The 144,179-nt window shown below is 45.2% G+C and overlaps 1 protein-coding gene and 1 non-coding gene across 2 annotated transcripts; both read left to right on the top strand.

The window, feature by feature from the left end:
* Positions 1-68,689: 68,689 nt before the first annotated feature.
* Positions 68,690-130,788, top strand: LOC126526323 (allatostatin-A receptor-like). Its single transcript, XM_055068143.2, has 2 exons — positions 68,690-69,465; positions 126,765-130,788. Exon 2 carries the CDS (start codon positions 126,831-126,833, stop codon positions 128,148-128,150), a length of 1,320 nt encoding a protein of 439 aa, XP_054924118.2. The 5' UTR covers positions 68,690-69,465; positions 126,765-126,830; the 3' UTR covers positions 128,151-130,788.
* LOC140213045 (U2 spliceosomal RNA) lies at positions 121,186-121,368 on the top strand. Its single transcript, XR_011889984.1, has one exon. It is a non-coding gene; the product is annotated as a U2 spliceosomal RNA (small nuclear RNA).
* Positions 130,789-144,179: the final 13,391 nt, after the last annotated feature.

Raw genomic sequence — 144,179 nt, 5'->3', positions numbered from 1 at the left:
AGAAAGCAACAAAATTCCTATAAAGAAAGGCCTCAGACAGGGAGATACGATATCTCCGATTCGATACGATTCGAATCGGAAGCCTAGAATGCACAGCCTCGTTTTCACGGGGAGACCATGAACGGCCTGTGGACTGGACGGAGTGGAGTTCAAGTACATGGCTGCACTTTTCGACCTATTCAACCTTGCACCGCTCGCCCTGCAGTAACTGTCCATGACTTCCAAGACGCCGCAAGCTGATGGTTCGTACGGGACGACAATGGACCCGTGTCGCAGAAAATCCTGAGTCGCTCCGGGAAAAAGAATTTCGAATCACGCATACCCAGGCCGTCCATGTGGCGCAAGGAAGTTACTGAACTAATTGAATTTCTCAAGCTAAAATACGTAGAAAAATTGTAAAGTACAACTTATACACAACATACAGACGTGATAGCATCGGATTGTAATTTCAATATACGAGCAAACATAATTCTCTTACGCGAAAACTCAAACAAACCCCTTTTCCAGCGTTTCTACCGCCATGTGCCCGCGCCGGCGCGGGAATGTCTTACAAGCCACGGAATGGCGCGCCTGGTTTCTTCCAACACCTCCGGATGACGCTCGCCTCCGCGGCATCGCGGCCCACGCAAGTGGCCGCGTTTCTACCAGAAAGCCCGCCTTCGTTCATAGCCTTCGCTGCCACCGTTTCTCGGCAAACATTACGGTTACATACGCTGCGGTATCCGGGAAGCGTGAGAAGCAGTCAGAGATCTTTGAATGTTAGACGCGTTCCACTCTTGAAGGCGAAGCATAAGCGTCCTCGAAATTTTTGAACCCGGTTACCTGATTCCAGCCGCCAGATGTTCTTTTACTCCAATAAATCTAATTGCAGGGAAACTGCACCTGTCCAACAACAGTGCATATGACGTATGCAAGTAAACGCAGTGCTTATATTTTTTATTTAATTCTGTACTGTTTTATTTGTTTATCTTTGCCATATATGACCAGAGAATCTGGATGCAGGTCAGTCGTCGTGGTGTTGGCGGTGGTGGTGATAAACGTTATTGAAAGGAGGAAGGGTAAAGAGGGACGTGGCTGAGGGTTTGGGCTCAAGTAAGGCCCTGGGCCTGCTTGGCCGTCGTCCTGGTGGAGGCAACTTGACGTTTTCATGTGCACGCTATGCATTTCTACATAGAGATGTCGCTTTACGAACATTAATAAAACTTTTATTGACCAGAAAAAATGTGCATATATGGTGTGACAGAAAAGATTTCCTACTTCGGAGCGCGTAACTGAGCGTGATAGCGTGCACGTGTGATCAGTACTGCCTCTTTTGAGATGCAGTTTAAAACGCGGGGTGCATAAAGGCGCAGGCAGATTTCTACTCTTACGGGCGGAGCCTTTCAGGAGCATTGAAACTCCTGAAGCATTGAAATGCCATGTGGGCTGTGAACAGATTATTGCTAGAGGACGGCATCCTTGTCTTGTGGTTTCCCGAAGAGCCGTATAGTCTTGTATTTTTGCCTGTTTCGCTTATTTCTTTCTTCGTAGGCAAGGATAAGGAAAATGAGAACGAAGAGACATATGCAGAATCTAATCAAGCTTTCTTTACACGCATCCATGCCTAATTCAGCGCGCTCATTCGGGCAAGGCTTAACTTTGTTTATAAGCAGCCTATGGTAGATGCAGTGCTGACCTCAAAAACGGAAAGAAAATAAGGCACTTTTCTTTATACTGTCAGATGTTCCTAGCGGCAAGTACTGGTTCCGCTTTCTTGAGGCACATCAGGTGCAAGGAGCAGGAGTTGTTGGTTCCTGGCACCCTCAGCGTTTCCATCGTTTTGTTAATGGTCTTTCTGCTGTAGGAATTGGCATCATTAGGCTATCACACGGCAGTGGCACGAATGAAGAATGGAGTGCACCGAATTCGAAGAGACGCACTTGGGCGCGGATGCTCGCACGGCGGCAAGAAGAGGAAGAAGAGCCAAGAAGAGGAAACAGAACAAAGCAAGCAATCGCAGGGAGAGCCTTTTGTCTGCTTCTCTCTGTACAACGGCGCAGTCTACAAAAGGCGCAACCGAAGCCGGCCCAGCCTTAAGCACAGTCCTCGCGGGATTTTGCCGCCTAGGGGGCGTCCTGCACCCAGAGAACGCCATCTACGCTTCCCTTGCCATGCATCACTGCTCCGGGACACCACCCACCTCTGGATCATCAAAAGATGCCGCACACCTTGGAGGAAGGCAAAAGATAGGAGGGAGTATACTGCGACGCAAGTGAAGCCAACCTGGTGGCCCAACACGTGAACGCACGTCAAAGTTGGTTTTAATCCTTACTGCATCATTTTTTTCGCGTGAAAAGCTTTCAGTAGCCTTTATTTGCAACACAAACACCCAAACTAAGCTTAGTTTTTTAAAAAAGAATGCGCGGTTTAGATTTATTACAGATTCTTCTTCGCATATTACATATGATACACCATGTTGTTACGCACGATCTTTTTGTACATGAAGAAAAACATAGTACACGAAGAGAAAAAAAGAAGTGGGATTGAAAAACGAATAGAAAGTTGGTGAAATAACATTTATTGCCGAATGTTGCTGCAGCTTCGCTGAAATTTCATCGTTCAATCTATTTAAGGGTGATGATGTCAGTTGGTTGCATGACTAGTACATCTTGCCCTCCTAGTGAAATGATGCCAAGTAGTTTGGCTCCCTGTTGAAACAAAGGGCCGCATTGCACTTTTTGCATGATAAATTTGTGAGGTGGTTGCAAGAGGACAGCCTGCAGCGCACTCCCTTATCAAGTTATTTTGACATGTGGCCCATTTTGTCGAGACGAACATCAGCAGTTGGCAGTGGTGCCAGCGGGGCCCTCTTCTTTGCTTGGATGAGTGACTCGATTTCTCAGCTTGGTCTCCCAGCGCGCTTCCTTTAGTGTAAGTTCCCTGCCTTACAGAGTCATTCTGCGACAGAAGACTTGAACTCAAGCAGTGAACTCTTGGCGCATTTTTGCCTTCGCCAGAGGAGCCATGAATTCACCACAGTGAGATTCATCAGGTGAAAAAATATACGGCGATACCGTTTCTTTGACCGAATCTAGATTCATCAATAACCCTGCATCGAGTAAAGGAAGTCCACACCGTGAATAGGTGTATTGTAGATCAACACTACCTTTGTGGAGACGCCATATTTTGCGCTTTTTTCTTTTGCAAAGTACCGTTTTACTTCGCCCCCTGGTTCACTACCGGCGAAAGTGCAAAGCAAGGTGACTGTTTTGTTGCCATGCCACGCTACTGCAGAGATCTTGGTCACCGACACCTCGCACACCCTTTCCTCATACGTTCCTCTTTTTTTCTTTTCCTTTTCTTTCGGGAGCGTGCAGCCAGGTAGATGGTTTCGCCCGCATGGTGCCAAGGCAGTCAATCCCTTCGTTCTCTAAAAACACTTGCAGAGGAATGAAAAATGATCAGTTGTCAAAAAACAACTGACTGCTTTGCCTGGTAATGGTGCGAGACAACCTCGCGATAACACTGCTGCTTGCGCCTACGTCAGGCTCACCTGGTAGCTGTTGTTTTCTGCGGCACTGCTGAAGAGCTAAAAATCGTAGGAGATACCAGATACCCCACTCAGAGCAAACTTTTTGTGTCCCCAGCGATGCGGTTTCTTCGGATTGTACTGCTTTAGTGAGCTTCGTCCCTTGAAAGGAACAATTTGCTCGTCGATGCACAGTTTCTCTTCTCGCGGAACTGGGCTCAGTTGCTCAAGCAATTTGTTCAAGAGGGGTCTCACTTTGTGCAGCTTGTCCTGGCCACTTTGTCCACGGGCAACAAAGTTCTAATTATCATTGAAGTGGAGAAATCGTTTTTGTTCATCCCAGTGGTTGAGGCACATCACATCTGCAACCTTGTGGTATCCTATGCTGGAGCTCCGGTAGTTTCGGGTGCTTGGAAGCTGAATGATCGAAATGTAAAGAGCCATTCCGACAAGCTTTCGAGTTCATCTACACTCACCGTGAGAGGCTTTTCAGGACGACACTGAATTCAGTAGCGTAATGACTCTTTACAAATCATCTTGAGCACCTCAACAGGACGCAGGAATTCGAAGAACTGGAAAGGAGTGTCTAGGTCCTTGATAGTCGATGGCATCAAAGTGCTCCCAGTGAACCGAATTTCTTTTGGGTCCCTTTCAAGGCGCGTGTTTTTCGACTTCGGTGTACATTTTGTAGGTCCTTTCTTGCCTGTAGAAGTCGATGCTGTAGGAGGAGCTTCATCTTCACTATCCTCGCTTTCAGAGGACTCATCTGCTAGCGCAGATGGAGCCCGGCATGGTAGCAGTTCCTGCCCATCGTCGTCCGACAGCTAGCTATCGCTGCTTCTGTCACCGTCGCCAGGAATGGGCCGAACTCCCCGTCTTGCTCCACCGTAAAAAGTGCCGACATCCATTGCCTAGGGCAGAAAAAGGATACTTCATTTTACAGCAAAAACGAAGCACGCGAAAAGGCTGCATTAGACTGCAAATGTCATGTCATTGTGATCATGACGCCGACGCGCTTCCGAACGCAAAAATTACCCTTAACTACATAGTGTATCATATGTGATACGAGTCATCATGTAGTACTCGCGGCTCATTGCAAATGTGTTGGGCGCTCAAACTTTCACAAGAGGAAGACAAGGAGCCATTTAACACCCTAATAATTTTTTGAAACGATACTACATGTCAAAAGTACAAACAAAATTGCATTCACTTACCAGTTTGAAGCATAGAGAACGCGACGCTGCCTCCACGTGTTGTCGAATACAAATGAGTTTCAAGATAGATTCTGGAGATGCAGCCACTGCGGGTGTAGTTGCCAGACAGCATATAAATTCAAGCTAAATGTGGCACAATGTGTTTATTTTCACTCGCGCTTCTCGAGAAGTTCCATGCGCATCTAATATGATACACATCAAACTCCCGCTCTACAGGCAGAGCCACGGCAGGGCAGCCGAAAAAACGCGCACGGGACAAAAACTACTGGCATCGTTACTGGGAACAAAACGTTTCAGCAAACCTCAATTCTTTTTCTGTCATCTCGACTCAAGAGGTCACGTGTTGGGCCACCACTGTAGCTTCACGGAGCATTCGCTTGCCAATGTGGCTGCGTGACGTAATGCTCCCTCCTATAGTTCCCTTCATCCATGCTGTACACGCTTCTTTGACCATAGACCTCGGTAGCGTGAGTACCAGGGCTGCCGTATTCTCCGCGGACGCCACTTAGGGCTCCTCTAGAAGCTCACCAAACAGCCCCGCGGACGTCAGGCGAGTTATCTCGCTGCTCTCACAGCAGTTAGACTACGCCGGGTTCTCGCCTGCAGCTTTACAGTTGCCAGCTGTTGAATTGATGGAGTTTCATGGATTTAGGTATGACGCCATCGTTTGGGTGAAAACAGTCAATGCGCTCGGCGCTCGCCATGATTGGCAAAACCACGAGACATGAGCAGTTGAAGTAAAATGACTAGGCAGTGGCGCCAAGGCATGGCACGAGTATGCAGACATGAGGCACTGGTCCTGGCCAGAAGGGAGTGATGCTAATTGGTGACTGCTTTCGGCCCAATAGATTCTGCCTGCATCGACTCCGACCAGCAATTTACCACGGTCGTGGCTCACGGGATGCACCGCCAGGACGAGCCCGCTTTCCATACACAGCAGCCAACGAGTCGACGTACAAGGTCTTCTTCACGTGGGCACATGAAAGCACCGGTTCATCGGGAGGTCATAGCGCCACCCAAGTGTTTATTATGCACAGCGGAATCCATTGTCTTTCACAGCTCCAAGTAGCGATTGTTGGGTCATTCATAGAAGGACCATCTCCGGCTATTCCACAAAATTGGCAATTGTGTTGGACATAATAATGCACGCTGAACTGAGCATGTAACTTTGACGTGGTGAGGTTTCGCTGTGTTGTCAGGTCGCTTGACAGGCAGGCTTCAGTACTTGACAAAAAACCTTACGTTATTGAAGCAGTATTTCCTGCAGCTGCCAGTTGAGGTCAGCAAAGGGACACGCGCTGCACTTTTCAACCGTTCATTTGCGTTACCAGAAACTTGGCATGCGCAGCGGCACACATACGAATGCACAGATTGTTTATGAAGACGAATGTCTTTATGATGACGGAGCACTCAAAATGGAATTCAGAAACGCAAGGCTACGCGATCGGCAACGAAGTAGTGCCAGCGACATTTGTGCATTCTTTTCTGAGACTATATATGTGCGAACTAAAAAGACACCATAAAAACGTGTTTGTGGTAAATTTGTTACTTTCTATCTAATAAATATGACAACGCACACAGTGGGCTTTCGGAGATTATTTATGTTTGCTTTCTTTAATTTCGCTGACCATATTTAGATAATGACACTGAATATATGAGTAAGGCCAAATGGGTAATGTTTGTTAAAGCACTTTTGCTAGAAATCTTACCACTTTGTCAATAATTTTTTTATGTGGTAAGCACTGCACACCAGAGACTCGTACGAGATCTAAATGAACTCGGTCGTGCTTGCCTAAGCTTCTGAAAGCGTGTTCAAAAAAAAAAAAAAAAACATGAATTTCCAGTCGTGACATCACATATCGTCTTGTGTTTCATTGTATCAATCGGAGCAATTTTAAAATAAAGGCACAGCGTCACCAATTTTGGGTTCCTTTTAGTAGCGTTCCCCTTTCCAAACTAGTACCTATTAGTAAATAAAACCTCGAAATGCCACCCCTTCTACTCCTTCCTCCCCCCCGCATTTCTTGAATTTGTGTTTTGTGTATTAGTGACTTGCAGTGAAAGGCGGACCCCTCTTCGAGCTGGACTGATCAAAAATAGCGAGTTCATGGGCTGATACATACACTAGTGCAAGATATGTATATATTGCGATGGTTTTATGTCTTTTCTAACGAGAGCTGTTCCTGCATCCAGTGCAGTCCCGATAAATTTGATAATCTTATCTTTATGCTGTCTCTCTAATGTAACATGTGGACTTCGCTCCGTTTCAATTTGCATCCGAGCTTCAAGGATGGGAAGGTGGTATGGTATGGTATGAATAACTTTATTTAGGTCCTGAGGGATCAGTCTGGGAGTGATGCGGGCCGCTCCCACGTCGGTACAGAGAGGCAGAGAGATGGGAAGGTGGTGTCCTCCGGATATTCTTCCGCAGTTATTCTGGGCAAATGCTGCTTTCGGTAGTAAGCGGGAGTGTTCGTAAGTTGATCGGTGAACTACCACAATACACTAACCCTTCTCCAGTTGGAGAGGTAAAAAAAAGAAGAAAGATAACTGAAGATTCATTTTCTTTCATTGTTTTGGGGCAGGAGGAACATATCCGTAGATGTGATGTGATGCATGCTTAGCCAAATGATATTTGTGTTTCTACAGGCATTTCTCTTCAGCGATGTTTATTCTAAGGAGCTCACGAATCACTAGCTGGGAAATAGTAAATGGTACAACAGTTCCCTTACTGGTAGGTGCCATATCTCAAGTGATGTTTGTGTCATATGAATACGGCACGCCATTTTAGAGTCATCTTTGAATTCGTGTCTTCAGGCTTAAAGAACAACAGCACAAGTTTGCAGCTGAGGTGAGCGCTCGACAGCTCTATATGTGCAACGGTGTTCATGGTATTCGTTTGTGTCTCGGTCAGATAGCACAAGAAACGTTCACCCCATCCTAAGCATTTTGCAATTACCTCTCCAATTTTTTAACCTCACCTTATTTATAAGTGTTACATCCAGAGTTGGAATATGCTTAAGCCTAAGTTTGCGAGTAAGATTGCAGAACACTAAAATAATAATTATATCAGTAGAAGATTTCTTCGTCTTACATTGGACACGACATGTTCTCATGATGACGATGATGCTTACAGAAATATGTAGTTTTTCGTCTTCCTGCTGCACCGCAAGAAACGCAGAAAGAAGCAGCGAGCTTATAGTGGCACTGATGAAAGCAAAAATGGCAAGTCTTTGAGGAGGTTTGGGCTGAGGTTACCTGAAAAGTGTGAGAATGACCTAGGTTTCAGGAGGCTTTGCCATTGCCGCTAATGTTCGGGTTTATGAAGGCGAGTGAGAGAAGTGCGAAGACTGCCTTTTTGAAGACCGAGAAACGTCAGAGATATATTTTTGTTACATAATATGTTTTTCTTATTTCATCCATGCAACGAACGAAGCATGTATCACGAGTAGTGCTTAACATACGACATCTATGGTATCTCCTATTCTTAAGGTTCAAATACCGAAATACATTTCTGGTCCACAATAATGAAACGTCGAGAATTGCTGCAATATATGTCTTCTAATCCACACGAGAAAAAAAAATCCTGAGGTATTACGGTGCTCTCGATGTTCCTACATGCTTCAGTCCATGAAAGTTTTCAGTTTTCGCCAGGGAAAGCCATTGTGGAATCTTGCTGTCAGTGCTATTGAACTATACGAAGTCAAACGCACAAATCTAGGCCTGGCACAGCCGTATCTTGCATTGATGAGATTGGTTCCTTGTGTTCTGTGGAACAGTGTACGCTGCTCCACCTAGCTGTCGAGAATGTATCAAACAGTTTTCTCTCTCACTGTCGAACGTTTTGTACACCGGTATGTCAGGTCGTTCTCAATATTTCTTCTGCAAATCACGTCGAGTCCCGAGGAACTCAGCGGTGCTCAACTTAAGTGGTTGTCCCTCTATGACAGCTGCGCTGAATGGTTCTAGCTGAGAAGATTATGCGCCAAAATGGTTTCCTTAATGCTACTGCGGATATCGTTCTTGAAGCTGGTATTCTATTTATACACAGCAAATAAGTTCTGCTTTACTTAAGCATACCAATTTCATCCCCGACAGTAGCCCTCGGAGGCGATATTCTCGAGCTCTCTAGGCCCTTGAATTGCAGGTCTCATGAAGTGATTTTGAGTTGCCTTTTTTCTGGCACTTCTTACAAGAGCTTATTTCTAAGGTTGAGCCCTTTCATAATTCTTTCGCTGTCTCGGTTACATCAAATAGCTTACACATTATTTTTATGATGCTTCTTTTCGCTGTAGTCTGCTGCATACATGACTGCCCTACTGAAGGCGCCCGAATGCACCACCACGTTTGACGGTATTTTCCATTCACCACGTTTTGGCAGCAGAGATGAAGGAATATATGTTTGTTTATTTACATTCCTTCAGAAATACAGAAATTGCCATTGCAAATGTCAGAAGATGGAACAGGCTTTCTTCTGTCCTAGTGGCTACAGTCAATAATTGCCTTTTATCTGCAGTTTCAGCTGGAGACCCACTTCACCTATTGAACAATTTGAGATGGCTGACTGCAGATAATTGTCAGTTTACATACTCTGTAGCTATAATACACTTATATACTAAAATACGCACAAATGCTTATTATATCGTATCGAATTCATTGACATGGGGTTTTCAGTGCTTTTGAATGTAATTTCGCATCTTTGATGCAGTTTTCTTGAGCAATTCTTAAATTAGTATACTTGGGCGTATAGGAGAACCATCTTTCTATGTAGTGCGAATAACATTACCGTTTTTTTTAAACGTGCTGCGCGTTCTGACCGATGTAACAATTCTCGTGTCATCAAGGCCCGCCTGAGAATCAAATACGCTAGCAAAATTCTTGTTGGCGCACAGTGCTGCGAGGAATAACCATGAAAAAAAAAAAAGAACAGCAAATGTATCTCCAGCATGCAGAAGTATTTGCGCTGAAGAAAGGCTTCTTCTGGAAACTAAAGATAGGTAAACGAGACAGTGCTTCAAAGGCAACTTGGAAACTCTTAGGCACCTACGCTAATCATTGCCTCAGCTTCGTCGTGCTTCTCGTAGTTGATTCCTCATGTTGTCGCTGCATTAATTGAGTGAGCTCAGCTATCAGTCGAGAAAACCACTGTGCGATTACATAATCCCCAAAGGAATACCCGAATTTTACTACATAAATTGCAGCCATCACATAGAACGCATTGTCATGTTTAGCTAATGTGCAGTGACTAGCTCACGCTGAAAGAAAACAAACAGAACGCCGTCTTTCCATTACTTTTAACAGCCTACTTCATTCCTTTAAATGTAACAGATCTCTTTCTGGCAGGCAAAGACAGCTGCAAAGAGCTGATATCCTCGCTGCTTGGCGAGCAAGTGAAGAAAATGTGCCAGAAAATTTCATGGCCGTCGCATGTATTCTCTGTCTTGGCCGGATTGCAGCGGGGCAGCAACTGCCGATTAATGGTGCTCTTCCATAAGGATCACGTTGACAGAACACTACGCTACTATATTGCCGTCCTGCTCCACGTGGCTCCAAAGACCAAGAGAAAACTTTAGGCAGCACGAAACAGCGGTCTTCGAATATGTATTCGCTTTCTGAAGGAAGATGCCCTAATAAAAACTAGGAGAAGCTGGGTGCCTGCCTCTGGACGTCCTGTCATGCAAGGCATATTTCAGATTCATCTCCAACACGTCCTTCATGCGAAGACCCATACAGAAAAGGAAGTTTATACAATCTATGCCTAGTCATGATTTCTGATAGAATGGGCGATTGCTGTTCAGCTGTTACAGATTATGCCACAAAACATTTCAACCTGGACACTGTCTGTTGGCTACGCTAAATTTCAAGCTACAGGCAATAGCACTTAGTTCATTTCCATCGGGTTTGTTTGCGTTTATTCTTTCTTTCCTCCCTTTGTTCTTTTTTTATTTGATTTACACATTTATTATATTTTAGTATTTCGTTCCCACGAGCATTATTTTCTGCTGCTGCTTTCATTCTCTCTTTCAGAGATACGATAGCTCACCGACCTCGAGCTGAGCAGAAAATCCCCCTACCCCTCCACGTCCAGGCCCGTTCCTCGAAAAAACACAACGGCCCCTTGCACACGGCGCTACCTCACATTCCTCCACCGACGCTGAATAGTACACCTTTTTTTTCGATTGTGCAACCTCGCCGCAAGAAAACCCTTGGTAGTTGCCTTGCAAAGTAGATACGGTGAAACACAAATTACTTGAATGTCACGCGTAACAAAACGAGGGATTTTGGTTGGAGTGCGAAACGGACATTATGTTTCGTGTTCTACTAAGCTTACGTGGTATCTTAGCTTTATTTCAGAGCCCTTCAAAACAGCGGTGAGCGTGGGAATAATTGTTCCGATACCTCAAGAAATTGCCATCTCCAAAAGCTTTAAAGAATGTCTATTTGTGATATAGAAAAGCCTGAATTCACCTGTAAATCTATGTTTTCAAGTTTACTCGCGAATTTTACGTTGATTCTTATTTACCTGTCTTTCCACTTACCAATGGAATCCTTTATTCCACTTCAATCTACATATACAGATTATCGTGTCAGCAGCCGTACAAAACCAGCGAAATTCTCTGCTTTCTATAAAAGGCCTTCCCTCTCTCTTTTCAGACTGCAGCGAACTCTGATTTATTTTTTATTCTAGTGAGGCCTGATATATTGTGACAACAGCTTTGTATAGCGCAGGTTACAGGCTTCACGGTGTGGGTTATTTAACGTAAATTAATGTCAATACCAAGTAACTGACAATGAAACAATAAAAAGCAACGAGGAATAGAATTATTACGTTCGAAATGTAGAAATCTTAAGCTAAAGTAAAACAAAAGCGGACCAAAACATAACTTGCAGAATGTGGTAGCCAAACCCCAGATGCCTAATTACGCGAGTGCTGCTTTACCAATTAATCTGCCACGGCAGTTATCCTTCAGCCCACATTCTTAGGTATATTTTTCATGTGTACATGACAGCCATGATATAGGACACTTGGTATGGTTGCGACTAACAAAAACTGCACCTCTGAATTCCCTTAGCCTGGTCCGTGGTCGTTTCACTTAGACGTCTTATTAGGAGGATGAGCTTCGCGGCTCGGCTGGTTTCTCTATCCCTTAGAGGCAAGCAGCGGGGCCATGAATTCACTGCTATAGAACAACATTAAGCATCCGGCTGCCAAGTATTGTTGACATATTACATGTAGCATTTCCAGATTTGTTTGCATTTGCTGTTTATTTTTTTCCTTTTTGTCACTGTATAAACAAAAGCTCTACCAGGAGGCACTGCTTCGTGGTGCAGCCGTCTTGATGTTCGCATGTGCACGCTGCACACTTCAACTTCAAATGGCGGGCGTGCGAATAGTAATGCGAGTTTTAACGACTGAAGCAGCACGCAGGGACTACTGCGCCTGAGAAGTTTGCCTACTCCGGCGACTAAGTCACTGTAAGTGCATTGGAGGTGTGATTAGTACTACCTCGTTTGAGACGCAGTTCAGAGCCCAGGGGGCATAAATGGGCCTTGTGATTTCTGCTTGTACGGGCTAAGGCCTACTGAGGTGTTGTGCTCTGGAAGCTTGGGAGGGCCGTGTGGCTTACTAACAGCGTGTCACTGCAGGATTACCTCTTAAGGCTTATGGTCTAAAACAGAGCCGTCCAGTTTTGAAGTTTGCGTGTTTCGCGCTGTTCTTAATTCATATGCTTATCTTCAGCACTTCCGCGTCTAAGGGATGACTCGCTATGCCGCAAGGGTTAGGTTTAGTAATAGGTGGGCATCCCTGGAGCAAGCGCTATCCCCGAAAACAGAAAGTAAACAAGATAATAGCCTTTCCGTTATAATGCGTTCATTTCGGTGCATACTGGTTTCACTTTCTTGAGACGCTACCAAATGAGAGATGCTGGAGTTGTCAGTTTCTGCGATCCTCAAACTGTCATTTTGTTTACACTCGTTGTGTTGGTCTCTTTGCACATTTGACGGCACCGCTCCTTGTTGCAGCAGCTCAGCCGGTCCGTCAGGAAGCCGTAGAACAGCACTGGTGCTCGCGCAATCGCGCTACTTTGCCCAGTGTTTCATGAGAAGGTGCATTTCTAATTCTGTCATGCGGCAGCTGGCAAGTAACCAGTTATCGGGTCACAAATGGCCTAGCCTAAAGAACTAACATAATAAATAAATGCCTTCAAAGTGAGCCAGTGGTCCTGATGGTGCACGCATACAGTGCAGACAAGAGCATTAATAAAGTACGTAGGCCTTGCGGGTGTTGTCATTTAGAGAATTGTACGTGCGTGTGTGTGCTTAGGTTTTTTTCCCTTTTTTTTATCCTTCTTTCTTTCTCACCTATTGCATCCCCTTTCCCCTCCCCCAGTACAGGGTAGCCAACCGGAGATAATCTCTGGTTAACCTCCCTGTCTTTCCTTTGCCTTTCTCTTGTCTTGTCATTTAGAGAAGCGTGGTTCGTACGTAGCCCTTGCGAGTTCGGCTTCTGTGGTTAGATCTAGATAAGGACCACTATAGCGTTGGGAACGTATGAGCAAGAATGCCACAAGCATCATTACTGTGAAGCACGTACATACAATTTTGAAATGCTAAGGACGTTGTCAGCCAGTAAGCGATAAAAAGTACATATTTTGCAGCATTTGTAAACGGATAGGCATATTTGGGGTCGGTAACATAATTACAACTAAATAATAGCGACTCAAGACGGTCGCATTTTAGTTCCACTTATGCCTTCATTTAACAGAAAAGCTAGTGCACTTAATTCCCCTTGCTGTTATCTTTACGGCTTGGTTAACGTCACCATTTTTTTTCATGCTGCTGTTTATTCCAGGACACGTCTTCGAGAACCTCAAGAACGAAAGCGCGTTTTGTTTTCAGGGTTTTCATTTTTCCTATGCACGTCGATGGGTGGGCTACGTAAAAGAAAAGGCGCTGATAACTCAACAAATAACTTGTATCGTAAAGCGGCGAGCCAACTGGTGGTCACAAAAATAGATTAAAAAATTGTTACATTCGGTATTTCATGCTGGAATTAGTCCAATGCTTCTTCCCTTTTCGTTTTTTCCCTCATGTTTCTGATTCTTAGTGCATTGAGCACCCTCAATGTGTGCTCTGCTGCCACCCGCAATGATGGCAGAGTGGCCATGGCGTGGCGTTCTAAGCATAAGGTCACGGGATCTAATCCGAAACGCGGCGGCCCCTTCTCGATGGGGGCAAAATGCAAGAAAAAAAATACTCTGCAGAACACATCCTAAGATGATTGTCGACGGGGACACGTTTAGCATTGAATCACTATATCAGTACAACGTATTATCACTGTCGAAACGATTCATGCATAAGGTGTGTAGCGCGGCGGGACTCGTGTTTCGAGGTTTGATGATGATGATTTCCTCGCATTCTCTTCGAAATGGCGTGGTGAGAAATACTCACCTAGCATGCTTGAGTTAATCAGTTATGCTATACACGTCTTCCATTCGATCATTTTGTATGCACAAGCCTTTTGTTTCTTCATTAAAACTTGCGTGTCTACATTGTACTACTACCATCAGCTGTAATGAATCCAGTCCTATTAATCTGTTTCCTGCACCTTTGCAACTAATGCTCTACACGTATCTTGCTTAGCTAGACTGCTCGTTGGTGGGTGCTTGCATCAACTTTAAGTCCAAGCTTCTATGATGCGTGCGGTTCCTACAGGTACCAGATGATGAATACCTTCCCATATTTTTAGGATGTGCAGAGCAGTATCCAGATTCTTCTCTAAGAACGCATGACGCCATACAGTGGCGCCATTGGGAAGGTAGCGTGGCGCGCAGGCGCGCGAAGACGCTGAGAAACGCGTGATGCGGCAGCCACGCTCCTCACGCGCTTCTTTTTAAATATGCTGCATGATCTAGCGGTGGCGCCGTGATTTCCGCAGTGGGCTTCCTAGACAAGAAGCTTATCGTGTTAGTGCCTGCGAACGCTGACAATTGTTCCCTCGCTTGCCGCACACCCAGTGGCATACACACAGGGACCCAAGTTGGCGACATGGTCAAAAAAGAGCCGCACCTACACAATGCATTCATGGCGTGGCTCGCTAAACCATTAGCGTGAAAGGCATTCGCTGAAAATATGCACATGTTCAGTGCATTTGCGGCGCAGCCAGCTAAATTGTTCGGTTCCTATCCTTCAGGAACCCTTGAGACATAGACTCCATTCAGCTCTGCATTGAAGAAAATATGAAGGGATCTTTTTGTGATTGTAGAGTCGCTAATTCCCAGTGGCCCATACCTAGTAGCCAAAGTTGGCATCGAAGAGATTCAATGCAGACCACCACAGACGGAGTGGCACATACTCTATGCTCCACGCCGGCGCAAAGTTTTCGTTCGAACAGTAGTACCTACCCAGTTCTGCGTCTACGGTCACCGATGCCGGTCTATTAGAGGTTCGTTTAAGAGCGGTACGTATGTGCACATCGCCACGCCTTAAATTCAGTGACCCAAGTAGTTTCAGTTTTTCGTTTCGAACCCGGATACCTCAGCACAGGAGCCTAATGCGACCCCCATTGACCACGAACTACCCAGTCACCAAGGTAGGTGGGATATCGCCTAGATGCAAACATGCATACAACGAATCATACATAGCTAGATATATACTTGGCACCCGGAAAGCGCGTGAAATTTCCTAAACTTCTAACACAGGGACATACAACGATAGATATATAGTAGATGGCGCGAAAGACAGACAGACATATAGATAGATAGATAGATAGATAGATAGATAGATAGATAGATAGATAGATAGATAGATAGATAGATAGATAGATAGATAGATAGATAGATAGACAGACAGACAGACAGACAGACAGACAGACAGACAGACAGACAGACAGACAGACAGACAGACAGACAGACAGACAGACAGACAGACAGACAGACAGACAGACAGACAGACAGACAGACAGACAGACAGACAGATAGATAGATAGATAGATAGATAGATAGATAGATAGATAGATAGATAGATAGATAGATAGATAGATAGATAGATAGATAGATAGATAGATAGATAGATAGATAGATAGATAGATAGATAGATAGATAGATAGATAGATAGATAGATAGATAGATAGGCAGGCAGGCAGGCACCGGATGGCACTCCTACTATGCTAATGCATTAAACTTTCCGTGTATCGCAATTTCGGTAGCTAAATGTTAAAAAACCCTAGGTGGACAAAATTATTCTGGAGTCCTTCACAACGGCCTGCAACATCATGAAATGGCAATTTTGAAACTTGTAAGATTCTTTTTGGTCCACCTTTCCCTCGCTGTCTCTGCTTCTTTATACAGTACTCTATATATTACTCAGTGATAAGGACATTAATCGAACTGGCTTCTGGGAAAGACCTGGTATCTAGACCTGTGCAGGCATCAGTTTGGCGATTTCAATAACTGAAGCCAGCAACATGTCCAATACGTTGATCACAACCTACTTGAAAAGGAAACAATATTATTTATGCACAAAAACTCTTGCCTGCACATTTCATAAATTTAAGTAATTTTAAGACCAAGCTGTAGCACAAGCCTTCAAGTGATGAACATAATTATAGGTACCAGTTATATTTTACAGACAGCATACATAAGTATTTCGCATCTCCTTCACTGCCCAACAGTGTCCCTTAAAAATGGCGAAAGAAAAGATCAGTTAGGTTTGGTGATGAACATATTTCCGCTCTGAGTGACTGTTGCGTTCGGCTCAGTCATATAGAGGACGCTTATTTTTTTCTTTTTTTGCGTAGTTTCACTGCGGGGCGTAACTAAAGCATCCGGAAACGCTGACAAAAAATGATAACCAGTCCACATGTAGTTATCGCTCGTTCGTTCTCTAATACTATTCTTACTATTTAGCATATGAAGACGTCTACTGTAGGTTTCATAGACCGATAAAACTGTATTCATATTCTATTAGGTACAACGAACTGAAGGATAAGTCCATATGAATGAAAGGCCAGCAAGAATGGTAGGAACTGTGAAGCCTGAGCAAATGTGGGCACACATTAGGCCACTAGAGAACAACGAAGAGCGCATTGCGCACATTAGGCTACGCTTCAATACTGTGGAAACAAGAAACGTTGTCATCTAACTGTAGTCAAGAAGGTAACTCGCTGTTGGAGCATCGTCAGTGATTTATCAAATACCGCGAATGATTTCACATAGATCTGCGTAATTCGGATGCCTTTCCCTCTCATGATCGTAGATAGGACATCCACTGACTGATTTCGTGCGTTGCGAAATAATGCTTGCGACCTGTTTGTCGTGCGACGCAGGGTCGATAATAATCCAGGAACATGGAAAATGATTTTCCTCATACTGCCGTCTAGGACCAACTGACAAAGGCTATTTCCTGTTTGCGTTCTGCCTAAAATGACGTCGCTTCGGCCATCACAGCGGCAACAATGCAATGCTTCCGGATGGCCTTTCAATCCAATCATCCAAAGTATAAAAAAAAAAAAGTCAGAAGCATCACATTACCTGCTCTGTTTCGGGCCAAACATAGCAAAGGGATGGAATAACATATGGACAGTTCATCATTTGATTATAGCACTTTGAAAGGCGCCGCACGAAATGTGCCCTAGCGATACATAGGGCGCTATGGAACAAAAAGCAATGTAGAGCAATATTCACAGTACTATAGCAGCCTACGTTAATAGAAAACATCATTCATTCACCCACAAATCTTTATTAGTGTCCTGAAGCCCGGTCTTATCAGACCGAGGCGGGCCGCGTCCACGTCGGCACCGCCAGGCCGAGCCTTATGGCGTCATCAAAACACACGTTTTTAATTCTCGCTTCTGTCATGTTTATTTCTTTTCCAACACAAAAGTTTTTACTGATAAAACATCGAATTTGATAAGAAGAATCAGTTGCTCTGTTCAGCGCTCTGAGTTTTCTCATTTTTGTGATCAAAACACTCATCTCATAACCTTTGAGCGGCTTTGGACAACTATGTGAATTGAACGTGGCCTTTGATTCGAAGAATTGTAGTAAATAAAGCATTAGGCAGCCTTTAGGGATTAATTGATAACGACAGCGTAGAAAACGATGAGGACAAGTTGTGTGCTAAAAAATAAATCAAATGACACTGAATTCCGCCGCTTGCATATTCACGAATCTGCCAGAGTTGGCCAAATTTTTCGTTTGTGAGTGATGTTTGCCCTTTGCATGTCGCCTTCGCTAATAGTAGGGCAAGCATCAAGATTGGTTGAAGTTTTCTCCTGTGACCAATTTTATCATATCAGGTTTTTGTGAATACTGGCCCTGATTTATGCCATTGCTCAGGGTCGCCCATTCTTAGGCAAACACGTCGCCAGTATTCACGCCAGCGTAATATCAACATTTTACCTACATCGGGGGAAATATGTACTTTATACGATTACCAATGTGAATATCTAACAATGAAACGCTGGTCAGCTGAACTGCATCCTATATTTATGCTCGTGTGTGCGGTTGAATAGAAATCATGCCTGTATTCCCAAAAATCTCTTACGTTATAGTTCTTCATAACGAAAATTGTTAGGCAATCCTTATGCTGCGCATACGAGTAGCGACGGTAAATGCTCAATTGCTAAAATAAATCACGCACGGAAAGCTTTGTGATTACGGCTTGGGATGTATTGTGTAGAAGTGGGTGATCGTCTGTTTTAGTTTTAGCTCTGACATTCCCTATAGGCTTGACCTCCATGAAATTTAAATATATGGGCTAGAGTTTTATCACTTTGCTGAGAAAATAAAACTACTGTACGAGTACAATATAATAATACATTTCGCTTTATTTCGTTCATTCGTATCTTCCACGGTTCATGTGTAATGTGATGACGGGGACGGAGTGGAGCTAGGGACACTTACGGCTGAGAAAAAAATGAATAGCGGTGGACTTTACTGATGAAAAAAATGCCGTTTTAACGACTTCCGGATTTGAAAAATTCAAAGGCCTATCACTCTAATATTAACGCATGGTACCCCGGCAAAATATTTTCTTTAAATCTACTCCACTAGTGTTATTGGTGTAAGCCATGGTAAAATTATGTCGCCAACATCTTTTTGAAAAATGGCTAAAGATTGTTTATTGGGCAACTGCCACTGACCGATCCCGACATCAGGGACTTTTATCTGCCTCTTTAGCGAAGGCGATGAAAATGAAAAAAAATATTTCTCACGAATCTTCAAAGGGCTTTTCGCAAACTGAAGAAATAAAGTGTGCCCCGTATTTATTTCGTTATAAAATCGAGGAAACACCGAAATTGGAAAAACAGGAAAAGTGCTACGTTTTAGAGACGCCTAAAAAATAATCATCGCGAATTTTTATGAGCTTTTCGCAGACTGCCTACCCTGGAATGGCACATCTAAGACTGCGAAAACATGTTTCATTATTTTATTTTATACGAGACAATTGAGTCTATATTAATTCCCATCTATGGTCATCCCAAAAATCTATCTCATAAATCATAATCAAATCATAAAATACAAATCGCACTGATATTGAATTCTTACCTCATTCTTTTGGAAGTAGTAAAGAAGAGCCTGAAATTAGGAAATTCGCAGGCCCAATTTGGAATCAGCTAGCGCAAGACAGGGGTAATTTGAGATCTCAGGGAGAGGCCTTCTTTCTGTAGGGGACCTCAAACAGGTTGCTGCTGATGATCATTTTGCAAAATGAGTGACCCAGACTATGTCTTTTTTGCCTCTGTTTAGCGTTGATGAGTTGAGCTTAAGTGTTCAGGGCTCCTGCATCCATATTTATAATATCGTACATTGAGGTAGCAAGCACGAGAGGTACAGGATTTTTTTAGACTAGCCGAGGGAGACTATTTGTGGCTTTGTTCTTGAATTGCATCTGCTATCTGAAGGGCGGCCCTGTACATCTACGATGCGCCAGCACAACGGGAAAGTGCTATACCACTTTTACATGTTTTTTTAAGCTCCACTAATTTTTTAAGGATTGCTTGCGGCAGATAACACGAGTCTAACCCTTGACCTAAATTATCCGGTGAGGCGGCCATTACTTCCACAAGGCATAAAAAGGTCAATTGAATAATTAACGTCATTACGCTAATTAACTTCTTATTATTTACTTTACGCCGCATATTTCAATCTACGAATGTTAGCCGCTGAGTTGGCACGGCGTGTCCACTTGGAACGGATTCTCTGGACAGCACCAATTCCAAGACATTATTTTCAAAGCATCTGTCAAAATGTATTGGTGTTCCATTTACTTTTGTGCTTGAATGCATGAAAAAACGATTCCTTAAAAATGTAATTGGAACGTCAATGCATTGTGTTGTACAATTTGAAAATTATTATCTTGGAACTGGTGCTGTCTAGAGAATTCGTTCCAAGGTGATACGCCGTGTGAACTCAGCGACTCTAATTCGGAGATTGAAATAAGTCGCGTGGAATAATTATTGATTAGGTTATTTAGCCTAGTTAAGTAAGTGATTCAATTGAACATGTTGATTTCTCGAAGAAGTAATGGAAACCTCATCAAATGATTTAGATCAAGGGTTACAATTATACTATCTACTGTAGGCAATCTTTAAAATATTGGTGCAACTAATAAAAACACCCTGAATAGCTACACCTATACCCCCTCTCGCACGGGATTAAGGCCAACGGAATTTATAGTAATCTGAAGACGGTGCGCAAGCAAATATCAGTGAATTTTCCTTTTTAATGGCGAAGGCGTAAATTGCGGGTGTTGGAAACTCAGCGCTGACGCCCGTTGTTGCAAATGGGTCGCAAGCCACAAGGGTAGCGTTGGCCTGGCGGCCTGGGGCACAACTGGAAGAACTTGTTTATTCTAGCATCGCAAAAGAACGGGCGGTCAGGTCGACCGAAGTGGAGAGACGGGAGAGCACGTAACTCAACGGAAGAAATCGGAGCCTCTCTCTTGGCGTCCGGGGGCAGCTGCTTTTATACTCTCGCAGTTGAGGGGAAGGAGGAACGCCTCGTCAGAGGCGCACGTGATGCGGGGCACGGACAGGCTGAGAGACATGTTGAGACGACTGTAGTGACGCATCCGCCGAGCCGGCGCCGGTCAGACCTCCTCGCTTCACACTTGGGGAGCTCCTCTCCCCGGCTGCCACGCTTTGACAAGCGTGGGCACCAACATGCACACACACACACACGCACACTTGAAGACACGTGGCATTGAAACATGCCTGGACGCGCTTGGCGGGGAGGCGTATCGGCGGCGCTGAACGGGCCAAAATGTCCGCCGCTTTGAACGAAGCCCCGGCGTCCGTTGCATCCGCGCCGGCTATACCGCGCGTTGTAGGCGAAACGTAACAGACCGCCCCGCCGGGGAAGGAGATCCCGATGGTCAGGGGACTGCATCCGCTGTCCGGAGGGATGTCGCTCGATGATGCTCATAACTGAAGTCGGGCGTCCTTCGGCGTTTCTTGAGCGCAGCGCACAGAGAAGGCCTCGTTCTCTCGTTCAGGTTCACACAGGACACTGCAAAGTGACTTCGGGAGAGTTGACATTTTTGTTCTCGTTCCCGGCAAGCGTTAGAACTACGCCGAAACTCAACCCCTCAGTCAGCAAGCACGACACAACCCTCAATAAGCTATGCCAGGCTCTTTCCCCTTTTATACTACTGCCTAGTTCCTTACAGTAGTCTAGCAGCACTCAGAACGCGTCCACAAATTGGAAAATTGCACTAGAAAGCACGTCATGACTTTGAAACATTAAACAAGAGCAATATGTTAAAAATCCTGCCTCAGGAAGAAAAACATCAGTAACAAACAACTCTGAGGCTGATTCCTACGTTAGGGGCTTCGACTTAAGCCATCGGCGTTACCGTTGAGACTCCCCTTTTTGTAACGCACCTCAAAGGAATATTGTTGCAAAGCGAGGCTCCAGCGCAGGAGGCGGCCATTTTTGGGAGAGATGGTCTGCAGCCATTGGAGAGGGCAGTGATCCGTCTCAATGATAAACCTCGAGCCGGCTAGGTAGCATGACCATTTCTGAACGGCCCACACGAGACACGCACACTCTTTCTCGGTGGCGCTGTACGCCTGCTCACGACTGGTCAGCTTACGACTAGCATACAGGACGGGGTGTTCCACTTCTCCATTTTCCCGTTGGCACAGTACAACGCCCATGCCTCGCTCACTAGCATCGCACTGAACAACGAACCCTTTTGTTTAGTCTGGCGATCGTAGCACAGGCTGGCTTGTTAGGGCACTCTTTAGGGCGCTAAAAGCTCTTTCCTTTGTCTCGTCCCATACGACTGTTTGGGGCTCTGTTTTTCTTAGAGCATCCGTCAGGGGAGCCGCGATATCAGAGTACCTGGGGATGTACCTCTGATAGTAGCCGGCGACACCTAAGAACGACCGAATATCGGTCTTCGTGCGCGGTTGCGGGAAGTCTCGCACAGCGGCCACCTTTATTTCAGAGGGGCGGCGACGACCCCGTCCAATCACGTGACCGAGGTAGACAACCTCGGCCTGTGCTGACTGGCACTTGGGAGCCTTGACTGTCAAGCCCTCATCGCGCTGGCGGGTTAGCACTGCCCGCAAGTGGGCCATATGCTCAGGCCAGGATGCGGAGAATATCGCTACGTCGTCTAGATACGGTAAAGCGAATTCTTGCTGTCCCCGCAACACTTTATCCATGAGGCTTGAAAAGCAGTATGGCGCGTTCTTCAAACCAAAACTCAAAACTTTAGGACGGAACGTTCCCATTGGTGAAATGAACGCCGCATACCTACTAGCCTCTTCTGTAAGTGGAACGTGCCAATAACCCCTGACAAGATTTAGGGTGGAAATAAACTGAGCGCTACTCACTTTCTCAATGCGCTCCTCGATGTTAGGGATCGGATAAATTTGATCCTTAGTGATGGAATTAAGCCTGCGGTAGTCGACGCAAGGACGAGGTTCCTTGCCCGGTACCTCAACTAAAATCAAAGGGGAGGTATAATCACTCTCACCCGCCTCAATAACACCGAGCTGTAGCATTTTCTTTACCTCAGCCTCCATAATATCGCTCTGGCGGGGTGACACCCGGTACGCCTTGGATCGTACTGGCTCTGGGGAGGTAAGTTCTATGTCATGAGTAAGGACAGAAGTCCTACCAGGCCTCTCAGAGAACAGACCTTGAAACTCTTGTAAGAGCTGGTGTAGTTCGGTTTTCTGCTCAGGCGACAGTGATGCTTTACTGATTAAGTCACTAATGACTTGATCGGTGTCTTTCCTGTTCGTCACTGAGCCTAGTCCCGGAAGCTCGACCGGAAGCTCTTCGGGAACGTTTACCATCATGCACACCACCGCTTCCCTTTGTCTATAGGGTTTGAGCAGATTACAGTGGTAAACTTGCTGTGCTTTCCGCTTTCCTGGCAGACTCACCACGTAGTTAACGTCCGACAGTTTTTGAACAATCCGTGCTGGGCCCTCCCACTGCACGTCGAGTTTGTTGTTTAGCGATGTGCGCAACATCATGACCTCATCGCCCACCTCGAAACGACGGGCCCTGGCTGTCCGATCATAATAAACCTTGGCCCTCTGCTGGACCTTTGCCATTGCTTCACCTGACAACTCATGTGCCCTTCTTAAGCGTTCGAGGAGCCTAAGCACGTACTCCGCCACGACTGGGTCGTCGCCCCTGCCTTCCCACGATTCTCGAAGCATGCGAAGCGGAGATCGCAGCGAGCGACCGTACACCAGCTCAGCTGGCGAAAACCCCGTAGCCGCATGCGGCGCGGTCCTTAGTGCAAACATCACCCCAGGCAGACACAGCTCCCAGTCAGTTTGTTGTTCAAAACACAATGCTCTCAACACGCGCTTCATGACGGAGTGGAGCTTCTCAACGGAATTCGACTGTGGGTGGTACACTGAGCTGTGTAACAGCTTTACCCCGCACCTTTCGAGAAAGGCTGTCGTCAAAGCGCTCGTAAACACCGTGCCCTGATCTGTCTGGATTTCCGCAGGAAAACCAACTCGCGCAAATATGGACAGTAGTGCATTGACTATCTCAACTGAGCTGAGTTCTTTAAGCGGCACTGCTTCAGGGAACTTTGTCGCTGGGCAGATCACAGTCAAAATGTGTCTGTACCCCGTGGCTGTTACTGGCAGAGGTCCCACTGTATCAATAACGAGCCGTCTAAAAGGCTCTGTAATGATAGGTACCAACTTCAACGGCGCCCTCGATTTGTCCCCTGGTTTGCCCACCCGCTGACAGGTGTCGCATGTCTTCACAAATTGGTCTGCGTCCCGAAAACACCCTGGCCAATAGTACTCTTGCAAGAGACGGTCCTTAGTTTTCTTAACTCCTAGGTGTCCGCACCACGAACCCCCATGCGACAAGCGCAACAGATCCTGACGGTAGCACTGAGGCACGATCAGCTGATCGAACTCCACTCCTCTGCGGTCTATATACTTCCGGTACAGGACCCCACCTCTTTCCACAAAACGAGCATTTTTCTTGGCGATACCTTCCTTGATGATGCAGCGTACGTTTTCTAGGCTGCCATCCTTTTTTTGCTCGGCTATCAAAGCCAACCGGCTGACTTTTAGCAACCTATTAAGTCCGTCTGACGTAGGCGCGATGAGCAAATCTGCAGATAGCTCTTCTAACTTTCCCTTATCGGGCATTTCCTCTCCGGTATCTGGTGCCTTCAACGCTACAGGCTCAATTTTATTCAGTTCGGACGTGCTCTGAATATCAGCTTGCTGCGCCTCTGACCCTTTCTCATTGTTCGACAACGTCGGCCCCGTAACTACCACCTTTGCAGCGAGCTCCCGAACCTTCGATCTGGTTAAGGCCTGAACGCTAGCCTCACGAAACAAAAGCCCCTTCTCGCGCAGGAGGTGATCGGACCTGTTCGAAAATAGGTACGGGTACTGGAGGGGCAGCATAGATGACACTGCCGCCTCCGTCTCAAGTGCTCCGAAAGGTCCTTCAATAAGCACTTTTGCTACGGGCAGACACACGCTATGAGCTTCCACGGCTTGCTTGATCCATGCACACTCGCCCGTGAACATATCGTGTTCTACGTAAGAGGGGTGAACTACATCCATTGTAGCTGCGGAATCGCGAAGCACTCGGCACTCTTTCCCGTTCACGAGGAGGTCTCGCATGTAAGGCTCGAGAAGCTTCATGTTCTCGTCAGTGCTGCATAATGACAAAAACACGACTTTTGTTTTTGTTTCCGGACACTGCGCCGAAAAGTGACCCGGCTTCTGGCACGTATAACACACGCGCGCTTGCCTCGTCTCGAACCGCTTTCTGCGTTCGGCTTCGGCTGCCGCCGTCTCCTTAGGTTCGGTCGGACTGCTTTCACTCGCATCCGCACTACGTGTGTTCCCCCTTGCTCTCATGGGCGTGAACTTCGGCCTCTCAAACTTGGAGCCAAATTCAGCCTTTTGACCGTCCTTAGCTCCGCGAGCCCGACGCGTCACAACCTCCTCGGCAAGCTCGGCGGCTTTAGCCACCGTACTAACGTCTGGCCTATCCAAGACCCAGTACCGCACGTTCTCAGGTAACCGACTATAAAGCTGTTCCAGCCCGAAACACTGCAGAACTTTCTCGTGGTCACCAAACGCTTTCTCTTCTTTGAGCCACTCCTGCATGTTTGACATTAGCCTGTAGGCAAACTCTGTATATGACTCACTTTTGCCTTTCTCATTTTCCCGAAACTTCCGACGGAACGCCTCCGGTGACAGCCTGTACTTTTTTAGCAGACTCGATTTCACTTTGTCGAAATCGTCTGCCTCCTCTCTCTTCAAGCGAGCGACTACGTCGGCCGCCTCGCCGGGCAACAAAGTGAGCAAGCGCTGTGGCCACGTTTCCCGAGAGAACCCCTGCTTCTCGCACGTTCGCTCAAAGTTAACCAGGAACAAACCAATGTCCTCTCCAAGCTTAAACGGCCGCATCAGGTCAGTCATTTTGAACAATACTCGTTCTCCTGCACCGTGTGCCTGACTTCCATTACGAGCGCGTTCCATCTCTACCTCGAGACGCTTCATTTCCAAAGCGTGGTCGCGCTCTTCTTTTTCTTTCTCTTTTTGTTCTTTTCGTTCACGCTCCTGTTTCTCTTTTTGCTCTTTAAGTTCGCGCTCTTGTGTTTTTGCAGTCTCCCTCTCCTCAATGGTCTCAAGGCATTCCGACAGCTCGTCATCCTCAGCTTCTAACTCCAGAGTAGCCCTTAGCAGTTCTGGTTTTCTGAGTTTGTCTGAGACATCCAGACCCAACTCTCTTGCAAGCTCCAGCAATTTCGGTTTGAGCAACGACTTCAAATCCATGGCTGCTCTGAATGCTGCTTTCTCTACTGCCTACTATTGTCTTACCGCAAACTAACCCGGCAGCAACGACAACCACAATTACCAGCTCTGTTTCTGACACTAACAGAAGCCTGGCAAAACTCAGAAGAAGAAAGTCCCGCACTCACCAAACCTCGCAGCCAAGAATTCAGCGCAGTCGGTCCGCTGCAGGCAACCAGTCATCACACAGTGCTCGTTGCACTGCTCCCGGATGGTCGTTGTGCTGCTCAGCATACAGTCAACTGCATATCTTCGCTGCTGGCCTCCGTTGTCGCGATCTCACCGCTACCAGCCAGTTGTTGGAAACTCAGCGCTGACGCCCGTTGTTGCAAATGGGTCGCAAACCCCAAGGGTAGCGTTGGCCTGGCGGCCTGGGGCACAACTGGAAGCATCCGAAGGTCCCGGCAAAGCATGAGTCGACTGGTAACAGAACAACTTGTTTATTCTAGCATCGCAAAAGAGCGGGCGGTCAGGTCGACCGAAGTGGAGAGACGGGAGAGCCCGTAACTCAACGGAAGAAATCGGAGCCTCTCTCTTGGCGTCCGGGGGCAGCTGCTTTTATACTCTCGCAGTTGAGGGGAAGGAGGAACGCCTCGTCAGAGGCGCACGTGATGCGGGGCACGGACAGGCTGAGAGACATGTTGAGACGAGTGTAGTGACGCATCCGCAGAGCCGGCGCCGGTCAGACCTCCTCGCTTCACACTTGGGGAGCTCCTCTCCCCGGCTGCCGCGCTTTGACAAGCGTGGGCACCAACATGCACACACACACACACGCACACTTGAAGACACGTGGCATTGAAACATGCCTGGACGCGCTTGGCGGGGAGGCGTATCGGCGGCGCTGGACGGGCCAAAATGTCCGCCGCTTTGAACGAAGCCCCGGCGTCCGTTGCATCCGCGCCGGCTATACCGCGCGTTGTAGGCGAAACGTAACACGGGGTTTAAGACCTATTTGGATGGTAGCTTCAGAATAAATGACGTAACTATAGCTACTTTACGCGCTTGTACAGAACGCTTTTCATAATACGGCTTCTTTGGACAGGACTGCACTATTCAGGAGCACAGCTTTTGGGCGTCGCAGCAGCATCAATGAGAACTGCGCCATTTAGCTTAAGACCAACAAGGAAACAATTATCCTTGCCATCCGAGCGTTTTTGAGAGGATTTTTTGGTGCATCAAAGGAGACACACTGCCGTAGCGCTGTGATGAGCTAAAGGTATACAAAGTGCATCGTCAGCGGTCGCCAGCTGTTTATGTAAACTTTACTCTCTCACATGGTCGTTGTCTGTGACCTGGCGCGTGGTGACGCTAGAGGGCTAATAATAAGTTGGGCAAGACTTGCTTGCCAGAGTGACTATTACTGGTTGTCGATAACGCAAATTGTTTTGGAAATCGCACCTGAAGCTGTGGTCATTGCACTTTCCTATGACTTGCTCACACCCTCCCTTTCAACCCATGTTGCGTATGATAAATTATAGTCAGCCGCTGTTACCATCATAATAGCTTATAAATAAGCCCGAATTACGATAATGCTCGGGCTGCCTGTGCAATATTGTGATCATGTGCAGCCACTGTGAAGTTCGTTGTTTTATAAGAAAAATCAGCATAAGTATGCCGCTGACCATTATAATTACCTACGCCGTTGAACAGCCGAGAGGGTAAAAGTTTCCATTCTAATCGAATGCCTTTATTAGTATTAGAGTTTAGCAACGCATTTTTGAAGGCAGTTCATCAAGAGATGGTCCTCAATAGCTTCACAGAAGTTGGGAATTTTTTATTTAAAATAAGATAAACCAATGCGAGCAATAGGTTTCCTAGACTAGTGTTAAAATAATTGCTGCATGCTTTCTTGCGTGCTTGCTAGTTCGAAGTACTGTAGTAAGAGTACGCATGCAAAAGCCCTGAAAACTCCAGCTCAACACATTTTAGTACCATATTAGTCATTCCTCTTCACTGAAACAAATAGAATGAGTTCACTATTCAGTATGAGTGTGACTTTAATTTTGTCACTAGAAAGACGCGCAGCGTTGAGATGACCATACATTGGCTTCAATATTGGCTAAATTTTCTCACTGAGAACGAAATCATGCAACATATTTTTGCACTACTAGATTTGCCAGTCCCACGTGGACAGGGTATGAATTTTTCAAAGGAATGAAGGATGATTAAATTTTTGAAACATGTATAATATGTTCAAATTTGCGCAATTTGCTAAATTTCAAGATTTTCAGTGAAGGTGTCACGGAAATAATCGCAATAGAATATAATAATGGAAGTTTCCTTACGACATCTATCTTGAGAAAGAAATTGTTTTTTTTTAATTGTTCAACTATACCCAAATAGTGTGGCAGATGCTGAATTGTTGTTGCCAATTTCCGAAAATGGCGGTATTTCAAAAACAGAAATCAAAATAAGGTTTTTCCTACCACATCCTCGCTTTGTTTGAACTCTACTACTCGGCAATTTCCGTGTTGTCTGATGCTTCGGAATATTTGTGCACTTGGAGATGGTTGCCACGAATGCGCGTTGTGGAAGTGACTAAGCTGCACTACAGGAAATGGTTCATCGAGCAAGCCGCGCTTGTTATATTTTCATTGGGTCTTATTTGCATGTGGGGTTTCCAATTATCGTCGTCGTGCAGACTACGTGACGTGAAGGCAAAGACGCTGAATATACCTCTACATATTTCAAACGCACGTGCCATACGAAGTTCGGGAAAGTTTAGTGCATATTAACAGATTGCAGAATTTAATAAAAAGCATGAGAATACAGCCTATTTAGTGGTGCCGAGTTCAGTACTCGAGAATGCTTGTGCAAAATCGAGATTACGAAGAAAAAATACGAGCAAAACAAACATAATAAAAAATGTCATCTCTACCTTAGCTGGCGCACAGCATCCGCTGCTTTCTAAGAGCCTCTAAATCGTGAAGAAAGATTTGCATCAGAATAGTTTAGGCGATGATTATTACGTCCAGGCTTGTTTTATTTATTTTTCGCCAGGTAGTTATAACTTCAGCTGGGCAAATTCAATGTCCCACATGCTATCTTGGCGCCTGGTGCGTGACATGTTCCACAGGAATGTGACGCGCGGCTACTGGTCAGAGATCAAGTCAAATTGCCACTTAGACACTCTCCGACCAATACCAGAGGTCTTGACTGGCTCGAGGCGAGCAGTACGAACTCCTGAGCACTGAGCAGAACTCAAGCGTAGCAGCATAGCAGCCGCGGATCGATGACGGGAGCGGCTATATACATCCAGGTGCCGGCCAAGCCGCTGCATCGAGCTCATCGCCATCTACCACAGCAAGCACCCAACATCGCGCTGTCGGCTCGCTAGGTCTCCGCCTAGATATCTTCTCTCCCGAGCTACTGGCCGACGGGCGCTCATGTGTCCACACACGGACGCCTTCCGTAGGAATGCAGTTGGGGGCTAATTCTGACTTATTTGTGGCAATGTGGGGCACTCGAGAGGAGGTAGATGGGAGCTAGGGGAAGTGAAGTTAGAACCAGGTAGAAGAGAGCATAGAGAAGACGCGTTGTGATTAATGGTTTCCTAACGGCCCGCGAAGCGTGGTGCTGCTCTTCGTCATTAACGTGGGAAATACGCAGCGACACCGCCGAAAACGAGCCGCATGCAAGAGGCACCGTTTGTGGCAAGAACCGTGACTGCTAAAGCACGTGAAACACAGCAATGCGTAAAAGCGCTCGGAGCACGCAAAGTATAGCCCTGTCCGCAAAGTCTCTGTCTGTGCCAAGCGTGAAGCGACGAGCACAAATCAGCATTTTTCCGCCTAAGATTCACCGGAAAAAATAAAAATGGCCATGCACTAAGACCTATCGCGGTAAGGAATGGGAGACTATACGGGCATACGAGCGCATACAGATGCCCGTCTCCGCAGTTGTTGCGGTGATATATGTACGTATAAGGTGCGCTGTTGCTTAGGAGCCGGCGTAGCAGCTCATACACAAGCCCACTCGGACAGCCGGCTAGGGTGTTAAGTTTACGCAATGCGGTTCCGAAGGGGCTCAGTAATAAATGCTGCGAAAACGCGCGCTGATGAGGAACGATGAGAAAACTGATGTTGCGATCACTGAACTCGAAAGCATGCCCACCCATGTACTCAGGGGCAAGATTGGGGTGATGATGATGATGATGATGATAATGATTTTGTGTGTGTGTGTGTGTGCGCGCGCGCGCGCGCGCGCGCGTGTGTGTGTGTGTGTGTGTGTGTGTGTGTGTGTGTGTGTGTGTGTGTGTGTGTGTGTGTGTGTGTGTGTGTGTGTGTGTGTGTGTGTGTGTGTGTGTGTGTGTGTTTATTGACCAAAGAGCACCAGAGGTTGCCGAGTAAGTTGCCTGCACGTGCAATAAACCTAGGTCGGTGCCGTGCGATGCTTGTCTTCCTGTAAAGTCATTGTATCAGCTTCAGTTGTGGCTAGTAAATGCAGAAAGAATCTGCCAAGCCAAAGTTTCCTTTCACAACGTTTACTGGTGCGCTAGTGGTAGAGCTCCTGAGGCCTCGGTTGCGAAGCAGGATCAGTTCTCCAGCTGTCGCTAGTCGTCCAGGCTACAACTGAGCAGCGCACCCTCCTTTTAGGACTTGGTCCAATTGCGGTTCGGGGGAACTGACCAATTGCACTAGGTACGCTAAGGACGTCGCACCGAATACCTATCCAGAATAGTTCGAAATTATTTCGTGTTTTTTAACATACGGCATTGTGTTTCTCAGTATGAACGGATTGGCGTATTCTATAGATAAGAAGTGCTGCTAGAAAACTTTGAAGCGATAGCTTTCGTTAGCTACTTCGCCCACTTCTCATGACGGCATCTCTTGTTGTTCGTTTATAAGTTCTCATGCAGAATTTTGAGGGGATTTCCGAAGGACCCAATAGAAGTGACAGGTTCATGCTTAAGTGAAATTGGAAATTACACATGAGCAAACATATTTATTGCTTTAGCGAAGATTTAAAGAGTGATACACACACGCAGAGAGAAATTATGACAGAAACCACCGAAGATGATTGTCAAAATCAGTCACAGCTTGCTTCCGTGACCGGCGGTTGTCCCCACGCCATACGTAAATTACAAATCCTTATGACCACATCAGCCCACATACGAAGTCGGAATCTCGCTGCCAGTCACAATGCTGAATGACACCACGACATGATACACAGTGTTGTAAACACTGCACCCCAATTCAAAAACTATGTTGTAATCTTTACTATCCTTAGCACAATTGCGGCAACTTATTTGAACTGGCTACCCTTGAAGCGGCGGCGCTCGACAAGGAGGTTTCTGTTGCGGTACCGCGGCCATCGCTTTATTATATATAGGGCTACGCACCTCTTCGGGCACCATGGCACATCTATTCTGGGTGATTGGCCTCGAATGGACACATCACGATTTTACATACCCAGTGCCGGTGATCGATAAAAAGTCACGCAGGTATGCCCCCTCATGAGGACTTTAGAGAGAAACAAGACATGCATTGCGCTCTGTCTGGTACCAACCCTGCAACTTGAAGACGCTCTTTTCAAAAATCTAGGTTATTAACATTCTTCTTTTATAATCTAGTTCGCATAAATATTATTCGTTCATTTAAAGACACAAACATGTCGTTAGGGGCAGTGAAAGGTCATGCAATCGAGTACCTTTCTTTTTTGTTATGGTATACAGACTACATAAGAATATTGTCAACAAAACTGTCACACATGTTGTACCTTGGAATTTCCTCGTTTTAAATTTTACCCTCGAGCTCGGGGTCATAAAAAATGAGCTACGCTAAAGACCACACGGTTACACACGAATCAACTTGTGTTGTCGAACGGTGTAGGACCAAAGCGACAACGAAGCAATTAGCTGAATTAAAGAAAATAACGTTTTACTCACAAAGCTAATGCCCAAACAAAAAAAAACGGAATAACTCAGAGGTGATGATTGGGGTACGTGCAGTTGCGGTCGGCCAAAAGTACTGCAGCAACAATGGCTCGACAGCCAACCGATTCACTGGTCAAGAAATTCATCCAATTTCCTCCTTCGACTATAATGCTCTCACTTGCATCGCGCAAAGTCTATGGTGCTTTTTATAAAGACGGCACTGTGATACGAAATGCAATAGCAAACTTTAAAAATACTTTCATGGACAGCAATGGAATGCAATTACACTGCAAAAAAGATATGCTCCAGTATATCACCAACATTGATTTTGCATTCCAATCTTTCTTTTTTTTTATTTTACATTGTTCATGAAATTGCGATCGTGCCGTTTAAGCTGGAGAAACGCCGTTCTGAAAACTGATGAGCTAGAATACGAGAAAGAAGACTAGAATAGTATCCTTACTTTATTCCGGCTAAAGATAGACATTTTTTAAGCCTGGTCTAAGCAATAGTTTACATATATACTAACAATTCGTAGCGTTCGTGCTTTAAAGTCTGAGTTTACTAGGATGATATAGGAATACGTAGGAAAAATACAAGGAGTGCAAATGGTTAAATAACTCAAAGCACTCGCAGACCAATTCGAATGCTTGAAAAGTGGGCGAAACTGGACTGTCACACGATGCCCACTTGCACATCTGCGAGAGAAACTTTAGGAGGTTTCTTCCAATGTATGACTTTGTTATCAATCCACAAGGCCGAAGCTGCGCTGTGCTGACAGCAGTTTCTCTGCCGTAATCTGAATTCAATGCATTTCAAATGCGCCTAGTTTATATTCGAATCACGGTATTCTCTAAGCCAGTTCATCTACATGTGGAGCGTGCCTCAAAAAAAGGTGGCATGGGTTGCTTGGAGCTATGGCGGTATTTTTACGCCATGTCGTTCGTGATCGAATATTCTAGAATAACAAAACGACGAAAAGCAATGAACTATAGAAAGCGTAAAACGCGCAACTCGTAACAATGCAGGTAATTCCAAGAACGCCATGAAAAGGATGACTGTCGGAAGGCAATCCCAAAGGTTCGAGTTTCGCGACGTAGTTCGTGTCTCGCTGTCGACCACATTCTTCTGTCCTGCTGCACTGGCGCGAAATCATTCATAGTTGCTTCTTTTTTCCCTGACTTTGCTGTCATCAGTATTATTGAAAGTGGTGCTATCTTCTGAAGGCTTAGTAGCATGTTCCTTTTTTAAATATGTTGAGGCCACACACTGTGGGAACTGGCGGACCTTAAGTTTATGATATGCTAAAAACGTTTATGATAGTTTATAAATAGTTTGTAATATGCTGTTATACAAAATCTGTTGACGTAACGTGATGTTAGCATAGCGTACACATTAGGAAACTATGCAAATCCAATGCTTACTTTGTCAAGATGGCTATTGATATCTAGGCTGTGATAAAATTTCTCGCGTTGATGCAATACAGAAGAGTGCATAAAGATGGCCTCCTTATTGACCAAGATAGAATCTCGGTATAGTGGGTTCTTTAGTTTTTAGCTATTTCTAACTATATTCGTCAATTTATTTATTTATTTATTTATTTATTTATTTATTTATTTATTTATTTATTCATTCATTCATTTATTTATGCTGCAACTGCGATGTAGGGTTATAGCAGAGTTCCTAATTGCCTTTTGACTAATAAAACAAAGTGACTGATTTACTAGAGCGATAAACTGAACTAGTATGCGTACCTTCATTGTTTTTCCGCTATGTATGGAACACATACTAACGGGGACAAGATCAACAGGGACTTCTTGCGAGTTTGTGTCTTCTTTCCCACTAAGTGTCCATCAGTCCCCCGTTAGGTCGTGCCGTACATAGCACAATAACAATGAACGAAAGTCTCTGATCGTCACTGCTTCACCTTCAAGCATATGCGTACCTGATACGGCTTCCTTCACAACCTCAATGCACAGACCTTGTTGGTTTTCTATACGATAGAATTTCTAGTACGAGTCCACGCATGCAGTGATAAATGCGAAAATGAACGCTTGGCATTTAGCGCAGCTACACCATATCAGTTCTAGCTCCAAATTCCAAAGATGGTGAATTATTTTGGGCCGTATTACCTATACGAGCGCCGTTTGTGACATAGCTATGGTCAAGTGCCTACACGCAAGCCATGCCTGTTCAACTTCCTACACGCCAACATCACAGTTATTGTTTTTTCTTTTTATGCTTTTTCTCTCGTCCCCTCTGCTGTGTGGGAGAGCCGCATCTAAGTCCGCTCACTGAGACAAATAAGCTAAGTCCACATGCTGCAACTGAAGAAGTAGAATGCGGGAGCATTACCTGAGTCGTTGTATTCGTTAGTTTCACTCCGCTACCTGCAGGATTGCCTCGCATTACAAACAAGATTTAATATCTCTGCGGGGACAGACTGTGTGCAGTGGTGTAAGGATTGGCCCACAGTGTCACCACTCTCCATTATGCAGTATACAGGATACACTGAGATTTTATTACACAATCCCCGGCACCGGTCTAAATTGGTGTTAATCTGTCTCCGGGATGGGCCAGCTAATGTGACAGCATATCCTAGGTCGACCTTGCTTACTAATATGTTGTCAGGAGAATTACACCTATTTTCAGTGCGCCATTTCCAGCATCTCCCAACATCCCATTACACCAGAGAGAGAAAGAGAGAGAGAGAAAAGGATGCATAGAAAGGCAGGGTGGTTAACCCGTTCACTGCAGGATTTCCGAAGTTGACGTAGTAGACTCGGCGAGAAAATCCAACTACTTGAAAAATTGGGTAATTAGTTCATAAAACATATTTTTAAAGCTATTTTGATCGCCGGACTTGTTAGATAATCTCACTAAGACAGGCGGGGAGCCTCAGTTTCTGCGCTTATTTTTATTCGAAATTTGAAACAGTTATTGGTCGCAAAGCACCATAAAGGGCTATTATCTACTATGCCAGTTATCGGAAGGATTAGCAAAGGTTTCTTTTCATATTGTAACAGTGCAATTTTGGAATAAAAGGACTTGGTTTCTGGCCTGAAAAACGGCAAGGAAGATATGGAACAAACGATCCAGGACGCGTGTGACCTCAGTAATTAAAAAGCCATTTAATATACTTTCGCCTCTTGCGCCATCCGCCTCCTCTCTTCACCGGCACTCAATAACTGTATTACTGAGCGCGAGTATCTGGCACTCGTTTGGCTAGAGGGCATGTTCCGACCTTATACGGTCGACTATTCACAGTTACCACCGATCACCACGTCCTTTGTTGACTTTCTTCAGTCAGGGATCCCATTCGTCGTCTCGGTCGCTCGGCCATACGCCTCCAGGGTTACGCATACACTGCGGCCTATAAGTCGGGTCTTCTACGTCAGGATGCCGACTGCTTGTCTCGTTATCCCGTTGATGCACCGGATGCTTTAGTGGATACCGCACCGATCAGTGTTCTGTCGCTCTCCGCCTTGAATGACATTGGTTCTGAACAACGGCGCAATGGTTCGCCACGGAAACTGATCCAACGTCTGATTTCTGATCCGTCCGTACCATCTCTTCGCATGTTTGCGATTCTGAATGACACCCTGTAGAGCCGCAACATGCACCGGATCGGCCCGAGCAGATAATCGTCATTTCGTCTAATCTTTGAGAGGCTGTATTCTAGCTACTGCACGACGTTCCCACCTCTGGCAACCTTGGCCTGTCGTTCGTATGACCGCATTCGGCAATGTGTTTTTCTGGCGCAGTCTCAACCGCTGTGTCCGCCGCTGCGTCGCCGCATGTGAGTAGAATCAAAGCCGAAAAAAAAATATAACAGCTATGCCACCTGCTAGTGCGTTGCAGCCTCTACACATAACGAAGAACCGTCTTTTTTCGCGTTGATCTTGATCTTTTCGGCCATTTCCTATACGCAATGCCTGAAAAAATTTTGTTGCCTTCGCTCTGTTCAACCAACTATGCCATTACAAGAGCCGTGCCCACCAGCTGCGCTACCGACGTCGCTGACTTCTTCCTTCACTATGTTAAAACACGTTGGCGGGCTAGCTGGTTTGAATCCACGATAGAATGTGTAAGCATTGCTCAACGAGGACCTGGAAATAAACACATACACACAGAAAGCGTTATCTTGCACCGCGGCGCACCTCGTAAACGTCTCTCCGATCGCGGGCGATACTTCCTCGCCGAAGTCATTGATGACTTCCTTTGATCACGTATAACTAAAGGTGAACTTGCTATACAGGCTACCACCCTCAAACGAACGATCTTACCAAATGCCTGAACAGTACAACTGAAATGCTCGCCTTGAATGTTTTCTCTGATCATCGCGACTGGGACACTGCTCTACCATTCGTCACGTTTGATTACAATTCATCGTGCCACGACACAGCTGGCTTCTGACCCTTCTGCCTTCTATTAGGCCGCGAGCTGACCTTACCTTTGCAATTTACATTCCCCCACACTGGTATCGCCGACAGTGTGCGCTCGTGAAGCCACAGCTACAGCGACCCGAGCAGGTCGGATTGCCCGCCTTCATCTCCACGATTCATAGACACTCCAGAAGTTCCGTTACGACCAACGCCATCGCGACGTGGCGCACAATCCAGGTGCCCTACTTTTAATTTGGTCTCTAGCTCGGCGTGTTGGTCTTTCGGAAAAGCTCCTCTCGTGATACTCTGTTCTCTACAGCATTTTGGGCTGGGTGACCCCTGTTATATAAGAAGAGGCTCCACTCGAAGCAACCACGCCTGCACCTTCCTCTCACGACAGCCCCCTCGAACCATACCTTTCTGGAACAAGTGAGTCGATTCATTAAGGCGCTTCTTCCGTCGGGCATAATCTGCGTGTAATGTTAGAAGAAGAGGAGTTGGGTTCTGGTCTGAAAGACGACAAGGAAGATTTGGAGCAAACGCCCTTCGGAGCCCGTTGGCTCAGCCATTAGAAAACCTATTTAAATGTACCTATGCTTATTCCCGCCACAGTATATTATATCACAACAAAAATTAAGTTTTTATATATTCTTTACCAGATTACTGGGTGACATCATTATGGCTCCCCGCTCTCATCGGAATGCGATTCTGTCAGAACTGAACTATATAAATGCGCTGGTGCTTTCTCTAATTTTTCGTCTTATTTTATACACTAAATATGTCAAATTAAATTTTGGTTTCCTTTTCTGCTTTGAAATATGTATTATAATATGTCTGCAGTCATTGAGGGAATGCAAAACTTGTGTAGTTTCGGGTGGGAGTTGAGATGTTACCAATGTTACCACAGTAGCCTTTAGCGTTCGTTAAGCGTTCTTCTTTACCCAATAGTGTTTACAGCTTCCCGTAAGCAGCCCAATGCTACTCAAGCGATATACAAATCATCATCATCATCATCATCATCATCATCATCATCACCAGCCTCTTTTATGACCGCTACAGGACGAAGGCCGTTACCTGCGATCTCTAATTACCCCTCTCCCGCGCCAACCGATTCCAACTAGCACCCGCGAATTTACCCATTTCATCGCCCCACCTAGTCTTCTGAAGCCCTGGACGGCGCTTCCCTTTTCTTAGCACCCGTTCTGTAACCCTTGATGATCCACCGGTTATCTAACCTACGCATTACATTACCTGATATAGCATACACTTCTATATCCCAAAACGCTGTTTGTATCACCACTGCCACAAAAAAACAAATGTCCCAGCCACGCTGATGCAAACCTTTACCAAAAGTAGGGCGCCGAGAAAGCAGTGAGCACCTTAATGTAGACGGAGAACGCATAAGAGGTAACGCTGAAAAAAAAAAAAGAGCTTCAAGCCACGAAGCTTTCAACATCCTTCATTCCGCTGTTGACGTTTCCTGCTTTCACTCTGATGAGACAGCCTATCTCGCGAAAGTGGCCCGATCCTGGATTGATCTGTTGTGACAGTTGGTAGACGTGTGCCGTCTCCGCCCTCGCCTTGTCGTGCACGTGAAAAGGCGATCGGGAAACGCCTTCGCTAGCCACCCTTGCACCGCCACGTATAGATCCACGTCGGTTTGGGGAAGCTTTTCGAGACACTCGGACTCTAAATCTAGCGACTGCTGTCTCAGGAGACAGACAGAGAGGGCTGAAAGAGAAAGTGGCAGCAACGATTTTGTGGAAAGGTCTCACATTCATAGTACTCGATGTCGTCGTAGAGTGTATGATTGGGCTACGTGATGAACGTATTGATTGGTGATATTTTAAATCAAAGGCTCTCAATTATGCAAACAAGATCAATGATTGCACGCTTAAGTCGAATAGCCGTGCTTATGGGATACGTTCACACAGTGATCGATACAAAGTATGTGAACTGACAAAAAGTAATGGAAGGCTAACTGACGATACTATATCTATAACTTTCATCATCGACATTCTGACTTCCTGTGCATGACCGGGACATCTTTATATTGAAGTCAAAATCAAGCAGATGGATTCAGTCACTCCATAATAGTTGACGCGGTTCTTTCTGCATATAAGTAACAATGATAACAACAATAATCGAAGATAGGGAGAAGCAACAATGGTCAAGATTATTTACTCAAGGACATGCTGAAAACGCATATTAGAACGCGGTATCCCTAAAGCAAATACCGATACAGGGACATTTGAAGAAATATTGCGGTCTCTAGAGAATCACTGATGTTTCAGCGTATAAGTCGTGCTACGCTTACGAGCTAGACCGCGACAATCGTGAAGCAGATAGAAGCTGGAAAAAATGGACATCTGATTTGCCACCGTATAGTGCGGGTCAGAGAAAGTGATATATATATATATATATATATATATATATATATATATATATATATATATATATATATAGAGAGAGAGAGAGAGAGAGAGAGAGAGAGAGAGAGAGAGAGAGAGAGAGTGAGAGAGCAATAGGCGGAGGGGCACTGTTATGGCTTAGTGGCTATGACAATGAGCTGCTGAATTTAGCTTTGCGGGTTCAGTTACTAGCCGCAGACGCTGCATTTACAAGTGAGCGCAATGCAAAGAGAAAGAAACACGCTCGTTTTTTTAGGCTTAGTGTTACTCTTTAAGAAACCCATCTGTTGAAAATTAGGCCGGAGCCACCCACTATGTCGTGTCTCGTAATCAGGGGTGCTATGCAGGATGCGCCGAGTTTGGCGAAACTCGGGATCTTCACGAGCTCTGGCGACACCCCAAGATGAAAGCACGAATGGTACCGAGACACAGTTTGTCTTTCGACAAGCCTCCAGTTTCATTGGTTTATCTAGATTCACTCTGGCTGGCTATCATTCCTTGGGCGTTGCCTTCTGGGCGGTCGACAAACTGGGGCTCACGTGATCATACCGTCGGTGCATGGTCGTGCCTTCTTTCACTTGTTTGTCGTTCCACCGAGTGCATTACATGCAGAAGCAAGTTGTAAAACAAATGCATTTAGTACAATATTATTAGTTACTTTAACGTGGTTTAGAAGCATCTTGAAACTTACGAGATGTGCACTGAATGCGTCTTAGACTAATTTGTAATTTAGTACGCTTCGCATTACACCACGAGGGAACGCTGTAGTGGCGTCATCACATCCATTCACTGGGCAAGCATGGCGGCTAAGCATCAGAGAGGCCCAGTGTAAACAAACCCGTACAACGAGCTTGCAGTGCGCGACGTAGTGATCAGGCTCGACGATGGCCACTATTTCTTGGATAGTTCTGTTCCTCCGTGGGCAATCTTCCCGTGCACCCGGTAAGACTGCCAATAGCTTCGGCGATTTTACAGATCGCAACGCGCACCTACTGTTCACGGCGAAGTGCTGAAGAAACAACTTGTCCGGTGCTACTTCTGCGAGTGCGCCGAGTTCCTCCACTCTGCGTGACTGCGAGCGTCACGAACATTACATAGTGTGGGCAAAAGGCAGACAACCTATATAGCTGCGATGCGAAAAGGAGGTGGTACCGACGATGGATCTCGCTACCAACACAGTGAAGGAGACATCGACAAACTGCAGATAAGTATATTTCTACTGTTTCATATTTAGCATACTAAGAGTGCACGGATTAAGTCACTTTCGTAGTAACGAACTGAATGTCCAGCAGTTTAAAGAAGGGAGTGAGAACCAATGAGTGCTCGTGCTTTTACATGCAAGTGGGCCCGCGAAAATATGGAAAAGATGAAGGTAACCTTCACTAACTTGGTGAGATAACAAATTCATGAGTCACATTAAGCCAGCAAAATTTATGGAAGAGTATCTTTATCCAAGTGAAATATCAATAGCAAGTACTGATATAAAGCAGGAAACTTAGACAAAAATTTCATGGGTTGAACAGCACATGGAAGGCATTGCCGAATCGTGATCGCCACGTTACCGATATCCTTGAAAAAAGTCTAGAATTATTGCATTCCACCTGTTATGCGATATGGGACATAAACCTGGAGGTTAACAAAGAAACTTGAGATGTCAAGGACTGTGCAGAAAGCGAAGTAACAAAAATTGTTGGAGATAGCGTTAAGGCAGGAAGACAGTGGCGTAGAAAACCGTGGCAACTGATATGCTAGCTGAGATTAAGAAAAAAAGGAATCGGCAGGCAGGCCATGCACGTATTCGATCACTTGTTGCCAATTCATATCAGGTGATTACATAAGCATGACAGAATGTATGTCAAGGAGAGAGAACTACAGCCGAGGATGGTAGAAAATTGCGTATTGGGACAAAAATATGATGTTTGTAGGCATAGGATGCAATAAGCTCATATAAGACGGGATTGTAGGGTGAGGCATTTGTTTTCCAGCGAACAAAAATAGGTTTGTGGTGCTGACAGTAGAGACTCGTGAAGGTGCAGGGCCACCTCAGCTGCTGGCACACTAATCAACATGACAATTGGCTCTGAAAAAGAAAACCCCAGTTATGAAAAATAAAGCGACGTTGTACCAACGCATTGTTTTATTATGCATACTACACTAGAGGCTTCCACAGTTAAGGGCACTTAGTACTAATAGTGCAACGAGCATTTTTCTTTGTAAATAATGGTTTGTATGCGGCTGATTCATTCCGATACACTTTTTGCAGCAAAACATTCTGCTGCTGGAGGCACTCAACCGCCTGGTGGCAGTAGGCGAGCGCCAGGCACGTGCTCTTGAGAGTGTGGCAGAGGTCCAGAGGGCTGCTCTGCAACAGTAGTATTGGTGCCCTCACTGCTCTCCTGTCGAGCCCACAGAAGGCACCTTATAAAGGAGCTTTCAGTTTAATATTTTGTTTATTATTCAAGAACATGAATAAAATTATTGCAGTAAACATTGTGCTGTGCATATTAGGAGACTTGTAACATGCACTTGGTGTCCCTTCAAAATAGGCAAAAACGTAAGAAAACGTGTGCCACTCTTGGACCATGTAAATAAAAATACACCTATGCAGCATACACGTCAGCATGCTGTTTGTTCTTTCTATGTGCAAGAATACAGTGCGTGTTGATTAGCCACAAGATGAACGGTGTGTGTAATTCACAATGAAGACAGGAAAGAGCAGGAGCTTAATAATGCTATCACCTATAGACTGCATATGACTACAACACTCCCCGATTCAAATGTGCCATTACATGCATGTTCGATACCACATATTCTTTAACATTGTCTTATAATTGCATGTACCATATTTCACACATCTTAAGCCCTTGCATAGCACACTTCTGATGTATCCATTTCATAGGCCAAATAATTGTACACTTTGTCCTTTTGTGTTGTATGAAAAGCAGCATCCTTTACAGTCGGATAAAACTTCAGAAGACAGGAGAGGCCCCACCCAGATGACAAAAGCGCAGCAGCCGATTGCCTACACGTCTAAAGAAATAGTCCCTCTCCAACGAGCAAGTATTAGTCTGTCCGGCGGCACGATGTCAGTCTAGAGTGCGTGCCCATTGGTGCAGGCTTGTGTTCACCTGCCTTGAAATGCAGATTCCGCAGCCTCCTAAAGTTGTATCCGACTATAGAAACACGTAATGCCTTGCACCAGTTGCATAGACTTCTGCAACTTGATAGCACACAATCATCAGGAGCAGAAATCTATAAAGGCATCCAAGCAAAGCTGGCTGGCCACACTTCCATTATGAGGGGCTGAAAAAGGTCTCGCCAAATATTCCCATGACGTCCTTGAAAAAGAGGTGGTGTTTGTCACTTCTTTAGAATCAAAAACAGATTACACTGAATGTTGTGTAGCACGTCAAAACAAACTGAGCTTGGTTATTTGCACAGCATGTAATGGGAGGTTGTGCTTCACATAGGAAACAAACTGCTCTGTGTAGTACAATTTTGAGGCCGGTATGGCACCTATTATGTCAACAGTGTCTACATACAAATTACTTTTCACAGGCCATTGATTTCACCATTATTTTTGTGTGATGGTTCTTTCAATCAGCGCTTGTATTACATGAGCAGGTGGATTTGAAAGCAAAGCTTTGTTCGCAAACCTTCCGACTTCCATAATTGTGTGGCAAGGCACTGGCATGCTGTCGAATAGCTCACACTTCCTCGGTCCTGCACCAAAGAAGCCCAATGCTCTATTTGAAGTTGGATCGCACAACAATTCCACGGCACACAAAGAAGTGTAACACACACAGCAAAGCATTCTGCTGTGTGTATTTCTCTTTGTGTCCCGTCGAATTGTTGTGCAATTAAACTTCAAGCTTCTATACCAATACACCGTCTTCAACCTCACCAATGCTCCAGTTATTAGGCCACAATGGTGCACATCTTTGAAATTTCCCAACACAAATTAGCTCTCCAAAAAATCACAAATGTTAAATTTTGCAGCACAGCTGTATGTATGCACGTGCCATATTCTTTACCACTAAACTCACAGGAATCAAAGAGGCAAGCATTAAGCAGCCTTGCTGCTGCCGTTACCATTATCATCATGACACCAATGGAAAGACAGTGCCACGTTTCAGTAAAGGGAGTGCTGGAGGGAAAGGTGTGACAGCGAGGGCTTACAATAAAAATAACGGTTACGAGACATGTTCAATGCCAATATATGCTGCATGTCGCTCAGCCTACTTTGGCATTGCGGCAAGGGTTTACTCGTTTGGGCATATCACGTTTTGTGTAATCATTGCTCTAAAGCTGTACAAATGGTCTATTTGCTCTGCAATTTTTATTTTTATCATGGTGGGTTAAAGACCCACTTTTCATTGGCATCTGCACCACATTTCTCCCGATATGTAATTTTGCCTTGGTGGTTCATGACATCTTCACGTACAGAGAGTTCTGCAGAGTATCGGATGTGCATTGTTCTACTGCTTAAGAATTAGAGCCCCATTATGAGACAAAAATATTCAATTGATCCATCCAGAATAACGCTGCCCCCCCCCCCAAAAAAAAAAGAAGATGCACTGAACCTCTGGCACATGCATCGACAGTGAACAGAGCAAACAATCTGAAGTATTTTCTTCATGCAAGCCAACACACTAAGATTCTCAATGCATTTTCATTTCGCCACAAATGCATAGGCACAACCGGCTTGGTGCAACATCCACATCTCGCGCTGCAACAAATTGTGCAATGCCTCGCTGTTTCATAGTGCGGCCGATAGATTACGCATGACCAAAATTCAGCATTGTGCATACTTAGTAACTTCACCAATGAAGAACCCCAAGTTCTTTCTGAGATTAGGATTCATAGGTTACTTCACACAATTTGTGATATCCATTTATCTATTTATACTTAATTAACCTCTTTCCCAAGAAAGTGAGCCATTTGGAAGGCACCCTGACAGACAAGTAGAACAATCGGCAAAAAGTGATCAACCAGCGAAAAAGTCTGTTAATCACAGTAACGCTGACATTGAAGGCGCCTTAATTCCTACGTACGCTCCGTCGACACACCCGACTACGTTCGTAATGTTCCCACGAAGTAGGAAGCATTCTTTTATATATGCCCGCTCCGCCGCAGTATTCTGGAAAGCTAGCCATCGCTTACGCACTGCCGCATCGATAAGCGCGTCAGACACATCTCTGACACAGTTGCTAACAGTTGCTAACAGTAGTTTGATGGCGTCCAATGTAACGCTCGGCGCCGACGCTTCCCTGAAAACTCCCAGTCCCGTAGAAACGGAGGGCACAGATGACTTGCTCTACGACGGTGAGCGAATGAAGCCCGCCACGCTGTCTCCGCAGACGAGAGTCTTCACCTAGCTCGTCACACTGATGTCTTCGACAGGCGAAAATGACGCTGAAACTCCCCGTCGGTCATGCAGGTGAACGGGTCCGGACGGTCATACTAACGCTTGCTGCCGCTGGATGCAATGAAACAGGCTGCTGCTGCCGCCGCCATGTTCCCGAGTTGAACTCGGAGGGGGTTTCGCGATGTACGAGTTTAGCACGAGTTCGCCTGTCAATCAAAACCAGAGGTCACGCCCCGCGCGAGGCATGTAACTATTGCGCGCGCACCCACTACAGTTGGGCCACGCCCAACTTATCTTCCGGCAACAGCGACGCGGTGTCGAGCTGAGAGGCATCAACAATCTTGACCGCCGACATAAAACACGCACAACGCACTCTCATCGGTGATGTACTGAGCACCACTATCAAAAACAAAGCGTTGACTGTCGCTGGCTTATGCATACATCTTCTCGGGCTGAGATGGCCGCACAACACGGTTTCATTGCCTGCATTGTGGCGCGTAGCGCACAGTAAATAATTATCGGCACGTCAGTGTAGCTGCTTGCAAGACGTCGATGGGTCGAGGGGGACGACGATGCTGAGGAGTGCGTATTGCAGCAGTCGTTTGAGATGGCTGCTCTGTCATCGGTGATGAAACGGAGCCACAGCGTCGTAAACATGATCAGCGTCCGAGAATCGCTCGCTCTTCTAGACCCAGTGCAATGGCATTTCTTCATCACAAGCACAGCGCACTCAACAGTTCCAACACCTCTCTCCGTTCGAAATCTGATTTCATAACTGCACACAAGAGCCCTCACCTGCCGAAATGCGAGTGCTGCGGCGTCGTTACGATATCCATCTGCGATCGCTGCTGGCTCCAGCAGAGGTAATCCGCAAGCACCTTCGACTGCACAACACACTCATATACTGCGTACATGCGCTCAGAGGCGCCTTCACTGGGCAAGCGATGACAAGCGATGAATTGTGTCGCTGGGGAAGCACGCACTTTTCGCAATGTATGGCAGAGGCTTCGCGCACAAAGACAAACTGGTAAATTTTCACTGAACTGCGTCACTACGCACTCTAAAATAACATACCGCCATTTTCCAGCGACAGCTGTTGTGTCGTTTTTAGTTGGTAAAGCGGGGGCCTTAATTGCCTAGTGAAGCGCCTGCGATGAACAGCCGTACCGCGGCGCTGCGTTTCTATTCCCCTAATAAAGAAAGAGTGGCCATGACCCTCCATGGATCATGACCGACTTTATTGAGAATAGCACTGCAGCGCCCCTAGGCGACTTATCACCGTATGAACGCCCTCGTGCGTGCGACCCGCTTCAATGTACCGCTTCTAAGCTTTCGCCTCCCTGTCGCCACTCGCGGCAAGAAGTGCAAAATTTAATAATTTGCTCGATATCCGTTTGTCATCACAAATTTCTAGCGTTGAAAACGAAAAACAGATACCTAAAGAAATAAAACTGTTCGTTATTTTATTTGTTGTATTTTAACGTATTCGTTTGAGTGACAGTGTAGGTGCAAGAATGCCCCGCATGTACCCTGTTCGCATTCGATGGCGGATAGAAAGACAGTGCCCGAAAGATGAGGCACGCCCTTGACGCGCCCGGGAAAGGCGTGGCAAGCGGCTGACGTCAAGTGTGCAGACAGACAGCGGGGCAGTCACGGTATCGCTAAGTTGCGATAATCCGTTGATAACAATACGCGGCGCTGGCGCGTTTCGTTGTGCAGCCTTCTGCGCTTGAAACGTAGAAGCAGCACCCTGCGCGGCACGCGCAGGGTGCTGTTGTCATACGCGGCTTTTTGCTGTTGTCATACGCTGTTGTCATACGCGGTCATACGGTGCTGTTGTCATACGCGGTTGTCAACATTTTCATGTTGTCATACGCGGCTTTTTGTCTACATATTTTTTTGCCTGCACCTTCCGCGCGTTCCGCGCTATCTCCGTTCACTGACTGCCGTCGAGCAAACTCGGGTAAAACTCGGGTGAACGAGAAACTCGGCGCATCCTGCATAGCACCCCAGATGACGATATTGGCGCGTAAGACTTCACAGTTTCATATGAACATTTTCAACCATTGGGCACGCACAAGAGCACGTACGCACCACCGTACACCTTATGCAACCAATAACACGAATGAAAAAGGAAAAAAAGGTGTGGTGAGAAATTACAATGGGAAGAAAATTCATAAAACATGCCTCCCTTCCACCGCAAAAAAAGGAAAAAGATCGCAAAAGAAACGGCACGCTTGTTCAAGCGAAATTGTCCTAAAAAATGAAATCACGCCGTGTTTTCAGCTACGAAATGTCACTATATAAGAATGTGATATTTAAAATGTATTTATTTCATGGTTACCGCCGCCTTATTGAAGCAGTCTTTAGCCAGCAGTAGCTAGCAGAAATGTGCCTGAAATAACACTATAACAGTGTACTTAACAAGACACGATGTTTGGCATGTAAATAAGTTAAACTGAGGGGGAAAGAAAGTTGACATAGATGGAAAGGCATTCGCAAACAACGAAACATTTACAGCTATCAGTAAACTGCTCGTTGCACTCGCTTCGCGCCAAATGCAAAACAAACAAACAATTGAAAACTAGGAATACCTGCATACGACATGTAGAAACAAATGTCGTGCGATGTTACCTTGTTGGATCCATACACTGAAACGGGTGTTGGTAGAAAGGCGGAACATTGGCAGAGGCATTAAACTTACATGCGTGGGAGGACGCGTAACGACAGGTTGAAAAGCGAAGGAAGGAGAAATAATTGCAGAGGAAGTATCGCGGACGTTTATGTAATTTTTTTAATTACATTTTTTTTAGGTAAACCTGCCGTGTCGCTGGCAACCGTCACGGCAGGCATTCCATTCCATTCCCTAATGGGCGGAGAAAAGCATGACTGTATAAACGCTCTAGTTTTACTCTGGTACTCTTCAAGCTTTTTAGCGCAGCTTCGCAAGGTGGATCCACGAGTGAGAGGCTCTGTGCGGGCGTTTTTATTTATGCTTATTTTCTTATGCTAGAGTAATAAGTGTGCTTTATTCGCTCTCTGAATCTCCTTTTATGTAGGGTATCTAATTTTGCTATTTCCAGAATCGCACTCGGTGATGTGTACCCAATAAATGAATTAAATACGAATCCCCTCCCCCTTTTCACCTTTCACTCTATTCTTTCTACGCTCTTTATGCTAATATCCCCAGACGACCGGCCCGTACTCGGGAAAGGGGCGGACAAGGGCTTCGTAAGCTAGCAGCTTAATGCCACGTCGCCTCAAGTAACTGAACATATGCATGGCTTTCTTTCCTATGTACGGCACGTGCTCGGACCACTTTAAGGACGTGCTGATGACTACACCCAAGTGTTTCCAGGTTAGTACTAAATCCTAAACTGTACCACTGGCTTAGTGGGGACAATGTATAGAATGTCCTTTCCCCGTCACGGTAACGGAAAGCCTTTTAAGATTTATTTATTTATTTGTTTATTTATTTATTTATTTATTTATTTAACACAGGAGCCCCAAACGGCCTTTGCAGGAGTGGTTACAGTGGTGGCAAAAAATGGCATTCAACGGAATTGCATGTTTTGAACTTGCGTAACAAAAAATTCCATGCTATTACAACTTGCAACACAGTTAGGTAAGCTGTTGCAACAAGATATCGTTCAGGGATATTGTGATATAGTATAGTAACACAGCTTCCAGGTTCTCGAATTGTTTTACTGTGGTTAGTTCTTGATGAGTGCAGGATAGAGTGAAGTAAATAGGAAGACTCTGGAATTTTCAATTGCCCATTGCACAGAAGGTAATTAACTTTCATTTCGTAATTACTCTTAAATTTGAAAGTAGTAGCTAAACTCAGCATAGTGTAATGATAGTGTCATAAGTGTTTCGCAGGATTTAATTTGACATGAGTAACTTCATTCAACTTCCTTCATATGATAGTTCGCGTTCGGCGCTCTGACATATGGCGGAGATATGAGGCTTCCAGATAAGTTTGGAGGTGAGGAGAAGGCCAAAGTATTCTATTTCACTGCATTTGCTGATTGTGGTGCTCCCGAACGTCTATGTGAAATTGAATGGCTTATTGTTATGAGCATTTCTTTTTTGACGCGTTTAGTCTGACACCCCATGTATTACACCATGAGTATATTGATTGTATTAAATTATGATGTTAAGCTGGACTTCCTAAATTACGTGCTACTATGTATGCTACAGAGTCGTGACCAAAGAATCTCAACTGGGCGTGCCCTTGAACATGTAACCGGAGATCATTGATATACATGAGAAACAATATACGGTCACGAACCGGCTCTCGCGGAACTCCCAAGTGAACTTCAAGTTGATGCGAAGGCCATTTATCTACGGCCACACTTTGTCTTCGGTGTGTTAGAGGGCTGGAAATACATGAGATTATTTCACTTTCAATACTGCACTGCCGATAGCTTTGTAATAAAAGCCCGGTGCGTCTATTTGACCTCCATTCATCATTGCATTGGCTAGTTCATCAGTTATTTCAGAGAGTGCAGTTCGAGTTCCAAGGCCTGATCTAAATCCGTGTGGCCGTCTGTAAATTAGTTCGTTAATTTCTACATGTGATATTAGGCCTTAAACATTAGGTCCTCGATTAGCTTACAACAAGCACTTGGTAATGACGCGCGAAGACAGTTGTTTATTTGTAACTGCCAATCTCATTTGTGGAATGGAAATATCTTAGCATGGTACCGATAATCTGGTTTCATCGCAGTTTCAAGAGAGGTGATAAATATTGTGTGCAAGTATTTGATTATATATATATATATATATATATATATATATATATATATATATATATGTACATAATGGGGTATTACGTGCCGAAACTACGATCGGACTATGAAGAACGCCGTAGGGGAGACTCGACTCCGGAGCAAGTGGACAGCCTAGAGTTCTCGAACGTGCACCTAAATTTAAGTACGCGGGTGCTTTCGCCATTCGCCCCCATCGAAATGCGGCCGGCCTGGCCGGGATTCGATCCCGCGTCTTCGTGCTGAGAAGCCCAACACGGTAGCCACTCAGCAACCATGGTTGGTTTGAAATCTTGTTTTTCCAAAGGAGAAAATATATCCTCTTCATTTGAGATCAATTTTGGCATGGACGCTCTTAACACATATGATTCTACTTGGGTGTTAGAGGCGAATTTTGTGAAGATAGATTTGAAAAAGAAGTTAAGCTCCCTAGCAATACCTATACGTTCGGTGATGACGCGATTCCAAAGTTTTAATTGTGAATTGGCTTTCCGTTCAACAGAAAAGCATCGCCAGAATTTCTGAAGGTCGTGCTTCATGAACGAAGGTACTGCCGTGGAAACCGAATTTGGCTTCTGCAATCTTCTGCTGCAAAGTAACAATAGATTTATTGGTGTCACTTTTCCTTCCTTTTTCGGCCATTGTCTTATTTTTCATTTCATCTGGAATATTGCCTGACTTACCGGGTGTTAGTATCAACTGATAAGCTTTTTTTTTTCTTTGTGGCATGAAGTTTTCTTCGCGAAAGGAAACCACGTCTTGAAAGCATGACCACAGTTCACCGACCTCTTTCATTTCGCTGAACACTGGGAAATTATACGCCAAGAAGCTGAAGACGGCAGAATTGTCTTCGCATGCTTAATATTTTACGTAGGTGGGTAGTGTTTCTTTCTTTTTTTTGTATTGTCCAGTCGTTAATACGTTGCAGGATAAAATGTTTGCTTCATGATGTGAAATGCCGTTTTCGATGCAGACAGTGGATCCGTCAAGTGCCCTACTTAGACATAGATCAAGGAGAGACAACAAAGATTAATTTCTGCGGGTAGCTTGAGTAACTAGTTGATCCAATTAAAAAACTTAACACAGTGTACAGTGGGGATTCCAAACATCGTACTTCTTGGTCATCATGTGAAAGGATAATTCTTTATTCTTGGCAAATTGAAGTCTCCCGCAAAGATAATTTTTGACCTCGAGTTGGTGTGCTTCGAAAAATAGTCGTGCATCATTTCAACATATTCAGGCGGATCGTTGGGTGGTCTGTATACGCCTCCCAATGTTATGTACTTCTCAAAGTATGTTACCTAGCCGCACGCGCTTTTATGCTCAGGAATCCCACCTGACCATGAACATTACTGATCATCTTAAGTTAGTTTTGATAGCTAATGCTATACCGCTACTCTTCTTCATCTTCTGTATCTGCAAAACAGCCTACATGATGAGGGAATAATTTCACAATGCACCGCTCCAGGATGCAACCATGTTTCTGGTAACACTCATACATGAGGATGATAGGTAAAGAATAAATTTTCTAATTGACTAATTATGTTTGGTGCGCTGTTTGCTGCGGCGGAAAACTGACGCTTCGCTTTAATTTTGTCCTAGCATTTTCATCGGGCCGCAGAACGCACTTTCCTGTGAATTTTAACTTTGTCGAATGCTGGCTTTACGTTTGCACATTTCATATTGTCATTTGCGTAAGAATGTTATAAATGAGCTCCCAGTTCTTTCACCATTTACGAAAAATTTTCACAAACATAAAAGATGTGTCTTGAAGCTTGCAGCAGCAGGATAGAATTCTGGTTTTTTCGGTTAACTCAAAGAGCTGGATAATTACTCAGCGTTTTCGGTCACCGGTTCGCGCGTCTACCCTGTGGGTTATTTCGAGGGATTTCATTCCAAGGCCCAGTCTCTCCTTAAAGATATGATGTTTCACTTTGTGCTCAAAGAGATTTCACATCCTCTTCCAGAGTCTCCGCAGCACTGTAAGGAAATAAGTTGCTGTGTCGACACCTATTTTCTAGGTCATCCAGCTTCATGGCGAGTTCCTGAATTTGGTCTTTTGCAACGACATAACTTGACAAGCCCAGGGTACTTTCTAATGATATTTTTCATCCGCACCATTTCATTTTCAGTTGTGGCTAGTCTAGTCTCCACGCTATCAATGGTCTCGTCTATCTTTCTTACATTGCAGACCACCACTTTTAACGAGTTTTTTCCTTGTTCTTTAAGAATATTTCTGCACCCGCTGGTGGTTAGTGACTGGCTATGGTGTTGAGCTGCTAAGCACGAGGTCTCGGGATCGAATCCTGAGCACGACGGCCGCATTTCGATGGGGGCAATAAGCGAAAACACCCCTGTACTTAGATTTAGGTGCGCGTTACAGAACCACAGCTGGCCCAAATTTCCGGCGTCCCCCACTACGGCACGGCTCATAATCAGATCGCGGGTATTTTTTCAAACTTTCATTGCTAGTGCGAAACCAATCATGGTGTGGCACATTTTTTTTTATGTGCTGCACAATGACCGTACTCTACATAAGAGAGGAATTTAAATATGACTGCTAAGCAGGCCTGGGGATTTATTAATATAGCAAGCAATCATCAGCAAATAATTTCATTTTAATACGCACTTCCTGCGCCATACCATTTATTAAGATATAAAAATAGGGGCCCTATTTCTGATTTCTGTGGAATTCCGGATAGTACTGGTTTTGAACGTGAATGTGGTCGGCTTATGTTTTCATCTAGTTGTCCTGAAAAAAAAAGTGTTTGAATCACATAAGGATAGGAACGATTTTTGAGGATCAGTTTAAGTTTAATCAGGTGTTTGGTGTGCAATACTTGGACAATCACTTTCTAGATATCTCAGAATATGATATCAGTTAGGTAGCACACGCGTTTTTGCTGCGGCAGGTGCGTGGTTCCATCCCCACCGACGGGCACCTGTCGAATTATAGGACGGGTGCAGGCGGGCGTCCGGCTTTCCACTGGCAGATTCCTTGGGATAGGTTCGTTCAGCACTATGCTTTCTGCGCCAGAATTGTACAAACGAAACACCAAACTCTTCTAAAAAGGAGTCTGCCGTTCCCAGGCCGCCAACTTCCCAATATGTGTGGATGTCCTTCCAAGTGTGTCGAACACCCGTAGTTACCGAGCACCAGGCCGGGATCGCGCTTGTTTAACTATTTCAGCGGTGGGTACCAGGCAGCAGCACTCGATCGCCTCATTCCCGCAGCAGCAGGCGGATGCTCGACCATTTCACCGGAACTGTGGTGGGGGAATATAGCTGAAGTTGCTAGATGTGTGAAGGATTCTGGAATAAATTAGCAAATTTAAATGCGTTAGGTCGAGGTTGAGTGCACGCAACCTACGACTATGGAACGGCTAGAGTGACATGAGCATTCACGTAATAACTGCTTTACTGTGCATGAGAAGAAGTCAAGGGGCACCTAGTTGTCCCTACGTTGATAAACACGAAAGCATTGTGACCCGCTCTCGACGCCTACCCTCTTTCAGTCGTCGAGTAACCAGTTCTTGGTTCGACTGCCACGGAAGGTAGAGCGTCTGACTCCGAACAAACGTCGTGGATTCGAGTGCCTTAACTATATCTTTCTTAATTAACTTCGCCTTAATTAACACCGAATGTCGTGGGTTCGACTTCCGCAGTAGGTCGAGGGTTCGTAGCTTTTTTTGCCCCAACGTTTAGTGACGCTAACGCGGACAACACTGGATTTTCTGCCTTGAAAGTTTCCGCATTGAAAGTAAGGCATGAAGCCTATACAGAAGCCATATCTCTGCAGTGGTGAAGTAGGTTAAGATAACACTTGCATCCGTATAAGTGTGCAGCTGTTACTGCCTACTTATATACTTTACGCTATTTCGAATAAAACATACTTTATCATCTTGAACTAGTTCGAAAGGCTGACGCAGATTAGAGAACTTGTAGGTTCCCAAAATAAGGCGTTAGGTTCTGCGTAGGAGTTTTGTTGCTCCAAGTAACATTTGTCAGGGATTACAGAAGTAATTTTGGCGCTAGGAAGCCGCGGAAACTTGCGCTTGGCGTGCACCGACCACCACACCCATATCCCACGCGCAGGCCTGGAGAAGGTCATATGTGATGAAAAGGCCGGCGCAGCGTGCCGAGATAATCTGATTAGGGCAGACGCTGGCGGCACCGACCTCTTCAAAAATCGTCCTCGCGCTCTGAGTAAGCACTGACTAAAGGAATAAAAAGAACGAGGCACGGACCAGTAAACCATGTCTACGCGATAAGCCTGATAAAAAGGGCAACCTCGGTGCGAATGAATTTGATGTGTCAGTGTGGGTTGGTGGTGCGTTTATTATTCTTCTGTGCTTTCTATTCCTTTCGTGTACTCAGCTCAGCGCTATAGTTTTAAACTGGATGGCTTACCGCGGCCTAAGCCCAACCGCTTCACGATTAAAACACAAAGAACCACTACTAGCTAGGCGTCTGGACGAGTATGTCTTACATTTGCATGTGACTAAAAAAAAAAGGAGCAAAGATTTTTCTACCGTCACAGTACTGATTTGAATAAAATTTTCGCTTTATTCGAGTTAACGAAACACATATGTAGTGAACATTCATGCACCGATTACTTTTCTTTTACGATGTCTACTTATTTTCTAAGAACAGCTAAACGTAAGAGAAGAAAAGTAAGAAAATGAACGCTCAGACCCTTTGAATTTTGTTGTCGCCTCCTTGAAAACAAAACCTCCGTTCATTTACCTAATGAGAGCTCTCTTTAGAATTATTTTTATTTCATTCGGACTAAATGCATTGTGATTCTCTCTTCGCACTCGAAAATGTATACCAGCCCAATGCTATGCTTCTACGTTTGCTCGTTCAACTTTTAGCGCTTCTAGCAGGTAAACAGCCAAGGTTACATTTTTCGCTTGATTTCCACACGCAAAGAGGGCGATTAATAAAAGAGCGAGGCAAGAGCCAAATCTTCGGCATCTTTTTCGTAAAATTTGTATGTATTATTGTACATTAGAGACGCGGTCGTCCTGTAACACTAAAAGCAAGGAATGGGTGTGAGCCAAAGTGAGTTTTCTAATTTTACATCTCTCGACATGCAAGACAGACTCTTACGTTAAAATGAAAATATAAGTCGCAACACACACTCAGAAAAGCAGAAAACACTGGAGAATATACCATATTTGTCGTCTGTTTCTTTTTCGTCATGCTACTATGCCGCCTACTTAATGCCTTATGATTTAGATTGGCTTCAAATTGTAAAGCAAGCAGTTCAATAATACTATTTAGTTACAAATATATGTATTATAACAGGAAGTCAATGATATGTAGTCTGTTAGATCAGTGTCCACAAAGAAACTTCTTTTTCACAACCTAGTACAGTAAATCAGGCTTAACTCAAAGATTTAATATTGCTCTAATATGAGCGTCGTTTTACAGACCGTGTACACGCGAATTCCTGCAGTAACTAAAGCGTACAGCGTTAAATGTAGCACCCTATTTTGTAATGGCGCTATCTTAATAAAATATTTTACGGAAATATGCAAACTTTCAGCATTGTACCCAACTTACGTATTCTTTCTTATCCAGCAGCACTCGTAAAGGAATGCACGCTCTGAGCTTCTTTGAGCACAAATATTTGTAGGGTGGTGTCTATCATATTGCAGCGGGTCGCATGTCTTGCAGATGTAGGAATGAGGTCAACTCCACTGCGTAGATCACAATTACAATTGATTCGTTGACTGCCTAATTTTCGCTGCAGCAACAGTATGTAAATAGTTGCCACATGACCGCGAAACTGTCGTCGGGGCAAGGGAATGAACTTTAACTCGAGACAACAATTTACGCAGCCCCTCCTCCACTTTCTCACGCTGATAATGCTTCTTCGAAAATCATCATTTTACTTTAATATGTTATACTTCAAAAAGTAGAGAACAAATTCATTCAAAAAGTGACTCGAATACTTAATAGACCTCAGACTCTGCCCAGGCGGCGCTGCGGAAAAACCCGTCACCAGCGCCCCTATCGCAGCCTTGGCGCTAACTGGGTAGTGCAAGAAGAGCTGTCCGCAAGCGAAGGTGCATAGACCACAATGGACCCTTCTCTTTCGTTTGTGTTGAGGCACGGTTTCCTAAAAATCAAGGACCTGGAAAACTTCTTCCGCCTATCCACGCTTCGAAAAGGAAGCTCAGCAGGGCGAAGTACGTGTACAATATAAAATAAAGTCTCAAGTGTTATTTCGGCGTGCTGCAACTCGCAAGTACGGAGAGCATCAGGTTTGTCTATAGGCATATCAGCATAAAAATCTAAGCATTTCAAATTGGTTCATATTGAATATGTCCTGAACACAAGACTTAAGTATCTCCTATATTTTTATGCATTTTATCGTAATGTTTTGTCTCGCAATTATTTACAGAGAGCAAATCTTTTAATAGCCTTTTCCAGGGCAGCAGACAGAAAACGGTTTCCAAGGCAGCAAACAGCTATCATAACGAAAGTAAGCTTCCTACAGTGCCTACGCGCTGCATCTTTCTTTCTCGCAGGAGCTACAGCATCGCTCAGTGCCTTAATTTGAACTTTTCGCAGACGCTTCGAGCAACAAGCGCGCACAAATAAATGTAAATAAACGTGACATTTTTTTTTTCTTTACACACATGCGTTACCTCGCAATTACTCATCCAGTGTTCCTATACAGCAACTTTATTGCTCACATTTGAAAAACGCAGTCGAGCAGGCTCAGTACATTGCGAAGCGTGCTTGCTGTATCGGCGCAGGACATGCAAAATACCGAAAGTAGAAATCTGCTCGCGATACGACGATGCTCTAGAACAGGATTTTGAATTCATAAACGAACCAAAATGTTAGGTTAAGCTGACCTGCCAAATCTCCCCGTTCCACTTGTTGAGTCAAGCGGACGCGGACGTCTGTTAAAAGGTGGAGATATCGATGGTACATAAGCAGGATGGTTCGCAACGTTGTTTTTTCTGTTACTAACGAAGTGGCGGCTGCAGATGCTTGAGTTTTCGCATGGTTACCACGGTCCTCCGTCAGGGCCACGCAACACAATTACAGAATAACAAAATTGTCGCACTTTCTCATGCGAGCCGCTGTGTTGTGGGGAATGCAAGTAATCCGATTAACCAACAGGTTGAACGGCCCGTATCCAGCGCTCTCGCCTTTCCCCTTCATACGATCGCAATGGAAATCGGTAAAACTGAACGTTGTTATCCTGCCCTTCACGTTCATGGCAATTTACAACACAACAGTAGCGTCGATTGCGGCGTTTCTTCGTAGCGCGCGGAGCTATCGTGGTTGCCGCCGCTTCCGCCATCAGTCTGAAGAGTGAGCCAGCAAGCGCTTTATGGCACTTCGGCGGCGCGTCCGACTAGCGTAGAAATTCATAGCTCTCTGTCTGGGTGTTAAATGCGCAAAACACTCGCAATATGGACCAAAATCTAGTTCAATCGTTGTTTTGCAGTTGCTATCTGCATAGGCAACTTAGCAAGGGAGTCGGGCTTCGCACTACTCAATTACTGCCTCTTCGCAACGGCAGGTGGCGCTACGTGTCTTGCAAAACTCCAGAGTCTGACGTCCATTGAAGACCTTGTAAAAAAACAACCTAGTAATTTGTAGTTTACCGCACTACTTGCTAAGAGGAATTTATTGGCCATAGAATAACATAACACTTCTTTCCACAACATTGACGTCCCTTTGAAAACGACTATTAGGTGTTCCTCTCAGTGTGCAATGCTAGAGTATGTAGAGATTGTAGGGATACTTTCTCAAGCTCATTTATGTGAAAGCATAGAAAGCCAAATCCATTACGCCACCTCCTAACATTTGGTCAGGTGTCATGACTGGCCTCCCAAAAATTCCCTAGGAAATGTGCACTAGTTTCAGTTTTGTGACATGCTACAAAAAATGGTCATTCAATAAACTACTATCAGGAACACGAGCGTGAGTTCCCTGTTCCGTAGAAAATTATTTGCAGTGTTAGTCTGAACGGCTGTTCATTAAGGATTGCTCAAGAACAAATGTCATCTTATTGCTGTCCTTGTTAATATTCCTCAATTGCAACGCGTGCTACTAGAGAAAAAGATGTTATTGGAAGAATGGTGGAGATGTCGGCCAAAGACGCTGATGACAGTGACTCAGGTGATCGAATTATGCAATATCGGCCCCAAAAGTTTGTAGGACACGATATTGGTCCAAGAAGATCAATACCTGTAGGAATTTACCATCTCCCACCAAAACCAAGCAAGAACAGCTATCGGCAACGTTCAATGGTGTAGCATAGCACGCGTTATACAGAGGTTGTGTATTGTCGTCACAATGGTGGCAAGTTCGTCCGCTTTCATTTCTTATAGCTCATGATTTTTTAAATCCGTATAAAACAGATGTTTCGTTTGTTCTTTCCATGGCTTCATTGCACGTTGGATTCATATTGTCGCACACTCCTGGCGCATGTCTGGCGTCGGCGTGCGCATCGCCGTGACTTTCCATATAATAATAATAATAATAATAATAATAATAATAATAATAATAATATTTATTGTTGCCATCTTACAATAATCGTACATCAGAAGACAAAGCCAAAGAAGTGGCTTGCGTGACTTGGCCCGGCATGTCGGCAAACAAAGTCAAAATGGCAACATGTACAGAAATTAAAAGCTTGTGAAGTTTATCACACAACAATGAAACAGAAACTCAGCTGAAATCAGTGACAAAAGAAATACAAGAAGCAAGAAAAGAGAAATGTAGCATTATACATATCTTATAGTGCCTTCAACATTTTTTTCAATGTTCGTTTCGAAGTCGCAGTAAATATATGATCAGGTAGGTCATTGAATATTCTTGGGACATAAGCATACCTACTAGCTTTACCAAATCTTGTGTTGCAGTGCGGCACTATAAAACGCAATGTTTTCCGCAGTGCACGGGGAGCAATATATTCCTGTTTGAAATCAGGGTTCCAAAAATGTTTTACCACAACCGTTTGAGTGAACAAAGATTTAAATGACGGAAGACCCAGATGTATAAACAAGTTCACATTGTCGGCCGAGGAAGAGTTATAAGCAATGGACTTCAACATATTTTTTAGAATTCTGTCAATTCGACAGAGCCATCGAGACGAGCAAAACCCGAACAATGTAATGCCATAATGTAACACACTGTATGCTAAGGCGTGCATGATAGTGATTTTTACAGACATCGGAACAATGGATTTAATGTTAAAGAGCAGCGAGGAAATACTTCTGAGCCTGCCGCAAAGATATGTCATGTGATCATTCCATGAGAGTTCACTGTCAAAGAAAACACCAAGGTATTTAATGGAGTTTACATATTCTACAGGGGCACACTGACACGATTGACAAGTACGACAGTGTAGAAACAAGGGCAAATTTGTAACCGTTGCTTTAAGTGGATTTCTGAAACATAACATTTTTGTTTTTTCTTTGTTTATTGACAAACAGTTGTTAGCAAACCAGGTCACTGCATCGTACACACTCTCTTGAAGTAACGCAATTGCTTTTGAATAACAGATATGTTTAGTTAAAAGGACAGTGTCATCTGCATACTGAAATATCATACACTTCGATACAGCTGAAGAAAAATCATTTATAAATATGTTAAAAAGAAGAGGAGACAATATAGAGCCCTGAGGCACTCCAGATTTCAAAGGTAGCTTGTTATTGATGAATAACTCGTTATCTAAAAATATCACCTGCGAGCGGCCGGACAAATAGTTTTTTAGGAACTGGTAAAATGGCCCCCTGAAACCGAGCAGGAATAGTTTTTCAAGCAGGAGTTCCTGGTTCACAGTATCGAATGCTTTAGAAGTATCGAGAAACAAAGCGCATACAAACATGTTTTGTTCTAAAGCTGTGTTTAATTCGTCTGAAAATTCCTCGAGCAGAGCAATGGTGCCCCGTCCCGCGACAAAGCCGAACTGACGACTCGATATAACTGAAAACTTATCTAGAAATGACGTCATAGTTTCTAAGAGAAATTTTTCTATTATTTGTGACATGATAGGCAAGATCGAAATAGGTCGGTAACTATCCACAATACCTTTCTTTCCTCCTTTAAATAATGGAGAAACAATAGCCGTTTTTAATTCCGCTGGCATTGTAACCGTCTCTAGAAATCCATTAAGTATGACAAGAAGAATACGCGATAGTGCGTTGAAGTTTCGTTGGAGCAAAGATACTGATATACCGTCTATACCAGCTGGCTTATGTCGCCTAAACCCAGCAACTATTCTTGTGAGTGTGTCGAATGTTATCGTCGGTAAGAACGCGGAAGCAGATATGATTTTTTCTTTTCCAGAGCGGCCAGCTGGCACCGTTGAGGTTGCTCCCGAAACGCGCGCGAAATGTTGATTGAAGATTGTAACTGTCTGTGCAAGATCACATGGGAAAGCGTCAGCTAGCTTTGAATTGGCAGCGTCTTTCCCGCGTAGGTGGTTTATCAGTGACCACGTCTTCGCCGGGTTTCGTGCAGATAATTGAAACTGGCGTTGAAAGTAGCATCGTTTTGCGCATCGTATAAGGGCGACGACTTTATTCCTTGCGATTCGGTAGCTAGCGCGAAGCTCAGCATTGCTTGGAGTTCGTTTAAGCCGTTTCCACAGCAAGTCTCGGTAGGCGATTGCGTTCATTATATCCACGGCAAGCCAGTTATGATTTCTTCTTTGTTTAGTTAGAACGATTCGAGTGCAGGCTTCTTGAAAGCTGCGAATTTTCGAACAAAATTGTTCATAAATAAACACTGGCATTCCGGAAACAATCAGTGAAGACCAGTCGAACCTGCCAATCATGTCATCTAATTTGCGTTGATCAACAAAAGCAAGGCGCGTTCGCCTATCTGAGCTAGTTACTTTCCAACGTTGAGGTGTATTAAAAAGGCGCCTCAAGCTAAAACGACAGACAGTGAAATAGTGGTCTAGTAAGCGTTGCGTAATCACGCATGAATGCAGATCATGATTAGGCGCCCGTGCGGCGATGTGGTCTAAGCAAGAATGCGTTATTCGGCCATTCACAATTTCTTCACGTGTGAAGGTGGTGACCATGCTTTCGAGGCCAAAAGCAGAAAGGGCAGATGAATAATCTGACACTTGAGCTTTGCCTGGGCATAATATGTCAATATTTAAATCACCGGTGAGGCAAAACACCTCCTCGTAACTGAAACGCTTCAAAACAGCCTCTAATTCTATTATAAAGCGACTAACGCTGTTCGCAGGAGGCCGGTAGATCGCTAAGAAAGTAAGAGTGGTCTGAAAAAAGCTTACATTTAAACACAGGCATTCCGCATGAGCAAGATCTACATCAATGCATGATACTGTGTACTTTTCATTCAGAAAAACTGCAATCCCACCCCCTCGACGGTGTGAACGAGTGATAAATTCTGCACTGTAACCTTTTATGGCAAAGAACTGTGTGCTTGATTCGGGAATATTTATTTCGGTTAGCACAAATGCATCTACAAAATTTGTTGCATCTTCTGCAATATGTTTAAACTCATCCCAGTATTTACGTAGACTGCGAATATTTATATTGACCAAAGTAAAGTCTGATTCGGAATTCGGACCGAAGCTGTCCTTAAAAGCTCGAAAGCTCGGAAACTCAAGCAAAACAGACGGATACATATTCATTGGATTTTTTCAACATCCATTTCATTGGTAATGCGAATGAGTGGAGAGACTTCGTCCTTCTTAGCGAAGATTTTGCCTGCTCTCACCCAAACGAACTTGTACTTGTGTTGCTTGCCTGCGGCCCGGGCAAGCCAGAACAGATGCCGATTTGCCTTGGTTAGATTGTCATTAAAGTAGAGCTTCGGAAGCACTTTGGATTCACAGAGCTGTCGAAGCTTTCCACGAGCCTTGATCCAGTTTTCTTTCATGTTTACCGTTGAGAAACGAACCAAGACTGTGGGGACAGTGTCTGTTTTGCCAGAAAGTCGGTGGAGAGCAACGACGTCAGCATCAACAGAAAATCCGGGTAAATCAATTTTGTCAGCCAGATCATGCAGTATTTTCTTCAAATCTTCCTTATCGGCAACCGGCAAACCACGAATTTCCAAATTTGCCTTTCTGCTGTGCTGTTCAGATTCATTTTGATCGTGCTGCAATCGTTGCAAAATCTCAGCCTGAACACGGACAGTCTCATTTAACTTCTGAATTTCTCTGTCTCTGGTCCTTGCGGCTTCTTCAGACAACTTAAGCTGTTCACGTGTAGTCTCGTACTGCTTTGACAGGAAAGTGACGGCGTCTTCAAGGTCAGAGACGGTCTTCGACAGCTTTAAGAATTCCGCTTTCAGAAACAACAGCGAGTCAACCTTAGAATGCAGTGCCGGTAGTACTTCTAAGCTTTTTTTTACGTCCTTGATTTCCGCAACAAGAGCTAAAATAGCGTCGTTATGGCCCGCCGCCTGCGCTGAATCCGACTGGGATGAAGAAGGTTGCTTTTTGTTCGCTCTGCAGGTCTTGCATACCCAACCCTCACGTTTCGCCTGCCCCATAGTGTTAAAGGTATTAGGGGCAATACCCGAGCAAGTCTGTCCGAGATGATATGAATATTTGCATTCACAACACGCCATAATACGTCCATCACTAGGCAGACTTTTTTGACAGGCAATACAAAGGCTGTCTTCGGACATCGCGACAGGTTATAAAAACAACGATTGGCAGTGGACAGCACTTCACATACAATGAGAAGCAAAAGATTACAAAGGAAAATATACCTGTGGAAGTACAGGCGATCCGTTTAACAGGCCAATGTATCGCTGCCGACTGCGAAGCGGTCTGGGTTGAGTGGGCGTTTTATGCTGAAACGCCGGGTCAGCGTTGCCAGAAGAGCAGGATCCAGGCGATGAAATCAGCCGAGCAGTGTCGGTAGGCGTCGATGAGCGCACCTCTGCCAGTCCAGCGGGAAAAACCTTCAGCAGGCCAAGGGATCTGTGGAAGTACAGGCGATCAGTTTAACAGGCCAATGTATCGCTGCTGACTAATAATAATAATAATAATAATAATAATAATAATAATAATAATAATGTTTATTTCCCATCAAGCAAGATGGAGGCGGCTGCAGGTAAAAGCTGCACGAACGAACGGCAGCTTGACAGGAGCCCGCAGCCCCCTCTACAAGGCGGCAGTAAAAGGGTTACAGAAAAGAACATCGAAAACATAAAGAGGCAGCGAAATGGACACTGGGAATGAACACAAAAATTATTCAATTAGAAAGATTAGCTACCTTATACATAGTGTTGTCGTATTGCAGCATTGGTTACTTTTAAAATATCAGTGGTAGTTTTGTTGTAGTTATTCAGGAGAGTGGGCAGGGTGAAGGACAGTTTTTCTGTAGAGTAGTTAGCCCGAGGGGTTATAACATTCCATTTTTCTTTGTGCCGGGTAATGTGTATGGAAATGTTCTCTTTTAGTGATGATAAGTCGCGTATAAACGTTCTATTATCAAATACTTCGCGTTTGAAGGCTAGTGTTAGCTTATAGTCATAAAGATTTTTGACTGGTATAATGTTTGTTTTTTGAAAAAAACTGTGTGTATGGCTGTTATATGGTAAGTCATAAAGCAGTCTGACCATTTTTTTCTGGAGGACAAAAAGTTTCTGTAAGTTAGTTTGAGTAGTTGTGCCCCAAACCAATAAACAGTAATTTAGATTAGAGTAAAAAAGCGAATTATAGAGAAGTAGTTTGACCTTGAATGGCAGGCATGTCCTTAGGCGAGATAAGGCGCCAACTACACGAGTTAACTTGGTCAAAACAGTGTCAATGTGGTTATCCCAAAGCATATTATCGGAAAATGTTACGCCAAGGATTTTAATCTGATCAGTTATTTGTAGTGGCTCGCCTCCATACGTTAAGTTTGCTGGAGCGTTGAATTGTTTCGATTTCGGCCTAAATATAACAGCTTTTGTTTTATTAACATTGATTTTCAGCCGATTTGCTATTGACCATTTTTTCAGGTGCATAAGGAGGGAGTTTGCTGCACTTACCAGTTGATAACAATTGGAAGCTGTTATAAAAATACTGGCGTCATCCGCATACAAAATATATTTTGATTTTGTACAGATATTTGTAAGGTCGTTGATGTAAATATTAAAGAGCAGTGGACCCAGAATGCTCCCTTGGGGAACACCTCTAATAACAGATTTCAAGTCAGATTGATATGATTCAATTTTTACAAACTGTTGCCGGTGACTAAGGTATGACTGAATTAGTTGCAGGAAATGTCCACGGATTCCATATATTTCAAGTTTTTTAAGTAGTGTACAGTGATGAATACAGTCGAAGGCTTTAGAAAAATCCACATAAATACCCAGTACTAACAGTTGTTTTTCAAAATGTGATAAAATAAATTCTTTCTGTTCAAGTAACGCCATTTCCGTAGATTTCTTTTTGCTGAATCCAAACTGTGCAGGTGAGATTAAATTTTGTTTATCAAGGAAGCTGGACATTCGAATATGAATAACCTTCTCCAATCCCTTAGAGAATATGGGTAGTACAGAAATTGGTCGATAATTACGCATGTCATTCGCATCACCCTTTTTGAACAGTACAGTCACTTTTGCAATTTGCATTCTTTTCGGAAATAAGGCGCTCGACAAGCAGATGTTAAATATGTAAGTTATATAGGGACACAGAATGTCAAGAACATATTTAATTGGACGAATTTGCATAAATTCTGCGTCACAGCTTGGATTATATTTAAGAGAGGAAAAAACTGACATCACCTCGGATCCGGTTACTGGACTGAGAAAAGCGCAACGTTGGTTGTGAGCAGGCATGAAGTCGATGAACTCATTGAGTACTCCACAATCAGAATACTCAAGGAAGTGATCATTAAAAGAATTGGCAAGTGCAATGCCGCTTACTTCTCTGCCATCCAATGACAATTTCCAGATACCTGGTGTCGATTTTCTAGGCCTTATAAAGGTATTAAGTTTTTTCCACAGTTGATCACTTTTGTATAGACAACTCTCGAATTCAGAGTAAAGGTAACGAGATCTGCTCGTTCTAATCTCCTTGTTTAGCTTATTTCGATATGTTTTATATTTCTTGAGAAGATTCGGATCTTTTGTTTTAACAAAACTATGGTAAAGCGAGTTTTTGTAGTTAATTTTGCTGCGCAGTGCGGGTGTAATCCAGGGCTTACGAATATTTCTACCCAGGGTAAACGTTTTCAGCGGGAAATGTTTCTTATAAATCTCCGTTATTTTATTAATAAACCTGTTGTATGCGTCATCAGCATTTTCTATTTCTAGAAGCCATTCAAAGTCAGACTGCAGTAATTCGTTTCTAAAACTGTCTAGACCAGCCTTCGTAATGGGTTGACAAACAACGCGCTGTCGGATTTTACGGGCTTCCATATTGTGTTTCTGTACCATGATAATTATCGGGAGGTGATCACTAAGATCGGATGATACAACTTCCGTCGTGATGTTCGTTTTGTCAATGTGTGTTATGAAAGGTTCAAGTAATGTTTCACAGTCTTTTGTTACTCTTGTGGGTAATGTAATTGTATTCTCACACCCATTTGAGATAATGAGCGTTTCCATTGCTTTTTGCAGATTAGTATTTGCCAGCATATCAATATTAAAATCACCGCCCGAAATCACATAGTAACCATTGTTAGAAATGACATCCAGGAATTGCTCATAAAAGTTAAAGAAATTCGGAGCATTTCCATCAGGAGGCCGATAGCAAACAGAAAATACGTGTTTGTTCACACGTGCTGAGAGTATTTCAAATTCATTGCAAACAACGCAAAACGAATCAAGCAGTTCACAATTGACACCCGGCTTTATCAGCAACATAAAACCACCACCACGGCGCGTGGCTCGATTTAACGAAAACTACTGATAAGAGGAGAATGTGTAGTTATTTTGGCCGTCTTTACACCAAGTTTCCGTCAACATGATGACATCAAACAAAAAAGAAAAGCTAGAAATAAAAGCATCAACTTCGGTTTCCTTGTTACACAATGAACGGATGTTTAAGTGAAGACATTTGAGGGAAGTTTTGTTATAACTTGCTACAACTGTGCTTACCTCACCAGGAAGAAAGTAACTGCGATGAGCCATGGCAAACTTTCATACACATGGCTATAACGTAATAAGAATTATGTAGGAAGATCACGTGCACTACGCACTACAATCACTGAATCACCATTGGCTTTCCGCACCAAAATTTTACCATTTCTGTGCCAGACGTACTGGTGCGCACTTTGCTTCGCCCAGTATTTTGTTTGGTGTAGCAATTGACGGTTATGGTTTGTGAAGTTTTCTAGAATGGAAGCGCTACATTTGCTCTCCTTCAGTTTATGCCTTTTTTCAAACCACAGATCCCTCACTGCTTGCCTTGCGTATCTGACGATAATTCCGGGAATTTTATCAAGTTTGGACGGCTATCTGTGAATAGCATCAATGTCTGTATCGTCAAGCCTGGACACACCGATCACGTCGGCCGCAGAGTTCACTTTGCTTAACAGATTTTCATCAGTGGATACCTGAATTCCGTGAAATTCAAGGTTTAGCCTTCTGCCTCGCCACTCAAGGTCGTTAATTTCACTTCGTAGTTTTTCATTTTCGGCTTCTGTTCTCGGTGCTTTTAGTTGAAGGGCTTCCAGTCTCTTGCGCATTTCTTTTGCGTCCTTTTCTTGAGTGGCGAGTCGCTCTAGAACTTCGTCATATTTTTCTGACATCAGCTGAACTGATCTTTCTATGTTTGGCACAGTCTCTTTTAGTGGCATCAATTCATCAAGTTTTTCGTTTATGCTAACTAGGATTGACCTTATGTCGGCTGCCTCCTCATTAGCCATCTTTTCATGCAGGTTCTCTTCTTTGCGCTTCATAGTTTTGCATGTTGCGGAAACCCATTTCTGTTTTGCTGACTTTTTGTATTGTTTCTCTGTGAGCGCAGCACACGTTCCAAAATGGTATGGGTGGTTACAGTCATCACATAATACAAAACTTTCACCTGACGCGAACGTATCCTTACAGGAAAAGCAGACATCTGTGGTCATCGCACACTTTGATTGCACGAATAAATTACTTAAAGGACACACACAGCAGGAATATCAGGGTGGCAGCAGCGGCGGCAAACACATGTTTAAAAACCAGCGCGAGAGGAAACACCAACCTGCGGTTACAAGAAAGACGTTTCAAGGCGTGCTCTTCGCTGCCCCCACTGCTGCCAAGTGGTGCGGCGCACGATGATGTCCACTTTATGTAGGCTTCGATGGCCCCTGGTGGCGGTACAGTGGTGCAGATTCCAGGAAATACTGTTGCCACACCCCCAACGTAGGCACGTGGATCCGCGGCAAGCAGCAGCTGTGACTTGTTTGATGGGCTTATCTGCGGTTGCAAGAAAGACGTTTCAAGGCGTGCTCTTCGTTGTCCCCGCTGCTGCCACAGTACACATGTGTACATAAAGTACACATGCGATAAAATCGTTGCCAAGTGCCGTGTGCAGTATGTGCGAGTGAAAGCGTGCCAGTGTGAGCCAGGGATTACGGCTCAATCTCGCGCACGCTACGTTGGCAAGCGGAGAGGAAGCGCGCCGCCTTCCTTCGCACGTTCTACTCCGGGTGGTCCAGGCGGTTTCGCGCGCACTGCGGGGCCCGCTTCATCTTGAAAGCCATCTACGTGGGTACATAGTACACGCTGTGCTGTGTTTTCAAGGCGTAGTTCGCGTTCATGCGAGCGGCTGCACGAAGGTCAATTCGCTCGCTGCTGCTGCCGCGTTTCGTCACTGCAGCGTTTTGACAGCGAGTTTCCGCGTTCATCGAGTTAGAAGTGTTCATGTTGGCGTGTGCGCGCCCGACACCATGCTTGTCAGCTTAGATACACGTGTGGACATCATTCCGTAGCTATGAAGGGACAGCTACGGAGGCAAAGCGCGGACAAGTTATAGAGGGCTTCTGAAGAGAGTCCCGCCTTTTAATGCACGTTATCTTACGCCGGGGAAGACAAAATATGAACACCTTATTAGCAGCAGTTTTATAAGACAGAACACACCACTGGGTCTAAAGGTTTACTTATTTTGCGGCTTTTCCCTTACGCGTCGGGGGAAAACGCGAAAATGTCGCACGGGGAAGCTGCGTCAATTCAGCGTCCCTTCCGAGCAACCAAAAATACTGACTGTCAAACGCTGCCCCACTGCTTGGCGCGGTAACACATGTCCAATGGCCACGCGCCCGTAGCTTTCCCTTCGCAGCCACTTGTCCGCTAATATGGTATGCCTATGTGTAGAAGTTAGTACGGCCGATAAATGTACTATCCTTCGTATGGCTGTCCACTCATTTGATATCGCAACCGATGTTTCGCCTTTGGGGCGGAGCTGCGACCTTTTTTTCTAGCAAACTAAAATCGGCCCCACCGGTCGCCTGCTGTGTTCGTACATACTCATATAATTGATGTGTTTATGCATTCCACCTTTCGTAAGATGTGCTCAAAGACAAGCAGCAGTTTATGAGAATGTACAGTTGAGAGCAAAAGCCTAGAGACTGCGCCATCAGCAAAAAGCAATGAATTTCTACTAGCAGAGCTGTACAGCGTGTTGTCTTAATGTATGATGCTGATCAAACAAGCGCACTAGGTAGTGCCAATTGATTTCAACCTGTACGCAGGCTACGGAGGAAAAACGATTACCGGCACCTCTGCTCCCCAGACGTTTGTTTTCGAGTTTACATTACAGGATGCTGACGCAACGATTTGACGAGGAAGAAAGCGCTGTATGGTTTCAGTCCAGAGAAGAATCGTGATGACACGTGTAATCACCGAGAAGCACGACCCACACGTAGTTCTATTTATGAATATCCCCGCTTCACAGAGGTGCACACCTAGTCTGAAATATTGGCCAAGAGTGGGCACACACCCAGTAACGCAGAGAGAATGGCTAAATATCAAGGAAACTTGAGCAAGTACGAGAATCTATTGAACACAAAGTGCTATTACATGAAGACGTTGGTGTGCTTTTACACATCTATGCATGAATTTTATGTGTGTATGTATGACTAAGTTTTACATTATATTGGTAGGATTTATGAAGGAGCATTTTATTACGTATAACCGACGGCGCTTCCAGGCACTACTTTGTCGCTCTGGATAGAGGGAATAAATAAGCCCGTTTTCGCGTACTTGCATATATATATATATATATATATATATATATATATATATATATATATATATATATATCGGCTGACTTAATACATAAAGATATTCTAGCTGTAACAGCGACATCCTGCACAATACTTTTCCAGCGCTTCCAGCGCTTAGGAGAGGAAGGAGAAAGCGAAACGACACGGTCTTTTCTGTCCTGTTGCTTCGTACTCGCCGAGACGCCGACCGACCGACCCACCAGAAGTAACCGCCGCAAGATTGCTGGTAGACGCGGAACAAGTTCCTCTTTAACTACGTCTCTATCGTCAAGTCAAGCGTGTGCCGAAGGCAGCTGCGAGCAGCCAAAGCCGACGAGCCTAGCTGACTGGCTCCGCGAGCTGCCTAGCCGTCTGCCCGCCCCGGATTCGGCAGCGCGTGAGCGAGCTCACTGAGCCGCGCCGAAATCCCCGCGAGGCGCCGTAGGCGCGGGACCCCTGCCGCACGCCAGATGGCGACACCGGCCTTTTCCGCGTCAGCCTCCCGAGCGCGCTCGGAAGGTCTCGCGCTTCCAGAAACCCACATGTAGCTGTTGGTTCGCCTTCTTTAAACTGGAGGTGCGGGCACGCGCATGCGCAGAGGAGCTTGCTCCCCCTGGCCGCGACGTCCCGAGTCGAAAGGGGAAAACCCCGGCCGCGTTGGTCGATCCGCGTCAAACATCGGGGCGCGTCTCCGCCTGGGCCGTCAGTTTGTTCCCTGGCGCGGTCCCGGCGCGCTTCTCTCGGCGTCTGCTGATGCGACATAGCTTGCGCTTTCTCTTGCGCCCGTGCGCTTCAACTTTTGTGCCTCTCTGTCGCTTGCCATTTATTCTTTTTTGCGTCGTTGCAAATAACCTGATCGTTATTTCCGCCGTTGGCTTGAACCTCCTTATGGGGTGCTTTGGGTTCGGAAACGAGCGAAGCAACAGGCAGGCGCTGTGGAAGCGCCGACTATAGTTTAGCTGTGCGGTACGTAAAAAAAAAGTATTGGTCGTCCGACTCTCCAATATTTTCATGCGACAGTTCACTCCTATAACAGGCAATTTTGCGAGGCAGCCATGTGAACAGCAGCGCAGCAGCGAACACTTGGAATCTTTATTGCATTATCTGGCTTATCGTGCCTTGCTGTTAGTTTTGAGTTGCCGACTTCACTGAATTGCGAGGGAATAAGTGTAAAAAAATACTTTTTTTACCCCAGCGCAATTATGGGAGAAAAAGATACAAACTTTCTATAAGTTAAAGCAGACACATTTAGAGCGGGAGGCAGTCTAAGTAACGTTGGTCCTAGTCTGCGAGAGATGTAAGGATCAACGACTTGTTGAGTGGTGGATGCCAGCGCTGCGAAATGGTCGATGCGCGAGGACCAATGTGTTTCGTCAACACAACCAGACCAACGAGTCACCATTTGAAGGATTACGAAGACTGCGTGAACGTGCCAACGGTGCTCTTCTCGATTGAAAAGGTGAGCGGGCTGTGCTAGAATAACAGTGCTTGATGTACGTTTTATCATTGATCCTACTTCTACGTTGTTGAAAGAAGACACATACGCATACATATACGTGTTTTTGACATCCGGAATTGCATTCAACCTGGCTTAGTCTAAAAAAATAATGAGGCAGGTAAATTTAGATTAACAATTGTGTTGTGTGCGCTTTAGTATTTGCCAAGAAAGTGCAACACAGAAAAAAAAAATTTTCCCAACGGACAAGTGACTATGAAAAGCGCATCCTATGTGTTCCATCTAGGTGGTTTTCATTACTGGGATGAGAATATCCTGCTCTTTACTTAGCCCTGCTAAATTTTGGTTGCGTGAGGACCCGGTTTACCCTCGACACACATAACTACACCTTCAATGGTTTACGCGTATTTTACTGCTAGCGGTGTGTTTGATGAAAGGGTTTCAAAGCGGCTTTCTTTATCTTGTTTTTCGAGCATCACAACAATTTTAGTAAGAACTACGCTTCTAGAGTACATGTACCGGTTGCTTATATTTCACTGAGGTTTGGGATGTGCGCTGAGTTGAATATGGGGATATTGGATAAATTATAGGGACGCACGTAGGAAACGACGATGCCTAACAACACCAAAACATAAAAGGCGGGGTAGTGCGGACGCAGAATTGGACGCAGAAAAGCAACTTGTACACCCATCCACAAAATATTACGGACCATGAAATTTGAGAAAAAGCTGAATATCTCCGCAACCTCACAACGCAGCCTGGTACTTGCATTTCATGCCTCGACTACAATATGCTAACAACATTGTCGTATACAGTTTTACTAGCTACTGCTACAAGCCGCCTTGGAATTAAACGTTTTCTGAGATCTCGTGGTCCGTAAACTTTTGTGGCCAGGTGTACATAACGTGTCTGCACCTCGTGGGGGAGTACATCAAGCTTACGCGATGATTAAATTAAATAAGAATGGAGTTGCTTTAATAATTTTGAAGCTGCTACGAGATTTCGCAATTTCCATGAGTTGCATATTCAGATAAGCTTCCTCGAATTATTGAATTATTGTGTAGATGCTTACTTTAGGCAGACAAATAATTTGTGTAATTAAGGTGCAACATTTTTTTTTAGTTTTCCATCTCACGAAATCTGAATCGCCTGCTTTGAGGAAAATCGGAAAAAATTGTTCAGCTTTTGGGGCCAGTAGTGAAATAATTGGTGCAGAGCTCTGCAGAGCAGTACCGAAACTACAGAGTGGTATTTTAGTCCTCTGAAAAACGTTCCTTTCGATACGAAAACGTCGTCAGAAATTAGTCGACAACGAAGCACGAAGATAGAGGCAAGCTCATTTGTGCGCAAAGCAATTAAGCTCTTGATCGTATAATCCCAACATGGGGTAAACCTTCTTATTTGACCCGCCGGGTAAAAATAATCATTATACGATGGCGGGTGCGGTCGCTGCGACGCCTACTTTCCCGAGATATGACGTTATCTAACCTATAAATGCCGAGGAGCCCGCGAGAGGTCGCGCATGCGTCGGATTAGAGGAATAATCCTTTTTCATCAGCTTATCTCATATTACCAACGCTGGACCCCGGGTACCACTTCCACGAAAACCCGCTTGATGGAGAATCCTGATTATAAAGCTTCTTTCCTTGGCTTCCATCTTTTCGTTTGCTGCTATGAACGATCCGTCTTTTGAGAAAATTGATAGCACTTTTTTGCTTTGTTTTGCTTTGTGATGCTGAAGTTGGGCGCTAAGCTTGACTTAGTGAAAAGCGTTGGAGACCGTCGCAGTGCAAAAGCTTTTGTTTACTGATTAGTTTATTCTCTCCAAGGCTGCAAGTTTCCCCAGTCCATCCTAATTGGGGTTGAGCGTCTTCAGACAAAAAGAACAACAAAAAAACAAAAAAAGAACAAGAAAAACTAAGCTACGCTAAGACGTTCGAGAACTTTCCAGTGCCTTTCTTTAATTTTTGTTCGGCAGAGAAGAAAAGTCAGCGAGCCATGTTTGACATAGCGCACTCGTTAGGAGACACGTGATCTAAATCAATATAATCCTTATTTCGCAGATTGTGTTTAGTTTCAGCAGGCAGCTGCGCATTTGGCGCTGAAATGACGCCCGTTTCTCGTATTTATGAGAAGGTGCCTTTGCGATAATAAAAACGTAATAAATGTGCTTGCAGTTTTTATGAATCGTTTTCAATGATTTAAAATAATCCGGAGAGTTTAGAGCACGCACTTTCGTAAGGGACATATCTCTGAATAAATCGCAACTTCCGCGCCCCCGTCAAGACAATCTTCACGCCTCCATCAGTGCAAATACGTAACGTATTATTCAAGCTAGCACTTAGCGATAAGTAAGTAGCGCAATCGTCATAAAAGAATCAGTAAGCGCTTACACATTTGAAAAACATAAACCGACTAGCATTTTTAAGATATACGTAAGCTAACAGATAATAAGAGCAGCAAACATTTCTGATAGTAGACACTCGTGAAAGAAGTTTCGGTTCGAATTCCAACGCCTTCTGTAAGTAACTGCTGTAGCCGATGGCCTGGTTGGCTTCTGTAATGACGATGGGAAGCACCTTGGTTTGTTAGCAATCAGCTGACATCCATCCTGAGGAAGAATTTTGGGGCCATAATTTTTTCTCATTTTGTTGATGACTTAAGCGCACACAATGAATAAAGCCACAAATCAATGAAACCTGTGGACACAACCAGAGAAAATTATTACAAGGCAACATGCCCAATTTTCTTTTGCCCTTCACTAATTTTATTCTGAATACCACCACTGTATTTTTCTTAAATTACACAGTTTTGGTAGGAAGAACATTTGAAGGCTGTAGAATGTATAGAGTGGACGCTAGAACTGGAAAAGGCAATGCAACACTGTGTACTTCTTATGGCAGTCGCCCCCGACATCTCTTTAAGATATCCAGAATACTACATTGCTATATGGACCAAATTGAACTTTGAGAACTCATGTTCGAGGTAGATATTTGATTGCTCTTATTTTATAGCCCGTGTCACACTATATTAAAAAATTGTCTACGCATATTTTTAAAAACACATGACTCTCGCATTGCCACAATGTGATAGTGAAGAAAATAATCTATTAGTGAGAAATATATTTCCGAAATTTATGCCGCAGTTCAGGCTAGCGAGAAAATCGCTCTCATACAAGGAACATTAAATCAGTGTAGGTGCCATAGAATAGTTGCACACACCACCAATACGGTGGCTAAGCCATCGTGAGCATGAAATGTGGGCCGTACATTTGTTGGACCTCCACAATTCTGACTTCGAACGGCCATATCAAATCTAGTGTGTTATCGCATATTCGTTAGGCGATAGAAGGATTATTATTTATTACTTTTGTCACTGCAGTGACTCAGCTAACTCACTTTAGGAACAGAAACAATTGCGCTTGCAGTACTTCGCAATAAAGTAAATTAATGTGTTATCGTAAGTCGATTCACAGCGAAGATAACACGTAACATAAGTGTGAAGAAAAAGGTATTGTTTTAAAAAGAAGGCTCAATGTGCCTTTTATTGGAGTCATGCCAGATATAAACGTAAACAGCATGTGCTTTAGAAGATCCTTTCCGACGGTTCAAACACTGGTAAGAAGCACTGTCTCTTAGTATGAGACACCGAGAGTCAGATCGCATTATCTAGTTACAAGCTGTCGCAACTGAGATCTCGGACAACAAAGAGGAAACTTCTCTTCGGTTCGTGTTCCACATTTGTACAGCGACTCCTCAGTCCTTTCGCAAGACGCTGGTCTTTTTATAACGTTTGCTTTACGTGACTGAGGAGCGAATGCGTCCTGCGACTTTGCTGGCTCTGATAAAATGAAAGGCCGACAGACCATTAGTGGAACACCGGCCAACGCAAGGACATCATTTCTTTTTAAGACGAAAGCCTTTCTAGGCTCACGGTGAAGGTTGTGTCAGCAGACCTGACCGCCAGAGTGTCCGCCGAAGCGTAATCACGCCATATGAAGACAGATTAAACACAGATTAAAGAATGAAAAATGATTGATAGAGACAGTTAGTGGATGATAAAGTTAAATAGAGATCGGCAAAGGCTAATATTAATTAGTAATGACAAATAATGACTTGTAATGGCCACGAACACTACGAAATGACCAATATGTCTAATGACAGCTTGTAATGAGCACAACTGATTACAAACGACTAAAGATGCTTAGTAATGACCAGTAATGACCAATAATGACTACAAAATGACCAATATGTCTAAAGGCGAATTGTAACGATTACAACTGATTAGAAATGACTAAAATTGCCTAGTAATCACCAGTAGTTACTAATGAATAAAATGGGTTGTAATGACTACTAATGACTACGAAATTACCAATATGTCTGACGACGAATTGTAACGACTATAATTGAATAAAAATGACTAAAATTGCTTAGTAGTGAGCAGGAATGACTCAAAGAAACAAGACAAAGAGAAGAGGGAAACAGAAAGAGGCGATTGATAAGAGGAGAAATAGTAGGCTTTCGCCGTTCACCTCTTAAGAGAGATATTAGGAGACGCTGTAACATTTTTTTTAATCTTTCTTGTGCGCAACCGTAAGAAAATGGGCTAAAATAGCAGTATCGTAACCATAGAATTATTGGGACTTTAAAGGCACTTCGCGGCATTGGGGTACCTTGCCTATTAATGCGTTGTTTCTGTCTATCTAAAGCCGCGAGAAATCTAAGAAACATCCGCACTGAGTAAAATATTCTGATGCTATCGCAAGAAGAGATATTTATTTGAGAAATAAAGATTTAGGAATGTGATGCAGTGTATATTAAACGCCATTGATACCATTACGTTTTTGCACGGGCTATGCCATAAGTACGAAACGAAACGCGGGAACAATATCACAGAACCAGTAGGATTTGTATGTCAAGTATTGCAATCTGTTTCTATACCATTTTATTTTTTAGTCCTCCGTGATTGTTCAAACCTTTTCGGGACCACGCCCACTCTGGCTGGCTGTTAGTCACGAAAAGAAAACAAGAAAAACTAAGCATCTAAAGATTAAATGTGCACATTTATCATGCTTGTATGAACCGAACCAAAGAAAAAGATGGTCACTTTTCGATTTTACGCCTTGTAACAAATAGCCTTCCGCAATTTGTTGAAATATTTTCCGGCCGTGCCTTGTTCACCTGTCTGTCAAGCGAAGTCACAAAACCTCAGGAACTCACCACGTCAAAGGGACATGTATGCACTAATGACGAAATAATTCGCAGAAAAATGCAGAACTTTATGGAATAACTGGAAACTGCCTTGTTTCGAAAGCGATAGAAGATGACTGCCCACTGATTCCTGCGATGCTGTGTACGCAGATCATCCGACGAGAAGGGATTTTCTTGCGAAGACTAAAATGTTTCTGTTGCAGTAGAAAGCTGCCGGGACCAATCGGCACGTATACTATGCGTCTCTACCAGATCTTCACTGAGCGTCCGTATTTGCGAAGTGTTTAACGCCCCTTTGCATGGCACCATGGTTGCTGACGAGCCACCCCAACCTAAGGAAAGGAAGACAGATCAATCGGAGACGCCAGCACTACTCTATTCACGCTGTGCTAGCTCAAGCCCACCGCCCCTCCAACCCCGCCCCCCCCCCCCTCTCTCTCTCGTGAATGTTCCTTGCCTCTAGAGATGTTCGCTTTATTCGATTATATTCTCTTTGATAGCAAACAAATGTTACCTCCTATATACCACGAGCGCATTTGATTGGGCTGTTGACACAGCCTTAGAGTTAATGACCTTTGATTAGGTCGATATCTACGCTAACTTGACGTCGGTACACTGGAATAAAGTAAGCATGGAATATGTGCACGTTGCTGTACCTCAGGTCCGGCACACGACGTATGGTGAGCGCTTGAGTGGAGCATATTCAGCTCTTTTAACGAAAGGTAGTATGTTGAGATAGGCATTTGCTTATTACTTTCAGTTGAGTTCAGTCAAATAAATCGACACGCAATATGGAACGCAATTTGGAACGCCTGTAAGGTAGCGCTGCCAAGAACTCTAGTTTCTATTCACATAAAAGATGTGCGCATTTCGCACTTGTGGTGCAAGGCTGGATCACAGCGGAGCTAGATCGGGCTTCCGAGCAATCAGTGGGCAGCGTTCGTTGCCTCTGGCCCGCAACTCGGAGTCCTCGGCTCGGCGATGGCGTTTGTCGGCAGCGGCCTCGGCGCGATGCGCAGGGTCGCCTCTCCTTCGTCAAAGGGTGGGGGGGGGGGGGCCAGGTGTAGTACCTTTGAGCCGCACGCCGAGCTTCGTTGCAGGCGGCTTCTGCCTCGGGAGTGTTGCCCTTCTTCGGTCTCCCCATGGTAGCTGCGCGCGCGTGCTCACTAGACGAGAGAAGCCTGTTTCACATGATGCGATTTTCGTCGCACCGGAAGTGCGATTTCCGTCGTTTGCGATGAAAATCGCAGTCGCAGTGCCGACCCCCCGATTTTCGGCTGCGACCAACCGGTTGGTCGCACAGTCGCACCGTCACACCGATGGCTGCGATTTTCCGTCGAAATTGCGCGGAGAGCTGTAAACGGAGCTATTTCGCCGGTTTGTTTTGGAAAATGGCGTCTGGCGCGACAAGTGCGATGCGCGGAGACGTGGATTGTCGAATTCGGTACGTACGCGAAGGGAGAATAAAAAAAATTGTACCACATATTCGATTCTCCCATTTATGTACATTTGTCGACACGGTACGCAGCAAATAAAGTGCATTTTCGCGTTTGCTTCGTACGCCTTTGTGAGTTGTCAGTGCTAGGAGGTGTTCGATCCCCAGCAGACGACGAGGTCGTCACAATTTTCTTTTGTTGAGTAGCATGCAAAAATCGCGCTTACGGAGCAGCTTGAATTATTTCAACCTCGGCAAGGGCAAATGACAAGACAGCAAAGTACCCGAAGTTTCAACGTTGCGCTGAACGCAGTACCGTTCAGTTGCATTTTCTTGTCGGTTTTCAAGCATGAATTTCCCGATGCATCTTGAAAGCTCATCTTGCCTCCTATTAAATTTGACAGAGCAAAAGTGTAAGCTGTCGTAATGAATTTGCTACGATAGCATTAAATCCGTGGCTTGAATAAAATATTACATGCGCGTTAAGTTGCACCTCTTCTCCGGAGAATTTTTTTTCCTTGCACAGAAACCAATAAACATTGACTATGTTGCGGACTTTGTATCCTTACTGCATCTGTATGAACACTTGCTCTGCAACGTAATTAACTGTACAGCTAGTAGATTAAGTAAATTGCTTGCTATGTGGCACAGTGACAACGTACCCTCCTGCAAAATCATGTAGAACTCGTGCAACAATGCGAAAACCAGGCAAACGGCCTGTTCTTGTGCGGATAAAACAGTATAAAACGACACGCTGAAGAAAAGTAAATCAAAACTGTGCAGTGAAGTCAGCCAGTAGAAGCAGTTCTTGCACGTTCACAGCTGATAAAGTGTGCAGAAACATTCATGCCTTACATGTTTGGACGAGAAGCGTGTCTTTTATAATGCTGTGTTACAACGTACAGGTTTCTACAAAAGTGACGGTAACTGCTCGAAACATTTGATGCGTCGGCTTTTGCGCCTTTAGAAATGTTTAGAGAGGGCTCCCATATATATATTCGCAGCGCAAGCACGGCGATGAATGAACCAGGCTAGCGCTAAGGTTGAATTTCACAACACAATTTTCATTCCACGTCCAGTAATCACACAGATCATTTGAGGCTTCGTTCAGGGGCACACGCGGGCTTTCGGGTTGGTGCTTCTTGTTGCTTTTGGCGCAAGAATATGGCTAGGAGCAGGCACCACATAAGCGCAATTACGGGCAATATACACGCATCATTTCTCCAGGAGCTGACGCCGAGCACGGGTAGCGCGAGGATCTTGTTGGGCTGACACGAGAACTTCGTGGCAGCCGAATTCCGAATACTGCATAAGCGGTGAGGGTAGCTATATGAACTTGTCGATAGGTCATCTTGCAGATTGTTGTAGCGCAGGCAGAACGAAACGGTCATAGAAGGTAGATAAGACAACACACAGCGCTGAACCACCTCCGAACAGCTGTTTACGTGCGCGATGTCGCACTGAACCAACACCACCTAGATAGCACAAGGCCTGTGCACTCCTATCCATGACGTCATGCTACCTGGCCCGACTGCCATAGAATCTAATGGGGATGCTCCCGAGTCGGCAACAGTGACTCTGACGTCGCCGCTTTCGTCACGCCAGCCTTGGCAATGGAAATTTCGGGCCAAGTAGCATGACGTCATGGAGCGTAGTGAACAGGCCTTGTGCTATCTAGGTGGTGTTGACTGAACTACAGAAACCGCCGTCGCGCATTCCAAGACAAATCTTAACTAACGTTTTTAAATTAGTAAACGTACATATTATTTGCTTCTTATCAAGAGAAGTCAATAATATTATAGTGTCAACGTTTTATTCACTACAATAAAAGAATTATGCAGCGTGTGCCACGAAACCTGGCAGTCAGCAACCCTGGGCGTCGCACCAGTCGCACTGTTGAAATCGCAATCATGTGAAATGAGCCCTCTAAAAATCGCATTGCGACGCGTGCGACAGCACCGATTTTCGTCGTTGCAGTCGCAGCATGTGAAACAGCCTAGAGGCGACATGTCTGTCGGGCCGCCGGCTGCTCAGAGCTTTCCAGCGTATCAGTGACGTCACGGCTAAGCGAACGCTTGCTCCTCCTCGGCAGGGGAGAGGCAAGGCGAAGCGCTCGCATGGCGCGGCGAGACTGCGCCGTATACGATGCATGTGATGCGAGGAGGTTGCCTGGCTCGGTGACGCAGCGCTGGGCCGAGTTTTCTGTCGGCACGAGACGAACTTACGAAAAGCTTAACAGTCCCGCTGTAAAAACAGATTACGCTTGAAATGATTGTCCGTAAAAAAATTTCAGCCAATCATGTTGCTGGACATATCATTAACGTAGGTGGCTGGCCAAATGTCAAACGCGCTTACGAAAAAGAAGCTTTGCCAATTCAGCCCGGCTAGAGAATGAAGATCTTATGGGAATCAAGAACGTCGCTTAACCCGCGAAAAACTTCAGCGCCGAGGGTTGACATACCGAGGCAAGAGCAACGCAAAAGCTTCTTAGAAGACAGCGGTAAATATTGGCCCTTGCGAGAGGGGTGAGTTCGCACAGCTCACCTCTCTAATTTTAACAATCAATACACGTGCGCGCAAAAGAAAAGAATGCTACAGACGCACTGAACTTCATTCACTTCCATAACAGACGCCTTAATCTTATGCAAAGTTCACGACAGTACAATAAATGACCGAAGCGAACTATCACCATTATTTTTAAAGTGAAAGCCTTAAGTCCCTCGTTGCAATGGGCCATACCCAAAAATTACCGCCCCTTCCTGTCCATGACGGTGGTCGAACAGCGAAGCTTTGTTAGTTACACCAAGTGTTAAACCATGCAATTCAAACTTCGCAAGCAGCCTACGTTATAAATCTCTTGTTCCGCCATTCTTTCACCTCATTTTCGTTTTTGCATGCTTCGCGTGGTGAGCATGCTTTAGGAGTGCCTTTTTTTGTGGTTCTCCCAATGTTTCTTCTTTTTTTTTTTGCGCACGAGGCAAGCCCTACGAAGACGAGCCTGTTCATGACCCACCTATCGCTCACGCTCGCAGTAGGCAGCTTCTCGCTCAGGAGTATGCACTTCTCGTGGTATTCCCATAGTTGTAGCTGGGATGGAATGTGCAGAACTAGTAATCCAAAGCTGCGTGTATTGGGCGCAAAGCCCACCACTGGAGATTCGGGCGCTGCAATCGTTTTGACGACTGGTTGGATTGTTTGACGATTGACGTCTTTGTGTTTCCTAATGAGGTAACATACACGTTTGGCTGCGAAGGAGAGAACGACGTTATGCCCGCAGTCTGCCGTTGTCGCTTGCGTTGGATGTCTCCAGTTTGCTTGGTGGCGTGGTTAGCAGCATCCGCCCGGCATTGGCACTTGCAATTCTTCAAAATTGAACTGCTTTAAAATTAAACCTGTCCGTCACGTAAGACAATGAATACCTCATGTTCCGCTAAACGTAGCCTCCCGATTACGACGACAGAAGAAGAGTGAAATTCTACGCTGGAATGACGAGCGGCAACGGAGCCAGCTGTGGAACAAGACTACAACTCTCCGGCCATTGCTGATGATGATAGCTTTAGCGAAATCCGACAACGACGGCACGGGGTGCCCATAAACAGCTTCGCTGTAAAAAAACGCCGCGCCAAGCCGAGTGGTATAAAAATGTCATCATCAGCAATCGTTCGTATCCCCGTAACACGGCCGCTGAGTAAAAGAAAAAAAGGTTCGGCCGTTTCGTAAAAAAAAGGTTCGTAGTTGCATTCTCGGCCGCTTGGCTGGGCCGAACGGCGCCAGCACTCGGGGACGGGACGCGTCGGTTTCCAGGGGCGACGGCGTTCGAAGCGCGTTCCTCACGCATTTTCTATGCCGATCCGAGACAACAGTCCCAGACTGGCAGCGCCGCGGCGGATGACAGCGTTTTCGATGCACGCGCAGGCCGCACTTTTTTCTTTTATCCAGCGGCCGTGCCCGTAAGCATGCAAAGGTGCAATAGCTAATGCCCCCTTATAGCAGAGGCAACAAGCGCTGGACAAAGTCAAGCGAACAGTGCTTATATTCATTAAAATCACCCGTACAACACACATAACAGCGTACTGCTCAGTCCTGTGCTGAGAGGACGTAACGTAAAGTCTAAGAGAAATATCGTCGGCCAGATCTCGTCCCACTACATGACTGACTGAAGCCGCAGCTAAGCATCGAAAACGAGCCGAAGAATCCAAACTGAAGGAGCAGCAAGGTGACGACGCTAGACGGCAGCGTAGAAAAGAAGCCAAAGCTTGCCGACAACGGCTTACCACCCGTTTACTTCACAACGCGACTCGCTATGTCTTGCAAGAAGTATGACACCTCCAATCATATAAATTAATGCATTACGAAGTGTGCCCAGCTGGGTTTCGCCTTCACGTGTTACAGGAATATAACATGCTGTGGAACTTGATTGCATTGCATTCCGCTTATAGCCCGCGAAAAGCATTGTATGTGTCTAAAAACAGCCAATGCATGTAGGAAAGTTACCACACACAGGATGAATGTCTCGTGGCGTCCGCAAGATAACATTAACGCACAAGGAAGGGACGATTTCTGGAATCAATGCAGCTATTTGTTTTCGAAAGAAAAGATTATTTACTGTCTTCTATATTCGTACACCCATGAAGCGAAGATCCTTAGATCGATTCGAATTTTTTTCTTCTTTGATGTATAAAAGCGCCGCAGGCCTGGTCGGGACACGCAGCACAGTCACAGGGTAAGCTTGAGGAGCGGCTGCACAGGAGGTCCATTTTCGGCAGCAAATACTAGAGGCTCTTCGCGGTGAAGCCTCTTCGCGTATTTTTCACAATAAGGATTCTAGCGGTCCGCCCGGTGTCGATGGCGGGGTGCGGCTTGTGCCGCTTGTGCACAGTGGCCTACTGAGCCCGACGTTGCCTGATTGCATCCTCGCGCGTAGCTCTACCATTCGCTTCTTGCGAATCGTAGAGGAGGTGCCATAAGGGGCACCGAAGAGTAAAAGCAGGTATCCGGACTGCGCGGCGCACATTTCGCATCCCTTGACCCGTGGCACGACAGAATAATGATGATGATTTATTGTCATTCCCTTTGAAGTGGGGTGGTGAAAAATGGTCACTTAGCCTACTTGAGTTAACCAGGTCCAGCTACATGCAGCCTGCAACTGCTACATGCAACTGCTGCATGTCCGAACAACTGGTCGAATACAACGTAACTGCAGTGCAATGTTTACAGGTGTCGACGCTACGCAGCCCGTATATCATATCGCGTGACAAATGGCACGATAAGATTCTAATGATTGTGGCGATGGTGACGATTTATTGGCATGTCCTTTGAAACGGGACGGTCACAAACAGTAAGCTAGCCTGCTTGATTTAATCAGGCATGCATTTAATCAGGTATGTTTAGCATCATGGCAAATTTTATGCATTTCTTTAACCGTCTTTTTCTTGCTCAAACCTTTTCTATCTACCTTGTACCGCTACCTATGCAACTGCTATATGGCGTGCCACCTGGTGGAATAATATGCAACTGCAATGTAAAGTATGCACGTATTGACGATGGTGCTGCGCGCATGTCATATTCGATGTTTTCTGGGGCGCTACAACGCGTTTATAGGGCACATTTCCGCTGCAAGTTAACAAGCGTTAAGGTGAAGACGAATTTGATGATGTTGATAGAGAAATATGCAACACAGACGATGAAGAATCCATCGCTACGCTAGCTAAAGGCAAAACTCCTGCGCCCGATGGCTTGAGGGCGGTATTTTATGAGAGCTTTCGCTCTATATTGGCTCCCTTTCTTAATGTGCAGAAAGAAGCTTACCGGATTGGATACCTACCCGCCACGCTCTATCAAGGGCACACAGTACTTATCCCAAAAAGCAGTGATGCAACTAAATTGCAGAATGTTCCATATCCCTTTACGACGTGCATTATAATATATTTGCGAAGATATTAGCCAGTCGCCTTCAAGACGTAATTCAGTCACTGTTGGGAGGCCATCAAACATGTGGCATTATAGGAAGATCAATCCAGACGAGTATCCACGTTGCGCGGTCTGTGCTAGGGTGTGTAGATGAAAGTGTAGATCAGGTCGCAATCGTTCTGGTTGATTTGACAAAATCATTTGATAAAATTAATCACTACTTGCTTCGTGTGTTGGAACACATAAGTGTTCATTAGGTCTCGTCTCGTTAAAGGCATCGCTATCTGTTGTGCCAATGGCACAACGATGCTAGTTAACGGTTGTCTATCCGAAGCTATCTGCCTGAAGGCATCGCGAAAGCAAGGTCGTCCATTGTCCCCTCTATTATTCATTTCGTACTTGGAACCGTTTCTCGCACGAATTCTGAAAGATCATGCTTTTCAGGTGTTCAAATCGTTATCCAATGAGATCCGCGTACTTCCCTATACAGATGACGTAGCCTTCTATTGTGCTGGCAAAAAAAAAGTATAGATAACGCCCTTGCGATAACGCAACAGTTCTTCTCGGGCTCTGGTGCAGCAGTAAACTTTGAGAAGAGTTCAGGGTTTTGGTTCAGTCTATGGGGCACAATGCCAGCCCACTTCGGCGGTATTGAGTGGAGGTACTTAGGTGTACCTCGCTCTCGAAATCGCAATAGTAATCCGCACTTGTCAGCGGAAGTTGCAGAAGTGCAGCGTAAAATTGACAACTGGCAGGGACGGCATTTCTCAATATTTAGCCGAGCTGAAGCTTGGAATGTGTTCCTAGCAGCTCGACTTATACATGCCTGCAGATATTACAGTGCCTGCGGCATAGGTTGCAAGCTTTCCATCGCGTGTTTGCTACCTAGGTATGGAGCTCACTATTGAGAGCATGCGATGTGATAACCTTTTTTTACCTCTTGAGAGCAGTGGTCTTGGCCTAGTTTGAGCTTTTGTTTAGACTTGGCTCCCGGTTATTCTCCTTTCGTGATGTAAGCAGTCAATTTCTAAGAAAGATGTTACAACTTTGACTAATCAATTAGTTTCCAGAAGTAGTTATGTCGTCTTCTGTCAGAGATGGACCAGAGGGCTTCTTCAAGGAGGCTGTCAAAGGCTTTCACTTTCTCAAGGCTCGCGTTATTATGGATATCACTGCCTCCCGCCAAGAAATTTCTGCTGCACTCACAGACACTTTGTTTCCTGTTCCCAATCATCGTGCCCCTTATTCGGAATGTCACTACCTAGATGTACTTAAGCTTGTCCGTCGAACGATGATGCCTCCAGGTATCAAAACATTTTTCTTTTATTTGCATTTGCCAATGGCACAACGTTGCACATACTTGATATTTATATACCTGCGCATCCTGAGGCGTCAAATGTAATGAAGGCAAGATTAAAGGCATTTTTTCAAGGTCATTTTCCCGCGCATACCCGGGCGTCAAAGATATGGCACCTATCTATCATGGTGTGCAAACCTTTCTCATTTATTGCACCCCTAACAAACATATTTAATTAGACAATCTTTTATTACTTTAGTGCTTTGAAATAAAATAGTTGCGAGTGCAGCGAGTGTCGTCTTTTCTTGTGTGTCTTCACTGTGTCCGTGTCAGTGCGCTGCTTAACCAGCAAGGTATGATGATAATTCACCAACTAGCCCAACTTTCCACATTACTGGTCAACAAAGTGCCGCTTGTGTCCACATGCTCAAAGGATTGATCATTCTTTTGCAGATTGTAGGCTGCTGTGTTCTTCTGTGACATTCTCCAAAGAACAGTTAGAAGGAATTTAGGTGTCGCACCATACACAAATTGTTTCCTACCTTTCAAAGATCCCTGTGACCCACCATATAGCATGTTCATGCTACTTGGCCTACATAGGCTTCGGCGCAGTAGAATGTGTGAGAGGCACGCTGAACCACCGCGAAACACTCGGTCGTTCTTTCAGGAAACTGTCGCCTTCGTTCTTACTCTGTACGCTGCACAGGAAACAGCGCCGGGCTGGAAGTCATTATTGGATTCTTGCACGTGCTTCCCTGAGTTTTGAATGTGTTTTCAATCACCTTAAATTTCTGTAGCGTTTTTTTTTATTTGCCTAATGTTCTGCTCCTATGTAATGAAGAAAAAAAAAAATTACCGACGATTACGTTACTTCCTAATGCGAAATTTGAGCGCAGCAAATAAGCTGTTTCACCTTTTCGATAGATTGAGGCAAAGAAATCGAGCAACACATGTATGCGCTATCACAGAATTTTTTTTTATTTTTCACACGTATTCCTTTAACAAAGACTCCACTAACAGTTCTTGACAGTCATGAAGGAAGCTTTGTGGTCGGAGAAATAGACTGATATATGTTCGACTTGGTACACCAATGCTTGATTCTCAAAGACGAGATCTATACAAGTGCCTCGCGAGGTTGTCACAGCCGTGGGACGCGTTACGAGCGAGAGGAACGGGATGTTCTCCCGCATAAGTGTTAGGAAATTGCTGTTTGTCTTTATGTCAAGCCGCCACCGATCTGGCTCTCTGATTGCCACCGCACAGGGCGAACGGCAGCGGCAATTTCGGCTCGGGCGGTGCACATATACAGATCCGCCGCCACCGATCTGGCTCTCTGATTGCCACCGCACAGGGGTTGCATTGGAGGAGGAGCGAAGAAAGGAATTAAGTTCGAGCCGGCGCTTTGACAACCGGAGACTCGCAGGAAGAGGGGGGAGGGGGGCAGCGTGTACATCATCATCATCATCAGCCTGGTTACGCCCACTGCAGGGCAAAGGCCTCTCCCATACTTCTCCAACAACCCCGGTCACGTACTAATTGCGGCCATGCCGCCCCTGCAAACTTCTTAATCTCATCCACCCACCTAACTTTCTGCCGCCCCCTGCTACGCTTCCCTTCCCTTGGGATCCAGTCCGTAACCCTTAATGAACATCGGTTATCTTCCCTCCTCATTACATGTCCTGCCCATGCCCATTTCTTTTTCTTGATTTCAACTAAGATGTCATTAACTCGCGTTTGTTCCCTCACCCAATCTGCTCTTTTCTTATCCCTTAACGTTACACCTATCATTCTTCTTTCCATAGCTCGTTGCGTCGTCCTCAATTTGAGTAGAACCCTTTTCGTAAGCCTCCAGGTTTCTGCCCCGTACGTGAGTACTGGTAAGACACAGCTATTATACACTTTTCTCTTGAGGGATAATGGCAACCTGCTGTTCATGATCTGCGAATGCCTGCCAAACGCACCCCAGCCCATTCTTATTCTTCTGATTATTTCACTCTCATGATCTGGATCAGCAGTCACTACCTGTCCTAAGTAGATGTATTCTCTTACCACTTCCAGTGCCTCGCTACCTATCGTAAACTGCTGTTCCCTTCCGAGACTGTTAAACATTACTTTAGTTTTCTGCAGATTAATTTTTAGACCCACTCTTCTGCTTTGCCTCTCCAGGTCAGTGAGCATGCATTGCAATTGGTCCCCTGAGTTACTAAGCAAGGCAATATCATCAGCGAATCGCAAGTTACTAAGGTATTCTCCATTAATTTTTATCCCCAATTCTTCCCAATCCAGGTCTCTGAATACCTCCTGTAAACACGCTGTGAATAGCATTGGAGAGATCGTATCTCCCTGCCTGACGCCTTTCTTTATTGGGATTTTGTTGCTTTCTTTATGGAGGACTACGGTGGCTGTGGAGCCGCTATAGATATTTTTCAGTATTTTTACATACGGCTCGTCTACACCCTGTTTCCTTAATGCCTCCATGACTGCTGAGGTTTCGACAGAATCAAACGCTTTCTTATAATCAATGAAAGCTATATATAAGGGTTCGTTATATTCCGCACATTTCTCTATCACCTGATTGATAGTGTGAATATGATCTATTGTTGAGTAGCCTTTACGGAATCCTGCCTGGTCCTTTGCTTGACAGAAGTCTAAGGTGTTCCTGATTCTATTTGCGATTACCTTAGTAAATATTTTGTAGGCAACGGACAGTAAGCTGATCGGTCTATAATTTTTCAAGTCTTTGGCGTCCCCTTTCTTATGGATTAGGATTATGTTAGCGTTCTTCCAAGATTCCGGTACGCTCGACGTCATGAGGCATTGCGTATACAGGGTGGCCAGTTTCTCTAGAACAATCTGCCCACCATCCTTCAACAAATCTGCTGTTACCTGATCCTCCCCAGCTGCCTTCCCCCTTTGCATTTCTCCCAAGGCTTTCTTTACTTCTTCCGGCGTTACCTTTGGGACTTCGAATTCCTCTACACTATTTTCTCTTCCATTATCGTCGTGGGTGCCACTGGTACTGTATAAATCTCTATAGAACTCCTCAGCCACTTGAACTATCTCATCCATATTAGTAATGATATCGCCGGCTTTGTCTCTTAACGCATACATCTGATTCTTGCCAATTCCTAGTTTCTTCTTCACTGTTTTTATGCTTCCGCCATTCCTGAGAGCATGTTCAATTCTATCCATATTATACTTCCTTATGTCAGCTGTCTTACGCTTGTTGATTAACTTCGAAAGTTCTGCCAGTTCTATTCTAGCTGTAGGGTTAGAGGCTTTCATACATTGGCGTTTCTTGATCAGATCTTTCGTCGCCTGCGATAGTTTACTGGTATCCTGCCTAATCGAGTTACCACCGACTTCCATTGCACACTTCTTAATGATGCCCACAAGATTGTCGTTCATTGCTTCAACACTAAGGTCCTCTTCCTGAGTTAAAGCCGAATACCTGTTCTGTAGCTTGATCTGGAATTCCTCTATTTTCCCTCTTACCGCTAACTCATTGATCGGCTTCTTATGTACCAGTTTCTTCCGTTCCCTCCTCAGGTCTAGGCTAATTCGAGTTCTTACCATCCTGTGGTCACTGCAGCGCACCTTGCCGAGCACGTCCACATCTTGTATGATGCCAGGGTTAGCGCAGAGTATGAGGTCTATTTCATTTCTAGTCTCGCCGTTCGGGCTCCTCCACGTCCACTTTCGGCTATCCCGCTTGCGGAAGAAAGTATTCATTATCCTCATATTATTCTGTTCCGCAAACTCGACTAATAACTCCCCCCTGCTATTCCTAGTGCCTATGCCATATTCCCCCACTACCTTGTCTCCAGCCTGCTTCTTGCCTACCTTGGCATTAAAGTCGCCCATTAGTATAGTGTATTTGGCAGCGTGTACACCCAGCGGCAAACGATGGGGGCAGAAGCGCGCGCAGCAAGCGGACAACACGATAAAGGGAGGAGGGAAGAGATAGCAGCGACTGACTGATGCCGCTGACGCCGATAGTGAGTCAACCCCAGCTGCGGAGTTGGTTTCAGGGACAACGCCGCCGATGCCGACACAAACAATATGATACCCTCGCTTCCGCAGCGCTAAGAAGCAGGTCTAGCCGTGGGAAAGTGGTCACGTATTCGTCGACGTGCCGGGGCCTACGTGAAATAACCGGCGCGTCGGCAACTGAAGAGCACCCTATTCGCCACACAAGAACAGGGGGGGGGGGGGGACCCTTTCCTCCTCTTTCTGCATGGCGGCGACGGTGTTCTATGCAGTCACGTTATCTTGACTCTCTAGCGGCGTCAGCGGCATCCAGCGGTATCAGTCGGTCGCTGCTAGCGCTGGGGGGATGAAAGGGGGGCGGAGCTGGTTACGAGGCCGACGACAACGCCGACGACGACGCGAAACCCAGGAACGGACGCCAAAGAGCTGCGCTCTAAAAAGAAAATCTGGGGTGGCACAGCCGTAGAGTAGCCGACTCCCGCACTCTTGGCCTGGCTTTTATCCGACGGAAAATGGGTATCCTTTTTTTTTTTTGTCATTCCCGGTGATATGCGCGACGGGCACCGGCGGTGGCGGCTGCGGACAACATCCCTAACCAAACCAGCTATTAGAATGAGCCTCTAAGAGCTTACCCTTTAAAAAGATGGCAGGAAGTAAAAGCTCTTGGTTGTCTGCCTCACACTCAGGGTAAGATAACAGGGAAATAAAGTTGGCAGAGAAAGATAGAGGGATAGGAAAGACGCGTTGAATGCATGCACGCGCGCATACGGTTCCTCGTAGTCAAAGGGCTCAAGAAGCACCATTCCCGCTATTATTTGAGAGCTTTCATACTATCAGGCTCTATCATTTTTTGATGGTAAATCCTTAAACACCTAGGTAAATATAATAATTTAAGAAACAAGGTTCTATTCAATGAAGCACATTTCATATGGCAGTGCTGGTGCGTGCTGCGAATATAATTTTGGTAAGATCAGTCTCTAGTCACATGCACTTGAAAAATTTCACAATATTCCAATCTTCTTCAGGCTGCATTGAAGCACTGGTTCCGTCGCGGTGCCCGAAACAGAAACGAAATGCACACAGTACAATATGATATCGGTTATAATACATCAATATGACGTGATAGCAAATGCCATCTCGGCCTTGAAGGAGTTATTTTAAATGTGAAAAACCATTGCATAAGTGACGTCATTGCTCGGGTTGGCGCCGTTGCGTTGTAAGTAGGATACCACAGAAAACTACAGTGGGCAGGGTACCATGCTCAAATTACGTGCTATCCTTATTACTCAAGCGCGGATGATTTACTCCGTGCCACTTAATGTTGTGCTTCGTGTTTTTGTGTAACGTTGTTTCCCACGCCTTTGTTAGTGCTCCTTGTCTGAGATCCGAAATCATTTTGGGTCGCTTTAGGTTCCACCGCATATGCCCTGCGTAACCAAGATATTTTACCGAAATAAAGCCTCACTTCTATATCGAATAAGGACAGGATCTGCTCGTACACGGGCCTGGTTATTTAAGACGGGGCAAATCAATTCTCCGAACTGCACGACATGCAACGAGACAGGAGACATTGAGCACTTTTTGTGGTCCTGCCAGAAATTCCAAGATGAAAGGAACGCTCTCCTGAAGAATCTGCAAAAAAAAAAAGGACCTTCCGCATGCGTGCCTGCAACACCTTATATTTCACGAGGGATCAGTTATAGCCAGCAAATAAACTTCACGTCTCCTTATCGAATTCTTAAGAGAGACTGGTTTGATGGACATATGGTGAAACCCTTCCGCCGTATTGTAAGAGACGCTCGGGCAGAGCAATTGCCGGCCTTGATCGCCAGGCTAAACCCGCCTGTTGCTTCAATTCCCCACCACCACCATCCTATAACGAAACAGACCCCAAAGCGCTTCAGTCTGCAATTACATGCGGTAAACAGCAAGAAAACCATATGGTTTATTCAAATGCAGGATAGCATAGCTTACTTATTATTTAACATGCTATAATAATAAAATGAAGCCTTAGTACTCACTGTTTAATGGCTCACTTGAGAAATTGCAAATGTGTTGACGTGGTACATCTTGTGGAAAAGGTGGTGATTGTTTGAATACAACTGTCCTAGTTCGGGGACGATATTACCTAGGCAAAAGACGACGTCTCAGATAACAGGGAAGCCCGAATTGATATATTGTTCGCTGGTGTTGATTTATACAGGGCTCTCATGGAGCACTAACTGTGTGCTTAAAATGAACAAGTCAGAGAGGTTTGTGAGTCAATTTGATGACATTCCTAAGCCAGAAAACACCGTATTTTTTCTATCTATGACGCCATCGATATATGAATGCAGTAAAATTCCAGAAAAATTTTGATAAGACGTAAGAAAGACTCCTTTTGGGTAGTGGTGTGTTAAGTTCCGAGAAGTACTCGGCGAGTATCTTAGCTTTATACAGAGCATACTGTCATACGCCACTCAGCTCGTTGTTCACCAGCAGTGGCGCCTTCATTTCAGCTAAGCAGGCTACACGACTCCTAAAGTGATGAAGAGGCACGGAAGATGCTGACGGTGAATGATTTGTCGACCTTAGGAGTGCGCCATTCTTACAACTATTCTATTGCTGCAACTGGTGCAGTTCGTTGGCTGGCATAGCTGAGGTGTTTTTCCGTGGTGCAGTAGTTCGGCGTTCTAGGGTCGTTGATTACGCGATTGCGTGCAGAGATCGGACGCCAAGCTAATTGCGGTAATCGGAATGACAATGGATGGGAGGGACTCGAATGAAGTCGTTCATCAGCTGAGAAGAGCGAGGCCGCGATAGCAGAACCCACGCCTGCAAAGTTACACGTTGCGAAAACGAGTCCGCGTACATTTGTTTTAGCGCGCTTTTTCTCTTTGAACGGTAGATCTCAAGAGGCCACGAATGTTTTTGGATTGCCTAGGAGTCTTAGTAAAGTGACGCGTTGTGACTTTACGAGTATGTTCGTGCCTAGCCCTTCAAGTGATGTGCCTTCTTTGGGAACATCACGTACATTTCGGCGCGCCCTTAAGTATATCATCTGTTTCACGCCAACGTGAGCCGACGGGTTATTGCCGCTAAGTATGTACCCTCATAGCAAACTTAGGCTACTTGATGTCTGCACCTGTGCGCATGTGAAACTGCATATGTACCCGCATACACAGGTGGGGCTATTGGGTACGTGCAACTGGGCAAGTCACACTAGGCATGTAAACCTTCTTGTGCAATCCTCCAGAATGCGTATGTGCAACCTGGTAGGTGCTCGAATAGACAAGCTGAACGAGAGGCAGGCATTCATGCCGGAAACAAGAAACCGAAGGAGCCTGCTACGCAGATGTGATAAGGCGGGCAACAAAATCTTAGTGTAGGGAAAGAAGCATCCAGCACATAATGAAAACTGAACGTTCATTGAGCGAGACGCGTTCAGGTACAGGGAAGTGAATTCGGATATATATATATATATATATATATATATATAAGTGACGAATGTGGTTATATGTGTCTTAGCACATTGCTTCAGTGCTATTCGCATTAACGTCGTCACTCGTTGTAAGATGTGTTTTGTCGACAATTTTAAAGCAACATGAGTCATGCTTGACGTTGCAGTGTACTTCTTAAGTGTAAGCCTTCACTGTCACATTTGGCTCGCCCAGAATTCTGTGGCATTGGCACTCTTCAAAGTTGGCAGCCTTTGTGTATCGATTTCTTTGCGCACAGTAACCGCTTTTATGAGCTCTAGCATAATTCAGGCGAATGCTCCAGCGCGACAGTGAAGAGGCCTTATAACGTAAAACTATTCCATTGTGCTTTTCTAATCTTCTGACGTCAAATTTACGTAACCGCCGACGCAAGCAACGGGCGGTGACCCACAGCATTGTCCTAAAAGTCCAATCAAACGCTCTCCTCGTCCATAGGAAGCCACTTTTATTCCTTTCAAAACGACCGACATTACCTGCATTCAGCGGTTTTTCTTATCTAATTGGCTGACAAGAGGCGAGGAGCACGTTCAAGTGGAGAGAGTTTCCATGCAGGCGAGCAAGCGCAGTGAAAATATATAGCCGGATGAGGAGGGTTGTGCCGGCGTCTGCGACTGGTCCGTTTCCACTTAATTAGCGTGCGATATCTGGTCGAAAATCGCGGCAGCGTGCTACGGGACGCTGAGAATGCCGCTTAAACAGAATTTCAGCAAAGAAAAGGTCGCATAGACTTGTCGTATACTTGCCGAAACGGATTATAATGCTATATTGCCGCGCAGAAAGTCTCGTTATGTGCAGGTAAATATGTGCTCTCCGGCAGGTGAGCGTAGCAAGTGCCTGAGTGATTGGCGGGCAGCCATCTTCTGTTCCTCTCGGAACGGGGCTGTCTCTCGCTATTCAGAAAGAAAGTCGGTTTTTTTCGGCATATTAATGCATCTTTAACGCGTTTACGTCACATTGACTCGGTAAGTTTTGGTGGTTTTGTGACGTTGCGTTGCAGACTGGTGAAGTAGGCGCAGCCCAAAACATTTTGACCAATAGCAAAAGGCTAATGGCGAAAAGGCGTCGAATCATAAATAAGCACTTTTCTTTTCTACGGCCTATTCAGGCATAATAAGTGTGTACACGTCATATCAGGTGGGGAGCTATCGCGGTTTTCGTGGAGTCGCGTGACAGACAGGCGATATGGGGGTGGCCCGAAGATTTTTAGACCAATGGTGGAGGGCTGGTTACAGAATTGGAATAGAAAAGTTTGGAATAGTTATACGTTATGGTGCCCAGGATGGGACCTAACATGAAAAGCGAACACATTTTAAGACACTAGATTAGCGTTTATTATCTTGATAAACAAACCAGAGTTGCTGAAGTGGCGTTGTATAATCATGCCACTTTTTCTCGCAATAAGATCTTTCATCTACAGGTTCACCCTCCGTGGAAATATAGGGTTGGTGTCCGTGTAACATGTTTGCAAAGTATTCGTTCTTTTTTGAAGCCCATATAGCAGGGTTTGGCTCCACCGGAAAATGCTTCTTGTTGTGTTGTGATGCGGGCTTTGTAGGTGCTTTAGACAAGCCTTTAGCAGGTACTTTTCTTTGAAGCACCAGAAGCCAACCGAATTTTTTATGTTAATTAGGCGCATTCGAGCCATCTGTATACGCATCTCTTGTCGCATCTGTTATAGAGAGAAAAAAATAAAAAATAAAAAAAATATGTAAAAAAACAGGAGTCAAGGAAACAGCAGGCTCATTCCTGAAACGCTATCGGCAAGGAACGGCGCTGAATAACGTATTTAATTTATTAAGCTTCCCCGGAGGATCCAACGACAAAAAAAAATGCAACGGCCCTCACTAAAGCTTTCAGCTGCGTTAAGGTAATACAGGTTTACATTGCCCGCTGAATATATAATTCAAGGCGCTCTTAAGCCCAAAGTAAGGAATGAGGTAGTGCTGAAATGGGGAGCATTAATCCACTTCCAGTGGACCACGAAAGACTGCCCACATTGAACATAGTAAGAAAAAACCATTGCCTTTCTTTGCAGGCAGCATAAATCTGGACGATTTACCGCAGCCGTAATAAATAACTAATGTTTCGTAAATAAACCAACCTTTTATCGGGCACAAGTAGGACTATAATATATAAGGTTGCAGGGTCGTCACGTTCCTCAGCTCTAAAGAAGGGTATGTTACTGAATATATCACGTATGTCTTGACGTACAATTCACATAATGCACACCGGCTTAATACTTTATATTGCTTTTTTCCTCAAACTTTTATGCTTTTTTTATGCATGCTTTACCAACACTGCAGTCCCCTATCCATTAGTGTGGATCACTTCCTAAATGAAAGGTTTATTATGAAGATATCTAAAGAGCCCCCCCCCCCCCCACCATGTCACTTTTTCCATTAATACGAGCTGAAGCGAAATAAAGTTCCATATACGCTCTGCGCTGACATTTCGCGGAAGTGGTGTACTTTGTGGGAAAGCCTCCGGTTAACGATGACCGCTACCTCCCGGGTTTTAACGCTACGCATCTCGAAGAACGAGAGGCGTGCATTTGATTGGTGCGGCTTCTAGAATTTACCGTATTGATCGCGGCTCTTAAATCGGTTTGTCTTATTTTAGTGTAAATTTCGAAGCAGCCAACTAAAAGTTCAGTTAAGTATATTGCACAGTACTTAAGGATCACTAAATATAAAGGTGCGCGGCGGCACTTTTTATTCTTCCTATGCACACCATTGAGGCTAGGCATAGTGCATTACAAACTTTCTTGCGCATAAGAGCACGTTTTCTTGTTAGTCAGATATTCGTGTAATCCAGTGCGGTCTTTCGAATTACTGCGACAACGTCTAAGACCCTACCAATACGCATTAGAATCGCAATTAGTGATAAAAGCAAACAATTGGAATGCATCAGCCCTTCGTCGGCTTCTTGCTGGCGTGAATTATTGTCGATTATTCTCAAGTGTAGTTTTCGTTTACATTTTGCTGTACAATATTTCTAGTAACGTGCTTTCGCTAACTCAAGCATCCGCTAGGTTAAATTTAAATGCGCATAAATCTATGGGCAGGCACACTCTCGAGTATGCAGACGAAATGTGGGGCCAGCACCTGAGAGCATATCATTTGTAAACTGTAGAGCGAATACAGCGTTTGTGCCTGCACGAATTATGCACTCTGAGCAAGGAAGACACGCCGACATTACTGACGAGCATTAGTAAGGCAAACTTCTAACGCTTGCACTGCGAAGAATAATTTCTAGATTTTTCCTACTTTTTTCATACATTTTTTCGTACTTCCTTTTCCTCGGTAGGAAACGCGCCGAATGAGAGAAGCATTTATACAAGAACCACATCTGCTTTCACTGCAGACAAACAACGGTAAAAACATATATAAACAAGCACGCTATGTATGAAGGCCTCAAGCTGGAATAAATAATTTTGGTTCAAGTAAAAGAACAATGCAGTCAACGGGACAAGAGAAACACAAACAGGAGATATCCTGCGTCGTAATCACTTGAAAAACCTATTTCACGTGCCGCTAACAGAACGCGTAGGAAGGAAATACGTGCACTGCAAAGTCTTAGCCGATATGCATGCACAAGAAATGTACAAAAAGTAATTTCAATCAACACTAGCTGCTTAAGGGTGATGCATTTTTGATCAATGCTTCATGTGCGCTGACAGTTCTTTGGGTATATACGTTACACAACACTAGTAAGCCGAAATTAATGTGCATTTTCCCTCCTATAAGAGATCTCAGATATTCAGACTTGGAATTGGTCCGTGATACACTCTAATTTATTTTTGCATTTACGATTTCCTCCTTTCACGAACTTTCATCCTTATTGAATAACGCGTTGCATATTTTTGACAAGGATTATTTGACTATGTTGTCGTAAACGCTTGTGTTGTTGTCGATAGTAGGTGGCGAATTCGTAAATGGCCAAAATGGCACCCGTTGTATGTAGGACTGAAATTCCTCCCCTTACTTCAATGATTTGGAATGGGTATTTAGAAACCGACGAAAATCGATAGCAATAGTACGAAAACAACGTACGTCTGCATCGCTCTAAACGCAGCAGTAAAAACGTGTTCCCAACTACTGACACGACTATTTGCTTATCTTTCTCGGCTTATCGCTTTTCACCCTCTAACAATGTTATCATTCAGCACAGGACGTGTGCTCTTGTGTCGGAAGGTTATCAGATGTTATCGATGGTCCTATCCGCTGTCTGTTGTCACCGACGCCTGTGTAATCTGATTTTATGCGTGACGCTAATCGTGTATCACTTTGTGGAACACACGCGGGCACCAGCGATTACTCTGTAATATTCAATGACTCTTGTATGAAAGCCGATGGGCTTGACGCGTTCATCAGATTTTCGATGATCGCCGACTGTGTTCACCGCTATTCTGCTTTAAATGTAGCTTGTTTTTCTTGGCACAAGTTCGCACATTAAAGAGTTAGTTTCGCCATCCGTGATTTTACTACTGTGTTCTTGACCATCACTACCACGTGACACTATTCTCTCCAGCGGCAAGAAGCGCATCCTTCCAAGTGTATAGGGGTCGTTACTTGTAATGATTGTTTTCATTCTCCATTTTCTCGTGCTTCATAATTTTCTTGATTTAGGTCGTGGCGCTGTCACACGCGGATCGGTGGTTAGGTGCGACGGTTGATAGAAAATAATATTCAAGGTAACTGAAAAGAATATATTTGCACACATACACACACAAAAAAAAAAGATAATTGTTTTAAATTGCTGCCGACCCGCCGTGGTTACTCAGTGGCTATGGTGCTGGGCTGCTGAGCACGAGGTCGCGGGATCGAATCCCGGCCACGGCGGGCGCATTTCGATGGGGGCGAAATGCGAAAACACCCGTGTACTTAGATTTAGGTGCACGTTAAAGAACCCCAGGTAGTCGAAATTTCCGGAGTCCTCCACTACGGCGTGCCTCATAATCACAAAGTGGTTTTGGCACGTCATCATCATCATCAGCCTGGTTACGCCCACTGCAGGGCAAAGGCCTCTCCCATACTTCTCCAATTGCCCCGGTCATGTGCTAATTGTGGCCATGTTGACCCTCCAAACTTCCTAATCTCATCTGCCCACCTAACTTTCTGTCGTCCCCTGCTACGCTTCCCTTCCCTCGGAATCCAGTCCGTAACCCTTAATGACCATCGGTTATCTTCCCTCCTCATTACATGTCCTGCCCATGCCCATTTCTTTTTCAAGATTTCAACTAAGATGTCATTAACGCGCGTTTGTTCCCTCACCCAATCTGCTCTTTTCTTATCCCTTAATGTTACACCTATCATTCTTCTTTCCATAGCCCGTTGCGTCGTCCTCAATTTAAGTAGAACCCTTTTCGTAAGCCTCCAGGTTTCTGCCCCGTACGTGAGTACTGGTAAGACACAGCTGTTATAAACTTTTCTCTTGAGGGATAATGGCAACCTGCTGTTCATGATCTCAGAATGCCTGCCAAACGCACCCCAGCCCATTCTTATTCTTCTGATTATTTCACTCTCATGATCCGGATCAGCAGTCACTACCTGTCCTAAGTAGATGTATTCCCTTACCACTTCCAGTGCCTCGCTACCTATCGTAAACTGCTGTTCCCTTCCGAGACTGTTAAACATTACTTTAGTTTTCTGCAGATTAATTTTTAGTCCCACCCTTCTGCTCTGCCTCTCCAGGTCAGTGAGCATGCATTGCAGTTGGTCCCCAGAGTTACTAAGCAAGGCAATATCATCAGCGAAGCGCAAGTTACTAAGGTATTCTCCATTTACTCTTATCCCCAATTCTTCCCAATCCAGGTCTCTGAATACCTCCTGTAAACATGCTGTGAATAGCATTGGAGAGATCGTATCTCCCTGCCTGACGCCTTTCTTTATAGGGATTTTGTTGCTTTCTTTATGGAGGACTACAGTGGCTGTGGAGCCGCTATAGATATCTTTCAGTATTTTTACGTACGGCTCGTCTACACCCTGATTCCGCAATGCCTCCATAACTGCTGAGGTTTCGACTGAATCAAACGCTTTCTCATAATCAATGAAAGCTACATATAGTGGTTGGTTATATTCCGCACATTTCTCTATCACCTGATTGATAGTGTGAATATGATCTATTGTTGAGTAGCCTTTACGGAATCCTGCCTGGTCCTTTGGTTGACGGAAGTCTAAGGTGTTCCTGATTCTATTTGCAATTACCTTAGTAAATACTTTGTAGGCAACGGACAGTAAGCTGATCGGTCTATAATTTTTCAAGTCTTTGGCGTCCCCTTTCTTATGGATTAGGATTATGTTAGCGTTCTTCCAAGATTCCGGTACGCTCGAGGTCATGAGGCATTGTGTATACAGGGTGGCCAGTTTTTCTAGAACAATCTGCCCACCGTCCTTCAACAAATCTGCTGTTACCTGATCCTCCCCAGCTGCCTTCCCCCTTTGCATAGCTCCCAAGGCTTTCCTTACTTCTTCCGGCGTTACTTGTGGGATTTCGAATTCCTCTAGACTATTCTCTCTGCTATTATCATCGTGGGTTCCACTCGTACTGTATAAATCTCTATAGAACTCCTCAGCCACCTGAACTATCTCATCCATATTAGTAATGATATTGCCGGCTTTGTCTCTTAACGCATACATCTGATTCTTGCCAATTCCTAGTTTCTTCTTCTCTGCTTTTAGGCTTCCTCCGTTCCTGAGAGCTTGTTCAATTCTATCCATATTATACTTCCTTATGTCAGCTGTCTTACGCTTGTTGATTAACTTCGAAAGTTCTGCCAGTTCTATTCTGGCTGTAGGGTTAGAGGCTTTCATACATTGGCGTTTCTTGATCAGATCTTTCGTCTCCTGCGACAGCTTACTGGTATCCTGTCTAACAGAGTTACCGCCGACTTCTATTGCACATTCCTTAATGATGCCCACAAGATTGTCGTTCATTGCTTCAACACTAATTTCCTCTTCCTGAGTTAAAGCCGAATACCTGTTCTGTAGCTTGATCTGGAAGTCCTCTATTTTCCCTCTTACCGCTAACTCATTGATCGGCTTCTTATGTACCAGTTTCTTCCGTTCCCTCCTCAAGTCTAGGCTAATTCGAGTTCTTACCATCCTGTGGTCACTGCAGCGCACCTTACCGAGCACGTCCACATCTTGTATGATGCCAGGGTTAGCGCAGAGTATGAAGTCTATTTCATTTCTAGTCTCGCCGTTCGGGCTCCTCCACGTCCACTTTCGGCTATCCCGCTTGCGGAAGAAAGTATTCATTATCCGCATATTATTCTGTTCCGCAAACTCTACTAGTAACTCTCCCCTGCTATTCCTAGTGCCTATGCCGTATTCCCCCACTGCCTTGTCTCCAGCCTGCTTCTTGCCTACTTTGGCATTGAAATCGCCCATCAGTATAGTGTATTTTGTTTTCACTCTACCCATCGCCGATTCCACGTCTTCATAGAAGCTTTCGACTTCCTGGTCATCATGACTGGATGTAGGGGCGTAGACCTGTACAACCTTCATTTTGTACCTCTTATTAAGTTTCAGAACAAGACATGCCACCCTCTCGTTAATGCTATAGAATTCCTGTATGTTACCAGCTATATTCTTATTAATCAGGAATCCGACTCCTAGTTCTCGTCTCTCCGCTAAGCCCCGGTAGCACAGGACGTGCCCGCTTCTGAGCACTGTATATGCTTCTTTTGGCCTCCTAACTTCACTGAGCCCTATTATATCCCATTTACTGCCCTCTAATTCTTCCAGTAGCACTGCTAGACTCGCCTCACTAGATAGCGTTCTAGCGTTAAACGTTGCCAGGTTCATATTCCAATGGCGGCCTGTAAAACCCCATAATTCAAATTGCTGCCGCAAGAATTGCATACTGACAGGTAAACCGCCTGCTCACCGAGATATCTTTCAAGCACACGCGCTTGGGAAATATCTCACTGTCGCGGCATCGCAGTGCCGTGTCCAATGTTGCATGAGAGAGGCCGACGCTGTTGCCACCACTACGATAATTGCCTTACGTGTAGGAATTTTAGGCCTCTTCAGTAATTTTTTGGGCCATAGGCCTGTCGGACGATTTGTTGGACGAAATGTGAGGCTTTTCAGTGCAAGACCAACATGCTTTGAAAAGCTTTTGAATTAGGGCCTGAAAATCCTTTCTAGAATATCTCAAACTCCGCCAGTAGTACTCGAAGAAACTAAAGGTTTCGTATGCTGATACGAAATCCATGTTTGTACTCTTGAGTGATTCGTTCAATAGTGAGGCCAGATGCTGCTTTTCCATAACATTGTTCGTCCAAATGCCATAGAAGGTAGTGGCGTTGATCCTGTGGACACATGAGTGTTGTTGCTATTACAAACGCGGTTACATGAGTTGCATGGTTACATGAGCGAGCGGTGTACAGTCATACAATTCGACACTGTAAGCAAAATCTAGTGCTAGACGTACGACTTCGCTACCAAATATTTTGTGAAGCTGCCACCGTCAAACTTATTGTACTCGTCTGAAGCAAACTTGGTCTTAGCAACCGCCAGGGCTGGGTAAACGCACTTTGCAACTCTATCATGATACGGTACAAGATACTGGGGCAACAAATTTTTGAGATACAGATACAAGATACTACCACAATTGTTGTATCCTATGCGATACTTCGATACATTCGCAAGTTTCTTATCGTAGATCTATATAACGTAGTGGCAAACGCGTAAGCACAAAAACGTTTGCTTTGAAAATGTTTAACTCCGAACAATCTTATTCCATTCGAATGAAATGTATATTTGTCTTTCTTGCACTAAGTATAATGTTTTTATTCGGAAAGAATTTATAAGGGTTGCTTTCGCTGCATAACATACGTGGTTTGAAGTGAACAATAATTTACGCTATTTGGTCACGACCATTTCAGAGAGCAAGTGCTAGCTCGGTTATTTGCGTGAGTAGGTCTTATATAAGCAACGTTTGGTAGAATCGTTAGAACGCAACCGCACCGATACCAAATGTAATGCGATCAGCACATGGCTTGTATTGTCCCAAGCTGATGACATTATACCTAATTTTTTAGGATTGTCTGCCTAAATTTGGCACTTTAGGAGTGAAAAAAAATTGCCTTCTTATGTATGGAGCGAGATTACGAAAAACCGAGTAGACCAAACATTCATTAGGTATAAGGAAGAGATAGTTTATGAGTAATGTTCATCTTTCGTAGCTTATTCGTATTCCGCAGAATTCTTATGTAACGGGGTCCAAAAGATGTTTTCGATGTCTTCGAGAAACAGTCGCGCATACAAAATGGCTGCCTTCTGCACAAATCTCCCGGAAGATGCGCCATCCGCACTTTCGTTCACGACAGTCAAACTTACATCCATGAGACACTTCAAGTCCCTGATGTGTGAAAGCCACAAGACGCCAGGCAACCCCATTCTTGCGTTCTTCAGGCTTCGTATTAAAGCACCCCGGAAGAGAAACTTCGGTAACAACACTATTGCGGCATCAAAATTTGCGAGAATGATGCCGAACGCATTGGCGTACACGGAACAGTACGGCGGCCATGAGCAAGTGTCATCGTACCCACGTAACTAAAAACAAAACAAAAACGAAGAAAAAAATGGCCGGCTGCGTGCGGTGCTTCGCGCGCCTGTTATTGTCGAGACTACGCGTGCGCCACCACGTGACTCTACTCTGCCAACAGGGACACGCTGACATCATCGCCTCCCCTCCCTGAAGATTCTGGCGGACAGATAAAAGACTATCGCTGCCTTTAGATTTATTGACGTGGCTTAGTGGCAGCAGTATCAGCTTGGGAAGCGGAGTTCAGTCAACGTTCATTGTTTCGCACGGTGATGTTGCGATATCAGTATCTTGTATCTTAATATACACGATACATTGGTTTACGTATCGCAAATACAAATACTTATAGACGTCTTGCCAGACGTATTATAATACAGACACAAGCTCCCCAAAGAGCATCTAAGATAGTATCTAAGACACATGTATCTCCTATACTGCCCAGCAGTGGCAACCGCAACTGCTCTTCGTGGCGACAATTCTCAAGCACTATGCTCACGTGTTGTGTTATGAAGGAAGGGTGCAGCAGAGTTGGGGAACCCTGTCATCTTAAATAATTTGCTAGTGACCATAAGACCAGCTTGAAAATAAAGTCAAGCGCATTTTTCTGAGCAAAAATTGGAGAGACACATTCGAAGGCCAAGAAAGTGTCTAGAAATATCTGGACTGCAACGGCTCGCATTATCTCTACTGCAACAAAAAGAAATTTGGATTAACTTCCACTTGTAACTGATCAGAACCCTGTCAATAAGGGAGTTGTACACAAACTAATAAAGACGAACCGGATATTTGCTGGCATTTAAAAAAAAAAGCGCGAGCCGTTATTTCTGCTATCGTGGTCTGTTCGTAACAGCTTTCGAGAAAGTACATTTTTCGAAATAAATATCTCATAATCACTTTTTGGACCTCGTACTTTGCTATAATGTTTATGAACTGGTGCTTTTATATTATGAATTGGAATCTTCAAAGTATTACTCAGGCGCTAATGTAGCAGTTTATATTAAAAATTTTCTTGCAGATAGAAGCAACACATAATGCACTTTATGCAAGACGCAATTATTTGCATAAGAACAGAATGCTAGGCAAACGCGCATGTGGCGGAATTCCTAAGGAACTTTATTAGGTGGAAAACATACATTTTGAAATATATGTTTAGATATTTCAATCTATTATTTTTAAGCAATGGTATTTATCGCTAACGTCTGCTTTCACTTAAATTCATGTAGGCAAGTATTTGTATACGAAACATCATAGTGAGTAGTTTCAAACGTGGAGTGAAAGTGAAGGCCTCGTAGAAGCAGGCCGAGTTTTCCCGGCTGTCTGGCACGGTCTTGTGAAAAGTCGGTTGGTGACATTGGGTCCCGCCACTCGTGGACAATGTACAAGTGAGGCTAATCCTCAATGTTGTAACAGTCATAAACTGAATGCCAATGTTCCCTATCCTCCGCTATTCTGAGGGCGCAAAAGCCAATGGATTAGCTGTGCACAAATATGTTCGGTCGCTGTTAGAACAGTTCTTCGTTCAAGGCGTTTGATATAGTCGCCATGCCACTAAGGAGCTTGGTGGCTGAAATAAAGAATATTAATCGAGAATGCCGCCAAAAAAATAAAAGCAAGATGGCTCCTGCTTTTGCTTTCACGACTTAGTTCTGCACACGACTGTTCAATGTCGCCTATTACTTTGCCTACGTTCAAGGTCGCTACGGCTACATTTGATATTCATGCTAGGAAAATTGCATTTTCTGCTCTGTCCTTGTATAAAAGTTTCTTTGCTTATAGTCTGTCATTTTCTTCCACTTTATATATCGTGGAAAATAAACAGAACTATTGCTTAGGTCAAGTAAAATTGCACACTCAGCAATAAAAATGAGTTCGGCGTTGGCTTTAATGCCTGTGCCTTGAAAATGAGCGTTTCCAATTCTGAGAAAACGGAAGATAAATAATATGGTTCATAACAAAAAAAAATTATATATGCCTGTGTCAACCCACTCACAAGGTCACAAGGAAGACGTAGAGGCATGTGCGATTACAGTTGTGCAATGGTCACTCGAGGCTTGGCGGCAATCCCATCTATGCCCGTTCAGCGTCATTACAGTTTCTCCGGATACGGCGGGTCGTCGTTTTCATTCTCGGTAGAGGCGCTCCCATTTATATGGCCGAAAAACGCAAAGACGATCGTGCGCTTTGATTTAGGGGAACGATAAAGGATGGCATGCTGTATATTATATTGTACGATGAAGTTGAAGTAGACATGTAAAGTGTGCCTCTGAGAGCCCTGCATCCAATAGCCAGTGTACCGCTATCACTTCATCTAATAAACATCTACGAAAAGTGTCAGTCAGTGTGTTAAAAGAAATCCTTAGGGGGGAGGGGGTATTCTGTAAGTGCCCAGCTAGTGGACACAGCTATTTTAGCTGCTGCTCAAGTGTGATTGGCTGGGTTGGGGTGCCAGTAAGCAACAAACATGCAAATCATCGGCAGCCGAAACGAACACTCAACGAGGCGGACACTTATGGAACACCCCCCCCCCCCCCCCCCCCACCGCGAATTCTCGCGCAATAAGAAGCATGCTAATGCCATTCACAGGCAAAGAATATTTTGTAATTATGGTGATTAACGGTACGATGCCGACAGTGTTTCATCCTAGCTTGAACTAAGGTTTGGAGTGCACAGTGGGTGGATGTCTGCATGTCCCAGGCCGCTTGCTTTACTGCCAGAAACGATATGTAGACCTGCCGCTGTAGCTCATTGGCTATGGTACTGCGCTTTTGGCCTCTAGGTTGCATGTTCAATCCAATGACATGGCAGCATTTCAATGCACGAATACAGAAATGATCGTGCACCGTGCAGAAGGTGCACCTAAATATAGTTTTCGCTGTAGGTGTCCTCTTGCCACTGAGTACAGCAGTTCAGACGGACTTATAGCCTCTATAATAATATATGACCCGAAGCTGTCACAAGCAACAGCACCGGCACTCCACATTCAACTCATGTAGGAGCCTTGGCAACCACTGAATCCTGGGGTCCCATATTATGGACACACAGATCATGGTGTGCTGTTGATTATGCGCGAATGACAGGGAAAACTTCCCGATATATATGCACCCCGAAGCGTATCAGAAACAACACATAAAGTTATGAACACCATCGAGCTGTAGGAATTGAGCAAAACATTATCAAAATACGTGGATACTCCTGCAGTCGTCTTTCTTGCCTTCCGCCATTTTTGTTTTCAGCACTAGGACTTTCTGAGGAAGACAAGGGCGATCAAACAGTCGCCTATGCTGACGGAGATGTATGCATAATAACTCAAATTCTTTTTTGAGTTTGCTGACAATTTGCATCACGATTTAGAACAATTTCTCTTCGTGTTCTTTCTATAGGACAACAGGGCCCAAAAGGGTTAAAAGAAATAAATTGTACCAGCACGTTTGGCCGTATAATTTCCGTTTGTATATAATCTTATTCGAATATTTTCATCTAAATTCAGGTCAATATATATCATAATCGCTCTCGTCAAATGCCAGAAGGGGCCGGAAAGAATAACGCGGCTTGAGAATTGCTGTTTTTAAAATAAACTTCTTTTTAGAACCCTTCATGGTAAAGCAAAAAGTTGTATATTATGAAGACGTTGCGCCACTCTACGAAGCTTTAGCGTTGCAGTAAACGAGTCTTTCTACACAGTAAATGTTTCTGGGGGCTTTGTTTCGAGAAGTGTCTAAAGCTACGTCAGACGTACGCGTCCACAATCCAGATGGTTGTTTTAAAGATGCGGTGAAGTGATTGAGAAAAAATGTTTTAGGCAACCGCATTCTACGAAATTCGCGCAACTTTCAGAGTGCAGTGGTTAAGACACGTAAGAAGCTGCTTATCATATACGCCTTCATTTCCGCCATTAAGCGTGCTAGGTACAATCATGCCAAACTATGTGGTAGAATCTACAAGCCGTAGGGCACTTCCACGCAAATCGGTGATAGCGCGGTGGAGGACTCGGTATTCTAACGAAACTGTTTTAGCAGGAACGTTTAGAGCACAATATAGATACGCCAAGTAAAAAGGAATCGGCCTTCAAAATGCCGAAATCAACTAAAACGATGCTGCAATGTCTCGAACAAATTTGAGGCCGTGGTCAATATAACAGCCAAAGCAGCATTCACGCAAGCTACAGCCGTGGCTTTGTGGTAGTTTAGCTGACTAACCGCGTTGTAGTCCAAGCTGAGATTTCCCGTGGCACCTTCTATTTTTTTGCTCTGTTTTGACACAGTTTCCGGAAGTGCGGAAAAAAGAAAAACCTTGCGCCACTGTGATCTCACCTTGGCAATCGAACGAGCCAGCGCGTCCTGACTCCCGGTAGACAGCCAGATCTGTTGCACTGCCATGTCACGCGCATAAATACGTTTGTTGCGCTGTTTGTACATTTGCTATAGCGCTTTCTAGAATGGCACAATAAACTTACGACTGTCCGATGCGTGCGGCTGTACGGTAGCGGTGAGGAAACGCCGCTTCCTCTCGTCTTGCCTTCTTGTGAGACGCAAGGGGCGAAATAGGTTCTCGCCAGGCCAGGCAAACTGCCATAAAAAAAGAAAAAGAAAGAAAGAAAAGAAAACTTAATGAATTGGTATCCAACCAAGGTAGCCACCGCAGATATCGCATGTCTTATCGCAGCACTAATAAAGGGACCACCTTACGATCTTTTCTGTATTTGCAATATTAAACAGCGACTGCAAATTGTCAAGGTTGCTGCCACAAGATCTACGCTAATCTCGGTTTTTCTTAATCTACATTTCTGTGCCCTTTACCTACATTCTACTCTGAGTTTTTATGTTTAGCGTATTAGACACAATCATAAACTGCACGTTTCGTTAAAGAACCAAGCCGTCAGCTACGTTGGTACTGAGTACAATGGAAGTTAGCTACTGCAACTATATTCTCTGTCCTGTTTACCAAGAACCTCATGTATACAGCCCTCTCTCCTTTAAATAGACGAAGGAACATCAATGTAGGAAGGAGTGTGTATGGACAAGGCAGAAAATTGTTTTAAAGGTATGCAGAGCCACGAGATCTCATACGATGCTGTAAGTTGCCCTGCAGTTTTTGTTAGAGGTCTTCAAATTGGTATGAATAATGCAGTGTCCCGGAAAACCGTAAAAAAAAAAACTTCCCTGCGCAACAAAGCAAGTGGTGCCGTAAGAATCTCTCGTGCCTTTTCGCGAATGGAAACCGAAGGAGACTTGAAGAGCGCCGCATGGAGCAAAGTGTTTAGAGAACAGCTGCGCTTCCTTAACGTTTCTAGTGAATTCTTGGATCACAGTTTCCAATTTTGCATTTTCATAATTGCCTTAATGCTGTGACACGGACCCATTCGCACCCATGAGTTAAACAGATCGGTAGCGAAACTTCATTGCATCATTGACATATTTGATTTCATCTATGCCATCGATCCTTTCCTTTCGTGCTGCTCCGTCAAGGGGAATCGAATAAAACGCGTTTTCGTTTTTTCTCCTTTCTTTTTTTCGCCGGGAAAGCGCGCGTCACTGCAGTGAAGCAGATGCGACAGTTGCATGCATCGGAGGGGAATGGGGACAGTTATCTTTTGCAATGCCTCCCCCCTGTTGTCAGACTAACTAAACGCCGCACGCGACAACCACGTCACATCATCGAGGAGCTTTGCGCCGATCCCAACTCTCTTGGATGCGTAATTATGCGAATGGCAATTAAAATTTGGAGTCCAATATCTCGGAGCACAGACACGCTAGCAGACACGCCAGCAAACACGACGGCCTCTAACTTTTCAATACAGACATGCCCACTTACTGCAGTCAGCGAAAAGTTAGTTATTCAATTTTAGTTAATTGAGCTGCTTACAGCGATAACTATTGCCTCACTTTTTGACCCCCTAGCCACACAACTTACTTGCACAGGTGCTCTTCGCGTGCCTCCTAGTGCCTAACTTTCTGAAAACCAAGAACCTTAATTTGGAACACCCTGTATACTAATTAAATAGAAAACTAAGTGAATATGTCGAATGTGCTTCCAGAAAAACAATGTCAAATCCGTCCAACGAGCTTGTAAAAACCAGTTCAGTGGTGATTTCGGGCGCACGTTAACCCTCAGCCTACCTTGAGATGGCATCACGATATGACGTCGGTTCATCAATATAGCTGAAAATTCAACTCCGTACTCCGTTACGCGTCAGTATAAGGTTGCTCTGCATTTGTTTCTGTCAACTATGGCGGGAAAGTGGAAGCACATCACCGATGCAGCGTACCAGTTCAATGTTAACGGTAATGTGCAAAGAGAGAGAGAGAGTGCAATGAAAGAAGGGAAAGGCAGGGATTTTATTAAGAAATGTTTAACAAATGTTTCACAAGAAATGGTTGGTACCACACATTGGGGAGCGGGGGGGGAGACAGCCAGAGACGTAAAATTATACATACATACATACATACATACATACATACATACATACATATATATATATATATATATATATATATATATACACATATATATATATATATATATATATATATATATATATATAGCCCGAAAAATGTCAGTTTGGCTACGAGGAGCTCAAATTTCTAGGTCATATTGTCAGCAGCACCGGTGTGCGCCCTGACCCTGACAAAGCCCTGGCAGTTGTTCTGTTCCCGATACCGAAGACAAAACACGATGTCCGCCGATTTTTAGGGCTTTGCGCGTATTACCGCCGTTTTGTACCCAATTTTTGTGAAATTGCCGAACCTTTGCAACGACTCATCAAGAACGACGTCACATTTGTTTGGGGCCCAGCACAATCCGACGCCTTCCACGACCTTCAGCGACGTCTACAGACACCACCGATACTTGGTCACTTTGACACCGAGGCCGACACAGAAGTGCATACTGATGCTAGTAACGTTGGTATCGGAGCGACACTCGTACAGTTTCAAGCTGGTGTTGAGCGCGTTATTCCGTATGCCAGCCGAACCTTGTCCGCTGCTGAAAAAAACTACTCAGCAACTGAAAAAGAATGTCTGGCAGTCATATGGGCTATCCAGAAGTTCCGCCCATACCTGTACGGACGCCCCTTCCGTGTCGTCAGCGACCACCACTCTCTCTGCTGGCTGGCGAATCTCAAAGATCCTTCAGGCCGTCTCGCAAGATGGAGCCTTCGGTTGCAGGAATTTGATGTGACCATCGTCTATCAGTCTGGCCAGAACCACACTGACGCCGACTGTCTCTCCCGCGCCCCCGTCGAACCCGCACCACTAGATACTGACGACGATTCTGGTTTTCTTTGTACTCTCCCGTCTTTAAACCTTGCTCATCAGCAACGCCAAGATTCCGAGCTCCAGCCCTTGATTGAATACCTTGAAGGAAGCCGCCCACAACCCCCACGGCTGTTCGCGCGCCACTTGTCCTCTTTCTGCCTACGTGGCGACATCCTATACAAGCGGAACTTTCACCCTACGGCAGCCGTTTTCCTGCTCGTTGTTCCCGCTACTCTCCGCGACGACGTTCTACGTGCATGCCATGACGAACCAACGTCCGGGCATCTTGGTTTCACGCGTACTCTCGCGATGATCAAGCAGAAGTACTATTGGCGAAAACTCACAAAAACCGTGAAGCAGTACGTCAGAAGTTGTCGAGATTGCCAGCGCCGCAAAGTTCCACCACTAAAACCAGCCGGTCTGCTTCAGCCTGTCCGACCTCCTTGCTCGCCTTTTGAACAAGTCGGCATGGATTTACTCGGCCCATTTCCCAAGTCTTCGGCTGATAACCGCTGGATCGTCGTCGCCACCGATTACCTCACTCGATACTGCGAAACACAAGCCGTTCAGCGATCTACTGCTTCAGATGTTGCTAACTTCTTTATCAAAAATATCGTCCTTCGACATGGTGCTCCCGCTGTCGTCATCACAGACCGTGGTACGGCCTTCACTGCCCAGTTGGTCCGAGGTATTCTGCAGCTGAGCGGAACAACGCACCGTACGGCAACTGCGTATCACCCGCAGACTAACGGTTTAACAGAGCGTCTCAACAAAACGATTGCGGATATGCTTTCCATGTATGTTGCCACGGATCATAAAAATTGGGACGAACTGCTCCCGTATGTGACATTCGCGTACAACACTGCCCTACAAGAAACCACCGGGTTTCCTCCTTTTCGTCTGGTCTACGGACGCAACGTCACCACTATGCTCGACGTGATGCTCCTACCAACTTCGTCTCAACCTACCGCACCAGATACAGACGCCTTTGTTCAGCGTGCCGAAGCGGCGCGGCACCTTGCGCGGCAACGAATTCTATCTCGACAAAGTCAAGATGCTCGTCGATACAACATATGCCATCGAGACGTCACATACAACCCGGGAGATCTTGTATGGGTTTGGACCCCTATACGTCAATGAGGCCGGTCAGAAAAATTATTGCGCCGATATTTGGACCCTACATAGTTTCGCGCCGTTTAAGTCCTGTCCACTACGAAGTTATTCCAGCCGAGACTTCGCACCACTCCCGTAGACCACGTTCCTCTGACATTGTTCATGTTACCAGGATGAAGCCTTACCATTCGCGCTGACTCTCATCCACAAACTTTGTGATGCGGCCCCTGTCGTCTCGTCCGTTGTCTTTCTCATTTCTTTTATTTTTTCCTTGTGGCATTTAACATCTCCCCAACTTTATTTATTTATTTCTTTTTTTTTTGGAGGGAGGGGTAATGGCACGCACTAGTTACGCTAGAGGTGGAGGAAGAAGAAGTGTGCGTGGTAGGTGCTGCAAACACGAACTGTAAACGGCTGTTCGCTTAGAACCGACTGACTGGCTTTTCCTCTCGTGACAATATATATATATAAATATATATATATATATATATATATATATATATATATATATATATATATATATATATATATATATATATATATATATATATATATATATATATATATATTGAAGTTTGAAGGGCGTATCTTTGGCACAATCATGAACAGATTTTCCGTGGACGCTTGCGAAAAGGCAAATAAATGCCTGACCAAGTTCCAGCTACCCATATGCACAAACATCAGTCAGGATAACAGAAAAAAGAGAACAGTCAGTCCATACATATATATATATATATATATATATATATATACACAAGGGGAGGAAGATTTTTATGTTTTCCTTAAAATTAGGCGCTGCGGGGTACGTGAAGGTGACTTATGCAGGTAAGCAATGTGGTCAGGACACAAAGTAAGATTGTAATTATCGGTGTTTGCCGCCCAATTAACTAAAATTGACCAATTATATTTTAAGTCAGTGCAGTAAGCGGGCATGTTCGTATCGAGAAGTTAGAGACGGTCGTGGTTTTACGCAGTTCCACTTGGCAGAATTCTTGTGGAATGCCCGTGCACCAACATAACCGGTTGGAAACTTTAATTTTCGTTCGCGCGATCACGCATGCAAGACAGTGACGGTCGGCGAAAGCTCCTCCCTGATGTGACGCAGCTGTTGCGTGCGCCGATTGGTATGAAAATGGGGCGAAGGCACAGGCAAAGATGATAACCGTTCCGCTTGCACTGTCGCATGGCGAAATTGAAAATCGGAGAACGCTGAACTGATGTCCCGAAACACGCAACCGCGCAGTCTGTAACGATCGTGGCAGCTGCCATGCCGAGATAATGGCGCGAGGGCAGAAGCCGGCGGGCAGTGCGCGTGCGTAGCGGCGACTAGACGAGCGGGCATGGTCCTTGCATTGGTGACGCAAATACGGCGACCGTTAATTTTTAAATATTGTTATTCTTTATTGAAATCATCAAGAACAGTAACAGATTTAGCTGTAGCATTAAATATATTGTTGTACAATAATAAAGCGGGTGTGCAAATGCACAAATCTCACTTTTCATGGAAACACGACACCCATCAAGATGGTCATGTCTTGAGGATGTTCAAGATGCTTTCCTTCCACAGCAACGCAAAGCATTAACCGCTCTCGTGTTCACTCGATAAACTTCGCGCAGTACTTCTGGGCTGATTGATTTTTGCACAGACAGCTATTATTCTTTTCATCATGTAATAACGTCAGTGGGCTCTGTCGCACGAATTATATCTTTAACGTAGCCCCAGAGTAAAACGTTGAGCGGAGAAAGGTGAGGGGATTTCGGCGGCCATAACGTGGCTCCGGCGCGCTCAATACACTGTCATGGAAAATCACGGTCCTACCAGCTCTTTGCAGAGGTCGAGAAATGTGGTGGTGATCCGTCATGATGGAAGCTACGTGGCGCATGTCATTCAGGGGAAGACTGGAGACTACGTTGACGACGAGAGCACTTAGTATTCGTGGCGTGTACTGTCCGTTGTGCTTCTCCTGGAAAAAAGTAAGGCATAATGATCCTGTTCCCGAGTAAGCCGCACCACATGTTCGCACTCCAGCGAACTTGGTGCTTGTGTTGCCGCAGCCAGTGTGGATTTTCTTGGGACCAATATTGGTCGTAATGAACATGCACGCTGCCATTCCGGCAAAACCGAGTTTCATCTGTCCAAATTTCTGTTTTCAGGAACACTTTCGATCGTCACTTTTGATCAGCCACCAGTTGCACAAGTCAAGTCGCCTTTCAATGTCGCCCTCACTTAGATCCCGATGAAGGCAAACATGGTACGGATGGAACCTGTGCTTCTTTACTACATTTGCGACTGATCGGAAGCTGCGTCCACACTCATCGGCAATTTGTCGGATACTGATTTCTGGTATCAACGTCACCCATGTGAGAGCGTCAATGTCGAAATCTTCGTCGATCATTATCTTCTTGGTCTGTCTGCGATGACGGACTGAGTCTGTTGTGGGAAAGAGCCGAAAGATGTTTATGAAGGTTCGCTTAGTTGGGAGTCGATGGCCTAGGGGCGTGCCGCGTACAGCCGCATCGCTAATGAGGCGTTACCACTCATCTCAGCCATAGGAAGATTCACGCCTAGTTTGTTTTCGGTAGAACGCCTCATTCCGGTGGAAGCAGCTATGTCAGCACCAGTGTATCGCAACGTGGTTTTTCTTGATTGTCCTTCTAGTGTCCTTCAAGATAGTGTTCCGGTCCGATCAGAATTCGTATAAGAACGTGCCCAAAATTATGTTCTGGGATCGCCCTTAACAGGATAATGGGGTAGTGCGTACGCCGCACTACGCAATCATTCTTTAATTTCGCCAGCCGAGAGTCAAAGGGGATTAGGTATCATCTTTGTGCCTATGCCTCCGCCCTGTTTTCAGGCTAAACGCCGCACGCAACGGCCGCGTCACATCTTGGAGGAGCTTTCCGTCGATCCCCACTGTCTTGCAGGCGTAATCTAATCATGCGAACGGAAAATAAAATTTGCAGCCGGATGCCGTAGAAGACGGGCAGACCAGAATTATGCCAAGTGGAACGGTGTAAAATCACGACTGCCTCTAACTTTTCAATACAAGCCTGGCCACTTACTGCAGTCAAGAAAAAATTTAATTATAAGATGTGAGACTACTGCCCAACAAACAGCGATAGTTACCATCTCACTCTGTGTCCCCGTGGCCAAATAACTTATTTGCAGAGGTGAACTTCAGTTACCTCCCAGCGCTTAATTCTAAGAAAACCGTAAAACCTAATTTTGATCATATAGAGAGATAGAGAGAGTGACTTAGAGAGAGATATATATAAAGAGTAAGAGAGAGAAACAGCAGGTGCAAGCGATCAATGCTGTTCAGAGCAAAGGATAACAGCTAACTTTTCTCTGAGCTGGAGTCGCTCGAGCAATTTTGTTGTGTGAAAGAGCTGCAACAATGCAATCGCAGCCGTTTGCTGCGTAATACAAGTAACAGCGCAGCAAGGACGAGGGACAAGTCGAGACAGGACAAGCGCTAGAGGAGAGGAGAGCGCCCAAGGTAGCGCTTGTCCTCTGTCGACTTCTCACCCTTTCTTACTGCGCCATGTTACTTGGATTGCGACGAATAACCAACATGCTCAAACCTATTCCCTCTGTGGCGACGGCTTGTGAGGAGGCATTCTAAAAGTGACTTGTTCTAAAAACAGCCAGTCGCGAATACTAGCTATCGGAGTACGGGCATTTTCCTCTGAACACTGTATAGAGGATACTCAGACAAAAGGTGTTTATTCATTTCCGCGAGACCACTGACATCAGAGGCAGCATTGTCAGCTTTTTCAATAGCGAAGGCAGTATGATTTGCAAAGGGTGTACGCCTGTCAAAGCTGAGAAAGCAGGGTAATATCGCATCGGGGGAGTCCTGGTGAAACGCAAAGGTGCCGCGAAGAGCCCAGGCTGTGCATTTGCTTGTTCATAAAACTTCCTGCGTGCCAGGTGGAATTTGCGCTATCTGGCGCTACCGCACGAATTATTCCAGGTGCATGTGAGCGCGACCTCGGTATGATTTTTGCGGGGTAAGTAATCTTTAACTCTTACACGAAAATTTGTCTATAGCTATTTCAGCTAGAATGTTTAACATTTCTCTAAGCCTGCCTCTTTTTGCGCGTATCTTGTTTTAGTGTTTATCGCCTATATTGTTCTGCAATTATCTGCTTTCATAGTTCACTTTCGTTGTGAAATCAACCACTGTCATGAGTGCCTTCACACTATGCTGCAATCTTCACGCTCCACTCTGTGCACTACAATCTTTACGCTGCAGATGCGCTTGCATCCTCTGATTTCATTGGCTTCCTCGTCTGTTGGCTTCATAAGTTCCACATAACCATCTTCTACTACATTTAACTATGCTTTCCTGCACCTTGTTATCTTATCTCTCTTGGTGCGGCACCAAAAGATCATCAAACTTTCTGCGATTAAACCACTGAGCACTACATGGCGCGTTATGGGAAAAGTGGTCGACCCGCGTTGCATAATAATGATATTCCGCTTTCGGGCCGCATGAGCGCAGAAGCCCGGCCAAGTGCGATAAGTGCCCGGTCAGCAACCAAGCCGCTAATGACCTTCATTATAAGTGTACGCGGTAGCGTTATCGTAAGAAGGCATCAAAATGACGACTGCGTATAATGAAGCTGGAGCGTTACTCTGTTCACGCGTAACCACACAAACTTTGAAAGCAAAGAAAAATATCCATTACTCTAGAACCAGACGGACATTCTGCCCAATTTGACGGCCACGCTTGTTTGTGGCGCTCTTGGTGTCGTCTACATAAATGCGGCTCTGACCGATATGCGCGACACCAGTGTATGAAAAATGACTGTTGGGGAAAGCGGAATGTTCTTTGGATTATTTTGTTGCTTCATAGTTAGGTTGCATTTGGCCGCAATATAGCAAGAATTTTTTTTGCTTATTTATAGAAACATGCCACAACTCTTCCATCCCCACCCCCTCTCCTCCTTGATGTCTGTAATAAGCCCTAAAAATATGACCCACGTCTGCAGGCAAAGACACAAATTACTCTCGTTAACGGTGCGTGCAGGAAGAAATAGCAAGCGCCACCATTACCCCTTTTTATGTAAATTTTAACAGCAGTTTCCAAATCAAAGTTTACTTTTCTGTAGCTTCGTCGGAACTAGCAAAGGAAGCGGAGCTCCCAGAAAGGAATGTATAGTGAGTCATTTCGAGGCTGTCGCGGCATTTCAGCGATGCTAGGGCAATATAATCATTTCCGAACGGTAGCTTTTGCAACCATGGCGTACGCTACGTGCAGTTTGCAAATATATCTGCTTCTGTGGACACAGCGAGATAATTTGCATATGCGCATGCTACGTTCTTTCGCAGGCGAACGTGCAGGATATTTTTAAAGACGTTGCTAGCGTTAAGCATAATTAAAACTACCCACGCGAAATCTCATTAAAATTAGAATAAAAGGTTCAGAAAAAGTTCTATACGACGTACGGTATCGTCTTTGTGAGTGACTAATAATAAATTTATAGACAATTTAACTAAATTCTCGAGTTTTACTAGTCAAAAACACGATATGCTATGGTGAACTCAGTATATGGCGAGAATCCGAATTGTTCTTGACGTACATGTGGTCTTTATCGGGCACTTTAACCTAGGTACATGCTCATTCTTGAGTGCCCCTTTACTACCTCCCCCCCCCCCCCCCCCCCCTCTCCGTCAAAATGCAGCCTCCACGGCCGTGTCTTGTCATTAGCTGCGCAAAGCCACCGCGGCGGGTAAGTCTTATTACTATTAACGTCGAATTAGCGTAACTCAACCATTTTATACGTAACCGATTACTGCCAGTGGCTTTGTTAGCGTAGGATGAATAATAACTATCATAGTTCTTTCTGATGAAGTTAGGTTGCAAGTTCGCGCAATTATGTTTGTTCTCTTTCCGTGTCCACCGATAAGGATGAAAACACTTCTGCCACGTTCTGGCCTTCCGCGGTTCTAAAACCTTCTGCCGCTTCTTAGTGGCTTTTGACCTGGCCATAAAAATAACATACTACCTCTGTAATAACATGGTTTACCTATGAGCTAATCTAAATGCATTTTATTTGTCCAATTGCAAGCACTGCACGATATGTTATGTCTTTTGCTATGCATTTTGTCAATGTCCATCTTCTAAAGTATGTGGCTATCCCTGCTATTTGACCCACTCAGTGACCACACCTCACTTAAGAAATCTCATTGAACAATTCCTATTCTGCCAGTTACTTGCTACATCCTACGTGTGTAGCCCACATTTGTTATATTGGGCAGACGTATTTGGCAACGCTCGCTTTAAAACATAGTGTTCAATGAATGTTGCGAAGACTAAAAATGTGCACATGTCGATCCTCTGTTATATTCATTTTTGAAATATGATTTTGAACGTTTTATAAGTGTTTTAAATCTTTACTTCTGACAATTTCGAGGTTCTATATTGCCAAAAAACTGTTAAAGAGACTAATTCCCTGATGTCTGTTAAAAAAGAAACAGTCAGCATTGACAGAGAGAAACTGTGTATATTTCCCCAGGATAACATATCGGCTATTTAAGTATTCAAGCGTCTTACAACTTGAGTTAACAAAAAAATGTCTAGATACACTGTTTTATGTAGATAATACAAACAACGAGACACACTTCCACTTCATGTCATAGGCAAACAAACAGCGGGCGCAGTATTACTGCTTGTTGCTTGGCTACAGGGTTCATATTTCAAGAGAAGAAAGGCGCGAGGACATGTACGGAAACGTTCTTTCCGGTCGGTTTGGTTGGTTTATCTTTTTTTTTTGTTCTTGCGTGTTTTCCACCGCAGTGAGTGCATTTAGTGTAACAAATACCGAATTAAACAAAAGCTTCTGACCAGAATTAGGGAGAGTGCATTCACATGTTCTAAAGAAGATATTCACAGAAAACAAACACAGAATACAAAATTGAAACGTGTAGTTTTGTTAGCAAAATGTTGTCGTATGTCACTCCGAGGAAAGGCGGCAAGAAGAATGTTTCCGCTTTTCACTAGTTATATCCATGTACGACGTAAATACTTAGCTTGGCCCGGGTTGCTAGGAACACCTTCGATAAATATTAGATGTCTTAAGTGCCGCGAGTGCATCCTATATCGCTTGCGCGTTTGTTGTAAGCAAACTCCAACATACACATTTTCTCGTCTGATTTGCTTCTCAAAATGCTGACACAGTGGTACATCAGCAAAGATAAATTCAAAGAAATCCCTAAATCACCATGAACTTTCCATAAGTTGCAGCATATCAGGTAAACAGTCGTAGAACGGCTCGGTGATTGCTAAATGGAGCGCGGCACCCCTTCGCCGAGGAGCCACGCCATCGATATATAACCGTCAGCTTACATTATTGCGGAATGCTTGGCAGTCGATGTTGCTATCGAATGTGTCGCATTAGCGGAGATAAATGGTAAGTGGTTCCCACGCCCAGACACGATCGCAATAAAGTAAGTATAGCCCCCGTAGCTTCTTTCAAGAAATTATCTCAGATGAGTGCTGTTATATTTCGAAATGTTGCAAGACGTGGCCGTAACAAGCGCAGCAAAAAGTGAGCTTTGCGGTGGTAATGGCGTGCTTCACATAGCTGCTGCACAAAGTGGATGCCATGTACAATTAAGAATAGCGTTTAAGCACGTTCGAGACAGAAAATTCATTCGGACGTTTGCGGCTGCGAAACGCCGGCACTGCAATGCCGTCATAACTTCATAATGCGATCTCCTGAGCAGGCGTATTTTCATTGTAGAAAAAGCAGAACACAACCGTTATGGTCAGTCATTCAAGGCTAACTGCTGTGGCGGTGGAAAAGCTTCTCGTGTTAAGGCATTGTATGTTCTTTCAACGACGTAATATTTTCCTTAGTTTTGTCAAAATGCACTTGATGTCATAGGGACTCCGAAGCATTGTCAGTATGCGGTTTTTCTCTTTGCACATTTTTCTGGGTAACACGATTCGGAGAAATTGCTCTGTGTTTTTTTCTTATAAGAACATCGAACTGCAGAGCAAGCTCAATAATTTTTGCTAATCTGTAGTTTAGTATTGTATAGCGAATGTTTCGTTTCTTTCATCACCATTAAACCTATTGGTTCACTTCCCGTCATCGTCATGCAGCATGTTAGAAGTGCGTCCTCATGGGTTCCTCTCCATCTTTAAACTACAAAATTTCACTGTCTTTCTTGCAGTACACGATAGACAATGAGCGAAATGTATCGCGACAAACACATACATATCCTACTCTTCATTTTAGCCCTTTAATATACTCGACATTTCTTGATGCCGATCGAATATTCACTAAAAAGGATTCAAGTGTTTAGCCGTCTTTCGCAATCTTAATTTCTTTGTGTCTATATAACTACTGCCAATCCTGAACACAGTGCAGTCGAACATAGCGGTAGAAAACGTCAGAGTAGTACGGTACTACCGTGCAGTGCTACCAGTTGTACAGGTGGTAGTTTCCGCGGAAGTACCACCGCTACGCAGTAGCACCAGTTGACCAGTGTTAAAGAGCAGTGTTCTCCCATTCTTCCCGCTTGACAGGTAACGCTTTAAGAACTTGTCGTACAGACGCGTTCCCCGAGGTTGAAGACGCTGACGACGTCGTTAGAGACCACGAGCCTCTGGAAAAAGCGCCGTAGCATTTCCTGTCAGGTGATCACAGACCGTGCGTCGGGTTCCAAACAGACCCTTGAGGAAGTGGCGCTCAAAGTGCCAATGGGCTCCTGCGTACGGGGATACTAAGGTGATAAAGGGGCGCCTCCCACTGCACATAGTGCGACGTAGTGCCACAAATAAGCGCCCCCGAAAACATCCCAAATGCTTTCCTCATAAGTGGGTGGGCGGGTTCTTCATATGTGTTTTGAAGAATGAGAAGAAATACGCAAGTATTGTGTTAACGTAACTGCCTTAGAACATAGCATATTCATATGCGCTGGCAACTCCGTTAACCGAATTATAGTTTCGAAGCTTCACTAGGGTTGTAGGACGCCAGCGTCCTGATTTGAGGAGCATAAAATTGGAGCATGTGCTTGAAAACTTGCGAAATTTATTGTTACTATCTTTTTTCCTTTAAGCTCCTGAAAAGTTGTATTTTGGCATTTCCCAAATAAACATCAAATCCAGTGATTCTTGTTTTCATCAACAAATAAATATATGCACTCAGTCAATGAAAAAGGGCAAGCACGTTCAAAAGTATAAAGCTTTTTTTTAGTTGTTGCGAAAACAAACATACGAAATGAATGAATAACGTTTTAATTTTAACAGAGGACTGACCTCTGGCCTAAGTGGGAAGCAAGGCTTTTTGGGAGGGGGTAGCAGGATATGGGTGGCGTAATTTAGTCCTCTTGCAAACCTCTTTGTCACCCCTGAATCGCAAGCGACCTCCCACATGTAAGGAAGCGTTTTTTGGCGTGTCAGAGATCCAGAGGGGTGGTTCATGCTTCGTGTGACCACGCCAGCCGGGTGTGTTTGTCCGGAAGTGCGCAAAGGCTTTCAAAGTCTCATATCACCTGTTTTTTGTAATGAAAAAAACTTTCGTTTGTTTTGTATAAGGAGAAGTGAAATGGTTTCAAGCGTTGGACGTAGAAAACTCCGCTCACAAGAGAACACAAACGTTTATTCCTCTTCATCCATGTTCTTTCCCACCACACGTTTGAACATTAACGTTTGCCAACTCACGCAGCTTCCTGTCGATATAAGTGTGTATGCAATATCTGTTATACGGATAGAAATATTTACAATATATACAGTTGTACTCTGGCACAAGGAAGCGGTAACAGGCCGATATGAGAGAAGTTTCTGGTAGCAGCCTTCATGTGTATGAAACGAAGAACTAACGTCTAACTCTTTCTGAGCACTCGTGTCCTTGCGCGTGTAGTGACCAGATTTTTATGTAAATGAAAGCATGACTTCACCTTGAAAAAAAAGTACTTTGCTATCGCTATACAGTCATTGAACTCATGCTTTATTTCTTTATTAATTGCACTGAAATTACAAATGGTGATTCATTTAGTCAAGTGCTTGAATGATAATATTCTGTTCACCCAAATTCGGCACCACAGAAGAAGCCTGACCCATCAAGAATCTCATTTTCTAAGGCATTCGCTCCGTAGCGGCAGGTCGCAGATTCTGTCCCGGACACAGCAGCTGTCTTCCCATTGTGATGGAATGCCAAAAATATGTGTGCAGTGCATGGGCGTACAATGAAGATAATGAAATATATTACGCAGACTACTACTACGACAGCCCTCGTAATTAGGACGGCTTTTTTGAACGCAAAACACGAGAATTACTTTTTTTCTCGCATGCACCTGCTGAATCCGAAGCTGGTCTTTTTGTAGTTCGCTATGTAAGGTTAAAAAAAAGACGCTTTGTTAAGGAATTTGTAGCTCTCACCGCTGCCTCAATGCGGGGACGCTATGATCGGCGCTCTCAGCAGGCGCCTTGGGGCCGGCAACAATGAAGAGAAAAATAGATGGTAGGTGGCACTAAACTTTCAAGTAGGTGCCTCTTAGTGGCACTCGCACTACGGCGTTCGTGTTCTATAGCTTAACTTTAGGTGAACGCAACGCACGAACCGAAATCGGAGGCAATTGTTTTCTATTAATTAGCCGGTTAAATGTCATGTCACCTACCTGTGTGTGGCGTCATTAGTGACGTCATTACTTCCGCTTTCTACTTTAGGGTTTCCAGTAATTTCGCCAAAGTCATGATCACCTGGCGACGCTACGTACCGCATTCCTCCCGACGTTGACCGCACGGTACGCGACTCCTCCTCACGTCCTAGCCGCCGTTCGTCTGCCCCAACGTCGACGCCCTCCCTCTACTGTGTTTCGTACGCTTCGCCACTTCAACGCCTCTCGCTCGAAGCTCACCAACACCACCGCGAACGACGAAGGAGCGCTGCTGCAGCGCCGATTGAACCTTCCATCACATGATGCAAAAGTGAAGTAGCAAGATACGGGCTGTACCGTCCACCGCCTTCACCCGGAGGACGTTCAACCCCACGCTACACAGCGGTACCTGCAAGCCAGCGAGAGAGACGCCGCGGCAGCAGCGACCTCCGTCCCTCTCCTACGCTGCCCGTCCACTCCTTTGGCCGACTTGCCGTCGAGCCTCTCTGGTGACTGCTCTGACACGTGACACATTGGAGGCTATGAACAATCGTCGCGCGACACGGATAAGGCCGATACACTAAGGCCGATAATGCCGATACAGCTAACGAGTCCTGATGGTGTCCCGCATCCACCTCCTGATCCTGCTCTTCGCGTCGTGCCCGCATTGGAGCTCACCAAGCAGCACGAATTGGCTGCTACTGCTCCGACTTTCACAGATTTTCGCCAGTGCGGTCATCGAACGTCGTTCGACAACCCCTTGCTAGCCGTCCCGGGTGCTACTCGCCTTCCAGGCCATTAATTGTGGTGAGACCCAAGCTATGGCCGGCGCGAACCAGACCCTCTTATCGTGACACGGGCGACGTCACACGCAGAAGTCTGCAACTTGAGATGTTGATTGCAAGTTGCTCATGACTGGACAAACACACGAACAGGCTAAATCCGCCAAGGTTCACACATCTCCGAAATCAGGACGATATAGCTTGTGGCTTGTCGTGTCCACCACTTACAACGCCCCGTCCTGGTTCGTTTCCCATGGCCTATGTAAGCTGCCAGACAGGCAGCTGCCTACACACTCTCCGTGCAAACTTGCTGTATAGCATTCGTCCACAGCGCCACTCGCAGCCTCGTCAACCGGAGAAATTTACTGGTCCCCTTTGCTTCCAACGGACACGCACTACTTAGACGGAGCGCTGTGGTCGGCGCTCTCCGCCTGCGCCTTGGCACCGGCTGCCAAAGAAGAAGAAGAAAATTCAGTGCCATTCCCCTCTGTAAAGGTGGATGACCGACGAAGCTGTGTGTGTCAGCTCCTTCATGGCGAACTGTCCATTGCCGTGCGTCAAACGCCGTGTACACACAAATGAAAGCTGAGGCGCGACTAATCGCTCCTCGACGATGTTGAGCCTCGGAAGATGATGAGACAGCGGGAAATATACATGCCCATGTATCGTTGGAAAATGCGGCATGACATCATTTAGTAACAAATCTCTGGATGCGAAACAGGCACGCACCTCACCGCACTCCGAGGGCACGCACTGCTTCACCGTAGCTAAGGCGGTCCTGCGTTGGTCAACGCCTCGCACTGCAGTCATGGTTGTGAGCTCACTCGAAACCCACAATCGGTCAGACACAACAAAGGCCGTACCAAATTAGTTCCCCACAAACTCCCTCTGAAACCTGGTCATTGCTCCGGTGAAACTTTCCAAATTTGCGGGATCGGGGCCTTATGAATGGTTCCCATTTCTTACCGCCTCGCGGTCCGGCCAGGCAGAAGACTTAGGGAACCGTCACCACGGGAGTGCGCAAGGAAAGGAGACACGCAATCGCTTGGAAGGCCGACAAAGAGAGGGAGGTGCCAACGTGGACATGGCCAACGCGGGTCAAAGTGTTCTTATCTCTGTTCGTATGAGCTTAATATCTGATACGGCTTGTATTTGGACCTAAGATAAAAAACATATTTTTGTAAATTAGCGGAGTGCTCAATGCCTGCTTCGCCTGCGCGACAGGTCGGCCCGGTAATGTACTATCTTCGGGATCGGCCCACGTATGGGGAGAAATTATTGTACTCAATGAGCAAGGAGGACACGCGCATTGCTCTTTTATAAGCCTGTATGCTCTTGTTCTGACGCTTCGCTGGGGCTCCTCGGTTCGCGAAAAATTAAAAACTGGTGACGCAAATACGGCGACCGTTAATTTTTAAATATTGTTATTCTTTATTGAAATCATCAAGAACAGTAACAGATTTAGCTGTAGCATTAAATATATTGTTGTACAATAATAAAGCGGGTGTGCAAATGCACAAATCTCACTTTTCATGGAAACACGACACCCATCAAGATGGTCATGTCTTGAGGATGTTCAAGATGCTTTCCTTCCACAGCAACGCAAAGCATTAACCGCTCTCGTGTTCACTCGATAAACTTCGCGCAGTACTTCTGGGCTGATTGAATCTCGCACAGACAGCTATTATTCTTTTCATCATGTAATAACATCAGTGGGCTCTGTCGCACGAATTATATCTTTAACGTAGCCCCAGAGTAAAAGGTTGAGCGGAGAAAGGTGAGGGGATCTCGGCGGCCATAACGTGGCTCCGGCGCGCTCAATACACTGTCATGGAAAATCACGGTCCTACCAGCTCTTTGCAGAGGTCGAGAAATGTGGTGGTGATCCGTCATGATGGAAGCTACGTGGCGCATGTCATTCAGGGGAAGACTGGAGACTACGTTGACGACGAGAGCACTTAGTATTCGTGGCGTGTACTGTCCGTTGTGCTTCTCCTGGAAAAAAGTAAGGCATAATGATCGCGAAAAATTAAAAACTTCGCCAACGAATGTGTGCGCCCCTTTTGGGTACAAGGGTGGGGCTCTCTGTAATAGAGTCCATATTATCATGAAGTAATAATTAGCATTGGTACTCTAGGATTATATCGACAGTCTGTGTGTTTGTGTTTGCGCTAGCCAAGCCTAATTTTATTCGTGAGGCTTGCGTCTATTGTGGCTCCAAATTATGCTTACAATAATACCATCATTATACATTTTATGATGCTGCCAAAAATATGTCTTATAAGAGTATGGACGCCACTGGCGAACAAAGGCTACCATGCCATTTGATAAGCTCCTTGTTAATTTTTACTTGAGCGTGGAGAGGGTCTTATTTTCTTTAATATGCTTGTATCATAACTATGACTCATCCAGAATTGCAGGGCGTCGTTGGATAATACAAAAGCTAACAACTTTTGGACATAGTAGAATAATGAATTATGTACGAAGGATGCATGCGGATGTTTATAAAGACAAAGAGAGAGACACTGAAGAGGAAAGGCAGGGAGGTTAACCAGATATGAGTCGCCGGTTTGCTACCCTACACTGGGGATGGTGGATAGGGGTTGGAAAGATGATAGAGAGGAAAACGAAAAAAAATTAAAAAAAAGAAAAGGAACGCGCACTCATGGAGACACACACACAAAAGGCGTTCCAGTTAAAGTCGTTCACACAGGCCGGTAGATCGCAAGAAGCGCAAAAGCGCTTGCACGGCCTTCTTCTGTGAAGGTAGGTCCTTTCGATGTTGTAGAATTCTTTTTTCTGATAGCGGTTGGTCGTCCAGTTGGTCAAGTTCGTGGCTAAGGCATGCCCTCTGTGGACTGTACTGCGGGCAGGCGCAAATATATATGGCCAATTGATTCTTCATGGCCGCAGTGGTCACAGGTTGGTGTGTCGGTCATCCCTATGCGGAAGGCATAGGCTTTAGTAAAGGCAACGCTCAACCAAAGTCGATATAAAAGCGTGGCGTCTCTACGGCGAAGCTGTGATGGCGCTCGAAGACTTAATGTTGGATCAAGTGAGTACAGTCGCGTATTTCTTAAATGTGGCTCATTCCATTGCGACGCGGTGCACTGCCGAGCAAGTAGGCGGAGCTTCCGTGCCGCGTCAGTTCTAGAAACAGGAATTGGAACGTGACGCTCCTTAGTATGGGCTGAGCGGGCAGCGTGATCCGCCCGTTCATTGCCGATAATCCCGCAGTGACTTGGAAGCCACTGGAAGGTTATTTCGTGGCCTGCATCACTTATATGGTGTAACGCCTCGGTAATATGGAATATTAGCTGTTCGTGCGGTCCGCGTCGTAAAGGTGACAGTAGAGACTGCAGTGCCGCCTTCGAATCGCAGAATATTGTCCATTTGTGTGGCGGTTCATCACCAATGTGATGAAGGGCAGTGAAAAGCGCTGCGAGCTCTGCTGCCGTCGATGTTGTCGCGTGGGTCGTCTTAAATTTAATTGTTGTAGCTTTCGCTGGTATGACGATTGCCGCCGCGGAGCTGTTCGGAAGGACAGATCCATCAGTGTAAATATGCGTAGAGTCACGGTAGTTCTCGTACATATATAGTAGCGTGAGCTGTCTAAGGGCTGGTGATGACAGATCAGCTTTTTTCGAGATACCAGGTATTGCGAGGTTGATTTTTGGCTGAGCGAGGCACAATGGAGGGATCGAAGGTCTCGCAGCCGGAGTGAAACAAGCTGGCAATGATTCATTATATGCAGTTATGGTTTGGCTGAAAGACGTGTGTGGCCCGTCCGCTGGTAGAGAGGCTAAATGGTGACGAGGAGTCCTGGCTAGATGTCTTATATGGTCCTGAGTACTTCAATTTCAATGTGGGTCTTGACAAGGTGGTCTCTAGCGATTGCTATCGTAGCCACTGTTGAAGCACTCTGAGGCAGGCCTAGACAGATCCGGAGCACTTGACCCTGAAGACTTTGTATTGTGCGTAGATTCGTTTTGCCTGTGTTGTTTATTGCTGGCAAGCTGTATCGCAGAAATCCTAGAAAAAGCACCCTGTACAGTTGTAACATGGCACTAGGCGACATTCCCCAGGTCTTGCCAGCGAAAAACTTGAACAGGTGGCAGATGCCTGTCAACCGTTTTTATTATTTTCATTTATTATTTTTTTATTTTTTTATTTATTATTTTTTTATTATTTTTATTTCATTATTTGTATTATTTTTATTAATTTTAGAAAAGCGGGCAAGCTGCGCATTTGGCGAAAGAATACTAGCGCTGTACATACCGTAGTGTTTGAAAATAGCGGATATGGGAGGAGAAGAAGGCGTGTGAAATGCATACCCATGGAGTGAGTGAGTGAGTGAAACAACTTTATTGGGTGCACAATAGATACGAGTAAACTCAACCTCGCCTAGGGAAGAATTTTTAAGACCCCGTGCGGCGTTCCACTCGTTGTACTGGTGGGTACTAAATCGATTTGCATGTCAAAGGTGCACGTTTGACTCTGTTGGTATGGCATGCTAAGGAACGGGTAATCACATAAATTTTCATGGTCATGCAAAAGGCACACACACACACACACACACACACACACACACACACACACACACACACACACACACACACACACACACACACACACACACACACACACACACACACACACATACACGCGCGCGCGCGCGCGCACGCACACACACGCACATACACGCACGCACGCTCGCACAATTGACAATTTATTTATTTAATAGAGAATGAATTTTTAATTAGCATAAATTTAAAAGAGCAGTGTCAGAAATCACGCTTGCAATCCCAAATCTTGCAACGCCAAACCAGGAGAAACTTACACATAGCTTCAGTATTTCAAGTGCTTTTCCGTGACAACTTTTTCATTACCGTATGTCATAGAGGCTGCAACAGCACAAATAGAAAGACTCTCAATGTCTGCGTCAGAGATCCCTTGTTTTGTTGCTTACGCCCTAATATCATCCTGTACAGGAGTGTTGGAGCTACGCTGCCCAATCTAAGAAAAAATGACGACCACGCGAGGAGAAAAATGGGGGAAGCGGCTTATGTCAATAACACTTCATTACCAGACACAAAGGTCTCGCACGGAGGCGTATATCCGACTTGCGCTAATTGATAAGTCCCATGTAGCGACATCAGTGGCTTGGGGCCAGACCTCGAAGCCAATTATCCCTGGCAACTTCCAATTTGGGCTGGCGCAGATCAACGAATCATCACTCTAGGGTTTGCTGCTATCCAGCGTAGGACTTCTATCGTAGGACCGCACAAACATCGCTTTCAGGCTCACACTGTGCTCGATTAGATGCTTCAATTACCACCCTTTTAGTATTACGCCCAACCGCCCTAATTGTAACCGCATTTGGTTGTGTCGCGAAGAAATTACGTACAGGCCTCGCGAAGATAGAGGATCACAAACGTGTCGAAAAGTCAATCGCAGAATAATTTTTATTCCACTAGTTCTGCCTGAACATCGAGCTGCAGAGTAAAACGGTAACAACTCATTTGAATTAGAGCAAAAGGATAAAAACAGAACATATTTTTCCAAAAAGCGTTGCTTGCTTTGTGAGCCTGTCAATAAAGCAGCGATGACCAAAATAAATTGGTAATCTTAATCTCTGGGACTATACCATTTACTTGAAAACGGTCCAGGCTAATTCATTACGTCAAAAGAGGGGACGGAGCATAGTTGATTAAAGAGAGTATTACTCATCAGCGAATAAGAGACGCCGTAGCCCGTCGACTTTATCTCTTCAAAGACAGATTTTTTTTTGGAATGTTGACAACTACTTGACAAGTTTCTTTACCTTGCTACCCATCATTAATGGACATCTCCTTGTTAAAAGCATATGGCATTATTACGCATATATCAAACTTGTTCAGTCATGGATAATGGTGGACAGCCAACAAGCGTGTCCAAATTAAGTAAGTATGTCTCAAGGCATTGTAGACTCCCCTAAAAGCAGTGATATGACGCCTTATATAATTTTATTTAGTGCACATAGTTGCAAAGCACATATATATATATTTATTACACAATCACAGAGGTCTCCTTTTTTGTTAAAAGAGCCGGGTTAGCGCCTTACACAAGACACCAACGCACTGATTGGCTGCACACCATATTTGAGAAGAAAATAAATTATTTCAGTCTCGCGAGCAAAATACTGGACATCGAACACCCATTTCTGACATTGTAGTACGTTCGCTAAAATGTCCACGTGTAGAAATACCAAACAGGCTGAAGTGAAATGTAGCCACATTAGGTATGCAAGCGTGTCTTTTATCCCCGGTGCAATGTTATAGCTTCTTTTTCATCATTTCAGAGACTGACAAAAAGAGTCACGTACAGATATGTGTGTGCACTGGCTGAACTAGTCATTGAAAGGCTTCTATAAATGGTTCTCTAACGTGCAACAAGCTTTAGTCCCATCCTGGACTATGCAGTGATCATCCCTTTCTTGATACCACCTTTTCTGTCAGATTACAATGTAGTTTTTCTATTAAGCGATCGAAAAAAGTGATTTTCATGGAGAGATATATTCAAGGTCGCATAGACGAGAGTACGTTTTCGTATGCATTAATACTAAAATTAACAATAACTTGGATTCCTTTTCAAAAGCAATAATGATTGATTATTTCTTTGCAGATGGTGCTGTGAAGAGTATTTCAACTTAGAAGACGAGAAACAACACAGTCCGGCTCCCCTTCAGTGATGACACCCACGGCTGCGGGTTTAATATCAGCAACTGCAGCAGATCTTGGGAACAGAAGTGCTTCAGCGTATCTGACGAATATTTCCACAATGCCCACACCCGACCCAAGCGTAGCCTTGACGACCTCAGCCGCTGTACTAATGCAAAAGACTCTAACTGCAATTCGCTCCGCTTCAGCCTGTAACACGAGCAATGGACTTTGTATGGAGCATGAAGCGAATAACGTTTCTAAGTCGTCGTTTCTGGAACAAGATCGGAATGATTACGACGACTACAGCGAGATCAAGGTAGTGGAAGAGGTGCTTGCCATTGCTGTGCCGATCCTATTCGGGGTGATCGCCGTCATAGGATTTTTCGGTAACGCCCTCGTGGTCCTTGTGGTGCTGTGTAACCCTCAGATGAGATCAACCACCAACATTCTTATTATCAATCTAGCCATGGCCGACCTTCTGTTCATCGTCTTCTGCGTGCCATTTACAGGTTGGGACTACACGCTCAACTACTGGCCGTTCGGCGACACCTGGTGTAGGATCGTACAGTACCTCGTGATTGTTTGTGCTTACGCGAGCATTTACACGCTCGTCCTGATGTCCCTGGACAGGTTCCTCGCTGTAGTTCATCCGATAACGTCCATGACCATAAGAACAGAGAGGAATGCATATCTGGCCATTCTGTTCACGTGGATCCTGATTCTCCTGGCCTGCATACCGGCGCTCTACTCTCACGGCATGATCATCGAGGAGGCCTACTCGTCGTGCACCTTCCGCGTCGACAAAGGCTACAACATAGCCGCCTTCCAGATATCCTTCTTTATGTCTTCCTTCGTCGTTCCGCTGGCCCTCATCTTCGTCCTCTACGTCCTCATGCTAAAGCGCCTCTGGCTGGGAGTCGCTACCGGTGGACGAGTGAGTGCGGAAAGCGTTCGCTCCAAGAAGCGCGTCACCCGACTGGTCGTGGTAGTTGTGCTGGTGTTCGCCGTGTGCTGGTGTCCCGTGCACGTCGTGCTGGTGCTCAAGAGTCTAGACCTCTACGGCAGACCAATGAATCCTCCCCGCATTGTTGTGCAGATTGCGTCACAGGTGCTCGCTTACACGAACTCGTGCGTGAACCCGTTCTTGTACGCTTTCCTGTCGGACAACTTCCGCCGGAGCTTCCGCAAGGCCATCTTCTGCTACAGGAAGGCTTCCGGCAGAAGCGTTGGCGGGACCGGATCGTGTATGGCGCGCACACGGACGCCAGACGACACGGAGCGGACGGAGCGGGAGACAACAGCTACATGCATCACGAAGGCGTCAAACATATCAAATGATATCTTGTAGTGGTTGCACATCATTGCATTTGCAACAGACTGCCATGCACATGTCAGCCGTAAGAAATAAAAGCTGCCATTACACGTTTGTAGCACTATGAGATAGAATGTCATTGCAAGATACTGGTACAGGATCGCACAGAGACCACTAACATGGACGTACATACCATTTGCGGCGTTATGGCGAATAGTTGTATGTCTCTCACCAACCGATTCTCTGGAGCCGCTGGAATAGGTGCCCGTGGCGAGCCGCCGGAAAAGCCTGGACACTGCCCGGCACAGCCCGGTCAATTTTCTAGAGCAAGTGCATAAACCTTCTTGTTTCTCTATATCCGGGACCATCAGCTGGACTATTAGTCGTGGATTCACTGCGGGAATATGGGAACAATTGTCCCGCTGCCAGCTACTGTAATCCACCGTGAATGTTTCGGTATTGAATTGCCCCCGAAAAGACTAAGACTAGAAATGTTTCACTAAGGCCACGTTACTGTGTCGAGTTTAGCGCTAAGCGATGATTAACATAAATTTGCACATTCTAATAAGAGTACTGCGTGCTTTGGTCGCACGCATTCTCACAATACGTCGCCACCTCACCTGGGTCAGCATCTACGCGTACCATATTGGTGCACCCGTATTCACTACTTTGTCTTTGATGTGCTAAGCCTCTATTATGGCCGGAGATTATTCAGCCAGACTAGAAAACGAAGCTCATGTGTGCAACCATATAAACAGATGGCTTGTCAGGAAGACCAATTGTTCTTACACTGACATTCAAGAAAACTGGTCGTTGTATAGAAAGCGCGAAGATGAAGCTTAATGTACAAATATGAAAGCCGTAGGCTTAAGAATACTCCTGCCAGCGGTGTTCGAAACAGGGTTGCGAATACAGTTTTTAGTGTCGTTATATTATGACAGTTGTGTGGTTTCTGTGTACATCAATTGTGGACGAACTATGTACTTGGCCTCCCATTCTCTTCGTCATTATCGCAGCATTGGGTAACTGATACCGTTACCTAACATGGTAGGTTTTGCTGTACGCGTTTTATGTACTTGCCCTACCTAACGTAATCACTTTATATTACATTACTGTGCTTTCTTTATTTGTTTAAAGAACTTTAAAACTTATCTTTCGCAAAGTGAACTCTTTAGTGAAATCATAGCTTCATTTTACTTAACCTTCATCTTGGGCCCCATTACTTCTATTTGAGGATTCTGAATGCTGTCCATGAAGCATAAGTGTCCCTGTTAAGCCGACAAGCCACCAATAGATCAGTGTGCACCGGTTCAGGTTTGGTATTTTGTCGCGAGGTGTATTAGGAGGTGGACTCCCTATATATATTTGTCTTCGCGGCTTTCCATGAAAAGCCACCATGGTTAATCCTTACGTCTTCAATTACAGTCACTATATTTAACTTCTTTTTCTTCTGAAAGTGTGCTTACTCTGCGATCTGCGTGGTACCTGACTCAATCACTCACTAGAACGTGTTCACGCGCCCGTGAGATTCTACGATGCTCCTCTTGGTCCGTCAATGTCTCCTGTCATGAAGGATTTGCACAGGCAATGAAGTGATCAGGAGACGTATAGTTTACGTGCTGCGGAGTTCATAGAAATATGACCACGCCAACCCTTACTGTTTTTCGCGCACAACGGTACCTGCACTTCTATGTATCATAGATTATTTTCGTTAACCGGGAGGCTCGGTTGAGTAAGAGAGTTAATGTTGGCAGCTGTGTTCCTGCTGTAGTCCCGCACAAAGAATTGCTAGTTCCGGAGCTGATTGCACGATGCGTTGTGGTTGAGACTGTCATGAAATTCAAGACCTATTTCCTTTCCTTTATTTGTTTTTATTTATACATTGTACTATTTTGAATTCAGTGCGACAGTGCTGTCACCCCATGTATGTCTCACTATAATTGTTTCCGGCGCTTTGTGCAACATGAATTCAAAACGTGGCAGCGAAATTTTCCCAAGTATACTCACGCCCGGAAAGCTCTTCACGGCAAGTGGCAGCACATTTATTTTATGCATGTGTCAATTTAATGACTTTTACGAGTGATATATTGTATATAAGATAAAAAGTAGTTTTTGGTGCTTGAGTGTCGTGTTTCTCTTATCTTAAGCTAATTAAGTGTCATTATATTTCTTGTTTCTTCTCCAGCGTGATCCATCATGCCGTTGGGCCTCTATACGCAGGTAGAAAGGAGTCGGTTACTGCCTCTACAAAAATTCTGCTGTACTATGTTGTTCAGTGTTAACTTCATGAAGCTTTGCCCTTCAACTAGATGTTTGCCGATATTGTACGTAGATCACGTTCATGTTATGCCTTGAAGTGTAAGTCTGTCCGATCAATGATACGTGAGCACTAAATGATGGTCCCACGCATCTCATCATACACACTATGACCAGCACGCACTGACTCCACTGCAACATTTTTAACGCAATGTTCAGAGTTTATTGGCCCTGTGCTGTTATATTACAGGCACTCGGCACAATATAAGTAAGTGTTATCTGCTGTCTACCACGAAGTTATCTATAACAAAGCATGTTTATTGTATTGCCGTATCCCAATTGATTGAACTCATTGCCTCATTAAGTCTGTTGAAAAATGTGAATAAAGTTACCCTCTGCCTCCACCAGAGGAACACAGGGTTTGTTCACGTGGCATCTCTTGCATTCCAGGCTAGTTCACAATTCAAATGATTTATTCTACCTCTCTTAACAGGTGGCTGCTGCATAACAAGAGCAAGCTGAGTTCTAAACAAGCCTTTAGAGGTTCGTTAAGCTCCAGTACATGTGTCGACATGTACCGACCTACGGATAGTGCATTCTATGTGAAGGCTGTTTTCAACTGAAGAGCGCTTTGACGGGCTCTTAGACTTTGTTAGTAAAACCACCTAGTTAAGCTTTTGCAGATTGCTATAAACAGGTACCCGGCATGTTCGTTTTTGCATCTCAACTATCGCTGTGTTACTGTGAAGGGCACGGCAACATGAGACAGGCATTGGCCCTTCGCGCTGTGATTTAATTCCTTCAAATTATGACGTTGCATACGGCGTTGACATTGCAAGTGTTTCAAGAGAAATAGAAGCACCGCTACGACCTCTGCCACCGTGACGTCCATTTTTCGACCGACATCCTCGTGTTGCTTTGGTCATCAACTCGCAAAGCTGGCCCTCGTGAAAAGCTACCCTCCTGTTACACAGGCCCATATCGCTTGCTCCGCCATGTGACTGATATCACCTACGAAATCACACTAGACACGCCCACTACGTCCTCCGCTGTCACAACCAGCGCCTCAGATATTTAACAGCACAAGGACGGCGCGTTTGCCGCCAGGGGTAGTATTACCATACCATCGGCTGATGCCGAAGCAGTTCAATACCCTTAATTTAACTCTTTTAGTACAGCTAGATGTGATCGAATAAGAGGAAACGTCGAATTACCAAACAATCAGGGCCGGTTTCACGCTGACGCAGAAGTACTGTCGTATGGGTGAGCGAGCAGACCTTGCTACTACAAATACCACCTCAGGTTGTCACCATGACGGCAGGCGGCTTTCACGTCTTTTCTAAACGCTGGTGTTCTGAGGGAGCATTACAGGAAGCCGAACTAAGGCCGTGAATCAAGGTATGGCTTTTCTCCCAATTATAGAATGTTTTCCGCACAAGTGGCCTTGCGGATGAGTTTCCCGCTGACGCTTCTTGTTTCTGCCGATGGTCGGCTAGTAGCCGGCGTACAGAGCTTAGCTCGAGCTTCTCTGCGGTTTATTACTGATCTCTTCGAGGAGCTCCCGGGTAAGCACTCATCTGTGACGTGGCATCGCGCGTGTTTTGTGCGTACTCTGTGGTTAGTGTGGGAAGTGATGCAGATGATTTGCAGGTGTACACAAGAAAGGAGTTTGTATGTGAGCTGTAGCCTCTGTTTGCGCAGACAAACACTACCGGAGCCTAAAGGATTTACCACAGAAGCATAGCGGCGCAGACGGGTCGTGGCCTTGCTTCTCATTGAAAGTGGCGAATAAATTAAGTGTGGATGCTGCACTTTGTTGAACAAAATATATGGTACTGAGAAACATGGCCACAGGCTGGATGCTGTGATATTGAACGTACGAGTTCAACACTTTGTATGGTGAAATGTTCTCTACAGTATGTTCCACAAGGGCCAATTCTTCGCGTGCTCTACCCAGCAAGGTTTCCCTCATAGCCACGGAGACGCTACTTAGTGGGGCTGAGAAGAACCGGTTTAGTAGACGTCGTTTTGGCGACCAAAAGACAATGAATAATGACACGTTGATACTGTCAAATTTTTTTATATCATAGCACATTCATTTTGAGATTATACTAAAGTTCATGTTCTTGCCTAGGCGGATCATACTCAGAGCGGTCCCTTGTGGCAAGCAATGTAGAGAATCGTTTCCTGTCCTGTGGTCAGGCGCCATATTTTGAAACGCCAGAATAGAGTTTACTTATAGCAACACGACAGCGAGCCAATTCGTTTAAGTGAAGTCGTTGGCTGGAACAAAGCATGAGTGTAGCTCAAAGAAGAACCGCCCTACTCCCCTAATGTCCATGGCTCGAATACCGGAACGTGCGGAGAGGTGAGCAGCCAGTAGAAGGACGCAGCTCCTACTGCCAATCGTTGCTGCGGACAAATCACCGTGCTTACGCGGCGAGATTACACATTCAAGATTCTTCGGCTCTCTAACTGACGTTGACAAGCGACTGAACCATAAACTACCCTGACAAGCTGCTGCGGTGCTATTATGTCAACGATAACTTTAATGATGTGAGTAGGCAAAAGGAACGCAGCACTACAAGATAGCATTCTTCATCAGAATGTAGCCCTAAGCTTGCGTTACAGTTTAGTAAAGCTTCATTTGCGCAGCCAGATAATAAACTTTTGTTACTTTTTGTGGCTCTAATATTCTAAGCAAATAAAACTGCTTAACTAGCCCTAAAAATCGCGGTTGTGCGCAAGAGGTGCCTTTGACACGTTTTGTGGATCATTTCTTTTAGCAACAGCACTCAAGCTGTAGTTGAATGAATAGCGAGTGAAAAATTTATATTGGCCTTAGTCAGCAATAGCAAAGAATTTTCACGTGGCAAGTATTCGACATGAAAGATTCGAATGAAAGGATGTGGAGTTATTTCAGTTAATTTCTAGAAAGGACCAGGATGTGAAGGATCCCCGAGAAGCGTGTTTCGTTTATTGACTCTTCCTTGCTGAAGGCGAAAAGAGTCGTGCGCCTAAAATTACTCGTGAAAATTTTGTAACAGTGCGAGAAAGCTCAATAAATTGGATAAGACCGAAGCTGCACTACTGTTTATTTCTTCATTTTTTGAAACAACTGCAGGACAGCTGGCCCAAACAGGAATGCATGAATATATACAATAGCAAGGTATATGAAGCATAAACAACCCAAGAATAAGAAATGCGTTCCCTCGCTAAAGCCGTAAGATAACACAAATTGAGGTATTATACCGTCCACAAAAATAACGCCAGCAATACAGACGTACATCCTGTTATCTTGTCCAGCATTTTCGAAGTATTCAGAAACATAGCAAAAGTAAGCTCAGCTTACCATATTTTTTTTCTATACATTATGCGATGACTGGGAGATCAAATTGAGTGATAATGTGCAGCCAGTCGCAAAGAGAAGAACGAATATTGGCGAGAATCGAAAGGTAGCTTGAAAAAGTTATAAAGTCAGCTACATAATTCGATAGACTTGATAATATAGGATTGAAAAGCCCGGGTAGCTCTTTTGACCATAAGCCAAGGCATATAACGAGAGCTAGCTCCTTTGTTCAGTACATGCAATCGAAACGTCTCATAAAACCACACGCATCCATTCAGATGATGGCGTTGGATTATGCAGACACAGGCTGACCTGATTTATTTGAAGTTACGCGACGAATGTATCGGATGTATAATCAGAGTTATTTGGGGTCTCCTATTCGGGGCCGTTACTTAATAATTGAAGTTCACTTTGGAACACGCATGCTTTCGAAATCCTGGACTGCAACCGTCTCCTAGCGAGAATGACCGCTGGCTGCGTAGAAAATGCCGTTGTTGGCATGCAATTACGCAGTGCCTAATTATGCAAGCCTAAGTGCGAAACGGCGTCCGATAATTTAGGTTGCATGCCGACCCCAAACAACGACGGTAGCACGCTATTTAGATGAAATCTGAATGAAATGAAGCACACATTTCTTTCTAGTCAGAGACCTATGATATTTCCGTATGTCTATATTGCCATTTATTTATTGATGCACTGACGGTGCGCGCTTATGGGGTTTAAATATCGACAAATAAGCGCCATGGCTTTAGAGAGGCTTCGGTTGCGTTGAGCCAAGAGCCTCCAGGATACACAGGAGCCACAGACACACTCGACCGTACACATACACGCACAGGCGCACATTTATATGTGCGACCAAACTAGCGCGTATCGCTGCAGACACCTCGTTTTGGTAAAAGAAAAAAAAAATGGGCAGCATAAATACGCCACTATGATTTTTTATTTAGTTTCATTTTTCTTGTCGTTTCAATTATTTACCCTCAAGGCCAAGTCATTACAGAAGGGGGTGGGTACAAAAATTTGAAAAACAAGAAAATGCAGCAAGAACTTAGTGTATAACATATCTAGGTGGTTCCTGAAGTAGCAGTATTAGCTTAAGTAGTGTGAAACAGGCAATTGTGTTCAATGGCGGCGGTTGGCCCGGGAAGGTAGTTCCATTCGCATGCTGTACGGAGAACGAAAGACTGAAAACTGAGGTTTCACGTGTCAAGACCACAATCTCATTATGAGGCACGCCGTAGAGGTGGACTCCGCAAATTTGAACCACCCGGGGTTCTTTAACTTGCACCTAAATACACGGGTGATTTCACTCCCATCGAATGGCGGCCGCCATGACTAGGATTAGATCCCGTGACCTCGTGTTTAGCAGCCTAACCCCATAGCCAAACCAGCTGGGGTCGGGTGTTTTCGCAATTCGCCCCCATAAAAATGCGGCTGCCTAGCCGGGATTCGATCCGGCGACCTCGTGCTTAGCAGCCCAACACTATAGCCGCTAAGCAGCCACGGCAGATACTACAACTTTCTTTTGCATGCGGAAAGCCAGTCACAGGCAACAGGCCATGGGGAGAACAGACGACAAAGAGAAGCAGCGACAGCAAACGAAAGCCACCATCGCCTTTTGATGGAGATGCTTATCCTGAACACCAGACTAAGATCAGTCCTGGGCGAAATGACATCATTCACACCTTTCGGTGGCTTCGAGCGATGTTCGTCCTATTTTTTTCCACCTCACACAAAACAAGGCATTCGTAGGCATTTGTGAATTCAGCGCCAGAATTTCCTTCCAGCCGGTGAGGACCCTATACGGTGTTCCGCGCCTGCTGCCCTGTACTGTAGTAAAGCCAACATGGCGGCCTAGCAAAGTCGACCGCATTGGTCTGCTATCGCGAAGTGAACAATGTGAAGCGTGCACAACGCCAAGCGCGGGTTCACGCAAAACGCGTCGTATTGGCAACATCAGCATTTGCGTCGTTCCAGTTATGTTATGTTCGACGCTCTCCAGGCGGCGCACAGTTCGATCCCTGAATTCAGCGGGTTAGGACGAAGCTGCGGCCACTTGTATGTATTCAGTGGTTTAAGTGCATATCATATCGGTTATACAGAAAATGGGTTGGATCGCATACGGCAGACATGGCCAGCTCCTGATAGGAAGCTTACCGTTATCATTGAAAAGAAATGTCTAGAATCAGTGCATTTTACCGGTGCTGACATATGGGGCAGAGACTTGGAGATTTACAAAGAAGCCTGAGAACAAGTTAAGGACCGCGCAAAGAGCGATGGAACGAAGAATGCTAGGCATAACTTTCACAGACACAAAGAGAGCGGTTTGGATCAGAGAGCCAACGAGTATAGAGGACATTCTAATTGACATGAAGAGAAAAAAATGGCACTGGGCAGGTCATGTAATAGATACAGTAGATAACCGTTGTGCCATTAGGGTGGCAGAACGGGTGCCAAGAGAAGGGAAGCCCAGTAGAGGACGACAGAAGACTAGGTTCATCCTGTAGTGGACATAAAATTGGCTGATGATAATGAAGAAGAAGAAGAAGAGGAAGAAGAAGAAGAAGATGAAGATGATGATGATGATGATGATGATGACGACGATGATGAAGTCCTGAGCGAACTGAACATCAAGACTACTGCCAGTGTAGCATTCGCCTGACATATAAAAAAAAAGCAATGAATTGTTTCCCTAGTGTCGGGCTCGCATAATCACGCTCAGCCATGGAACGGCATCCTCAACTTATCAGACTCGCTTCGACTTTGCCTTAGTGATAGATGCGCATTCATTTGTTTTAATTACCCGCAAGAAAAGTTGAAAAATACCTAACAAAAACGGATCAGGCAAGCAGACAAAATCTCTCGTATTCTATTCCCTCAACGCTATTAGCTATTAGACTGGGAAGGATTAGAAGTGAGGATTAACGCCGAAATCTCAACAAGCTCCTGCTTTCCGATGATATTGTACGGTTCCGAAACGCTGACGACAAATTGCAATAATTTATTGACAACCAAGAAAGTGTAAGAGACGGTTGAAGAATGATATGCGGAAGACAAATGTAATGCTGAAAGACCTGTCGAACGAAACAGAATTAATGAAAGATAGTCACTCTCTAGAATCTGCGCAGGAGTTCGTTTATCTGGGTTAATTACTCATAGGAGACCCTGATCATGAGAAGGAAATTTACGGAAGAATTAAAAAGGGGGTCGAAGCGCATACGGCCGGCATTACCAAATCATGACCGGGAGTGAACTGCTGAAGTTGAAAACAAAAAGGTACAATCGTTCCATTCTTCAAATACTATCATATGAGGCAGAAACTTGCAGGTTAATTGAAAGCTCGAGAACAAATTATCCGCCGGGCAAGAAAGTCGTTGAACGAAAACTATTAAGCGTAACGTTAAGAGACAGGAAAAAGCGGCGTGGTCAGAGAGCAAACAGGTATCGCAGTAATTAAGATTAAGACGAAGGATGGAGCTGGATACGCAGCGTTATTCGTATAGGCAAGGTAACGCAGAAGTGGTCCATTTGAAGTACGCAGTCGGTGCTAAGGGAAAGGAAGCGCTGTCGAGGGCGCCAGAAAATTATTGGGGGGGGGGGGGTGCGGTGATGAAATGAGCAAATTGGAAGGCATAACTTGGAATCACCTAGCGCAGGTAAGCGGTAAATATAGGTCGTTGGGAGCACCCTTTCTTCTGCAGTGGACAAAGATACGGCAGCGGTGAAGTGGTAAAACATGCAAAAATCGTGCCACATTTCAACGCACTGTTGCTCTTTCGCCGTACTTCACTTCGCACTGTTATAGGCCGTATTCGCACGTTTACAAAACGGTGTCTGTCGACGCTTGGATACCAGCACCCCCACCTTGTCCTCGCGTTATACGTGCAGCGGTGCCTTCGAACAAAGTGCGTCAGTGTCGCAAGATCGATGACTGGGACTGATTTGACCCAAAACAGCTATAATCTTTAATCGCTGTGGGCTTCGCATACGGTGCTGCGCATTATTCTAGGTGTGCACTCGAACGTGTGTTCTTATGAAGCTGGTGAATCGATGGAAATGTTGGCGCTGAGCATCGTGGGCATATTCAGTGATCAATTAGCCTTGACTACTATGAGGTGACCCTTGGGCTATGACGGACACCGCAGGTAGGGGCTCCAGGCCTTGACGTCACGAACCAGGGATGTATTGCTGGGTTCTAATATTGTACTGCACGCGCCATTGTGCATTTCGCCTCTGTCGAAATGCGGCCGCCTGAATCTCCAAAACGAACTTTTCACATGGTGGGTGGCATAATCTTTTATCAGGTGCGGAATAGTCACGAAGGAGCAATGAACGCTGATACAACGTCAAAGTGTGTTAGGCAACAAAACTTGCGCGTGCGGGTGTTACCTAGTAAAGTTTGTCTATCAGAATTTTCGGAGTGTCGGTACTCACGGCCTCTTTCAGCATTTCTCTTTCAGGGCTGCTTTCGTAGCTCTCCGTGCTCTCGATGGGCTTATGGGGCTTCAGCCCCCCCCCCCCCCCCCGAAATTTTTTCGGGATATGATGCACCGCCGACCAAAACAACCCCTGACACCGGAAATCATTCTGGATTTTGTCCAGAATGTGCTTTTCACACTCGAAAAGACATGTCAGTGCAGACATTGCAAACTCGGGCTGGATTTGGCGGCAACGCCAAATCGAGCCCGTGTCGCCAATTTTGATCGTCGCCGTTCTATTGCTTAAGAAATCCTCCACATATTTGAGTGTTCGCTTTCCGCATCCCGTTTGGCGCAGGTTACGGAGAATACTTTCGTGTGTGACGTTATCGAAGGCCCCCTTGAGATCGAGCGCCAGGATAGCTCTTGGTGTAGAGGTCTTCGCTTGCTTGATAACCAGCTCGTGTTGTTGCACCAAGGCGTCTTGCGTGCTCAGGTGCCTCCGGAATCCGTACATGGTCGGTGGCATCTGATCAGTGGCGTCGAAATGTCTCTGTAGTCTCTTGAACACCATACGCTCGACCACCTTCCCTACACACGACGTGAGGGAGATGGGGCGCAGATTGTCGACGTGGGCTGGTTTCCCCGGCTTGGGAAAGAAATGCACCTCCGCTTCTTTCCATTCTTTTGGTAACGAACCATTCTGACAGGACGCGTTGGCGAGGTTTAGCAGTTCAGCTCGGCTTCTGTCGCTCCTATCTTTTAGCATCTTGTATGTAACACCGTCAATTCCGGGTGCGCTGCCTTGATTACTTTCATGGACGGTCGCAACCAGCTCCAGTTCGGTAAAGGCTTCGTCCATCTCGACGTTGCTATCGCCTTCATACTCGCGAGTCGGGTTACCGCTCTTCTCGGTCTTGAAGTATTTACTTGTGAGTTCACGAATGAGCTTCTCCCCGTCCCCGTCGTAACTGTTGATCGTTCTTGTGAGGTCTCGAGCGCATGTGCTCTTGCTTTTTAGCGAATCTATGAGGTGCCGCAACAGTGCACAGTCTAACAGTAAGAATTGATAATGTGGACGCCAAATGCAGCCAACTCTCCGTTAGAGTCATGACGTTCAATGCGAAAAATAAGCATCTCGCCGTTGCCAAGATGAAGTCAACACGACTTAATCTACGGGTAAGGCCGCGAAAAGTTGGTTCCGTGCGCAAACCTACCGCTCAAAAAGTAGAAAATGACGAACACTAAAGGAAAGCAGAAAGAGACTGCGACGTTATTTCAATGGAGCTGTAGGAGTATTAGAAACAAGATAGGGGAGTTAGAACTATTCGTTGATAAATTGGACCAAAAACCGGATATCAGAGCGTTACAAGAGACCAACGGCCGGGCCAAGCTCGCGGGATACATTACGTATACGGACCCTAGCGAATGGGTACTGCGATCTTCGTCCGCAGCAACGTGGCGACCACACAGCACGTGACCGCTCAGCGAGGCTGCGAACGTACGCTCATCGAAATTCACAGCAGAAGAGGGGGGGGGGGGGCAAGAACTTTTTCGTCCTGAATGCTTATTGGCGACCGTCCAGCAGGGTCATTGACTTTGAAGGCACCATATTGGACTGCATTAAAGAAGCAAGAACAAGAACGATTTTAGTGCTAGGAGATTTCAACGCCGCCCTCACGATGTGGGGTCATAAATATTCGTCCAAAAGAGGCAAACAATTGGTTAAAGCTATAGAGGATCACGACATGGAGGTGGTTAACAAACCGGGCGTACCGACCAGGACAGGCACTAGCACGTACAGAGACACCACTCCTGATCTGACGCTAGTTCGGGGGAACTTCGACGTAACTTGGCGTAACACGGGGGAAAATCTTGGCTCGGATCGCGATATAATTTGTGTAACCCTCGGGGGGACCGACATCAAGGCGAAACTGGGTCAAGCCAACATTACAGACTGGTACCGGTTACGTAGAAGCGCAGACAGTGAAGGCGAGGACGAAGACCAAGACACCAAGACGTATGAGGCGTGGGCCAAAAAGCAACGCGAATTTGTAAAGAAATTTACGCAGAAGATTACTATGACCACGCAAAATCTCTTCGTAGACAGCAAGCAGGCTTAGTCACATGTGGGCGGCCAGGCACTGTCTTACTCGAAGGTTGAAGAAGCAAAGACATAAGAAGAAGCTTCGCAGATGTATACACGCGCTCAACAAGCAAGTCACCGAGTATGTGGAACAACTATGCAAGCAAAACTGGATGAAGATTTGTGACGACCTGCATGGCACACTGTCTATTTTGAAAGGGTCGTAGTGGTTTTTCTTAGTTCACTTCAGGCCTTGCATAGATTTCCGGCTTCGGAAGCAAAGCTAATTTAGAGGCAAAATCGGAGACGAGCCGTCAGATCGCGATGGAGAAGCTCCGGATGCAGGACCTGCTTGATGTTTGTCAGGAGATGGGCATCTCGGTTGCCGCGGCAAGGCGAAAGAAAGCCATTCTTGACGTTCTCAGGGCACAAGAGGTAACTGAGGAGGAATTCGAAGAGGTTTGCACAGAAATTCTTGAGAGGAGAAGCGAGAAAAAAGGCTCGAGGAGGCAGAAGAGCAGAAAAGGCGCGACGAGGCAGAGGAGAGAAAAAGGCGCGAAGAATGAGATGAAGCTCTTAAAATGAGAGAACTAGAAATAGAGCAAATTCGAATCACCTCGGCGCGTTCGAGTCCCCTGTCCGGTGGAGACGATACGTCTAATCAGAGAATACAGGACCTCATGTTATCGTACAGAATAGGCGGTGATATCGCACTTTTTCTCGTGAATATCGAACGCACGTGTCAAAAGACAGGGTTAGACGAAAGCCTTTGGTCTCAAAAACTTCACTCGCTGCTCCCAGGAGAGGCCGCGGAAATTCTCGCACGCTTGTCTAAAGAAGATTACGAGAAGTATGGAAAGGTAAAAATCGCGCTTCTTCGCAAATACCGCCTCTCTTCTGAGGCATTTCAACCGCAGTTTAGACAGGGAAAAGGGAGCAGCGAATCGCACACTGAGTTCGCGTACGAGTTAAAGTCTAACTTAAAAGAGTGGCTCAAAAGTGCAGAAGTGTATGGCAACCAGGACAAGGTGCTTGAATGCATAGCGCTGGAGCAGTTTTGCCGAGCTCTTCCAGAGGAACTTAGACTTTGGCTGCAGGAAAGGCTCTCAGAGGTAGACCTAGAGAAGGCAGCGCAGCTCGCGGAGGAATATTACACGCGCCTAAACTTCCAAGGAAAACCTACTGAGAAAGATAGGCTAGAAAAAAATGACTATCCTGTAAAACGGTTTTGCCCTGGCAACCCAGTTTTGTCGAATAAGAAATGATCTACGAGTGACGAGTTCAGCAAAAGAGTATCGACTTAGGCTGAAGTGGCCAGGGAAGGCCTAGCAGATACAGCCCCGTCGGCGGGGTCCGCTAAAGCTAAGGCGAACTTGGAGCGCCTGTTCGAGGCTCGGAGACCAATTATCTGCTTCCGTCGCAGAAAGGAAGGTCATAGTTCCTCAAATTGCAAGGAGGAAATCGCGTTCGCCAGCATTAGGCAGTAGGACGAAAATCTGAGGCTGCTCGAGCCATATATGCAGGTTGTTGTGGCAAACGAAAAAAGGTGCAGGACACTTCGCGATTCAGCCACCACCATGGCTGTCACTCATTTGTCCTGTGTTTCTCCCGGAGACTATACAGGGGAATGCGCCTGGATCAGACAAGTTGCAGAAGAGCAGAGCGCATGGTTGCCAGTTGCCAGGGTAACCTTTGAGGGTGCTTTTTGAAGGTTGTCAACGGAGGCAGCCGTGAGTCCAAGTTTACCCGACCATTTTCCATATCTCTTTTCGAACCAATCGGAGCAGCTTTTAGAAAAGGAGGGCCGGTCGTTCTCTACCAGTCTCGCTTGCATGGCATTAACGCGATCGCGGTCACGCGCCCTCTCAAAGAAACTTGAACGGTCATCTTCAAACGAGGAAACTGACAGTGTAACGTCCCCATAGCGGCAGCTTAGGCCGGGTGATACGGCTGATGAAAAGCAGAGGACTCAGACTTGTGGCGGGTCAATTACCGGATCACAAACAGTGGGTAAGGCGCCTTTCGAGACTCGGGAAAACGGGGCGCCGAGGGCTGAAGTGGAAGGTTCACTGCTTTGCCCCGCATCGTTTTGCTGGGAGCAGCGTAGTAGGGTTGACCGAGAGGCGATTATCGCGGCACAGAAAAGTGACCCTTCGCTAACGGCGTTGCAGGCTAATGTGAATGAAGGAGTGGCCCGAAAGAACATCTCGTTCTACACTAGGTCAGGTCTCAAGTACAGGAAATATCAGGATTCCAAGGTTTCGACATAAAACCAACTACTCGTGCAAGAAAAGTATCGACCACAGCTTTTAGAGTTAACACATGGGAATACTTGGGCGGGTCACCTAGGTATCAAGAAGACAAAGGCTAGGCTAGCGCAAGATTTCTATTGGTCACATAGCTGGAAAGAGGTTGAAACACTTGTCCGGTAATGCGACGCATGTCAGCGAGTTGGTAAATCCAACAAGTGGAAGGCCCCCAATGAAATCGGTGCCCATCCTCACAGAACCATTCCCGAAACTTGTAATAGATGTGGTAAGAACCCTCCCGGAATCCCGTTCAAGTTGCCGATATATTTTGACCATATTGTTGGTGGGAACAATATTTCCCGAGGCACTCCCACTTAAAGAACTGAGCTATTGATGCATTGTTGATGCATTATTGTCCACATTCGCCCGTGTTGGTTTCCCGGCGGAGATTCAAAGTGACAACGGGAGCTTGTTTACTAGTTGCTTGACAACAACGTTTTTTGAACGCTGCGGAATAAAGATAAGTCATAGCTCTATTTATCATCCCCACTCGAATCCTGTTGGGCGGATGAATTCCGTGCTTAAACGGGTATTGAGAGCGCTTTGTTTTGAGCGCGGCGAAGACTGGGAGGCTTGCATTCCGGCAGCCCTCTTCGCAATAAGGTCCGCATCATACGAGAGCACTGGGTTTAGCCCCGCAGAGCTAGTTTACGGGCGTAACCTGAGGTCACCACTGAGCCTGCTGAAAGACGCTACGGAGGGCGATCAAGGGAACCCACGTGTATCAAACTACGTGCTAGAACACAAAAATTTCACAAAAATGGTAATTTTAGTCAGATTTTAGTAAGTCTAGCACTCTTATAGGAGTGCAAATTTGGAAGAAAATGACATATGGATTATATGGATACCTCTTTTAGTTACCGATAAAACGCTTCCTCAACACGGTAAAAAATACATGGGAATATAGGGCTTACTCTGTGTCCTTAAGATACTCTGAAACAACACAGCTGGCGGAAACTAGTTTTCATGTCTAGCCGAAAGCATCTGTCGCAGCAAATGGTTTTAGCGCGAAAGCGTTAAGGCGCCCCTGTCGGAGAAAATCTGGCATCCCGTGTTGGCGTCCGGCGTACGGCACCACACATTGATAAGGCAAAAAGATTTTCGTAGCACACATACCCAGGCCGTTCACTTACCGAAGGAATTCACTGAACTAATTGAAATTCTCAAGCTAAAATACTAGGAGAGAGAGAGAGAGAGAGCAAGCACTTTATTTTCACCCGTAAGAGAGTAGGGGTGATCGAGGTGAAACGCAGCTGCCCCTTTCACCGTCTACCTCCCCCTTAAGCGGGAGACACACGGTCCGATTCGGCGTCCGATCCGACGTGCGGCGCCGCATGCTCCGGCATGCGGGATACGACGATTTGGGGCACACAGTGCATGCATTCGAAAGATCGAGCGGCGCGTAAGCTCCGCCCTGATACAGCCCCCCAGCTTGACTTCATATCCACGTCGAGAAACGCAATATAAACAACTCTGCACAACACTGCTTCGCTTTACGCGAAGACTGTCAATAAAATTATGCCCCTGCGAGTAACGGAACACTTCCCGACGGCGCGTTGTGCACTGACCGCTCCGCCAACAGCCAGTGATAGGGCCGGTAGGCCTAGCTAGGTGGACGCTGCGGCCGATGGCGCTTGCGATCCAACG

This window comes from Dermacentor andersoni, chromosome 8 (assembly GCF_023375885.2).
Source record: "Dermacentor andersoni chromosome 8, qqDerAnde1_hic_scaffold, whole genome shotgun sequence".
NCBI classification, from domain to species: Eukaryota; Metazoa; Arthropoda; class Arachnida; order Ixodida; family Ixodidae; genus Dermacentor; species Dermacentor andersoni.
The sequence above is the reverse complement of the archived record's forward strand: the minus strand, read 5'-3'. Positions and strand labels throughout refer to the sequence as shown.

What these genes read in the sequence shown, in the direction of transcription:
- LOC126526323 (XM_055068143.2), top strand. Translation starts at nt 126,831, where the DNA reads ATGACACCCACGGCTGCGGGTTTAATATCAGCAACTGCAGCAGATCTT.